Source organism: Arvicola amphibius, chromosome 11 (genome assembly GCF_903992535.2).
Source record: "Arvicola amphibius chromosome 11, mArvAmp1.2, whole genome shotgun sequence".
In the NCBI taxonomy this organism is placed as follows: Eukaryota; Metazoa; Chordata; class Mammalia; order Rodentia; family Cricetidae; genus Arvicola; species Arvicola amphibius.
The window spans coordinates 108,611,250-108,743,221 of record NC_052057.2 but is presented as its reverse complement, the minus strand read 5'-3'; the positions used below and the strand labels follow the sequence as shown (position 1 = coordinate 108,743,221).

Here is a 131,972-nt window from a genome sequence, read left to right as displayed (position 1 = left end):
TGGCGTGTGTATACAGTACGTTTTCTTTAAAGATAAAAGGATACTATTTTAAATCTCCTAGGGGATAGAACAATCTAGTAAAAATCAGTATTTGGTTAGGCTAGGGGAGAGACAGTAACGTCCCCACCCGTTTCCCTAACAATGAAGCTATTGGAACACACACGGAAGGCAGGGACTGTGTGTTTTTCACCCAAAGAGCGTGTGCTCTAAAACCACGAGAAGATGATGTGCATTGTCGCTGCATAGTTAGGATCCCCAAGTGCATTCTTAGAGCCAGGACAGTAGTGGAGTTTTTTTTTTTTTCTAAAGCCTGTGGTTTTCCAAGTTATAAAATAATGCATACTTACTATAGAAAACTTGAAAATTGCAGAACTGTGTGAAAAAGAATAAAAAAGAAAGATTGTTGATATTATAACCTGGAAGTAACCATCTTTACCAACTCATGCATGTATGCCTACAGACGTATATTATATACTTTTGACATAATTGGGATGATATTGTAAAATGTTTTGTAACTTTTTCTTTCAGAATTGCCAGGTTTTCCTATGGCATTAATTTTTTTTTACAAAAAACAGTGTTAGTGGCTATATAATATTCCATTTAATGGATGCAGCTCCGTTTATTTAACCATTCCTGTATTGTTGACTAGGTTTTTTTTAATTTTTATTGTTATAATATTGTACATAAAACTTTGCCAGTATCATTGATTATTTACTTAGGAAATGTTCCCATGAAGGACCTACTTTTTAGAATGTGAATTGTCCTTGTGTGCTCTCAGTCTAGAAAAGGGACATTCTACTTCCAAACTGCAGAGGTGGCAGTGCTAAATTCTCCCCAAATTAGCTTTTTACACAAGAAACACAGTGGTTACTCTAGCTGAGAATGACTTCTTAACAAGATGTTTCCCAATAACCAATATGCCCTAATGTAACTAGCAATTTCACTTTCATTTTTTTGAGGAAATGGTGATCCCATTTTTGGCAGCCATGGCTGTCATGTAGCATTGAAGAAAACAAAAAGAAATCAAACGTCAGAAGTGAGTCCAGCATTGCTGTACCAAATAGCCTGGGTGGGGTATGTTAGCAACTGGCTGCTGTGTGGTCTCCACAATCGCCCAGTAGATGCTTGTGTGCAGAGATGCCTGGTACATTGTCCGGGTGACTAGTGGTTCTACTGGTGCACTACAAGGAGCAAAAGGAAGAAATACAGCCCTGAAGCAGGTGTGGAAAGGTCAGGAGGATGTTTGAGAGAAAGAAGTCCTGGAGAGAGTGGCATTCTAGGGAGGAGGAAAGTGGAGGGTGGACTTCGTCTGCACAGAGGGAAGGCACATAAAGTGCACCTGTTTTGTTTTGTTTTTTTAAGTAGGTGGAGAGCCAGTTAGCGGAAAAAGGATTTGTTCAGTGTTCACACAATGTGCAGACAATTTATACTGGAAATGAGTGAAGTGAATTTGGAGTTTTATTGATGGGGCGATAAGGGCCATTTGAATTGAAAAGCATACTAATTGGACCTTAATAAATCATTCTCAATCAGTGTTTGGCAATGTGTGGTTCTCATCAGTGCTATTTCTATTGTTCGAGAAGCTTCTGGTTTGTGTGGGATGTCTTCCCTCTCTGACCTTTAACTCAACAGTGTGAGGTGAAGCAATCACTGTCCCTCCAGCCAAGAGACTTGTTCCTGTCCCATGAGGTTCATGAAGGACTTGTTACCTCAGCAGCATGACTGCTAGAGCAGGGTGTTTCCATTGTGGAAAACTTAAAACATTTTTTTATTCAATGAAAGGTATGATAAAGACAAAAATAGGTATGAAGAAAAGTATTTTTTTTCTAAATTCTTTCTTCTTTCTGTCCCATACAAGATGGCTTTTGACATGAGACAGAAACTCTGAATTCTTCTTTTAACAACATGTTTGGGTGTAGAGAAGGACAGAGCCATTGTCCAACCCCAAACTGGCTCTATAATGTTTTAATGCATTGTATCCGTTACCCGACCTCATAAATCATATTCCTTTTTCTCGATAATCCTTAGTGGATAGTTATTTTTCCATCTGTCAGCATCCAAACATCCAGGGTCTGCTCTGCTTGCTAGAGACAAGCAAGCGCTCTCATCTAAGAGAAGCTTCCTGACTCAGCTTTAGCTGTAAAACCTTGCAGCTCTTTTAAGAGGTCCTGCCAAGAAACACTTAAACGGTGTTGATGAAAAGCTGTCCTTGTGCCTTCTTTCCCTGTTCATCAGCTCCAATAATTTCCTCAATCATTTCAATTTTTATTTTACTATTGTCTTTTGTAAAGTTTGAATCTCCTGGCCTGTATATATTTCTAGTGATTTCATTGAGGCACCTAGCCTCTGGTTCTCATTCTGCACATGTGATCCCAAGGTCTGAAGTTTCTCTTTTAAAGATAACACCACATCCTTGGACATTACCTTGATAGTGTGCAGATTGCCATCCTAGAGAGATACTCTATCTGCTAACTTATCATAAATTTTTAACAAATTTTGATTGCCAAATTCAACACTATAAATTCTTCCAAATAATTTCTCAGTACCCTTGGATATGGATTCAATTTTGTCTGTCAAGTTAATGTTATCCTTTTTAATAGTATTAATTTTTCAGCTAACTTTTGATTTTCGATGGTATTAATCCAATGGTATTAATCCTATCAACTAGCTGTTCATTATTAGTCTGTAAATACTGTATCATTCCTAAAAGTGCCACATTCTTTCTTAATGATAGAATATGAAGTAAAAAACTGAGTCACAATATCCAATAAATTGAAGTATCACCATAACCATATAAGCCTCGCAGAATACAATCCATAGTATTAACAGAAAAGTTACTAAAAGTTTCAATATTAATGCAGTCTGCCATATTGATCTATCAATTACCTGTTATGAGATCCGGTAAGTTGTTTTAGGTGTAATAATCTTTATTGTCCAGCAGCTGCATGGTTGCAGAGTCGCCACTAGCAGCAATGCAACCGGTGGCTACAGGAATGGTCCTGAGTCGCTTTAGTTTCCCGCCTTGGTACAGGTTAAATACTGAGATTTATGCTTTGCTTGACAAATTAAAAACAACTAAATCAATTCCATACACGAGCAAGAAACACAGAACTGACAGGCAGAGAGCACAAACCTGAAGCTGCATAAGTTGCCACGTGACAAGGAACCGCACCAGGGAATGCGGCAGTCAGTCGTGCGTGCACTTGGGAAATTTCCAAGTTGCCACATGCAGTAAGCGCTGCTGTGGCGAGGGTTCTATAAAAAAAACTGCTTATATAAAAGCAAGCCAAGCAGGCAGGGTTGGGAGACTTTCTGGATCGTGGATCAACTAGGCTGTTGGGCCGTCTGCCTAGTAGGTGTGGAGTCTGAATCCACATGGGTGCCAGATGAAGAAGAATGCTTAAAAGAAATCCTGAACTAGCTCAAAATTGAGACTATTAGATGGTTATTTATTTAGGGGTAGACTCACACAAATCAATATCCTCTGCTGGAATGGAGAACGGCAACCAAATTCTGCAGCCAGAAAAGAGGCCAGACACAAGCTTTACATCAGCATAAATAGTATAAGAGGCCACGCCCCAGTGGGTGGGTAACTTAAGGGCTACTGGCTGTAGGATTTCTTAGAGCACAATTCCTTTTTAGGCAGTACAATCTCCCGTTCTAAAGTCTCTTCCTCCTCTTCTATATCCCTTTTAGTACGTTTAACTTCCCCCTCCTCAAAGCTCTTAATAGACTTCACAGATTCTTCATCCTGAATCTCTTCAAAGAGATTTGAATTTGGTTTTTGCCAAATTCTCTAATTGTTCTTTTACATCATCACTGAGATGAGCGTCTTAGACTAAACACCATAGTGATAATGTTCTGTGGAAAATTCTTCTGGCCCTTGCTCTTTTAACACTTTTTGAAAGTCAGCTTTCTCCTGCTCCTAGTCAGGAGTATTAAGGCCCCTTGCTTGTAGAAACCAGGGACTAAACTCTAAAACTGTCTTAAAAACTCTTGTGCTGTCTCAGTTTTAATACCAGTGCCTTGCTTCTCTAAAAGAATGATCAATTGGCCCATCAATTGGCTCATCAATATTGGAACAGAATTACTAGCACCCACCCTTACTTCACCCTCACCATCAATATCTTACCTGCTGGCCAGCCTTCTGAGAGAGATCTCTCAGGGATCCCTACTTCCCAGTCTTGCTGTTGACCTCCAACTGTAATGCCTGTGCTACTGGATGGTTCACAAGTTGGGCAAAGAGCTGGAGATTGAAACACAAGAGACATTCGTGAAGAGAAAATGCTGAATGCCATTTATTCAAGCTTAGAAAAAACCTTATATACCTAACTGCTACACAATGGAAATCCCCCCAGGCAGGTAGAAAATTACCAGGCCCAAAACATAGTAAATAACAGCCCTATAGCTAACCACCAGCTAGGGCAGAGGGAGCACAGGAACAAACAGGATGTTTTTTTTTTCTGGAAAATGCAACAAGTGGTTTACCAGAAACTGCAAGCTATCCTCAATATGATCCCAGGGAAGTGGGGTAGACCTGTGGGCCCTACACTATCAGAATGGTTAAAATAAAAAAAATACTGAGGACAGTTTATATTGGAGAGAATGTGGAGTCAATGGAACACCCCGCTACTGCTAGTGGAAATGCAAATTTGTACAGCCACATTGTCAATCAGTATGGCGGTTTCTCAGAAAATTGGGAATCAATCTACCTCAAGACCCAGTGATACCACTCTTGCACATGTAGCCAAGGAAACTCATACCACAAGGACACTTGCTCAACAATGCTCATAGCAGTATTATTCATGATACCAAGGATCTGGAAATAACCTAGATGCCCCTCAACTGAAGAATGGATAAAGAAAATGTGGCACATTTGCACAGTGGAGTATTCCTCGGCTGTAAAAAAAAAAATGATATCATGAAATTTGCAGGCAAATGGATGGAACTAGAAAAAGTCATCCTGAGTGAGGTAACCCAGACTCAGAAAGACAAGCACAATGTGTACTCACGCATAAGTGGATATTAGATGTAAACCAGAGAAGCCAGGTAATAAGGCAGACCCAAAAAGGTCCAAAAGGGAACATGGATCACCCTGGGAAGGGGAAGTAGATGAGATCTCTTGAGTAAACCGGTAGTGAATGGGGGCAGTATAGGGGAGGGCATAAGGGAGATAAAAACACGAGGGAATGAGATGGTTGAGGAGGAGAGGGATGGAGTGGGGTAACAATGAAAGAGAGATCTTGATAGAGGGAGCCACTATGGGGTTCGGGAGAAACCTGGTGCTAGGGAAATTCCCCAGAATCCACAAGGATGACCCCAGTTAAGACTCCCAACAATAGTGGAGAGAGCGCCTGAACTGGCCTTCCACTGCAATTAGATTGGTGAAGACCCCAACTATCATTTATAGAGTCTTCATCCAGTAACTGATAGAAACAGATGCAGAGATCCACAACCAAGCACCAGGCTGAGCTCCAGGAATCCAATCAAAGAGAGGGACTAGGGAATATATGAGCAAGGGAGGTCAAGATCATGATGAAGAAATCTATTAAAACATCTTAAATGCCATGTTCTGTAGAACTCTAAAGTGTACCTGTCTATCTAAAATATGTCCTTTGACCTTGAAAACATACCTAACATGACTACAAGTTTACTTGTAATAGTTGACTAACTACCAATCTGCATTTCTTTATTTTCCTAAATAGTTTGTATAACTTTCAAGGACTACAAATTTACATTACATTGTTAAATGAGCTGCATAGGTACAATAACTTAAACAAGAGTAGAAATTTATATATAATATATTCTAACAAAAATAATCTTAAATTTATATCAATATAAGAAATACCCTAAATGAGAGTAGAAACATGCATATAGTATAACAAAAAATAACCTTAAATTTGTATCAATAAACAAAATCCCATAGCAATGTAAAATATTTAAGTCTAATAATTGCTTTTTGGGGGTTTAAAGTAGATTTAATAATCTACTTTTTTATCCTATCATTTCTGTTTCTTATCATTTCTATATCCCCCCATTTTTTCTTTTCAGAACAAGATCCCCGAATCTAATCTCTTTTGTTATGTTTTTCCCCTGACCATTCTCAATAACATCTGGTAACTAATGCCCCCTTAAATGATAACAAACATCGGTAACGCAACTTTTGGGAATGGGGTCTCATTCTCTAGACTACTGCTTGTTGTCTGTGGGCTCTGATCTTTAGGGGAATCTTGAGAGAATCAAGATAATTTTTAGGCCCTGGTTGGAGTAGTTTGTGAGGCTGGACCATTTCAGCCAGCAGCCTTGAAGCTGTTTTGGATGCAGAATTCTGAGGAGACTGTAACAGAGGCATTCTGAGATGCTGGATCACCAGGCTCATCCATTTTTATTGGTGTCCGTCTTCTTTTTCTGAAAATACATAAACTTTTAAAGGTAACATACATTACAAGTATTGAATATGTGGTGTGCACAAGTCAGTTAAAGGTAATTTTTGTTTTATATTTAAACAGGTAAAATATACATTATATGTTTTGTGGTTTTCTAAGTTTATTTCTTTATGTCTATAGTCAGGAGTTTCAGGGGTCTTCCCTGATCAAACCTGACCTATATCAATCTGAAACAGATACATAGCCTCTCATTTCCTATGGAAATAAAAGCATAACCTCTCTCCCTAATCAACAAGCCTTTTGACTCTCATTTTGAACTCAAATTATTTTTAAAATATATAGATTGGTTTAATATAACAGCTTTCATAATCCAGTGTCTCTTAGTAGCCAAAAAAATTTAAAAAACACAATAACATGCAAGATTCAGACTCTGTGAATTTTCCATCTTTACAATGATTTTTTAAAATATTACTTTGTTTCCTTATAAGAACTTTATTTATTATCTTAAACTATTTTTAATCTATAACTGTACATACCCTTTATCTTTTCTCTCTCAAGCCTATATATATATGTATATATATGTGTATATATATACATATATATATATATAAACACATTTAGAGTTTTGTTTTGTTGTTGTTATTTTCTCCATCTGGATCTGTCTTTATTCAGCATCTGTAACCTTTTCTGTCTGCATGAGCAAAACCCAAAGCCCGCTATGTAGTGTCCTGGGAGGGCTTGCATTGGTGGCTCAAGCCTGCAAGCAGTAACTGGGAGATGACATTCTGTGTTGCAGCTGGCATGAGAGACATGAGACTAGGAAGACATTTTTGTTTAGAATCTCTTTTTAAGCTTTCTCAGGTTCTTATATGGATGTAGTGTGCCACGTTGGAACACCATATGTAGGTGGAGCTTTCCTGTCCTGTAGCCACTCCCATTACCATTCAGAGATTTAATATTAATTATTAATGCTTGGCCAATAGCTCAGACTTATTACTAACTAGCTCTTACAACTTAAATTAACCAATTTCTATTGATCTACGTGCTGCTAAGTGACTCATGACTTTACCTATGCTCCAGCAAGTCTTGCTGCCTCTGCATCTCCTGGTGACTTCTCTGACACAACACTTCTTCTTCTTAGCATCTTCTCTGCCCCCCAAATTCTGTCTAGCTATTAGACAATCAGCTTTTTATTAATAATAAAAATACATATTTACAGCACACTGCAATTGTTCCATAGCAGTATTCACAGGTCTATTCTTATATAATTGGCTTACTTCCCAGGTGCCATTTATTGGCAAAAATAAATCAGTTAGTCTTTTCTGGTGTGCAGATGAAGTTATTTACTTGGGTAACAGATGAGAGTCCTTCTTTCTCAATGCTTATACTCATAATAGATTAACTCAGATCAAAATTGTTGCTTCACAAAATTGTATCATTCTAGGTGAGACAAGACCTTAAAACAGGTATTCCATTTAGGAAATAGTAACACAGAGCCAGCTAGCTTGTTCTTTTTACTAACAAAGTGCTCACTGGTGAGAAGCTAGAAAGTAGAAGATTTCCCCTTAAGATCTGGAAGAAGACAAAAATATTTCTTCTCATCATCACTTATCAACACGATCATGGAAGTCTTAGCTAATACAATATGAGAAGAAAAGGATATAAAGAACACAAAATTGAAATCAAAACTATACTTAACCTGTTTATGGCATGGTAACCCATATGGAAAATCTAAAGGAACTGATAAAGAAAATCCCTCCTGTAACTAGTTATTATGACTGTCATTATCTTGGTTCCTTTTCTATTGCAGTGATAAAAATATACAGAAAGAGAAAGGGTTTGTTTTAGTCAATACTCCTCAGTTATCTCCATGATAGTAAGCAAGTTAAGGTAGGAGGAACTTAAAAGAGCCAATCACATCCACAGTCGAGAGCAGGGAAAAGTGAGTGCATGTATGCCAATGCCCAACTCACTTTATCATGCTTACAGGGTCCAGGACCAAAGTTCAGGAATGGTGCCACCCATAAGGGATTGAGTCAACCCACATTAATTAACATTATTTGAAGATAATCCCTGCTGCCATGCCCACAGGCCAACCTGATATAGACAGTCCTTCAGTGACAAGATCGTCCCAGGTGACTCTTAACTTATATAATCAAGTTGATGATTAAGACTATTGCAAAAAGAAGTAAGAACAACAAAAATCTAAAATACTGATAACCCCAAACGCAGGTAAGGATGCGGAACAATGGAAACTCATTTACTGCTGGTAGAGACACACCATGGTGTAGTCATTTTGGAAGACAGCTTGGCAATCCCTTATAAAGTAAACATACACTAAATGTGATCCAGATGTCGTGACCTTTGGTATTTACCCGAATTATTTGAAATGTTACTTCCACATAAAGGCTTGCCCATGAATCCTTCTAGACATTTTATTTATAGCTGCCCCAAATTGGAAGTAGCTAACATGATCTTCAGCAGGTGAATGTATGAATAAATCATGGCAGAGCTTGACCTGGGAATGCTGTTTAGAAGACGTGAGCAACCAATCCACGAAGACACGTTGAGAAACATCAACAACATGTTCCTAAGTGAGAGACTAGACTGAAAAGACTGCATACTGCAGCCGTGAGACATTCTGGAAATACAAAACTGTGGAGGCAGTAAAATGATCAGTTCTCGCCAAGGCTTAGAGAGGAGGGAAGGGTGCCTTGACAGAATAGGGACATTAGCGAGGAGCCTGCAGAGACGATCCGCTTTCAGTATGTCTCATCTACACTGACTCAAGGACGCTATTCTGTACGATGGAGTGAACATACTGGATGCGCTTCTCTACACCCATAGCAAATGTAACTCCCAGAAGTGAGCTGGAAGGATGCGCCAACGCTGTCTGGCTGATTCTAATAAGTGCCGGATGTCAACGGTGTGGGAGCTCATGCGTGTGGGGAGGTTCTGAGGGCATCTGAGAACGTTGCACTCTTCCTCACTTTTGTTGCGAAATCTAAAACTGCCACTCAACAAAGGGTGAATCACGCATGCGTCGTCTTCCCTGATGCTGCTTAACTTGCATATGGCCCTTTATTCTGCCGTCGGTAGGTCCTTCGTCTGTGATGCTCTCAGTGTTAACTCCCCACGTCTCCTGAGCACTGATGGTTCATGTTTTGTCATCTCCGCTGTCTAACTTCTTCTCTGAGCCCCTGTCTCTGTCATCAGGCTATGGACATCACCACAGCTTCCTAGTGGGTCTAGTCCGGTGATTCCTCATCGGCCTTTCATTTATCTTTTTTTTTTCTTGCAGTGCTTCTGGAAAGAGTCTCTGCTGAGCTCTTCTCGATTTTTATTCATTATACAATATAGCTCTCAGTAGTAGGATAAAGTAGAAAAAACCCTACCATGTGCTTTGAGAAATCTCTCTTGGGGGCTGGAGAGATGGCCAAGAAGTCAAGAGAACTTGTCACTCTGCAGCGGACCCAGATTCAGTTCCCAGTTCCCAGTACCACAGCCATCATTAACTCCAGCTCCAGGAGATCCACCATCCTCTTCTGGTCTCTGTGGGCACTGCACAAACATGGCGTGCACACCTGCATGCAAGGAAAACACTCATAACAATAAAAATAAAAATAATAAAAAATAATTTTTAAAATTTCAAAAATAAATTTATCAGTGCCTCAAAGAGTGGCGCCTCCCCCACGATAATTCAGTTAAGAACATCTGTGTGTTTCTATTCATCACAGCTGAGTACCTTTCTGTTTACATGGTCATTAGATCATATCTGTCTTTACTCTTACTCCAGAAATAAATGTCCATCTTTCTTTCTAAACATCTTTTCAATTTTTGTAGCAGCCAGCGGAGAATTTCTTAAGCACCTGGAACGTAAGAGTTCCAAGATGTGTCTTCCATAGCCCTGTGAAGAAGATGCGGAAGAGAGTTTACTTTCTTTCCCAATTACGTTCCAGGTGCTTAAAAAAATTCTCCGCTGGCTGCTTATGTGAGGCGTTCCTCCAAGAATAAATTTGTGTGGTGAACAGGCTCTCCTGAGAAAGTAACTGTAAATTTTGTAGCTGACGACTATTTGGAAAAGATGTAAGTGAACTTGGGGGCGACGGAAAGCTGGTGGGATGTCAGGTGTCAGATTTAAAAGCCTATACTTACAGCCCGGCTAAGATTATATGCATGGAGCATGAAACGCATTGGGATAATTGTCAGGAACTGCATTAAGGCGAGCCCTGTAATTTACGCTAGAGAAATGTCTCTTTATCCTGCGGAACAAGCTGCCGAAGGGCTGCAAGACTGGGAAGGAAGTGATGAGCTAGGCAGTGTCAAAGATGGCCGACCGCCACCGTGTAAGTGGGGGTATGAACAGGCAAGGGAGAGCAACAGAATGCCACCCATATGTCTGAGGGGAGAAACGAAGTAGCTTAGATGGTGGTGCGGAAGGGGTGGATGAAAAGGTGTGATCATGTTTTAGATACAACAAGAGGTAAAACCACCAATGTCAAGAAGGGTGGTGGCTGGGCTGTGGGTGACACAGGAAAAGGAGATGGTAAGGAAGATGGTTTTTCTTTGAATTTAACCACTTGTGCGAATAGTGGGGTCATTTACTATGATGGGAATGACGGCCGGGAGAAGGAGAATTAGATTCTTCCAGGATGGGGCCCATGTTGGCTGTCCAAGGTAGAGTGGTTAGCACTGAAACCATAGTTACACAAAAAACAAAAGCAGATTCATCAGGGTATGTTTATGTATTTCCCCACTTGTAACAATAATAATAAAAGAAAAAGAAGCTATCCATTTGAGATCAGGGGTGACATGGGAAGGGATGGAGGGAATAACATGGGAGGAACTGGAGGGAGGAAAGAAAGAGCGGGAAGAAATTTTAATTAAAATGTATGAAAATTTTAAAGGAAAAACATGAGTGGAATGTATTCTTATTATATTTTAGCTGGTTATTACTATTAGAACACTAATTTCTGTATGTTTGTTTATAATTAGAAACTGTTCTATACACTCTATGAAAAAAGAAAGAAAGAAAGAAAGGAAAGAAAGAAAGAAAGAAAGAAAGAAAGAAAGAAAGAAAGAAAGAAAGGAAGGAAGAAAGGAAGGAAGAAAGGAAGGAAGAAAGAAAGAAAAGATAGAGTGAGCTGGAGAACTGGCTCAGTGGTTAAGAGCACATACAAAACCAGAGTTCAGTTCTCAGCGCCCACATTGGGCAGTTCACAACCACTGAAACTTCAGGGAATCCAACATCACCTTTTGGCCTCATCTGGCATTGCACTTCTGTGCACCCTTCCCACATCTTTGTAAAAATAAAAATCTTTTAAAAATAAAAATAAACAGACTGGGTAATTTGCCATCTTAGAACATTCATTAGATTTTTGGGGGGCGGGGTTTGCAGTTGTTGAAGTACAGTCTTACCTTGGCAAAGTTAAAAGAAAGATTAGTTGAAAGGAAATTTAAAGTTCTATAAAATTAATTAGACTATTAAGAAATTAGGTTTGGGAATCAACAGGCATTGGGCTAAGAAGTAGGAATTACAGGAATTCTCCTCTAGCAAAAACAATCTGGGTTCAGCTGAGATGACTGAATTCTCATAATTTTTGGTCAAGATTTATATTTCATTAAGATATGTCTTAGATCACATTGCAGTGCCTGGACTCCAGGCGATCAGAGCACAACATGCATAGGAGGCTGTATCCAAAAGAAATGGTAATTATGTAAATAATAATTAGGGGATAATTTAAAACAACAACAACAAAAAAAACCACTGGTCAGTAATAACATCAAAGTTCTGCTATTCAGGATTTTCACAGGGAGAATCACAAGATCAACAAAAGACAGCAATTCCTCTTCTGTCCATGTTTCCCATTCTTTGGTTTCTTTATCCACACAGAAGCATGTGGGCAAAGTAAGTGAACAGATATTAGCTTTGGGGGAATAATGGTCACTCTGGAGTCCAACACAAGCTCGCTGCATTAATTTAGAGCCCTGGGTTGGAGCGGAAATGCCATGGTAGTGCTCAATACTCTAACCTGTAAAAGTTTTCAGATCACCTGTGTGAAGCCAGAAGAGAGCTTCAGGTCCCCTGGAGCTGCCCCTTGTGGCTGCTGGGAGAGGACTTTGGTCCTCTGGAAGGGTAGTCTGTGCTCTTAAGCACCGAGCCAGCTTTCCAGGCTCATCAGATTCTCATATTGTCTTAATAGCTTCCCTCAGGTGAGATTCAGGAAGCAAACCGCCAGTTCAGTACATGTGTTCAATTCGCCCTGCTTTCTGCTGTCCTTCAGGATTGCCAGTTCTGCAAAAGCCTGTTCTCTTCGTCTGTACTAATTAGGAAGCAATTCTTTGATTTTTTTCTTTTTGCCAAATTGGAATATATTTCTCACTTTTAATTCTAATTTCTTTTGCTTATTGACAACACTGATGATGGTTTTTCATAAACTGCTTTTCCTTTACATAGCCTTTGTCTATTTTTATAAGTTGGTTATGTTATTTTTAAAAAATTTAAAGCAATTTACTTATCAACTTCTTAATTCTTTCTTAGATACTGGGAATGACTGAATACATCTTTATTCAACCAAAGTTTTTGCTTATTTGTTTGACTTCACATTTCTTTAAACATCAGCATTCCTAAGACTCCTGCTCACCCTTCAGCTCATTTTTAAGGTCATGTTCCATGGAGAATGTATCCTACAAACAGTAGAATTTTTTTTGTTTTCTTTTACTCTTCATTTCACAAGGCTTTGTATAGTAGGGTTATTTAATTGACTCTATTTATCCTTATCATGCATGTGTGCCTCCCTTTCTCTGTTCTAATTTGCCATCCTGAAATTATTTGTTCAATTACTTTGAAGTTTTGTGCATTTAAAAGATGGCTTTCAGAAACATGTTAATGTCTGTCAGTGCAAATCCATGTGTTTCCCTTTCTCAGATTCAGTAATTTGCTACACATTCACCAATTTACTTCCTTCCCACCCCTTTCTCCAGCATTCTTCATTCATTAAAATAATTTGCCTATTTACCCCCTAATCCTTATTTTCCACAGTTTAATTTTGCTTTGAAGGGTTTTTGCTACTTTCTGCCAGTGAGTCCTAAGATAACTTCCCTGCTGGTCAGTGACGTGGGCATGGTTTGTGTTTGTTTTTTAGAAATCTCAGATTTCGGGGCTGGAGAGATGGCTCAGAGGTTAAGAGCACTGACTGCTCTTCCAGAGGTCCTGAGTTCAATTCCCAGCAACCACATGGTGGCTCACAACCATCTATAATGAGATCTGGTGCCCTCTTCTGTCATGCAAGCATACATGGAAGGAGTGTTGTATACATAATAAATAAATAAATCTTTTAAAAAAAAGAAAAGAAAAGAAATCTCAGATTTCATCTTCTCTTTCCTTTGCATCTTTAGTAATTTTATTATTATTATTATTATTATTATTATTATTATCATTATTTGGCTCTCCTAAATGACTCCACCACTAATCCAAGGAAATAGACTCGTGACAGTTTGGGTGTGTGACATGTGTTTCATCTTTCTTCTGTAATTTTGAACATAATATTTTTTTTAAGAAATGTTAAGATACGGCTCGGTCACCTCCAACCTACATGTTACAGGCTGACAAAGAGTGGCAATCTGGACCATTAGCGTATCTCAGCTTTGTTCTGGAATTCAGAAGTCAAGACTGTGCATCATGTCCATCTGTGTAGTTACACGGCTGGGTAGAGCTAGCATCCTCCCAGAGTTGAGTGCAAAATTCTGTATTGTCGTTAGACTGAGCCTGTTGATTGTGTCTTAAAATCCCTGCTGTCCTTTTGCCTTTCCTGTCATTGACTAAAAAAAGGCAGAGTGAGGTCTCCCGTTTTGACATTGCGTTGTTTTCTTGGGGGAGCGTCTGGATTTTTGTGTATATATTCTATTTCATTAGCAATAATCATGTTTAAAATATTCTTTCTAGTTAGTTCAATTTGATGTCACTCTCTTTTTTGTAATTCTTTGAGATTTTACGCAATGTATTTTAATCTTATTCTCCTCTAGCCTCCAACTCCTCCCAGATCTATTATTCCCTTCCCTACCAGACCAAATTTATGTCCTTGTGTTTTGTTTGTTTAAACCCACCAAGTCCAGTTTATATTGTTCATATAGTCTTAGGTGTATGGTCATCTACTAGAGCATGGCCAAACACCTACTAGGTCCACACTTTTTAAAGAAAATGGAATCTTCCTCTCATAACATCTATTAATTGCTTAAAACTCTTCAGCTAGGAGTGGGATTTCATGCCTACCTCCCCATTTCTGGATGAGATTTTTGTCTGGAGCACGAACAGTCAAGGAGCAGAGAATACGTGGCTATCTGTGGTAGTTTGAATTAGAAGGACCCCCCAATAGGCTTGTGTGTTTGGATGTGTGGTCCCCAGCTAGTGGAATTGTTGGGGAGAATTAGGAGGTGTGGCCTTATTGGAAAAGGTGTGACCTTGTTGAAGAAGGTGTGTCACTGAGGGTGAGCTTTGAGGTTCCAAAGCCCATCAAAGGCCCAATCTCACTCTCTTTCTACGTGCAACTTGCAGAACAATGACCGCTCTCAACCACGGCTCCAGCACCATGCCTGCCTGCCTGCCTCCCACCTCCCTGCCCTCTGAGACTGCAAGCAAGCCCGCAGTTAAATGCTGTGTTTTAAAAGTTGCCTTGGTCATGGTGTCTCGTTTAGGGTTTCTGTTGCTGTGAAAAGGCACCATGAGCACAGCAACTCCTGTAAGAAAAACATTTAATTGGGGTAGCTCGCTTATAGGCTTAGCCATTCAGTCCATTATCAACATGGCGGGGAGCATGGCGACATGCAGGCAGACATGGTGCCGGTCTCTCTAAACGTGGCGGACAAGGAGGGCTGACTGAGAAGCCAAGGACAATGGCACTGGGTTTTGATCCTACTGCATGTACTGGCTTTGTGGGAACCTAGTTTGTTTGGATGCTCACCTTCCTAGACCTGGATGGACGGGGGAGGACCTTGGACTTACCCACAGGGCAGGGAACCCTGACTGCTCTTTGGTCTGTAGAGGGAGGGGGAGGGGATTGGGGAAGGGTTAGGGAAATGGGAGGAGGGGAGGAGGTGGAAATTTTTAATAAAAAAAAATGAAAACACTGGACCTGATTGGAGCTTCTGAAGAGATACGTGATAAGACTTTCCTTTGACTATGGAATCACAGATAAAAAGCAGATAAAAAATGTTTGTGCTTCAGAAGCCGGCAAGACGCTAGGAGGCTTCTCCAAGGTTGCCACGTGCTAGCTAAGGTTCAGACTGTTTATTGCCCAAGGGAGGCTTCTGCCGGCCTTGGTGGTCACCTGCCCTGATAGTGGCAGAACCTGGGGTGGGGCTGTGGGTGAGGTATAGAGGCTCATTTCTGGTTAAGGTTGAGGGGAAGAGGGACATCTAGTGGTAGTTTGCAATCAGGAGGACTCATAGGAACACCACCCCAGTGCTCCAGATCTGAGACCCCCTGAAGTGACAGCCTGTTAAATATTAAGTTGTTTCCCAGGAATTTGGCCATCCCCCAGCCTCAAGTTAGGAAGAAGGAGCCCACTTTGAAGTTACCTGGTGGCAGAGTTACAAAGGCGGTGACAAATAGCCCATACAGAAACAGCAGGAAATGGGACTGTAAATGAGTTTCTGGGCTCCCTACTTATCTAAGTGTGTGTGTGTGTGTGTGTGTGTGTGTGTGTGTGTGTGTTTGTATGTGTGTGCACGCACGCGCGCACGTGCACGCATGTGCATGCACGTGTGTGCATGTATGTGTATTGTTGTAGGGTGGAGTTTAATTTTGACTAGAGAAGAAGAAAAACTTAACAAAAAAGCCTTATTAACCTATATAAATCATTGAACATTTCACCTTTCCTGAGAGATTTTTTTTTTTCCTAATTTGCTTTGGAAGAATGGGAGACAGAGATAGATACATATGAAGTCAATCTCCACGGTAACTCAGGAGGAAGACAAGGATTTAAACCAGGCACTATTTGCCACTGTTGTTGCTAGGGACCAGTATTTGGTTTCAGCTCCCACATGGCGGCTTGTGTCTCTGTAACATCAGCTCCAGGGGACCTGGTGGTCTTGTGTGGGCCCTTGTACTTACACTGTGCATCTATACTCATGAAGACATACACATGCACACAGGTGAAAAGGTAAGAATAAAAAAGATTTAAGATAGGTGCATTTGCTCATGAAATATTTCAAGTTCTTCAGCAAAAGATTGTATATGATATATAGTCTTTTGTTTCATTGAGGAAATAGGTTGGAAACACATTTCTGGCATACAACTTCGGGAAACAGCATTTTTTTAAAAATGGATCTGCATCAGAAAGACAGCAGTCTCCACGGAGTTTAGAGATCTGGACCCAGAGAAGGAGAGTTTCATTCATCTCCACCTTAGTTCAGAGAGGACTCTTCTGCCTGGAAGGGGTAGTTACTCCTCCCTGGAATTGTCCTGTAAGGGTTTTGTTTGTTTGGTTAGTTTTTCTCCACCTTTTTGTTTGGGTTCAATGTTCTTTGAGAATTTATGTAAGGATATTGCCTTGTACAAGACAGTTACTATTTTCATAGTAAAGTTGTAATTTTATATAAAATATGTTTAAAAAATAGAAAATTAATTGGTTATTCAATACCAAGTGCTCAGTCCTGAAATTATATAATACAAGCAATACTAAGTGTATACAACAGGCTATAGTTATTTGTTTATGAGCAATTACAATTAAAGAAAAAAGAGGCCATGCATTTGAGATAGAGTTAGGTGCATATGGAAAGGATTGGAAAAAGAAATGAGAAAGGGGGGGACGATGGAATCATATTTTTTTAACTTTCCTTTTATTTATTCTTTGTCTTTCACATCATGCATCTCCATCCCGTTCACTTCCGGTCCCTTCATATTTGACCTCTGCCCCTGTAACCTCCCCCACCAAAATAAAATAAAATTTAAGAGAGGAAAATAAAAAAGGAAAAGTCTCGTCATGGAAGCTGTAGCGTGACACAGTGAGCCACGTAGCAAACGCTCTTATCCATACATCTTCCCTTGCAAGTGTTCATTGCAAAGAGTCGTTGGTCTGGTTCGAGCCTCTGGTTTCTGCTACACTGTCGATGCTGGGCCCTCACTCAACTCCTCTTGGTTATCCTGATGTTGCCCCGTGTTGTGGAGATCCTGCAGCTTTGGCTCTGTGGGATCAGTTTCTTCATGTGCTCTCCAGCAGATCACAGGTGAGATGTTGGATCCTCTGTTCTGAGTGCTTCAGCCCGTGAGAGGCAGAATCAGATCTCTCTAGTGTTATAGCCAGTGAAAGGTGGGGCCAGCTCGGCACAACTTTGGTGGTATAAGGAGCCTCTGCCATCAACACAGACCATGGCTGCATCAGGGTCATGAACCTAGACGTGGGCCCCAGCAGCAGCCTAGACCTAGACATCATCATGGCCCCAGGTGGCATGCGAGCCACCCACCTCAGCCTGCTCCTCACCTCTCTCACCTCTTCAGATCTGCTTCTGTCCATACAAAATGAACCATTCCCCCCCCCCTCTCTCTCCCACAACACATCTTACGTTTGTTCACCATAATAGGGCCCATGTTTTCTCCTCAAATCCTGGGGTGGTCCCCCATGTGAATCTCTTGGCCGCACTTAGTCTGCCATGGCACTGGGCAGGATAGAAAAGTAGAACAATTTTTAAAAGATCAATTTAACTTCCATAACAGTCTCTTTGGACAAGTATGTTATATGAATACATGATAATAATGTATACATACTTTTCCTTCGGAGTTTTCCTAGAATATAACAGGATAAGCATGTCCTCCAGAGAGCTTTATGATGACCAAAGTCGTCTCTCTTTGTGTCTCCGCAATATCGCAAGGTTGCCACTTGCCTGTAAAATACCAAGGAATTAAATACAAAATTCCTTCATCACAATGTGAAAAGCTTTATGACAGAGGTTGTCCAAATCTTACCAGTATGCCTGGCCCTTAGCACGCTCAAGGTTGGATGACTCTAAGCGACTACAGCAAACCTTTTCATGAGTGTGGGAAGTGGCTACCCAGATTGCCTTTCTCCGGACTCCCACAAGCTCCTCCGCGGCTCTTTCCTCTGGGTTTGGCAGAGAGTGTGGAATGTGAGCGCGTCTTTTGACTTTGGCATCGTCCCAAGACCATGCCTCTCAGATATCCTCTCTTACTGACAAAGGCCTGACCTACATTCCCTTGTATAAGACAGAAGTTTCTGGAAAACCGAACCTTTGACAGACACATTCTCAGATCTTTGCTTATGGCAAGAGGCATTTTGAACAAAAGCAATGAGAAGTTAATGGACTTTTACTTGCAAAGCATTTCAAGGTCTTCCTGATCCAAAAGCGCTGATCTCCGTGACAGACAAAGGTTAAAGTTGCTTAGACAACCAGATGTTTGTCCGCACGATTCTCCTATCTATAAATAAAAGATGTGTAGATCTCAAAAACATATTGTTTGGGTTAGAGAACTTACTCCTTAAAGAAAAGGGCTGAAGGTTCCATTTATCTGAGGTAAATGTTATAAGTCAGACAGAATGATTCTCTGTCTCTCTGTCTCTTTCTCTCTCTGTGTGTGTCTGTCTCTTTATCTTTGTCTCTATCTCTGTACCTCTGTCTCTGTCCTTCTCTGTCTCTCTCTGTGTGTCTGTGTCTGGTTCTTTGTCTCTGTGTGTGTGTGTGTGTGTGTGTGTATGCATGTGTGTGGTGTATACACAACTGTGTGCCTATTGACCAGAGGACAACACTGGGTGCCCCGCCTTGAAACAGAGTCTCTCATTGAACTTGAATATTGCCTGGAAGGAAGGCCTTCAGCTCCTGGGTCCCTCTTGTTCCCAGCAGCCACAGCACTGTGTTTACAGGTGGGTGCTGAGGATGGGAACTCAGCTGTTAACACCTGTGCTGCTAGTGCTCTCTTCCTGGAGCCCCATCTCTAGCCTCAGATCTTCCCTTCAAAGGGCAGTCTTCGCATGCAGAATTCAGTTCACAGCTGGAAGTAGAGATAGGCTAGATAGGAATGGCCGAAGATCAAGGGGCTGGCATTGCTTCCTTAATTTTCTTGGAGAGCAGCGGAAAGGAAGAAGGCAGGAGCATTGTGGGAGAAGGAGTGATAGGCCACACCTGAGAGACAGCTGCCTTGGTTAGCTCTGTGTCAGCTGGACACATGCTAAAGTCAGCTGAGAGAAGGGAGCCTCAACCGAGAAAATGCCTCCATAAGACCAGGCAGTAGGCAAGCAAGCCTATAGGGCATTTTCTTAGATAGTGATCAGTGGAGAGGGGGTCATCATAGTGGGCAGGGATATACCTGAGCTGGTGGTCCTGGGTTCTATAAGGAAGCAGACTGAGCAGGCTGTGAGGAGCAAGTCAGTAAGCAGTACCTCTCCATGGCCTCTGCATCAGGATTCCACTGGGTTTGAGTTCTTGCTTTCACTTCCCTCCGTGGACTGTGATTCAGAATCGGAAGTGAAATAAACTCTTTCCTCCCTAAGTTGCTCTAGGTTATGGTGTTTCATCACAGCAATAGTAACCCCAAGAGACCAGCTAAGCTACTGCTACAATAAGCTGAATAGCCACCTATCTCAATTTCATATACTAAGTGAGCCTTCACACGGGAAGGTCTACTGATTGAAGCTAGACTCAGTTAGGTCAACTCATTGGAGAAGCTCTGGTCCAGGTACATCTCCTTTTCTTGGGATAAAACTCAGAATCATTCATTTCATAGCAGTGTTAGCAGACTCCTTCAAGGGGCTAGGAAGTAGTGTATCATCTCTGCTTCTGAGGTTTTATGAAGCAAGACACTAGCCAAGTGCAAAGTGAAGGTCTTGGGAAGTATGTTTTGATTATGGTGAGGCCACTGCAAAAATATAAATGCAAGGACTGAAAATGTGGCTCCTTAGTTACGAGCCAATGCTGCTCATGCAGAAGGTCTGAATTTGGTCCCCGATATCTATGTTGGTCATCTCACAACCACCTGTAACTCTAGCTCCAGGTGATCTGATAACCTCTCCTGGCCTCTGCTGAAGAGCAAGGGCTTCCGTCATTCACACTCACCTGCACAGACAGCCCCATCCCCACACAAATATACACAATTAAAAATAAATATTAAAACTATGAATACAGAAAGCTGTAAATAGCTGTAAATTGTTGTGGTCACTAATGCACATTGGGGATAAGGGATAAACTGCAAGGAGGTTCAGTGACCTTGATCCTAGGAGAATGAGAAACCAACAAAATTCCACATTGGGGTTTAGAATGGCATTCCATCAGAAGGAGCATATACCAGGGAGAAAAGGATACATGGTCAACATATTGTGTCTGGAGAAAATAAAAGATATAATTGGAGAGCAAGAGATGTGGGAAGACGCCTGGAAGATGGGAGTGGAGAGAAAGTGTGAGGCCAGATCATAAAGGGTCTAGAGTACAAACAGAAGAGCTTAAATCTCCTTACAGACACAGGGAGCCCGGCGAGAGTCCCACACTCTTTGACAAAAGGCCTCTGTGGGAGGCGTACTTAAGAGAAGTTGGTGGGGTCAAGCAAGGTATAAAGGGATCAGTTCAGAGAGTAGGGGGCGAGAGAAGAAGGGTTTGGCCATCTTGAATTAGGGAAATGGAGGCAAGGATGACAAAGAACAAGGGAATTAGACAAGGTAGAATCCACATGACCTGATCTAGTTGTTGAAGTTTGGAGAAAAATCCTTGCATCTCAAAATTACTACTTAAATCATCAATCACACACTAGTAACATCAGCTTCACCCAAGAAATTAGTATGATGGCCTGATCTAGGGAGTGTGAGGAGACATGATAGTCACTGGGCCTGGGGCCTGGTGAGGTTACATTTTTGGGCTTTTGATGGATGGAAATATGAAGTCTATAGTCTGAGTCTCAGGATGAATGTTGGAACTTTAGTGTGTCACCTTGGGTGAGGCTATGCAGGGAAAGCGATTTTAAATCTAAATAACTGAGCTCTTGATGTAGATATTAAATGGTATAGGTGGACAAGTGAGTATGGTAAAGGATCAGATGACATGAGAAATATAAATCCACGAAGGAGTTCAGCAGGGGGATGCAAGGGGGAAAGGAAAAGGTGCTAGGTTGTATATGATCAGAATACATTATATAGATGTGTGAAGCTGGCATAATAAGCTGCTGACAGGTGGTAGGAAAACCCAAAGGCACATCATGAAGGGTAAGGAGGGAGAGCATAGTGATCCGTCAAATAAGGCTGTAATAGCAAAGGCCACTGGACCTGATAATCAGCGGGTGATTAGGAACATTGATGAGGGTGAGTGTAGAGCGTTAGTGGGGTAAGTGGCCCAGCCGAGATCACACACTGATATCTATAGCACAATTACTAAAAGCTCAAGAGACTGGTATTGGAGTTCAACCTAAAGGTCAGAAAAGCAAAACAGTCAACCACTGGCTCTTACTTCCACCTCACTCCACAATGGTGATCCTGCTTCTAGGAATCTCAGAATGAGACTGTGTCTGAGAGCTGTCTCCTTCCGTTTTATATTCCTCTCTAGGGCTGTAATTAAAGGCGTGCACCACTACTGCCCATTTTCTATGGCAAACTAGTGTGGATACTGGGATTAAAGGTGTGTGTCACCACTGCCTAGTCTGTAAGGCTGGCCAGTGGGGTTGTTTTACTCTCAGGCTAGCTTTATTTATTAAAATACAAATGAAATATCACTACAGATATCTATGTGGGTAATTTGAGGCTGAGACCAATGTTTCTGACTCTCGGTCCATTTTTAGGTGGAACACCTGAGAAGCTTGTTTCGCTCTAAAGACCAATCAAAATGCTGACATCTGATCCACAAAGCCTCAGTGTGAGAGAGGCTATGATCCATCAAACGGTCAGTAAGTATGTATGTTAGGTCCAAGTTCTTGGGATGGAGATAACGTTTAGCTGAACAGAGGTATTTGAGCTCCCGGCAGAGCAAAGCTTAAGACTGAACAGGTTCCTAGTGACTCGAGTGTTCTCTAAGACGTTCTAGGACAGGGATCTTCTGTGCTCTGTCGTTTCCTCAAAGCCACAGACTTCAAAGCTCTCTGGGGTCTTTTCTGCTGACTCCTCAAAACAGGAAGTTTCAACTAGCAGGTCAAGGAAGAGAGCAATACGTAAAATTGGCTTAGTTTTGCAAGTGTTCTTCTGCAGAAGTCTTCCCCTTTTCCGCATTCGTGATAAATCCTCTAAGTAAAAACGTCAAATCACCATAACTTGAGGATCTATGAAAACCATCTCCCCTTTCTTCCAGAGAAAATACTGGCATATTGACGCACAAAAATAATTTCTCCATCCTGCATTGTGGTTTCAAGTATTTTTCCAGGCATAGTAAGCAAGAGAAAAGAATGTAAAGAATGCTAACTGGTATTCATTCTTGGGAGATGAAATAGGACCTTACTGATTCCAAGTTTATGGGGACCATTCAGCCTGAAAGATAGATTTGAGCTCTAACCCCGACCTCCTGCCTCCACATTACCATTTCTGCCCCCACACATATTTATCTTTTTGTATTTAAATTTTTTTGTTTTTAAATTTTTTATTTTTATTTTACGTGTTTGACTGTCTTGCCTGTGTGTGTGTCTGTACATCTTGTACCTGCAGTACATTTGGGGGCCAGAAAAGGACATTGGATTCCTCGGAAATGGAGGTGCACAATCGTTCCATGTGAGTGCTGAAATTTGAACACAGGACCACTGGAAGAGCAGCCAAAGCTGTTATCTGCTAAGCAATCTCTCCAGCCCCATCTTCTTGCCTTTTTTTAAAGTTTCATTTCTTTGATTATTGACCTTCTGAACTCTCAAAAATGATTAATAGCTCACTTATCTGTTGAAACAATTGACTATATAGAAATAACTCTTTTGAATTTTCATTTTAATAGCAACCACACTTTTACTAACAACACATTGATCAAAACTCAAACATGATAACAAGGACAGATTTGTATCATTCTTAACTATTTTTATCTGTCGTCCTGTGTTATGATGAAGTATTATGGCTACTACAAGTGGATCTTTTTATTCTGATTTACTAAGAGGATTTTTTCCAGTCAATTTTTCCTCTTAGAAATAGATACTGAGCACTATCTAATGCCTCTGGAAATATGATTTTAAAATTTGTAATTATTGGCCAGATGGTGGTGACACATGCTTTTAATCCCAGCACTCAAGAGGCAGAGACAGGCAGATCTCTATGAGTTCGAAGCCAGCCTGGTCTACAGAGTGAATTCCAGGACAAAATCCAAAAGCTACAGAGAAATTCTGTCTTGAAAAACCAAAAAAATATAATTATTTATAGAATAAATTAATGTGGACTATTCTTTTACACTGTGTGAATATACATTGGTGTGATTGGTTTAATAAAGAAGCTGACTAGCTAATAGCTGGACAGGATAAAGTTAGATAGGAAAACAAAGCTAAGGACAATGGGAAAAAGAAGGGCGAAGTCAGAGGAGTTGCTATTGAAACACAGATGGGGAAGAGAAGGTAACTCCATGTGGCAGAAAGTAGATTAATATAAATGGGTTTGAAGGCAGAGACTGCTTGTTCATTTCCCTGCTGTCCAGACCTGAATAATAACACAGAAACTATATTAATTACAGCACTGTTTGGCCAATAGCTTAGGCATATTTCTAGCTAACTCTTACATCTTTAAATTAACCCATTTCTATTAACTTGTGTATCACCATGAGGCTGTGGTCTACTAGTAAGGTTCTGACTGGCATCTGGCATCTTTCTCCTTCAGCACCTACATGGCATCTCTCTGACTCTGCCTACTTTCTCTCTGTTCAGATTTCACACCTGGCTTTACTCTATCTACTAACCCATTGGCCAAAACAGCTTCTTTAATAACCAATAGTAATAAAACATAGTCATAGCATACAGAGGGGAAGCCCACCTCATGGGTTAATTTAAATTATGAGATTCAGCTGGGAAGAAGCTTGAGCTATTATTGGCTGAGCATTTATAACTCATATCATCCCCATGTTGGTTATTTGGGAACTGGCAGGAAGAAAAGAAAAGTCCACCTATAATAAAAAAAAAAAAACATTACTAGTTTTTCTTTTCAAATTGCAGCATCGTTACATCCCTGAGATAACTCCTAGGTTTTGTGGGTTTTCATTTCTGTAATCTAACATAGGGTGATGTGTCAGAGCAGTCCAGAGAATGCATCCTGGCAGAAGGCTGGCTATTTGTGCCCAACTTCTAGTTCACTGCTTTCTGGCTGCTTAACCATGGGCAGGTTTCTCATCCTCTCTATACCTCATCTGTATAGAGGGATATTATCTCCTGCAATAAAAGGCTACTGCAGCAGGACAGAGCACACAAAGGAAACGCTCGTAGGCTGCCTAGGGTGTAAGGAGGCAGAGATGGCTGAGGGGATGGGTTTCTTTATTGGGACTCCTAATGTTCCAGTCTGTGAAAATATACTAAGGGCCATTCAGTTGTCTGATTCAAATAAATGATGGAATTGTATGTTACCACCAATGGTATCTTGGCAAATATGAGTTTCCATAACAGCATTTATTATAACATACTAGTTTCAATAATGGTATTTCATACTGTGACAAATTCCTTAAGGGTTGCCTTGTTCAGGTCATATTTACTAGCAGTGTGATGTCAGGCAAGTTACTTACCTGTTGATGAATGTGTCTTTATACATACACATATATGTATATGTATTATAATTCTTTATTGCTTCTTTGGGGGTTTCACATCATGCATCCCAATCCCATTCACCTCCCAATCTCTCCAAACCTTCCCCTCCCCCCTGTAGCATAACCCCCCAAAGAATCTCCAAATCAATTAAAAACAAAACAAAAGAGCCACCTTCACCCTCTGTCTTTCCCATTTCTTTGCTCATCTTTGTGGCATTGGTGCTTCAGTGTGTCATTATACCCTTTTGTCCAATCAGCTCCACCCACACAATGTACATTGCAGTGAGTCATCGGTCTGGTTTAAAGCCTCTAGCACACCTTTATCACTGGGCCAGACCCTCCACTGAAACTCCTCTTAGACACCCTGCTGTGCCCCCACTCATGGAGATCTTGTGGTTATTTTTCCACAGGACCAGTCCCTTCGCACACTCCAGCAGGTCAGAGATGGGATAGATGTTAGGGTGGGCCAATGCAAGGCCCAAGATATGGGGATGGGTGGTAGTTGAGCTGATTGGTCCAGGCCACTAGTTGCTCCGCTCTAGCAAGAGGCAGAGTCAACTCCTCCAGGCCCATGCCATCAGAGCCACCTCTTACATGCCCATGGTTAGGGGTGGGGCCATCTCTCCCAAGTACAGGGGGCCAGCTCTCCCTCTGGGGGTCGGGGTCAGTTCTCCTGCTGTGGTGTCTAGTGGAAGACATAGCAACAGAAACCATGGACATCAATCAAGACCTTGGCTGTTGTTGGGCCATGGACCCAGACATGGCCCTTGGCAGCAGCCTGGGCCCAGATGATGCCATGGCCCTATGTGGTAGCTCATGCCACCCTCTTCAGCAAGGTTCTGATGATGGCACAGCTTCCAGGCACCAATATGGCTAAAGGTTATGGCCTAGACCCCAGGCATCTATGTGACCTTTGGTGTCACCATGGGCCATGGACATCAACATAGACCCTGGTTGTGGAAGGACCATAGACCCAGGCATGTTCCTCATCAGCAGCCCAATGTCACCATGGGCACAGGTGGAAATGCATGACACCCAGATTATTATGGCCTTTGAGGTAATGTGGCCCTTGGGCATCAACATGGTCTAGACCCTTGACATCAGCATGTCCTTGATGGCAACAGGAGCCACAGACACCAACAAAGACCCTGGCTGCTCTAGGGCCATGAATCCAGACATGGCCCTCACCAGTGGATGTAGCCTGAATGACACCATCGCCAGGGTATGGGTTGACGTCCATGGCATCTGTCACCATCAGGGATCATGTGGGTGCCCAGGATCTGGTCCCCTATCTGGGGCAGTGTTGGGGCCGGAGGGCCACCCTACAGCAGGGGTGATGCTGACCTGAGGGCCCTGGCTGCTTCTGAGGGCCATGTTTGGCTCTCTCTTTCCATCATGTTGGTTCTAAAATCAAACTCAGGTTATCAGGCTTGGAGAGAGGTATCTTTATCAGCTGAGCCATCTCGCTGCCTCCCATTAATTAGGGTCTTCATGCGTGAATAGTTGAAGGGTTATTTTTCCTTTTTTCTAATGGTCCTTTCTCTCTCTCTCTCTCTCTCTCTCTCTCTCTCTCTCTCTCTCTCTCTCTCTTTGTCTCTCTCTCTCTCTCTCTCTCTCTCTCTCTCTCTCTCTCTCTCTCTCTCTCTCTCATCTCTCTCTCTCTGTCCCGGACTGGAAAGTTAGAGCCTGCAGTATCAACATATATGTATAATAAGTACATAATTATCATATGTGTTTATTTTGGGGGTGATTTGGGTTTTGTTGACTGAGTATATTTTGTGGGACTTAGCTTGGCAAGGCAGACACAGAAAGTGAAAAATGCCCATCCACTGAGGTAGAAATCAGCAAGGGCATTGAGCTCTTAGGCAGCAAGCATAGGCGCAGTACACCAATTCGGCATCAAGTCTGCTTGCCTAGACCTGCCCCATGGCTTTGAGTGCCACACCTAGTGATACCATTGGAGTCCTCCCTAGCCCTGACACCACTGGAGTCCTCCCTAGCCCTGCTCCCACGCCTTCTTAATGGTTCTGCAAGCCACTTAGCTCCAGGCAATAAGTTCCTTTCTGCTTAAACTTGCTAATGAAGACAATGAACTTTTGTAACTGAATGTGACAGATTCACAATGGTTCTAACTTTAATTTTCCAAAATACAATTTACTAGCTGATCATATTGTCTAACTGCTGATTTCAAATGTGGCTGTTATCATCTGTCAAATATTTATATATTTGAAATTATTAAACTGATTTCTTCTTATTTGTCCCATTTCCAATAGGACAATGTCGTTTACTTTTGAGATTGTTTTTTATTCATTCTTTGTCAAATCCGCCCATGTGCACACTGTATTTTGATCATATTTCCCTCCTGTTCTCTCCTCTTACAATCCCGTTGCAATGCGGAACTCTCCTAACACCATCCCCTTCTATTCCCATGTAATACCGCACCATTTTAAACTACTGTAGATTTATGGTCATTTTAATACATGTTCAGGTGAATACCCTTTCCCCAGTTCATTCATCCAACATTTTTCTAGAGCCAGTGGGCTTTTATGTAAGATGAACACTAGTGCTATAACATTCTAAGCCTGCCTTGGTGCATTTAAACTGAATTCAGGATATGATTTGAGTATTAGCTGACTCATCTCCAAACAGACCTCTTCATTTAAGCCGTTGTTCTGTAATTATGATTTATGGTTTTGTTCTTGTTGCATTTTATGCATACTTTACACATGATTTCATGTTCTTTCTGAGATTCATACTTTTCAAGCGGTGGAGGACTTACCATGTTTATCTGTAAAACACCCGATGCATTCCTGAGCTTCACAACTTCTAGTTTCTCCCGGGTCATCAGAGGGGTGAGCGTTCTCTAGAAACTGATCACTCCTGGGGTTCAGTGGCTAAGAGCATTGACTGCTTTTCCATAGGGTTTGTATATGATTCTCTGCACTCACATGGTGGCTCACAACCACCTGTAGATCTAGTTTCAGGGGATCCGATGCCCTGTCCTGGTCTCCTAGGGTACCAGGTACTCATGTGGGACCAAGATGTGCCTGTAGGGAAAAGCACCTCTACACATAAAATAAAAATTAATAATTACACATTTTAAATGAGCATTTCCTCCATTGTAGTTACGCCCACCTTGTTGAGGGAAGCTGTAATTACTGGAGTACAGTTGACCAGGCATCCTTTCTATACACCAGCAGTGTTCATCAGTGGGAACTTGAGAAGAGCAAATCCTTATGCGCCCAGCAGTCTCAAAGGGACCCGGATGTGTTCACCATCTTCCGTTCCTCTTTGATGGTGGCATAGCTCACACCCACCCGCCCTCTGTTCATTCCTTCAAAGCTTCAATAGCTTGCTGCGGTTTTTTATTCCATATTGAGCCACAGATGATCTCATCATTGTTCCAATGGAGGTAAACAAAATTTATCAATCGAGCCTCTGTTCTCTGTGTTTTCATCTCTTCCTGGGTTATTCCTTCTGTTGTTTGTTTGGTGTGTGTGTGTGTGTTAATCCATGGTATATAAAACTTAATTTCACTACCAGTCATTGGAATATATCGAAGAATTCGTAATGATTCAAAGGAATTGACATATCTAGAGTTGATACTCTGAGTAGAGAAAAGAGTCTCCTCTTTTTGGCTAAATGAAGGTATGCTCTTCCTGGAAAACAAATTGGCAATCTGCTTCAGAATCTTTATAATATGCATATGTATGATATGCTAATACACAGTCAGAGGCACGAGTGTAAGGAAGTAACTTGAATTAACATAAAGAAAACTGGTTGAGATTTTTGCTGTGATGTTAAGGGAGATACTGAGGCAGCCTAAGGGCAGAGTATCTGCCGGGCCTTAAAAGGTGTCAGAACAGTTTAAGAGAGGTGCAAAGAGCCCACTTCTTGAGCTCTTGTCTCCTTCCGTGTTCTCTGTTGTCATGGAGCTCGGTTCTTTACAATAGAATGATATGTGCCTGCCAGTATTAAGCATTTGTTCTTCCCTGAGTTCCTCGTGGACCCTGCTGTGTGGGCACTTTTGATGCCTGCTTGCTGTTCGGTATCCTTGAGTTTTTGCTTTGGCATGTTCTCAGTTTTTGCCCAACATTTATATTCTGTCTCTCTGTCTGTCTGTCTGTCTGTCTCCCCCTCTTATCTTTCTTCTTCCAGGCATCTGAACTTATTTTGTGCTTTGTTTCTTCTTTGCAAATGGGCCGCATTTGACATTTTTGTCATCAAATAAGGTGTCTGAAATTGCATCGATAAGAAGGTAAATGGCCTTTCAAAGTTTCCTTTTTATTATGAATCAATTCTCAGCTTAATTTATGGGCTCCCTCTGAATTAGGACAGGTGTTACAATTGAAAGTGCAAACTGGTTTCTGGTGTGGAGTCTGCTTGGAGGAGGGGGAGGGCTTGTTTGCTAAGATTTGGGGGTGTCGTCCTCAGTCAGGACAGTGAAGACTCAGTCTAGCCAGCACTCACACTTAAGCTCCCGTGGCTCCCAACTGCAATGATTCAGCTTGGGGTTTATAAAGCAGTGAGTCAACTTGAACTATGGGATGGAGTATAGTACTTACATTTAATAAGCTTACTCATCCTGTCTATGCCCACCTCCCACCCTGTCTATGGATACCCACTACACAGCTCTATTGTTCGCTCTCTGTCCTTATTACGCGGCCATAAGTTAGCTCTAACAGTAAGAGGTCACGTTTAGTCTTCAGTGCCTATTTTGGTTTTAATGGGCAGTAGCACCAGCATGTTTGCTTTTCTGGTTTTAGGAATGTATTCTTGATTTCTTTGAAACACAGAAAGGCTGTTTTGTGGTCCCTTGTGGTGTTTTAATGGTTAGGGGAGATTTGAGGGAAGACATATAAAATGCTATGGCAGCTGTGCTGGAGCAGAGTGGAGATACAAGGTGAATGTTTCCTGAAAGATCTTCCGGCCTTACTCAGAAAATGCCCTTTCCTATGCTCCATTCCCATTTAAAGGTAATACAGGGATGGCCACCCACTTCTCTGCATGCTGGAAGTCGCCAGAAGTAGCAGTCTGACATCATTCAGAAAATGTCTCCAGGCTTAGGAGATGGCTTAGTCAGCTTAGTGGTGGCCTTACAAATGTAAAGATAGGGGTTCGATACTCAGAACCTATGTTTAACAAGCTGGGTGTGCTTGCACATGTTTTAATCCTAGTCTTGGCAAGTGAAGACAGGGGGATCCCTGAAGCTTACCAGCCAACCAGCGTAGGGCCAGAGAGTTCAGGCCAGTGTGAGAATTCAAGAAGAAAAGATGGGCCGTGGCTGAGGAACAAGACCCGAGTCTGTGGTGTCTGGCCTCCACCTGCAAACTTATTCATATGTACTACACACACACACACACACACACACACACACAGAGAGAGAGAGAGAGAGAGAGAGAGAGAGAGAGAGAGAGAGAGAGAGAGAGAGAGAGAGAGAGATTCTCACTCATTTTGAAGTTTTCCGGAGACTGTTAATAGTTAATAGAGCCTTTTCACTTACACAGCCTTTAGAGGAACAAACCTCCGAGTTCTGACTTGTAGTCTATCCCCAAGTGAGGGAGGTTTTTGCAGCATTGGTAACTTTGGAGAGAGAACTTGCCGATTATGGCTAATAGACACTTGTATGGAAGATTAATTGCTTCATTCTGTCAAGGGGCATTCTTCCCCATACGCCTGAAAATGTCCAGTTTTGTTTTGTTGTGGGCCACTACTCAACTCGCAAGCTGCTGATCCTCTCACATGCTTTTCAGCTGCTGGTCTCCAGCCAAGCATTGAATCATCCAACTAAGTGCTGCTGCCAGAGCCTTTTCAGTGTGATCCCCCCCTCTACACACACACCCCACACACACCTCCCCATTTCTGGAGACTTCTGTTCCTCCTGAATATCCCTGCCTGGGAAAGATTATCTTGGCAAAGAAGGGGAGACATTGGGAAATCAGAGAAGCAGCTTCTGGTTGCCAGGCAAGTGGTGCCTAGCTGGCTTCAGAGAAATATGGGTGGGAGCAGGGGGAGCTTGGAGAGCCTCTGTCTTTGAGCCATAGAAGTGATCTCACTTCTTCCCTTGGATGACTTCAGCCCCATAAGGCAAAGAATGATGTCTGAGAGCCGATCAATCCTCTTCTAACAGAGCCTCGAGAATGCACCGAGATCCAAAAATAGCAATGCATGGCACTGGGAACATTAGCGGGTGGTATAGAGCAGACCTCCTTTCTTTAACATGTATTTACATGTGTGTGTGTGTGTGTGTGTGTGTGTGTGTGTGTGTATACGTGTACCATGGCACACATGGAGAGGTAAAATGAAAAACTTCAGGAGCTGTTTATTCCAGGAATCAAACTCAGGTCACCAGGCTTGGTGTCAAGCACTTTTACTTCTGAGCCATCTTGCCAGTCCAGACAGAAGAATTCTATGCAACTTGGATGTGTTGGTATATAAAATAGGTATATACATCAAACATTTCCTGATACATTTACTTTAAAGCAATTCTTTGGTATACATCTGATTTTACCATTTATTCAAGATGAAAGGAATTTTCATACTAATGAGTTTAATAGGCTAGTTTATTTTTTTAATAAGTGGGTTAAATGAGGCCCAAACATCTGCTACTGCAAGATGTGGAACATCTAAACATTTTTCAGAGTTTATTAATATTTCATAATTGTTAACGATTTAGCGCATATTTTGATCATCAATCCTACTACCAAGCTTGTTTACAATTTTTCCCCAAACCAAAGCATCCACTCTTTTTAAATTTATTTATTCAGCAAATACTAATCAGCTGCCTAATGAAAGGCCTTGTTGCAGATGCCAGAAGCACACTTGATAAGACAGTCAAGGACCATTTCCTTCTAATAGAGAGAACTAACAGTGTTCATGGACTAATGAAAACAAGATGACTTCTTGTTATGGTTTGCTATGAGCTAGGCATGATGGAACATACCTGTAATACTAGTGCTCAGGAAAATGAGGCAGGTGGATCACCAGTTTAAGGTGGACATATAGCAAGATTCTGCCAATATACAAGGTTATTAGATAGATAGATAGATAGATAGATAGATAGATAGATAGATAGATAGACAGACAGACAGATAGATGATAGATAAAAGAGAGGGGGTGCTATGGAGAGAGAGAAGAGATGCTGTGGGGGTAGTATAAAGGTAATAAGGCCATTGTAAAAGGACGTGTCCCAAAGAAAGAATGTTTCTTAGAGACTTGAATGGTAATCCTGTGTTCGTTAGGTCTGATAATGTATCCACAAGTCGTTAGGCTGCCCTGGCTCTCTACATCCCACCGCTGTCTAGAAGCCTCAATCAGGAGCTCTCTATGGTGACTGCCAAAGGAAAGAAGAAGGAGCACACCTTCCCAGGTCCTGCTGTGATGTCGCTAGCATCATTGACCGAGGCAAATCACGCAGACAGGACCTGCGGCAGAGAAAAGAGGTGCCATGAAGTGAGATGGCAAGGACCTGAAGGAAGTGAGGGATGGAGGAATAATACCATCTGTGCAGTCAGCCAACATATACTTCAACTGACTTATTTTTTTGCTTTTTACTAAAATAATAAAAGTGTTTTAAGGCTCATTTTTCCTACCTTTTCCACAGTAGGCTGTTCTTGGTTTCTGGACGCAATATCTTAGTGTCTTCTCAAGCTTCTCTAGAATAAGGATTAGAGCCTTGGAGACCTCACACCTGCAGAAAGCGCTTTTTTTCCTCGTGTGCATTCTTATTGCTGCTGCTACTGTCTGTTCATCTGGGGGCCCTCTTGGTTCTGTGGCTCATTTCAGGCACCTTCTGTGTTGAGGTCTCTTCCATTTGTGAAGGTCTAGGCTGGCCAATATCAAATGCAGCTGTGAGCTTTGGCCTCCAATGGACCTCACTTGAACAGGCAACACTAATGACCACAGCCTTGCCCTGCTCGGCAGGGGTTAGGTCAGAAAGTAAAAGCAATAACCACATAGATGATTACCCAAACAAGGATGGTTTCACCTGTAGGTACCAGTACGCACTAGCACAATCCTGATGGTCCAGATAAATCATGTGATATTTCAGACAACAGACACTATATTTGCTTTGAGGTTAAGTGGGAGCCCGTCATCAGGCCAGGCCCGGGGCATGGCTAGAAGAAACCAGCTGTGCAGGAGATCCCCGGTTCACCTTTGTCTTCTGCTCTTTATCTGCTTCTGTCTGGGCGGATCCCTAGCCAGGTTCAGCCAGGAAAGACAGCTCCCACTTTTATTACCTCCCTTCCTTATTTGACGGTCATCATTTATCTACCAGCAGGACCCCTCCCACTTGCCGTCTTCTGAACTGATGGCCAATTGGAGCTTCCATGAGGAGACAAAGGCGCACATTTCTTCCTCTTCTGTCTTAAACTGGAAGTGATTTAAAGCTTGAGACTGGAAACCCCACAGTTACTGCCTCCCCGCCCCCACCAGCGAAGAAGACTACCAAACATGAAATCCTCAGGTTTAGGAATAGAAACAACTTCACTGATATCTAAGACTGTCAATCCCACGGCTCTTGTGGCCTCTTATTCATTTTTTTTTTCATTTGTAGCAAAACGACAACAGAGAGAGTGTCCATTTAAAGCATCTCCCTTCAAAAGGTGCACACCCATCACATCCGTTAGGGGTCAGCCGCTGGTTGCTGTTACCAAGTCTAGAAGCAAATTGCTCATAGCATCGACAGACGTACCATTTAAATGAATCCTCTTGTCCTTCAGCCTGCTCTAGTCCTCTAAGCATTTCCACAATCACTTTGGGAAAGATGTATTTAGATAATGGTCTCAATTGAAAGTTCTCAATTTAAATCATCTCCAGACAGTAGCCTGTCCTCATGCTAAGCCTCCCCACCCTCTCTTCCCAGAGAAGAAATGTCCTGGAGATAAACTCCCAAATGGATGATCCAACCTTAAAAAATCTCACAACTGTTTCAGGCAAATACCCACCCTGCACGACAGATCCACAGCCACTGATTAACCACAGCCTAAAGCCCAAAGCTCTTCTTTAGCTGTTTCCATCTCTGAGCTTAAGATTTAGGGTAGGTAAATGACTGCATTATCCCTGTCTTCAAGGTTTGGTGGGAGGTTCATCCCTCTGTCCCAGCTTGGAGCTTTGAAAAGCAATTCTAGACCCTGCCACCATGTCATCATTGGCTCTCGGCATATTCAGGGTAATGGAAAACTTATCACTGGATGGAATTTCATTTGATCATTGAATTATGAAGAGCATATAATTTCTAGACCTTAAAAATGGCATTATTTTGGAATATATCAACTTCAATTAACCAGTACCTTAGAAAAGTAAAGAGCATGTGTTGAATCTATTAGGTGTTTTCACTCATGTTTTGAGAGAAATCCTGCACTGGCTGCTCTAGTATCCTATGCATTTCTCAACACTTGGATTATTTCCAGCATAGCTCCTTCATTTTGATTGAACTATCTCATTATCTGACTATAAAATATGTAGAAACTTTGTGGTCTAAAGCTGAATAACCTATGATAAGAGCAGTTCTACCTCAGTGGTCACAAATCTAGGACGGACACAGATAATCTTCGAGATCCAGTGGCATTGCCTACCATTGTTAATGCCCAGATGCCATTTCCCTGCTGTCGCAAGGTCACACGATCCCTTTGCCACTTGTTTAGAGGATGGGTTCCTTGATCCACATGGAAAAATCTAGAAAACCAATTGCAGAGATTGTATTGGCCACTCACAGCCGAGGGGAGAGCAAGATGTGTGTACCTCCTGTGGAGTTGTGTTTTGATAAAGCATGGAATTTGGAGAAAATTCTTCTGGGTGACAAGAGAACAGATGTCTTTGGGGTCGAGTGGTAAGAGGCATTTCCTCTCTACATACTCTATTAATGTGGAGAGACTCCTGGAGACACTGGGTACTCAAAGCACTTAAAGCGACAGGATCTTAGCTATCCGACTAGATTTCCAGACTAGGCTTATAATAATTTAAAAGCTCATGTGTGTCATGAAAAAGTGGCTGAGCTCTCAGATTTAAGTGATTCCATGAAATAGAGTAATGGGTATGTCAGCGGTGAACAGGGTAAGTTAAATCCTAGGCCGTTCTTCCCAAACACTGTGTCCTGAATAAGCTCTTGGGGTTTTTCCCTAAAGGCCTCCCCCCAAAATGACCAAGAACAGAAATGCATTTCTGCTTTGATTCAAGAGATCATGATTTTGTCACTTTTACAGTTGGTTTGCTTGCTCATAAAGTAAAGCTATGCATTCCTACAAGCCTGTCTTTGAATATTTGAAAATACCTAATCCTGCAGAGGACTGGTATAGCTCCCCTTTGCATTTGAACACATTTTTAGGGGAGTTTTTTTTAAGAATAAACTCCACACTCTTAGAGACATGATAGGCCCTCCAACACTGAGTGTTCCCTGTGTGTATGGAGAGATGAACACAGGTGAGGGCCCTGCCTTGATCTGGTTTTATTTATTCCTCTGTGGGGAGATGGGATAGATGTTCTTCTCCTCTCAGTGGTCTAGCAAGGGTCTATCCCGCAATACTTAATTGAAGCCTTGTCCGCCTCAGGAAGAATCCCCAACTCCTTAGAGTTGAATTCCCTTTACTAACATGCTCTTGCCGCAAGCGAACTGTTCACTTGTACCTCGTCCATTCTCTTGCTATAATTAAGCAAGCTTATTGTTATTTTTCTCTAGTCAAATATTGATTTTTAAAATACTGGTTCCACAGAAGATTCAGGTGCATTTCAGATTTCTCCAAGGATGTAAAATCATATTTGGGTGGTAAAATGGTGCGGGCTTTAAAACCTTATTGCATGGGAACATTATGGACCCAATACTTACTGTATGGCCTGATGTGGGCTACCTAACTCCCTAGAAGTATATATCCTAGAAGGTTGTGGTAAAACTGAATATATATATATATATATATATATATATACACACACACATATACACACACATACATATATGTGTGTACATATGTATGTATACGCACATATATACGCACACACACATATATAAACATATATAAATATATGTGTGTGTGTGTGTGAGTAAGAGAGCACACACGTGTGTATTTGAAAGAACCTGATATACAATGCTCCCCACAGGCTCATATGTCTAAATGCTTGGTCTCCAGCTAGTGGTACTGTTTGGAAGACTGTAAAAAGTTGAAGAGGTGACACACAGCTGGAAAAAGTGGGTTCCTAGAAACAGGTCTCAAGGTTGGATCTGCTTGCTGCCCCCTTTGCTTCCTGATCTATAGAACTGTAACAAACTATACAGCCAGCTCACGCTACCATGGGTGAAGCCTCATCCACCAGTCCCCACCCTTTCTATGCCCCCCACCCCTGTGAAATTCTTGCTTAAGATAAATTTTTCTTCGTTTAAGTTGCGTCTTGTCTGCTCGTTGGTCTTAGTGAGGAGAGTGACAGACACGGACTTTTCAGGATCTGCAGTCTTTAGTGTGCTTTGCTGGAATACGATGTGGAAGAGCTGAGCTGTGGACTCCGGCCTTCTCATTCCTTTTTCCATCCTTAGGTCTGCCCAACACATGAAAGACACAGATTTTTATCTTCTTTTCATTGCAGTTGTCTTTTAGCCAAGTCCTGGTCTGTGCAAGCACATCAGGGGGTAGTCTACTCCAGGTTACCCAGAGCTGCAAAAAAGGCATTTGCTGGAGCAGAGGTTCTGGGATTCCTGATAATTGTGCTGTGGTTCATAAGGAAGGAGACAGTCTCCAGGTATGCATGCCTTCTTTTTTTCTTGGGCCTCTGATGTAGGTGTGTCTTCTATCTATCTGATGATTTCATTGGTTAATTAATAAAGAAACTGCTTGGCCTAATAGGTTAGAACATAGGTGGGTGGAGTAGACAGAACAGGATGCTGGGAGTGAGGCAGATGCCTTGTGCAATTGCCATGCCTCTCCTCTCTGAGACAGATGCAATGAAGCTCCGACCCAAGATGGACAGAGGCTAGAATCTTCCCGGTAAGCCTCCCCTCGTGGTGCTACACACATTACTACATATGAGTTAATCAAAATGTGAGAGTTAGCCAGTAAGAGGCTGAAGCTAATGGGCCAAGCAGTGTTTAAAAGAATACCATTTGTGTGTTGTTATATCGGGGCATAAGCTAGCCAGGCGGCCGGGAGCCTGGAGGAATGAAAAGCAGGCCTGCCCGCAGCTCACCACTACTGACCTCTCACTTACTGAGGACAATCCAGGCTCAAGAAGAACCTGGTAAAGTTTGCTTTATCTCAGGGCCCGTGTTAGGACCTCCCTTGCTCAGGCTCTGAACTCAGATCTGGTCTCTGCTGTGGATTCTTTATACCAGCTGAGACTCACTGGCAGCAGTTGCTAGATTGCACTGTTAGTGCCAAGTCTGGCATTTTCTTTGCTGAACAATTCCTTTTGTGGTCTTTGTGAAGTATTGTCAGATTTGCTTGGAGAACTTTCTCAAGTGTGAGTGAACATGCCCTGTGCTTGACAGCAGAAAGAATTATGGTTCACCAAGCTAGAGCTGGGATACACCCCACTGTCATTTCCAGTACTCAGAGACATAACCCTCCAGGAATGTTCTTCATCCAAGTTGGTGAAAAACATCAGTTTCTTCTTCAATTCTGAGAACCCAGACTGCGCAATCAAGAGAACTTAGGGCTGGCCTAAATTATGTAAATATGGAAGGGGATGGATTGTCGGATACATCACACCCCGCTCATCCTCATCCCCCCTCTTCCACTGACTTTCTTTGTCTGCTCTGAGCATTTGTAACATTTTCAGAGCTCCAAAGAGACTTGCGCACATCCCACCACTAGTGACCAGCAGTAGCTTTCTCATTGTAAGGACGTATGGGGCTCACTGTGTAGCATTACTATTGTGGAGAAAGAAAGGTCAAATGGGGAGATTGCTTTCACATTCATTTTGTAGCCAAAACTTACAAGCTATGCTTTTTTCTGATTAGTGACTATGAACAATTATCTGACGAGAAGCAACTTAAGGGGACAGGAGCTTGTCTTGGTGTACAGTTGAAATAGATAAAATCCATCCTGGTGGGAAAGACATGGTGGCCAGAGTCTGAGGTGCCTAATTACATTGTGTCAATAGTCAGAAAGCAGAGACAGGTGGCAAACAGGGCCAGGTCATAAAATCCCAAACCTTTCCTAGGGACTTCCTAGAGAGCCAGTGGGCTTCACTTCTAAGTAGTGCCACCAGCCAGGGACCAAGTGTTCAAACACAAGAGCCCGTAGGGAGACATTACCCATTCAAATCGCATTTCTGTTGAAGTTCAGTTGCTTCTTTAGTAAGAAAGGATGGTGGGGTCCTGAAGCACCCCAAAAGACTCAACTTTATTATTCTTGCAAATGTGTTATGCTAAGAGAGGTCTTCAGTGTGCAATCCCCACCCCCTCATTCTCCAGGCTGGTCTGAAACTCTTATTACTCTTCCCTCAGCCACTCAAATGTCAGGATGATAGGCAATGTCACCACATCTGGCCACTGTGTCACTATCCTTTAATAAGATAACTTAGTCTATCAAGATAAGACAGACAAGGAAATCTTGATGAATCAAAAGTTTGGAAGTCCAGAAGCTCAAGAGTTTGAATCCAAGATGGTGATTTCAGTCTGCTTACCCCTGCTCCAAATTCCGAGGGCGTGCGTCAAGACACCTAAGAGAGAGCATAGCTCAGTAATGGAGTCATGGAGAGAAGGGAGTCATGAAGATATCAGAAGATTTGAGGATCCTTCAACAGGATAATAGGTGAACCTGGGTTTGCACACTGAAGAGAGAGCTGTCTAGAGAGCAGATGAAAAATAATGCCCCAGCAGAATTCTACAGAATCCTTTAACTCAGAATGTCAGGGCTGAAGAGGGGAGTGCAGCTCCAGCCTTGTCAGGCCTAGAAGCCCATCTTCAGCTACTTCGGGATTTAGCACTAACTAACACTTTACAGCAACACCCCTTGCCAGCAAATTGCTCTGGAGTGGTAGGAGCAGCCTTATGAAGAGATGCCTGGGGCATGACCTTCCCTAACAGCCAGCCTCTTCCAAAGCATCTGGGGTGGCTCCCCCTAAATTCTGAACAAAGCTGGAATATAATCGTTCAGTCTCCATTGCCTGGGGAAGGTTGTTCTCCATCTCTGAGGATGTTTTATCCAAGGACGCAAGTCACACTTCAGAGCTCCTGGAGGGGACAGCTGACAGCCTATACTGCCTAGCTCCTTCTCCCTTCAACCCTTTCACTCTCTCATGGATATCCCCAGAGCACTGCCTCAATTACTTTCACAGGACGTGTGAATCAACTTAGCTTTAATTTCTACGCTGCTCTGGGAGTGGTCCTGGAAAGCATCCTCTAAGCATGGGAGTCTGATGGCAGATCATCTATTGGGATAGGTGGAATATTGACAACACATGGTATGTTGTAGTAGTGTGATTAATAAATTTGTGTGGGTGGGCAGATGGAAATATGCACTAACTTGTGTGATGACTCTGCCTCTAAAGTATTGTTTGTAATGGTCCTTGATGTTTCTGGATATATATTTATCTTCATTTAGAATTGAAATACTACCAACTTGTATATCTATCTTTGCACTAACGTGGTGCGGGAGAAATTGTCTGTATTCTGTCAGTCAAGTTTTAAATAAATGCTGATTGGCCAGGCAGGAAGTATAGGCGGGGCGATGAGAACAGAAGAATTCTAGGAAGGAGGAAGCCCATTCCTCCTGAGTCCTGCCCAGATCACTGAAGAAGCAGGATATGACCTGCCCCGCAGAAAAAGGTACTAAACCATGTGACTAACATAGATAAGAATAATGGGATAATATAAGTGATAAGAGCTAATAAGAAGCCTGAACTAATGGGCCAATCAGTTTATCATTAATATAGACCTCACTATGTGATTTCTTTGGGGCTTACGGGCTGTGGGAACTGGGCAGGACAGAAATCCAAACAAGCCGACTCTCAAGTTACACCAATGCTTCCGTGGGATTCATGACAGTGTCTAGCATTTAGTAACTCGTCAGTGCTACTGGCCAAAAGTATGAGCCAAAGTTAATGGATGGGGGCTAGAAGTGATGGCTTGGGTGGTAAGGTGCTTATTCCATAAGTAGAAGGACCGGAATTTGGATCCATAGAACCCAGGTAAAAATGGTAGCCATTGAAATGTATGCCTACGGGGTGTGAAGGCAGGAGGATCCCCAAAGGTGGCTGGCCAACCAGACTACCTTAGCCAGTGAGTACCAGGCTCAGAGAGAGATGCTATCTCAAAAATAAGAAAGAGAGTGATTGAGAGAGATATCCTATGCCAACCTCTGGCTTCCACTTCCACACACATGAACATGTACTCTCACAAACATGTGATAGAGAACGAGAGAAGAGAGAGGAGGGAGGAGGGAAAAGAGGAAGCTAATGGCTGGCCAAGCCTGTTGGCACATACCTGTAACCCCAGCACTTTGAGTGGAGACAGGAGAGGCATAGCAAGTTCCAGGACAGTCTGGTCTCTACACAGGTCCTAGGCTGTCTAGGTCACAAAGTGACATCCTACCTCAAAATATAAAGCAAGGAAAGTTTCTGTGGTTTCAAGGAAAGAAGAAATGAAGCAAAGATTCATTCTAATAAACAACAGTTAAGACACATACTTCTGTGTCCCCAAACCAGCAACAGGAAACCCATCTTCTTATTGCTGATGACAGCACACTGGTTAGTAGACATGGGAAGCCGTCTCTGGCCTCTTAGGGGTATGGCCCGGCAGACTGCTATCCGAGTCTTTGTTTTGGTTTTCTGTGCTCTGCTCCTTGTTAGTGGAGTCCATCTGTTTCCTATCTTACAGAAATGCCTTCAGATGATCAGTCAACGGAGGCCCCAGCTGGAGAGCAAGTGCAGCCTTCTCTCTCGCTCATGAATCCAAGGCGTGTGGAATTCTGAACTAACTACATTTAATGTAAGTATTGCTGGGACAGTACTCAAAACCTGGCCCTGTATTTGTTGCCTGCTGTTTATCCTCTCTGTTTCCCCCCTTTTCTGACTCTCTGTGGGTTACCTGAACATCATCTAGAATTCTGTTTTGATTTATAGGTAGTGCATATAGATCGGTCTCTGTGTATCGCTTTGTTAATGGTGGTGGTAGTGTCTGTGTGTGTAGAAATGATGTTTTGTTGTCCTTTTTGCCTTCCCTGATTATAATACAGTTGCCTAAATTATTTCTTCTCCACACATTTAGAGCCTGGGCATGAGGGAAACCTGAGCTTCTGAAGATTTCTGATGCCCCGCCCTGTGGAGAGTCTGAGTCCCCCATTACAGCCTGATGAGGGGGGTGTGTGGGGTTTCCAGATGGGCTTCTGGATATGGGTGGAGGTAAAACTTTTTTCCTGTGGTGTGTTTGCTTAAGAAGAGCGATTTTTGTCTGAAAGTTTTCTATCTTGCTAGCTTGCCCTTTCTACAGTTCTGTGAAAAAAAAAAAAAAAAAACAGGATTTCTTTGGTCTTTTTTGGTACTTGCCCCTTGGCCTTTCAGTATATCTGATCTCTCTTAAGTTCAAGTCTGTGTTACTTATGGCACAAAGGAAACCTAGAGAGTTCTCCAGCATGGCATGCCTTGGGCCAGAAACCTAGAGAGCTCGCTGGCATGCCGTCCATGGGTCCATCTCTCCCACTCCCTTGGTGAATGTCTCATTCTTGGCTCCCTCCGACACTTTTTGTGGATTCTTGTATGTAACATCCAGGGATTTTATTGTCTTTGTGGGAGGAAGGGGAAACATGCCTACTTCATCTTCCTGGGAGAAGTCTGATGAGAGGATTTGTGTAATACTTGATTGTTGATCCAGTGAATGCATGACCTGCTAAAATAAATAAAAATCAGGATATGGCGGCAAAAACTACAAAAAGAAGTTTTAATGTTTTAGACAAGATGTGAAAGAGATGAACTATTAGATCAGGAAATTTGCCTTATCTCAGAAAAATAACACAAAATTAAAGCACTGAGAAGAAAAATAATGACCAATGGCTAACAAAGAACAGAGCTAGAATATACGCTGTTCTGGATTTTTAAAAAAATGAGTCTAGTAATGATTGACAGTCAGTAAAAGAAAAAGGCAAATTAATGCTTCATGCAAAGTCAAACCCCTAAAATGATTTTGAAAATTTTTTTAAAAGAAAACATTATTTTAAATCCCTTAAATAATGCCAAAGAGACATGATTTCCCCAGTATCAAACCAACTGGAAATTAAATTTGATGATATTCTAGGTTAGCCAGACTATAAAAAATGGCCACTTGTATAGGTCAATGGTGGTTGTACAAACTGTTGTAAGATTTTCTAGAGGGTAATTCTACAGTGTGTGAGAGGATTCCTACTAATGGGTGTTGAGTCTGACTAGCTGTTCCCCTCACTTTAACGTATTCCAGGAGATAAGAAGAGGGCAGGATAATAATGGAACTATAATACACTTTATTGAAGCTTGCTTTGCAATAGAAAAAAAGTAGACAAATTCATATTAACAAAAAATGCTGTAGTTCTGACTATGTTTCAGCTACGTTCCTAGGCACTTTTAACTTAAAAAAAAATATTAACCTCAGAATACCCTGTGAATTTTTATCAATAAGGAAAATTAAAGCAGAGAGGAATTACATCAATTGGGATTGGAATTAGCTCCTGAGTCCTAATATTTATCTCATCACTATCTATTGCCAGTTTTGATCAAGCATGCTATGTTAATAGAGGGATTAATTACAAAGTAACTAGAATTATGTTTTTTTTTTTTTTTTTTTTTTTTTTTTTTTTTTTTTTTTTTTTTTTTTTTTTTGGTTTTTCGAGACAGGGTTTCTCTGTAGCTTTGGAGCCTGTCCTGGAACTAGCTCTTGTAGACCAGGCTGGTCTCGAACTCACAGAGATCCGCCTGCCTCTGCCTCCCGAGTGCTGGGATTAAAGGCGTGCGCCACCTTCGCCCGGCTAGAATTATGTTGTAAATGTTTGCAAGCTTTCATATTCTAAGTTTATGTTTCATAGAAAACTCAGGTTAGTATATAATACAAGACAATCTTGGGGGGAAAAGATCCAAGCACAGATTTCAAAACTACAGATTCGCATCATATGAGTGGTGCTCCCTTTTAGAACTGTGTTGTTCTAGATTGTTCTAGAACAGTAGTTCTCAACCTTCCTAATGCTGCAACCCTTTAATACAGTTGTTGTGGTGACCCCTCAACCATAAGTTTATTTGGTTGCTACTTTATAGCTGAAAGATTGATACTGTTATGAATCATAACACAAATATCTGATATGAAGGCTCTCTGATATGAAACCCCTATAAAAGGGCCCTTCAACCCCCCCCCCAAAGGGTAGTGACTCAGAGGTTGAGAAACACTATTCTAGAGTCAACTTTTCAGTTATGTTCAAATATTAGTTTTTTTCAAGTGACAGATAAATTTATATTTGTTGTGATAAGACAAGAGGTTTTTTTTTTTAATAAGAAGTGCCGACTTCCCCCAAATTTCTCCAAAATTGTATAAATAAATAAATGCTCCCTTCTTTCAAAATTATATAAAGCATATAAAATTTAAATATTTTCATGTTGCTCCACAAAGCTGCCCTGTGGTTGTTTATTGTGTCTATCAACTCTAGAAACTGAGAGGAAGCTGTTTTCTCCTGACTATTAGAGGCTTATTATTTACAAATGTCTTTTATTCATTTCCTGGTGCTAGCCTTTCTGTTGAAAATAGGATTTGTTGGTTTTCCTCTCTCTGGGCCTCATTGTCCAGCAAGTCTCTCTTATCTCTCGTTCCTTCATTCCTTACTGACTGTCACTTCTGAGGATAGCTGGAGGGGGAGGGATGGACCACAGTCACGGTGGTTCCTCTTTAAGTTAAGCAATTTAGCAGAGCAATTGGAGACAGACTTGATTCAGAGTCCTCTGAGAAGGGTGTCTCTGAGGCAGGTGAGTAGAGTCAATGAAGACAAAACAAATACAAGGCACTGAATCTATTTTCCTAACGTTCTCAATGCAATTCAACCCAATAATTAAAACAAACAAACAAACAACAAAACGATAGGAAAGGTAGTGTTAACTTTAGCATACTTTGGTCCACACTTTGGAGACAAGGAAGAGCTTTGTGGTAACTGCCAAATTGCCAACATTGCATAACACATGCAGCACCATGACAACCCTTCTCATCCTATTCACTGCTCGAAAGAATAAAGAGAACACCCAGAAAGTGACGGTGTATACTGAAGCGTGGTGTTTACTGTGGGTGACATCTATCTGACTTAACTTTAGATAATAAAGATGGTCCCTCTTCTAGGGAGCAAAATTCTAGTTGTAGTGTGTACTTCCCAGAAGGCTGTGCTCTGAAGAAGGGTAACAATGAGCAATTGCTAATTACAGATGTGGTGATGCCATTGATAGAAAAACTACCTTTGTTGAATAGACAATTTTTAATAAGAGGGACCCAATAAGAAAGGCGTTCAAAAGTTTAGAAGTGATTAAATGATTCTCTTTATTATGCAACATATTCAGACGGCATGATCTTTTATATAATATGCCTTGCTTTAGAAGACCAGGAGAACATTTGGACACACATGCATCTTTTTATTTTGACAATGGTATAATAGATACTAGTCTTCTCATAAAGTTTGATCATATTGATCTCAATATATCTTTTCTTGTCCCTTCACATTTCCCATGACCCCCTTCATCTTCCTAGTCCCCATTCTGCTTTGATGTGTCATGGTGTGTGTGTGTGTGTGTGTGTGTGTGTACACCAATGAATTTCGTCAGAGTTCCTTGAAGAATTCTGGTTACAAGAGTATGGACATCTCACCAGTGGCCATAGCATCAAAGAATATGTCCTTTCACCAGCTACTGTCATCTGCTTGTAGGTTCCCAGAGATGCGTAGAGACTTATGGGCTCCACAGCAATCCCCGATGAACTGTAGATTGGTCCAAACTCTAGGCAGGTGTTACACAAGGAATCACAGCTGTAGGGTAAAAGGGTCAGCCAAAGAAGCTGACCAGAAACCAGAAAAAAAGAAAAAAAAAAAAAGAAACCAGAGCCAAAGGATTAAAAAAGAGCCAGTAAAAGAAAGCACACTTTGGTTCTATAACCAGAGCTAAAGCAACATACTCTGCCCCTGATCAACTCAGCACAAAGCCAACCAATTCCTGATCAGGAAAACCAGCCAATTCCTGAGTAGGAAATCAAGCCAATCTCTGAGCTTGTCCAAAATCAGGGATTGAAATCCAACCAATTCCCACCCTGAAAATCATCTTCATTCTGGAAAACCTCCTCCTCTAAGAAGCCTTGTGCCTGTTCACCTGGGAGCTGTTTCTTTTTTTTTTTTCTCTTCTTTTTTTCTACCCTGGTAGAGGCAGTTACTCTCCTGGATTCTCCCCTCCCTTGTCCTTTTCACCTTCCTATGTAGATCCACGTATGCCTTTCTTAGGGTCCTCTTTGTTGTCTAGTTTCTATGGGGTTGTGGCCTGTAGGCTAGTTTTTTTTTCTTTTCTAAAAACCACTTATGAGTGAATACATATTATATTTGTCTTTCTTCATCTGGCTTACCTCACTCAATATGTTTATTTCTAGATCCATCCATTTGCCTGCAAATTTTAAGAAGTCATTCATTTTTACCACTGTGTAAATGTACCACAATTTTTTTTATCCATTCTTTTGTTGAGGGGCATCCAGGGTATTTCCAGGCTCTGTTCTGGCTATTACAAATAGTGCTGCTATGAACAGAACTGAGCACATGTCCTTACATGAAACATGTAGTATGGTTGAGTGTCTTTTGGGTACAATCCCAAAAGCAGTATTGCTGGGTCTTGAGGTAGGTTGTGTCCTAATTTTCTGAGAAATCACCATACTGATTTCCAAGGCAATTGTATAAGTTTACACTCCCATCAGCAACGGAGGAATGTTCCCCTTACCCTACATCCTATTCAGCATAAACTGTCTTCAGTGTTTTTGATTTTGACCATTCTGACAGGTATAAGATGGAATCTCAGAGTTGTTTTGATTTGCATTTCTGTGATGGCTAAGGATGTCGAGCATTTCCTTAAGTGTCTTTCAGCCATTTGAAATTTGTCTGTTGAGAGTTATCTGTTTGTGTCTGTAACCCATTTTTAATTGGATTATTTGTTTTATTGATGTCAAGTTTCTTTAATTCTTTGTATATTATGGAGATCAGTCCTCTGTTTGATGTGGGGTTGGTGAAGATCTCTTTTCATTCTGTAGGCTGTTGTTTTGTCTTTTGACCATGTCCTTTGCTTTACAGAAGCTTCACAGTTTCAACAGATCCCATTTATTAATTGTTTCTCTCAGTGTCTGTGCTGCTGGGGTTATATTTAGGAAGTGGTCTCCTGTGCCAATGCATTCAAGTGTACTTCCCACTTTCTCTTCTATGAGGTTCAGTGTGTTTGGTTTTGTGTTGAAGTCTTTGATCCATTTGGACTTGAGTTACTTGAAATGATAAAATATCATTATTTATTTGCCAATGCATAAATATTTACATGATCATGTAATAATGGTTAGCTAGTTTTTGGTTTTACCACATTTAGGACCAATCTATAGTCAAAGTACCCACATCTAAATGAGCTAAATAACAAAAACGCAAATGATCCAGATCCTGACAGCATACAAATACAAAACCTAATGTTGCAAGCAGAGAGGGAAGTGATGGCAAAAAAAAAAAAAAAATGTGAAACTCGAATTTTATTGTATTTAATTGGGAAACAGTGGGTAACCTTTTTATATTTGGAAAAGTTAGAATAAACCTGACTAAGAAGCTAGCTATCATGTCTCAGGATGAAGAGAGATTTGAGCGAAAGTTCTCTAAACTGCCTGTCTTTAATGAGGGCTGTCTCCGTCAGGGTTCTCTAGAGTGGAATGAGGTAGAACTAATCCAATAGCAGCTGCTTATAAATGGAAGGTCCAAGAATCCAGTAGTTATTCAGTCCACAAGCCTGGATGTCTCAGCTGGTCTGCAGTGTGTAACCAAACCCTGAAGAAGTAGGCTGTAATGCTATCAAAGGCATGGACTTGCAAGCGAGGTGAGAGAAAACAGGTAAAGAGCACAAAAACTTTCTTCTTCTGTGTCCTCATATAGCCTTCCAGCAGAAGGTGTGGCCCAGTTTAGAGCTTGTCTTTCCACCTCAAAAGGTATGGATTAAAGATGTATCTTCACACCTCAAAGATCCAGATTAGAAGTAGATCTTCCTTATTCAAATTAGCAAGCATCCCTCACAGGTGTGCCTCATTTTGGAGTTTTAGTTAGTTCCATGTGTAGTCAAGTTTACAACCAAAAATAGCCATCCCAAGAGGAGATGCTATATACCTTCTTAAACCGATTAATTTAGAAGAGAGAAATGAACATGTTTGTTGGAACTGCAGTGCCCAGCACTACAAAAGCTAAGACTAACAATGGTAAGGTTTTGAGTACAAAAGCTGGGGCTGGAGGTAAAAAGCAAGAAGGGACTTGGGTTTTCTTCACTGTCCCTGTGGAAAAGAATTTTTTACCTTAGATTTGTTACCTCTGTAAGCAAATAGTTTAAAATATGCTTGTTGTTGTAAGGTACCCACAAGAGAAAACTACTTAGGTATGGGTTAAAAGCAATGGAAAGTTTTTAAAGCCAACCAGAAAGTACACTGGGTTTTCAGGATCCTAGTGTAACCCTAAACCTTCCTTAGGGTGAGCTTTTAACCATGAAAAAGATATTCTGGGTTGACATACTTTAGTTACCACCAACAAAAAGCCAGAAACAGAACTACAAAAGCTAAAAAGCAAATTAGTACATTTAGAGACTTTCCTAGAACTATAAATTTTGATGGATTATGTAGTAGGAGACTGCTCATTTTTCCCCAGTCTCCCAGACCCATATACTCACACAGAAACTATATTAATTACAAAACTGCTTGGCCTATTAGCTCAGGCTTCTTATTAATTAACTCTTACATCTTAAGTTAACCCATTTCTATTAATCTGTGTATTGCCACAAGGCTGTAGCTTACTGGGTAAGGTTCTTTTTTGGCGGCTTTTTCCTTTGGCAGCTACATGGTGTCTCTTGTACTCCTTCTACTCTCTCTCTATATCTCTGTTCATATTTCCCACCTGGCTTTACTCTGATAAGCCATTGGATAAAACAGTTTTATTCATTAGACAATAAAAGCAACACTTATGCAGAAAGACCTCCCACATCACTTCCCCTTTTCTATCTAATTATAAAGAAAGGTTTTAACTTTAAAATAGTAAAATTACATATAACAAAACAGGTATTAAACAAGAATTACAGCTATCTCTTTATAAGTCTAAAGTTTTATATCTAATTTGTCTTTTATCATAATCAAGGAAAACTATGACACTTTGTCTTCAACTCTTCAAGGACCCCAGAAAGATATATTATTCCCTGAAAAAACAGGAAGAGCATTGTAAGCAACTTCCAAAGTTCTAGACTTGAAGGAGACATTTTGTTCCATGTCCAGTTCTTACAGAATACCATCAAGCAGTCCAGGAAAGATCAGTTTCCTTCCCAAATGGGTAGCCTTGTCCCAGAGAAGGCAGATTCCATAACAAGATTCTTCAATGCCCATCAACCTCTCTGAAGTAATTGTTGCTGCCAGAAGCAGACATGTATCACTGTCAAGGAAAGTTCTTAAAGCATTTTAAATGCCATATTCTGTAGTCTTTGAAGTGTTGAGGATTATCTATCTAACTGAAATATATCTCTGTATATCTAGAACACTTAATTAACATGATTACTAGTTTGACTGTTATAAATGATTATCTATTAATCTGCAATTTAAAATTATATATTAAATTTTTAAATGAGCTATATAAATATAATACCTTAAACAAGAGCAGAAATACATATAGACAGTATAACAAAACTCAACCTTAAATTTGTATCAATAGAGCAAGATCCATACCAATGCAAAGTATTGATCATTATATCATATCTCCTCCCCCCCTTTTTTTTAGAAAGAGATTGACTGTGACAGTTTAACCATTTACAACCAACCCTTTTAAAATGAAAATAAGCATTTATAAACAATCACTTTGGGAATTTGAGTGTAGTCTTCTCCAAACTGCTTCTGGCTGTTAGTTGGGCAAAGTATTTTTAGGGGTTCATGGAGACCTTTCAGAGGGTCTTGTTCCATCAAACTACATTAGCCTGGAAGGAATCCACAGATTCTCATCCTCTGTGGAAACAAAAGCAGAACCTCTTTTCCAAGAAACATATCCTTAGACCCAAATTTTGAAGTCAAGATACCTTTACGTTGGTTTAACTTAGTAGCCCCTAGAATCAAATATCTTTTTGTGGTCCAAAAATTCAAAGAAAACACAATAATATATATAATCCAGACTCTCTGTGTATATTCCACATTTGTGTGACTTTTTTATTACTCCTTTAATCTATGACTGTACTCTTTCATATTGCTTTTACTGTCTCTTTAAAGACTTTACTTCTTTTTATAATGGTCTATACTCTTTTTCCTCTCTCTCCCAAGCCTATGTACATTTTTAAACACTGACCATTCAGAGGTCTTTTTCATCTGAATCTGTCTTTATTGCGTATCTGTAATCATTTTCTGATCAGGAATTCTTTAAGTGCTAAGTGGGCATGGCTAGGGCCAACTCTAGGGCCCTGCTTGTTTGCTCTGCCCAGTCCAACATGGCAGAGGTATGTTCACTACCTCTATAAGCCATGTACACCACCCAAGTTCCAGGGACACAGCTGGTCTACGTTGCCATTAAGCAATTTGCAACACGGTGCTCACAGACCCCATTTAAGTGCAAGACTTCCTGAAAGAGTCAAAGTTCATTCTGCCAGCATGAATCAGGAAGCCATCTCTTAAAGAAGCCACACAATTTTTGCTGCTTATGCTGAGTCAGGAAGCCTTCTCTTAAAGTAGCCTAGTCTCTGCTCATTGTCAGCAAACAGAGCCTATTTGAAAAAATGCAGCTACCAAGAAGCTGTGCTTAACTTTGCTCTTTTGTATCTAGAATTCCTTCCCAAGCTCTCTCTGTTTTTATGTGGATGCAGTTGTCCCACATTGGACACCATTTTGTAGTAAGACTGCTTGTTCATTTCCCAGCCTCCCAGACCCAAATAATTACACATAAACTATATTAATTACAACACTGTTTGACCTATTAGCTCAGGATTCTTATTGACTAACTCTTACCCATTTCTACTAATCTGTGTATCACCACGAGGCTGTGGCTTACTGGGTAAGTTTCTGTTTTGGTGGCTTTCTCCTTTGGCAGCTACATGGCATCTCTTTGACTCTGCCTACTCTCTCTATATCTCTGTTCATATTTCCCACCTGGCTTTGCTATGCTAATCCATTGACCAAAACAGTTTTATTCATCAGCTAATAAATGCAACACATATACAGAAGGACATCCCACATCAGGATTAGGTCTTTGTTTTAGTTTTGGCAGGTGGTGCTTTCTGTGTGCTGAGTTATACAGCCTGATGGTTGTATAACTCATGGCATTGATTGTGCTAAAGTCTGGGGGTATACTAAGTTCTGAGAGCTTTTACACTTATATATTACTCTAGTTCCTTTTGCTATGACCAAGTGCCTGAAACTGAATCCCTTATGTGGCTTATGATTCTGGTGGATGGAGGGTCCAAACAGTAAGGTACTAGGTTGCTGACTATGACAACATGTCCAGGAAATACAGAGGAAGCTGGGACACACATGAACTGACCTCACTTCATGACAACCCACCATTATGAAGACTTCTTTACTCTAAGATACCAGAACTAATCTCTTCTGAGGGTGATGCCTACAATGCCTTTGATGCATACAGTCAAACCCCTGGTTTTATAACAGTTTCAGTGCTCCTCAGTCATGTCACCTGGGGACCAAGCATCCATAAAATGACCCTTTGGGACACAGCCAAACCATAGCATTAGCCAATATCATACAGAAAAAAATCGTTTAAATTTATGAAACCATCACTTTGCAAATAAAACTGTATCAGAGAAGGAAATGTCAAATTTTCAACGTGGAAATGTTGGTGCAAAATCTTAACAGATCAGAAGGTAAATATAAACTTGAAGTCCAAAAAAAATTTATTCTCAGAATACAAGGTGGTTTCAATATTGAGTCAATTTACATTATTAACATATCAACTAGGGAAAAATATAGTCATTTGAATATGTTGAAATTCAGCATCATTTTTCAATGAATAAAAACTTATAACAAAGACACAGGAAAATCTATATTCCAACACAATAGCAGTGGTTCAAATGTGTATGACAAAATTTAATGCTTTAATATATAAAGTGCCTTTATAAAGCAATGAGAAAGAGGTACACTCAACAGAAAAATATTAGTATCACACAAATCCTAAGTCAACTGTGCTCAAAACATTGAAAAATATTTAAAATAATCAATATTTAAATAACTGTAAGTGCAAGCTGCAAAATGAAAAAATTCTGAGTTACTATATTGGCAATGATCACAATGCTAATGTACTTAGAGTTGGTGAGACTAGGAGAAATGCAGAAATGTGTTCTGTCATTTGTCTGGAAGATATATGTATTGACAAATTAATCAAGAAATGGAATTGTCAGTATATTCAAAATCATTAAAAGTACAAGTGCCCTTTAATCTATAAATTCCACTTCTGGGAGTGATACCTAAAGAAATTACTTAAGAAAAATGTTCACATTGTCCATCAACAAAGATTCTGAAAGATTATATTTTATTATGAAAAATAGATATAAGCATAATTCCAACAATGAACTATTACATTATAAAAACTATAATAAATTCATATATCCAATCATTACAAGTGATGCTGTACATAAATTTTTGATACAGAATATATTAGCATACATTAGATTATAAGAACACAGATCAAATCTGTATAACAGTATCATTCTGTCTGTTTTACTTTAAATTATCTCTTATCTATCTATCATCTATCAATCATCTGTTGATCTGTTTATATAACTATCATCTCTCTATCATTTATTTACCTAACTATATATGATCTATCTATCTATCTATCTATCTATCTATCTATCTATCTATCTATCTATCTGTCTGTCTACATTTACTTCCCTATCTACTTATTGATAAATGATGGTAGAATATTTTTGTGATATTAAAATTAATAAGCAACAACTTGTGTTTCTTCATTCATACAATGGCTTATTATTATTGTGAAGTATATGTTATTAATGTATGTTGATTGTTATTTTTTCCTTTTCATAAGAAATGAACTCTTTTACAAGGGAGAAAGCAATATTTATTTTAAGGTAAAATATACATTTATTTTCTCTTCATATGAAGTATAGCAAAAGCATAATTTGCTTTTTAAAAATAAACCTTACATTTCAATTTTAAAATGAACAAAGTAAAACATTAGACTACTGGCAATTACTAAAAAAAAACTATAAATGAATGGCGTAGGAAAAGAAAATTTCAATTCTTACTTTTACTTTTTGAGATTGAATTTTGTTATTGTGTAGTCAAAGCTGGGCTGGAAGTTTCAACCTTTATGGCTCAGACTCCCAAGTGCTGGATTGAAGGCTTGTGCTGCTGTGCCCAGTTCAATTTCACCAGAGTTTGAAATGAAAATGGCATTCTCTTCTTTACTTAAAAAAGAGAGTATTGTGTGGGTAAACTCCTTGCCTCACAGGGATGGACCTGAGTTCAGGTCTCTAGAACCCACATCAACCCATATGCAGCAAGCCCTGCTGTAACTTCTATACTTCTACAGCAAGATGGAGGTATAGACAGGAGAAGCCCAAGGAGCTATCAGGTCAGTACCAAACAAAAAGACATCTTGTCTCAAACAAGGAGAAGATAAGAACCAACACTAGAGGTTGTCTTCTGTCTTCTCCATGTGCACTATGACACTGGGCAACACCCCACACAATGAGCATATGCTTGTGTACCCAAATATAAAAATGGTCATAAAAGGCTATTAATTTTTTTATCATAACAAATACTTAGTGTTATGGGTTATCTTGTACAATGCAGGTATGATAACATTTCTAAGAGACTGTGACGATACACAATGAAAGTTTCATTTTTATTATTATTTTAATTATGTATCTTGTGGGTATGTGCCCAGGAGTGCAGATGCCCTCAGAGGCCAGAGACATAGAAATGCCTGGGACCTGGAAGTACAGGTGGTTGCAAAGTGGGTACTGGAGAAATGAACTCCAGTTCTTGCAAGAGCAGTGTGTGCTCTCTGCTGAGCCATTTCTCCAGGCTCCATAGCAAAAGTTGTAATACTGTGCATGCCATATGATCCATACATTTCTTTCCTTAGACTGCCCGTAAAGAGGTATTTAGGGCTGTGTACAAATGCAGGAGATCATAATACTGTTTATGATGATGAAACTAGGAGAACCCTCCATGTTCAGAAATCTACGGTTGATTACATTATGGGATAACCATAGATAGTATCAGAATTACATTGATTTTTAGAACAATAATGACATGTAACAAATTCATAATAAACTGTGAAGTGATGGGAAGTTTTCCTTTTCTACTCTATCCTAATTCCAGAGGACGTATATTGACGTCATGTGCAAAATAACCTGGTGCTTGGCTGTGTTGGGTATCTGGACACTTTCACAGACTTGCTGGTGACTTATTGATATCATCCTGCACTTACTAACATATCCCTCCCTTTTCAAATTGCTGTACTGGACCCATGTTCCTACACTGTGCCACACTATAGCCGGCTACCAAGGAAATAACTTAGTGGTTTTATTCCAAAAGTGCAATTAAAACTCATGCTGAGACAAACATGCCAGCCACTGGATGGTTAGATCGGTTATAACTGATAATACTAAATAGGCTTTCTTCCTAGTCATTGAAAACCCTTAGAAAAACAGTAACAAGGCATATGGTGTAGGTTTTGAAATCACACACGGATGACAAGTCACATCCACATGTCCTTATGTATGTGTGTAGGTTTCCACTGAAAAACTTAGGCATTGGGGGACCTGAGTCCAGGAAGTTAAAAAAAAAGTCATATTAAGTAACAAGATGGTTTGATCCACTGTGCAGAATCTGCACAGTGCTCTGGTAATCACAGGACCCATCAACCAAAATGCCTTTTAAAAGGACAACCAGTCTGAATGCACAAAAACATTCCTTGTGAAATAACTTGGAACCACAAAGCATCTTGCAATAACTGATATTATAGCTCATGTTTTACAATATTAAGTGGCCTGTGGCAACATAATTACTGTATGGTAAACTCAAGAGCACATAGAAAAGAAAAATACCATACTTGACAGAGATAAAAATAAAATGTATCTGCCACTTATGATACTTTAAGGAAAAAATGTGTCAATATAGTTTTCATAAAGCAAGGTAGATTGGTAAGTTATGAAATTTTTTTGCAGAAAAACAGGAGGAGTGAGGTGAACGAATCACCTCGAAGCTGAGGGCACACAGGAACGGCTTCTGGTGGAGAGTAGGCAGAGAAAAGTAGCCAGGATGTGCAGTCAGCACAGAGCTTGCAGGTTTTCCACTTCTTATCCCTTAAGACCCCATCAGTAAAATAGACGCACAGCTCAAGAATGAGAATATGTGGTTGCACATTCAATGCAAGAAAGAAGAAAAGCAGCACAAAGGACCGGTTGTGTTTCTTGAGTGATGTAAGAATGGCTTCCTGTCTTTAGGTTCCTGTCCTCATCAAAATACACAGAGACACACTGTTTTTACAATGGACAGGGTGTCTTCTTTCAAAAATGAAACTGAAAAATAAAAAAAAATGAAGCTGCACATACGGCTTTGGGTTCAACTGAGCACGGCAGTCTCGGTCTGAGGGATGATGCAAGAACGGAACCCAGGCTATTCTCATTATACAATATGTATTCGGAGCTGTCCCTTTGAGGGTGAAGCGCCACCTAAGGTCCTCTTAATTTTCCTAGCTTGGTTCTCCAACCTCCTATTTCAATGGGACCCTCCTAACCTGCGGGGTTTTCACGATCTGTTTCTTGCGGGAAGCAAGCTACTGGCTTGTGATATCTACGTTAAACCCTTTCCTCTCTGGTCCTATCCAGCCTCTGCTGTAGGATTCCTCCAGCCCACCGTCTGAAAAGAGCCTGTCGGGGTTGTTTGAGCACAGTCAACCCTAGACACCCACCGTTCCCTCCACTCTCTCGCACATGCGCTGCAGGATCCGGTGGATACTGCAGAAGCTGGGTCTGTCTGCGGGCAGCTTACTCCAACACAGGCGCATGAGGTTGTACAGTTCCAAGGGGCAGTTCTCGGGGCAGGAGAGGATGTTGCCATCTCTCACATAGTAAATGACCTCCTCATGGGCCATCCCATAGTATGGCTGCAGGCCATAGGAGAAGATCTCCCAGAGGACCACACCATAAGCCCACACATCCGACTCTGTGGTGTACCGGTTGTAGAAGATGGACTCAGGTGGCATCCAACGGATAGGGATGGCGTCGTTTTCATTAGCTTTGTAGTAGTCTGCAGAGTAGATGTTCCTGGACAGGCCAAAGTCTGCAATTTTCACTACCATGTTCTCCCCCACCAGGCAGTTCCTGGTGGCTAAGTCCCGGTGGACAAACTTGCGCTCCGACAGGTAGGCCATGCCGGCTGCCACTTGCCTGGCAATACAGAGCTGTTCTGCACAGGACAAGGGTGGAGGGCCAGGGCTGGACATCCGAGCCTTTGTGGACAGGTCACTGTGACTGAGGCTGCACACGGTGTGAGGGGCCATGCTTCGGAGGAACTCGTTGAGGTCACCATAGGCCATATATTCAAAGAGCAGACACATAGGCTTTCCTACTGCACACACGCCTGCAATTAAAATATCTTGGTTAGGCTGAGTCTTTACACAGTAAAAAAGCATTCCAAAATTAAAGGATCGAGCCAGAAAGATGCTTTTCCCTCTGTTATCTTTCCACATAGTACCTACCACCTTACTTCTTACACATCCATTGTATTAGAGATGTTTCTCAGACATTTTAGCTCTTGGAATGGAGAGATTATTCCCTGTTTCTTTAAATCCCTCCAACTAACCAGGTATCTGGAGAGCAAGTGCAAAGTAACATATGGTAAGTGGATTCAGGAGCAGGGGTTTGCTGGGAATGTGTGATGTAACCATTCTGTTTAGTTCTCTGAAGAATAAGAACAAGAAATATGCTGTGGGATAATCCTTTTGTACACTGTAAAGATGTGTCACTTGTATTGGTTTAATAAAATGCTGATTGGTTAGTAGCCTAGCAGGAAGTATAGATGGGGTGACCAGACTAAGAGAATTCTGGGAAGAGGAAAGGAAGGGATATAGTCACTAGCCAGATGCAGAGGAAGCAAGATGAGAATGCCTTTCTGATAAATGATACCAAGTCATGTGGCTAAACATAGACAAAAATTATGGGTTAATTAAACTTCTAAGAGATTGTTAATAATAAGCCTGAGCCAATAGGCCAAACATTAATTATAATTAACATAAGCCTTTGTGTGTTTCTTTGGAACTGAATGGCTGTGGAACCAGGCAGGACAGAAACTTCCATTTATAGAAATATCTACCACATTTAAGAAGAACAATACAAAGAACCCAAGATTCTTAGAGGAACTTCTTGAAATTTAGAGTTTTATCTTTGATGTCCATTTTATAAAGAAAGTAATGTTCATATACATAGAGTTTTACACAGTGTGAGGAAGACATTTGAAAAATCTTAGCATCTTACTATATGTGAGAAATAAATGATTAGCTTGTACCACTATGTCTGATGGGCATTCTCATCTTGCTTAGAAAAAATAAAGTGGACATATGATATACATACTTCTAAGCTTTACTAAATTCTGTGATGGTGAATTAGTGTCAATGGAATTTTCTTCGTGTGGAGATGCTTGAAGCAGTTTCTAGTCAGAACAGAGGCAGTAGTGACTGAGACAGTTGGAAGGGATGGAATTAAAGGGATGTCTGTGAGGCACCGAGTGTCCTGAAAGCTGGGGTGGACTGTATGTCAGAAAGTAGGTGAAGAGGCTAAACTAGGAAAGGAGGAAAGAGCCATCCCGCTGATGATTGAGAAAGATGAAGGAAGCAGAGGTTAGAGGAGGTCTTCACGGAGGAACCCTTTTCCTTCGGTGACATTCTCATACCTAAGAGCTTCACGATGTTGGGGTTGTCAAATTCTGCCATGAGGGCCGCCTCCCTCTGAAAGTCCGCTTGCATGTCTGCAGAGGCCTCCTCCTTCAGCATCTTCACGGCCACCATAGTAAAAGGTTCATAAGGAAGTAGGCCTGGAGCCCTAAGAGATAAACCATAGATGGGGATGTTTATACCCCAGGATTATATTTATTCACATTTATAGAGCCATCCCTGATGCTTATGCAGCCTTTCCTGAGCCACAAACCAAAGGAAGACGACAGTAGTCATGCTTCAACTTCTGTTTTTTTAATTTGGCTTTTTTTATTTTTTTTGTTGAATATTTTTTATTAAAAATTTCTGCCTCCTCCCCGCCTCCCATTTACCTCCTCCTCCCCCTTCCACTCTCCCTCCCTCTCCTGTCCGAAGAGCAGTAAGGGTTCCCTGCCCTGTGGGAAATCCAAGGTTCTCCCCCCCTCCATCCAGGTCTAGGAAGGTGAGCATCCAAACAGGCTAGGCCCCCCCAAACCAGTATGTGTAGTAGGATCTCTCTCTCTCTCTCTTTCTCTCTCTCTCTCTCTCTCACACACACACACACACACACACAGAGAGAGAGAGAAAGAGAGAGAGAGAGAGAGAGCTAACATGTCCATTCTAATCCCCTATTGATTAGTCTGAATACAAATTCCTTAAGGGTGAAGGCTACGGCTGACAGCTTTTATGTTCCCCATACAGCCTAAAGTTGCATCTTGTCAGTCTCATAGTGGTTAGACTTTTCATTTTAAATGCAACCTCAAAATCAAGGCTGTTTTAAGTGGAAATAGGGCCATGCTGCTTAAGGACAAGACTGAAAACTGGTGATTAAATCCAATTCCATATCCTGGATGCCCAGGTAGGCATCTTTGGAGCGGCATCCACACAGAGTAGGTATTTATTCCATTTTACATAAAGCCAAGAAATGAGCTATGAGTGACTGTAAGATACCCCTTTCCTGAACTCACTGATTTTTGAATATGTACATTTTCCTTGTCTGTTTTGATATTCCATGAATGTCTATTTAATGTCTACAGAAGTCAAATTCTGAGTTCTTAAACACGAATTCAAAGGAAACTTGAAATGAAGCAGAGAATGACAACAGAAAGAAGAAAAGGAAGTAAACAGAGATTGTTACCAAAGCAATGTAAGAAATTATGGCTAAAATGTATAGAAAATTATTTCCTAGAAGGGAAATATGGTTGAATTACTAGTAACTTCTTGTAAACTGCTTATTGGATTTCCTATAAATTACAAATTTAATGCAGCACACTACATTCTTTCTAGGTATACTATTTTCTAGTAAAAAGGGGGTATTGAGATTTACAATAGAACATGTTGGGTCGAGAGATGGCTCGGAGCACTGACTGCTTTGAGGATCCACACAGAGGCTCACTCCCATCTGTAACCCCAGTTCCAGGGGATCCAATGCCCTCCTCTGGCCTCTGCTGGCACTGCGCCCACCTGGTGCACATGCATATATGCAGGCAAAACACCAACCCATGCAAAATAAAAAAATAAATAAATCTTCAAAAATAGCATTCAATTCAAACAAATGATGTAAAGGATTAGGAAACTTGATAACAACTTTGTATACAGTAGGTCAGTCTAAAGATCCAGTGATTTTTTTTTTTCAAGTATAGTGAATTCCAACAGAGATTCCTTCCCGCAACTCCCCCCCCCCACCCCAGGCCTGCATCATGATTAATTTTACCTTGCTTGAAAGACCCTTCCAAACGCTCCCTCTCCAATGTCTCTGACGTACTCAATGTTATTCCTGGGATACTCCAGGCTGAGCAACTTGGGATTGAGGAGGAGTGGCATCCTCTGGTACATGGGGTTGGGATGGAGTCTGTCCAGCAGGAGCTCGGAAGGCAGTGTGGTGAGGGTCACGGCCGCTGACTCCCTGCAGGCAAGACCAACAATGGCCTTTGATCTTGAGCCTTAAGGATGTGTAGAAATGCCTAGAGTACATAGTACTAAGTTTGCTGAGGGCTCTGGGGCTTGAGAACAATGAAGTGTGTCACTTGGTCTCTAGTCGAGAGGCACCTTTAATCACTGTCTGTATCAGCGGCAGTGGTGGGAGAAGACAGGATGCAGGAGTAGCCATTTTTCGACAAATGATTAAGTTCTCTCGGTTGTAAAAACTGACTTTGGTACTTGTGACATTTTTAAAGTCCAAGCTAGGTATCTAGGGCATGGACGTTAGTAAGGTGACGGTGGTGTGGCAGACACTCCCCTTCTAATCCCCAGGTCCAGAACCGAGAATGTGGGCTGTAAGGCATGGCTGTGTGTGGGGCCTCACCTTTTCTTGTTTTTCCACTCCCTCCTTCTTCGGCAGCAGTAAAGGATGGCAATGGTAAGGAGGGCAAACAGGGCGAAGCTGGACATGATGGAGATGATGACCGTCATGGAGTGCGCAGGAGAGACAGCGAAGGAAGAGGTGGAGGAAGGCAGATTTGGAATGTCCACACTCGGCTTGGAGGACGTTATCGGCGGGAATGCTGCAGGGAAACAACATTGCTTCCTGCTTATCTTGGAAACTTCCAGAATCAGTGTTTGAACTGAAACACTCACTGCAGCAGCCTGAAAGATATGCTAGGGTATCAGGACCTCCTTGGTGAACTGTCTGTAAAGTCCGGGATTAAGAATTCAATAAGGTTCATTTGCAAAGAAGAGGAGACTCGGAGGAGAAATATGATTTTCTGAAAGAAATATAAATCCCAGGCCTAGGCTCCTTATGCCTGACTCAAAATATGCACTAAAAATATTTTCACATAAAGAGACTGAAGGTGAGAACATCTGTGTGTGTGTGTGTGTGTGTGTGTGTGAGTGTATGTGTGAATGTGTGTGCAGTGGATTTACAAATAATAAAAATAATGGAAGAATATGGACAATGAAATCCTTGGGATAAAAAGGAGCAGAAGTCAATTCATCTAAAACTTGAACTCGAGTCAAACTCCCATGTGAAAGGACCAATAAGATTAAGAAAACAAGTAAAGTCTGCACTTGTGCTAGAATAGACACATGCTACCCTTATGTTGCCCTGCTTGCAAGGTCATGGTGGATGTAGTTAAAAAGCCTTATGAATACCTTGAAATCTTCTTTGCAGAGTGAGTGAAGACAAAAACCATGGAAACAGAATATTGTATGCATAACCAAAACCAGTCCTGACAGCTAAGAATCAGCTTTGTAGCCTAAAGAGAAGATCTTTTCTTCAAACATCTGGGGAAGACCGACAGATGTGGCTGCCATTAGGTCACAAAGATAAACCTCAATAAATATCAAAAGCATAAATGCACAGCTCTGTTCTCTCGCCCAAAATGCATATAGTGAGAGATTAAATAGAATCCAACAGGACGATGAAGAAAAAGAGAGATCTATGGCTTTTCTGGTTAAAAAGTTAGAGGTAGCCATAGCTAGAAAACAAAAGTCTTAATGGCATGTATGAAATTAGCCTAAAATTGCAGTCACTGATGAACTCATGGTTTTCTCGGCTTCTGTTACACGTGAGGAAGAGAATGAATGGAATGTGAGACCTTAGACAAGCAACAGTAACTCTTGAGAACAAAAGGAAAACAGGGACACAACAATACCCATGTGCAAGCAGAAGTTACTAAGTGAGACTACACACACTCCAAATGACAGAGATGAGTCAAGTTCAAGTCTTTTAAATATTTACAACATAGTTGGATGAGTGGAATTTTAATTGGAAAAAGACAAGAAAGCCACAAAGGTAGCAATTAAGAAGGGTTGTCTCGACAGACTCAAAGATCAATAAAAACAAAATAGTATGTAATTATGTAGTCACATTTCAAAATCTTAGAGAAAATGATAGGAATACAGTAGTTACCAAATATGAATAAAAATATGCCTGAGGAGTAGAACCATAAGCAAGAAATTACTTTTAAATACCATTGTGTAATGACAAACACGCTTGGGAGACGAGAGAGTTAAAATTCCAGTTATCGCAATATGTCCCATCTAGAGAACACACGTTTAATCCATTACGGAAGTTCCAGTGCTAGTATATAACCCAGAAACATTAGTTTGAAAGCAAAGGGCACACGCCAACTATGACAGAGCTTCAGAAGTGCCATGCCAGAGTGAGCAGTTGCTGACTGATCCCAGTACAGTAAGAGAATACAGGTTTCACAAGCAGGAAGATAGTAATATAAAAAACCAAAAACACCAAAGAAAACTGTATTTCAACAGGAACCAAAGACATTTAGAAAGGGGCATTCTTAAAGCGGTGGCTGTAAGAAGTGCCTCCATCCGCCTACTTAGATTGGAGTGGGGGCAGCTCACCACTGCTGGCTGAACAAAAGAAAACCTTTAGTACAAGAGGTGCCCAGGGCCATTCGAAACACAGCATTCATGAAAGTGTAGGTTGTAAGGGGTGTTTATGTATGACTTCTTTTGGAGGAGGGGACATAGTGAAAACCGCTGCCCACTGATGGCTAAGCAAGTGGCTTTGAACTGTAGAGGTCAAGCTTGGTCACTGCTGTGACTTTAGGAAGGCACATGGTACAGGAAAACACTCAGTACAGCAATAGACATCTGTACGGGACTGGTGACAGCTTGGCTTATCAAGACACAGCCGTGGTGGGCTTAGGGTCTAACACCGGTCCACAGTCACCACCAGTTTTTCTCAATCCAAAGGAAACCTTACAGAAGTCAGCAAACGCCTCATTCTAAATCCAGTAAGGAATCATTACTAAAAGATACAGATTAATGTTATTTTTATATGTGGATTTTATAGAGCTACTCATATTGCATATAACACACGAGATAATGTGATATAACTTCTAAAGTTGATATGATATAATCAGGAAGTATATGGGTAATTTTTTCCTCTCAAAAAATATCAGAAAATTGGTTCGGTAGATAAAACCTTTGCTACACAAGAATGAGGATGAGTCTTTGAATCTCCAGAAACCAGTGAAAAGCTGAGTGTGGTGACATGAACTTGTAACCCCAGGACTGCGGAGGGGAGCACCGACAGCGGGGTCCCAGAGTTGATGGCTGGCCCATCTAACCATTAAGTGAGCACCTGGTTCAGTAAAAGTTCCTGTCTCAAAAAACGATATGGATAGTGGTGAACACATCAATGTCTAATCTCCACATATGTCCACATGGGTGCATCTACCCACACACACATGTGAACATAGACACACACAAACCATCCACTCACCCACCCAACCCACACACATGCAAACACACACTAAAGTATTAGAAAGTAAATTTTAATGACGTGTGTTTTAAAACTCCATGATCACTCTGAAAGATTTATTTTTAAAACACAAGAATTGGCATAGCTTCACCAGTTGTTCTGTATGGTTGCAAACATCCCTTCCTTTCTGGATAGTTCTATTATGATTCTTTGATTGCTGCTCAGCAGAACAAGTTGTTCAGGTATTCTCCAGAGCTCTGTCAGCTACCTCTTTGGACCAAATGACCAAGTCAGATTTCCATTATATTTCCGCTTTATCCTTAATTTTTGGCTAACAAACTTTGCATATTTATCTTTCCCCTGTGGGAAGACAGTGACATCTGAAGCTATGTATAAGGCAGTAATAAGTATTGTCACCTGACACCAAAATGTCCATGCCTTAATCCTGGATAGCCAACTTCCAGAACTTCGAGAAACAGATTCCTGTGGCTTACAAGCTTCTCCTTCTACTGTGCTTTGTTACTGTATGCTAATAGGCCAAAGTCAGCATGGCTACTGTAGGTGGCTGCATAGGGGGCATCATGACAGTTGAGTGGAATGAGGGTGGGAAGATAATGTTTTCCAAGGAAGAAATACATCTACTGGGTCAGAACCAAGCTGTTGGACTTCTCCCGAAGTGAGCCTGACAGTCACATTGCTGCAGATGGGAATTTTTATAGTTAATGCTGGGTGGGTTTGAGTTGGGAGAGGGAATGTCTGCAGAGACAATGCAGAGGATGTTCTCCCCCGGGAGAGGAATCACTTGAGAGAACCCCTAACATCACTTCCAACTCTGATTCTGTGAATTTCTAGCTTTCTCATCCCCACAAGATGGGCCCAACAAACATTTCAAATGATTGATTAAAATATTAGTTCATTACATAACTCTCTCTCTCCTTCCCTCGCTCTCTGACTTCATCTGTGGCCAAAGTAGCACCTGACCATGATGGAAACTGAATTTTAGAAGCAAAGCATGCATTTATTGAAATGCTGCTAAGAGGATTGTCAAGTTGTCTGGATGGTTTAGTGGTTTAGGATCAGAAATGTTTTGGCTGATGGGAGGAGCTTCCCCAGAATAGCATCTCCTGTAGAGCAAAGATATCAGAACAGCCAGGCAAACTTTTTTTTTTTTTTTTTTTTTTTTTTTTTGGTTTTTCGAGACAGGGTTTCTCTGAAGCTTTAGAGCCTGTCCTGGAACTAGCTCTTATAGACCAGGCTGGCCTCGAACTCACAGAGATCCGCCTGCCTCTGCCTCCGGCATGCTGGGATTAAAGGCGTGTGCCACCACCACCCGGCCCAGGGAAATTTTTCATGTCAGGTCTTGGAAATAAAAAAACAAAACAAAACAAAAAAACAAAAACGGCGGGGGGAGTAATAGAAAACCATCAGTTGTAACAATTGAAAAATTAGACTCTGATAATGGAGCCAGAATCAGGCAGATTAGGGCTTGAATACTGGTTTAACCCCTACTCTATGTAGGTCATGGAAGGGGAGGAGTCTGATGGTAGAACCAGCATCAGACAGAGTGGGCCTGAATACTGACTTAACCCCAATGCTACATTGGACCAGGGGAGGGTGGAGGGTGAGGGGAGTCAGCTGATCTATTCCTCACATTGACTAGTATGTAGAACGGAATGTGTTCACAGTACCTACTTCCATAGGGTTGTTGGGGGACTCACGAGAGACTGTGTACGACCACACTAAATCAGTTTGCCAGAATTGGGCTACGCAGATTCTCTAGGTGCAGAAATGGTGAGAATAGAGTTGGAAGGGACAGGGGATGAGAGAGATGTAGCTCTCTGTTACCGGAGTAAGCCAGATTGCATTTCGTTTCTACAGAGGCTTTGAAATAGAAGGCAGGCGCACTGCCGAGCGTGCCTGGAAGGCATGTGGAATCCCACAGAAGAGACAAACAGTCTGTTTAGTGCAGAGTAATGTAAATATGGCAAAGTCATGGCATATTCAGGGAGATATTTCACTTCAGCAAAAGATGATGTTAACGTAAAACAACCCCAGAGACTGCTGAAACTCTGCTCCCATGTTGAGCAAGAAAAAAAACTAAAGCAAAGAGAAAGAAGAACTTTAAAAGTTTTTAAATTGTGCCTCAAAGTGAGCTAGTAATGATATTTGGGATTTACTGAGAAGCCATAAAGCAGGGCCTGCAGGATGGCTCAGTGTGTACAGGCATTTACCACCGAGCCAGATGAGCTGAGCTTGATCCTCAGGACCCATATGGTGGAACTGACTCTCACACGCTGTCCTCTGGCCTGTGCGTATACGCACACGCATGCACACACAGGCTAAGTAAATACATGTAATAAGATCTTTTTTAAAAAAATAAATCATGAAAAGAGGAATATTTGAAGGTTTAAAACATTCCCATCGAACACAAGTTGGTGTGTGTAATCAGGACACTTTCCTTGCTAGAATTAAGTTAGCAGAGAAGACTACTTGCTTTTAACTCAGAGAGCACAGACATTCCCCACCTATGTCCAGAGAAAATTATCTTTTTACAAGAGCTGGAGCTGATTTTCTCAAATGTATATAAAAAATAACTCATACAATTGTTTTCTAAAGTCAAGAAATTAACATCTGTAGCTAGTTTGTGCTGCTGAGTATCTTAACTTGTAGCAGTTCTTTCTTTCCTGCATTTGGGTCCTGGGGACTGATCCATCAGGGTTGGCAGCAAGTGCCTTTACCCTTTGAGCTGTCTTGCTGGCCCTCCTGATGACCCTTTCAAAATTATTTTGCTTAGCTTTGTGAACACTATACTAAAAGGTGGCTATCCTAAAGCAATGCAACCATAAAAACCAAACGATCAAACAAAAGCTAATTCTTGTCCTATTCCACAGTCAGAAGATAGCATTCTATATTACAGGGAAATTAAGAAAGGGTTTTGAGGTGTTTTACCTCAAAAAAAATGATAAATAGGTAGATGAGGAGACAGGATTATCTGGATTTGAATGCTAGTACAGGAAATCAAACCATCACAAAATACTCCTCAAATATGTCCAGTTTTATGTATCAATTTAAAAAATGTAAGAGGAAGCTCAAATCCTAGATTGCACTCCACACCAAATGCTCCAGAATGTGTATGTGGGGAACCCGGGCAGCTACACTTTTTAAAGTTTTCCCACTGAAGCCAGTGTGTAGGGCAGATGAGGAGTCACCCTGAGCCAGTGCCTGGTGCCAACATTTGCAGCTGGGGAAGAATCAAAGCCAGAAAGCCGGAGGCCAGCGTGAGCTACAGAAAGAGATCACATCTAAGACAATCCAGGATGCATCTCAGATGTAGAAAGCTTGTCTGACATCGAGTTGGTCATGGGTTTGTTCCCCATCACCACCAAAAACCACACTATATTTGAGCCCCTTCTAAGAAGGATCGAATTTTTCTGAGTCTTCAGATAGAAACAATGGCCCACATTGGTCTTGAAGGTTTGATTTTTGGGAGGGCAGGGAAGAGTTGAGTAGAGGAGTGGGTTAAATGAATGAACACGATCAAAATGTGTCACACGAAAGTCCCAAAGAACTACTAATAAATAAACACAGCAAGAAAAGGGAGATTCCAGTGACATCCTAAGAGCTTCCTCTTTGTTACTAGTAGAGTGGTTAATTTTAGAATTAAAACGAAATATTATGAAAAGTAGGATTATGGAAGATTTATTGCCTTTTCATTTCCCCCCTTGGCTCAAATGACAAAATGTTCTGTAATTAATATAGAATTTGTGTATAAAAATTCAAGGACTAAAAGAAGACTAAGAAAAAATTTTTAAAATGTTCACCTAGTCCCCCCAAAAGAAAGACTTGTTACAAATGAAGATCACAAAACAACTCAATAGAGAAAAATAGTATTTGTTTCTATCCAAAAATAATTACATAGCATGAAATTGTTGCTGCAGAATCCAAAATCTTCGGTTAAACTTGACTGATTTTTCAGACATCTGAGGTATAAAAAAGGCCAACCATCTTGAGGAAGGAGATAGTATTTGCTCCCTTCGCTAAGAATCACGTTCTAGCTGAGGCAAGGGATGAGCCCGCCACTGTGTGTGAGGGTGGGGTAGGGAGGGGAGCTGATGACGCTCAGTACATTCTGTTCTGGAGATCGGGGAGTGTAATGTAAATAATACATGCACGAATCCACTTACAGACACAGAAGATTTCAGAGGCACAAACGGAATTACTTACTTGTTATGTTTTCTTTTTTATAATCTGAGGGGGAAAGGATAAAAATTGGTTTTAAGTAAGCATTTGAGGTATCTCCTAGATCCTTGAGCTACCGCTAAGAAATGCGACTTTCCCTGCCAGCGTTTAAATGAGTGACAGAAAAGCATTCAAACGTGAAGAGCGCATCTTTGAAACGAAACCAGCCATTAGGGTAGCATCGTCCTTACAAACGAAACTCATAAAGCACCATGCAGTCGCTCGGTGTGGTTTTGTGAGGTCAGTGTTTCCAAACATGTGGCTTGTTTTCTGCATGCTTAAAAAAATCTGCATCGTTGGCTAAGAAAGAGGATTATTTGTTCCTTTACGCCATTCCTCTGACAAACTATGAGATGTTTCTTAGCCGTTTTCCCATACATCCCTGAAAATGTTACACTCCGCACCCCTGTGAAATAAAGCAAGATCCAAGCAGCAGTTAAAAGTGCCCTTCGGTTTATTTGAAAACAAATGAAATTAATCTTTATGCTAACCTATGTGATTAGGATAGTATTAGGATTCTGCTGTTAACACGTGTGGAGATGGCAAAGCGAAAAACATTAGAACAGCCTAGAAAGCCTGAAAATATTAGGAGCTTTGAGGACACACCTTACTTGACTCTAAACAGTAAATTTGCCTTAACTTCCAAAGTCTGGAGGGAATTCCATGTTACCTAAATAGGGCAGTCTTGTGCAGGCCATGGGATCCCGGTGCATGCTGGGAAGCCTGCTGCAGTCTGGCACCGGGAGGAGATGCATCCCTGAGCGGTAGAGTCCTCTGTGGGTCGTTCCTTCCATCGCCAGCCATTCCTTTGCACAGAACAGCTCCTTCACAGCCAAGCAGTACTCTCTGAAATGTAGAAGGGCAAGCAAGACCTGATGAACCACGGCGAGTTAAAGGAAAATTTGCAGTGAGGCTTAAATTTTGTATTTTTGAAACAGCGTCCCATCGTGGTGTCTGCTTACAAAAGCATTTTTAAATGACTCTTTGTGACTTAACTAATGCAAAGCATTATAAAATATAGGCATTAAAAATGTAGTATACTGTGCTATGAGACAAAATACTATCTTGTTTAGGTTTTTTTCCCCTTAAATTTAGAATGAATTTGATAAGAGTCCCTGATATATTGTCACTTGAAGTTCATATTAACAATAAGGTACAGGGGCTGGAGAGATAGTTCAGAGTTCTAGAGCACTTGTTGCCATTGCAGAAGACCCAGGTTCAATTCCCAGCAGTCATATGTTGGCTCACAGTCATCTGTAACTGTAGTTCCGGGGGATCCAATATCACTTACATGTGCACATACATGCATGCAGAACAAAACATTCATACACATAAAATTAAATCAGTAACCTTTAAAAAAAAACAAAGATACAGAAGCAAGGTTGATAGTTTAAAGAGTATGTGAACTACGGGACATGGCATCACCTCAGGCCTGATGGGCCTGAACCTGCTTGCTCTGCTCCCCGGAAGAGAACAACAGCACCAGCAATGGTTTTCAGGAGCACCCTGGGTTCCTCGGCCACCCCTTCCCTGGAGAGCAGAGTTCTGCCCTGATGGTCTAAAGGCTTCCACCTGAGATGCCCAATTAGAGACAGTGTGAGGCTGGTAAGCCCGGGCAGGCTGTGGAAAGTGTAGAAGAGCTGAAGAAAAGCTAGTTGAACTAACTGGGATTTGGAAGATAACATTTCTTTTTGGACTTCCTAGGACAAATTGCATCAAGAAAACCCTGGCTAATTCCAAATTAAGGTTGTTAGGGCTGGTAATAAGAGGAGAAAATAATTTAAGAGGGAAAATAATGAAAATCCGTAAGGGCTTGGGTGCAGGCCAAGTTTGTGTAGCATGCGCGCGCACACACACACACACACACACACACACACACACACTACAACACATGTCCTACATCCCTATCAAGGAAAAAATTTGTGTGTGTGCCTATGCACACGTACATCACAGGGCTCTTTTTGTGGTGTACAAGCCACTTTTTGATTGAGACTAATATTTTCTGCAAATGCAGAGTATCTGTATCATAGATTGCCATCAATGCTTTACATGAGAGAAATTTTGCCTTTTTAATTACTTTCTTCGCATGAGTGGGAAATTTTGCCACTTGTTAATTTTCTGTCTGTGAATGTTTTTCCCGCATACACGTATGTGTACCATGAAGGTGCCTACTGTTCATGACAATGTCTTCTTTTGCAATGTCTTCTTTTGCAAATGGTTGGCATACAAAGGATGAAATTTTTTTACGCATTTTCAAAGTTTTACCTGCAAATGGGCATGGGAGTAGGTACCATGCCAGGGTTGCACTCTTGGAAGAGATGGTTACACAACAGAGCCTCGGCAGCCGGCCGGCAGAGTGGGCTCACAGTCTTCAGCTCATTCCACGCAGTGTGGATCAGCAGCTCTTGGGTCTCCTCAGGGTCCGAGTAGGAGGTGTTGAAAAAGACCAGGGCATCTTTGGCCAGGACTGCATCACACACCTCCCCTCTGTACTGGGCACAGTAGCCTTTGCTGTCTTTCTGTGATTTACTGAAAGAAGTGACGAGCAGCGTAACCCGTCAGATGCAATTTCTTGGCATCCATTCTGCCTCCGCCACCCCTCACATCTGCATCACAGAAATAGGGAGAGACTGTCCTGGCAAATGTGTTGAAATGTTTCATCTGAATATTCTCCCCATTCCTAGGAGCAATAGTCTCACTTCTAGATACCACAAGCTGTGGAAAGCTTTGGTAACGGTCGAGAACTGCATGAATTCGGGCAGTTTTGTTATTTATATTATACACAGAATGATTGTTCTTGCTCCAATCAGCTCACATACTGATTTGCACACAAATTGATAAAATACAAGAAAAAAATCCTTTGTGGTAGATAACAGATGAGAAAACATATTAATTGTTCCCGTGGAAAAAGTATCAGCAGTTTTAAGAACAATCTATGTTACCGTACCTAAGTACCCAAAATGTTTAGTACATTCCCATTTTGGCTATGCCACTTCTTTACTGGGACAATAATAACCCATAGACTCACTGACAATTATTGAATATTTATCATGTGTAGGCACCATCATGGGCTTCTGTATTCTTATGGTTTCCATGAGATCTCAATCACTGACAGGATGGAAAACTTCAATAATATTTCTCATTAAATGCATGCTATTAATTGTAGATATTTACTATTAAGACTTAACTTTTATTACCAGTCTATAAAAGATTTAGAGTAAACAAATTCAGCAGACTGAAGTTTGTGAACTTCTAAATGCTTAGGGAACACTATTTGAACTTAAAAAGTCCATACTGTATAAATTAACACTGTCAGGTCTTTGAAACAAACTCATTAGAACAAGACACAATGCATCCAAATAAAACCATGTTTCATAAGATAGTTTTAGTTTGGATTGGTCACTGAATAATTGGCCAGCAAAACCATTATTATGCCAATTAGTTCATAGGGGATATTTAAAATAAAAAGCCTTGAATCAGAAAATAACCCACTTAGGAAAGCCAATTTGTGGTGGCATTTAAAAAAAAAAGTCGTGGTTACTGTAGCTCAGCAAAACAGACTAACAACCAATAACCAGAAGGAGCCGCATCCTGGTTTGCCAACAGTCTCACATATTGCTAACTACTGAATGGAGCTAACTTATGTTTTTCCATGAACATCAAAATATAATACACATTGGTGATTTCCCTTTAATTGCACAAACAAAACATGTCTTTTTGGAAAAAGAAAAGACCCTGCAGAAAACTAATAAAAATGGTCTCAGAAATAAGGAATTAGTAATCAAAGAATAGAAGAGCAGAAGAAGAGAGTTGAACAGGTTTTGAAAACTTTTGCTAGCGTACATATGCTTGATCACCTTCACAACCCAAGCATACAAATATTCACTCTGTATATATACATATTAATGCATAGAAAGATATATATCTAGAGATCACCTCCTAAAAACCAGTGAACTGTCTAGTCACAGTTTTGGTATTTTAACCCCCCCCCCCCTTTTTAAAGATGTTTATAAAACTCAAATTTTACATAGCTATCTAATTTTAGATATCAGAAATTGATGCAAATTGAATTATTTAGTCCAAGGACTTTCTAAATCTATGATTAAGTAATACTAATAAAAACCCTGAATGGTGCTCCCAGCAAGAACTGGGAGTTGAGGTGAATAGAAACCCTCTACCCCGTGTTTTCTGTTGGCTTTCACACTGGGTGTCTCTAACATAGTTCCTGACACATAGTTCCTGTCTTGCGGGCATCTGGTTCTGTAACTCCTTTGAACAGTGGGACAGAGGTCACAGAGCTCCCTTTACAGAAGGCCGACTATTTTGGACTGTTCCGGTAAACCAGCTCTTCAATCCAGGAGTTAGTCTTGCACATGATACCCATTCCTGTATTACCTCCTTACTGCAGACCTGGCTGCACACCTTCTGCAGGGGCAAGAACAGGTATTTGGTCCTAGATTCCTCCCTCGCTATCTCTTATAAAGGACCGTCCTGAAGTCAAACGGAACATTCATGCGATTCTTCTCCCCTTTCCTCTCTTCCAAAACAAGTCTGAATCACATTCCGAAGGACTACCTTCCTGTTTCTGTGAAGGAGGGAGCATCTCTTTCCTTTGAACTTTGTCCAAGGGCATATGCAGAGGGCCAGCTATGTCCTGTTTGGTTTATGACACACGCTCCTGTAGTGGAGGTAAACTCGATAGCCATCCCTCTCCTCGGATCTCCCCTTACATAGCAACTGCCGCATTTCCCCGACAAAGGTGATGCGGAAGGAGGTTCCCAGCCATTCTCTGTCTTCAAAGCGCTGCCTTTTGTCTGTCAGTGATTCATTCCTTTGCTAAGGCTGAGGCCAGCACGTATAACTCAAGACCTGTCAGACTCCACTCTTAAAGAAATACCAAGATTCAACAAAAGGCCTAATGATTTTTGATAATATTTTAAAACCTGGGAATGAGGTCAGTTATGACTACTTATGAGTACATGTTCTTAAAACCAATTTAAATGTTCACATATATGCACCATGAGGGGCACTCTTTTTTCAAAGTAGCATAAAAATGGCATTTTTTTCCATCTTTTGTTTAAGAAAAATTTTCTTTTTAACTAATACAATTGACAGAAGTTTTGTATGATACTTAAAAATTTACATATATCATAGAATGGCTAAGTCGGATTTGTTAACACATATATTATCTCAGATGCATATTACCATTTGTGGTGAGAAAAATTCAAGTCTGTTTAGAGATCTTTTAAAAAGAATTCTCTACATTGTTATTAACTCTGGTCACCATATCCTATGAAAGGTCTCTTCAACTTGTTCCTCTATGTGACTGAGGTCATAGCCTTCTTATTTTAAAGTTTATGCTTTTGCTTTAGAGACTTTTTATTTTCTCTGGAGAGTTATGAATAACACCTATATTTAAGTGGTTGTGAAAACTAAAAAGAATATTTGATGCCACGTGAAAACTACATGCGCATCAAATGTATGTCCACAAATGAAGTTTTATTTATTTCTTTTTTTAAAAAAAAGACAATTGTACCTGCTTACCCACTTTCCACGGGTGCTTTGGGCTAAACCACCAGGCCAAGCAGTTTTAACAATGTCTTTATGGCTCACTGAGTGAATATATTAATATCTGACCCTTTATAGAGAATGTTAGCCAACCTCCGCTGTAGCGTAGCGATCAGATGTCACTTTGCTGAACTGCCAAGCGCAATGTCCTCAGTGAGGAGGACATGACCTCTCGTGCTTCCTGTGAGCAAAAGCTGAGAACTGTTTTCTACACAAAATGTACTAGAGCATAAAGAAGAATCTCTTTTTATTAAAAAACCATAAAAATGGGGAAAACTGATTTTGTCTTTTCCAGAAGTTAAAAGAGAAAAAGAACATGAGGTTGGGTGGGTAAGAGGGGGCGATTTAACAGGGATTGGGAAACAGAGATAGAATATGATTAAAAAATATAAATCATATGAAATTCTCAAAGATCAAATAAAATAAATATATTTATAAACTAAAAATGATTTATAATAGTACCATAGACAGATATCTCATATATTACATATTTGTGTATAAGAGGTTATATATTTTTTATACACAGAAATATCAGAAATGAACTGTAAATACATTTTTGCATCTTACATTTTTGCCTCATAACATGCTATAAACCTTGCCTGTGCCTTAAAAAAAACAGAGCTTCTAATCAATTTCCTTTATCAGTAGATACATATAATGTTTATATGTTATATTCATGAGTGCAAACAGTATGCCTAGTGTTCATAAGTCTTATTATTTCCTTAGAATAGATTTCTAAAAGTGGATTTTGTATCTATAGATACAACCAATTTAAGACTAACAAAAATTTCTAAGTTAGAATTCATAAAACCAGCAATAAATATCTTACTATCAGCAGAGTCTGAGAATATTTACATTATCACAAGAGAAAAGTGGATGGAGAAGTTTCTTTTGCTTTTGAAACGTGGTCTCACTTTGCCTAAGCTGGCCTCAAAACTTTACCCTCTTCTGTCCCAGTCTTCTGAGGCTTGGGATGACCTGTATCATTACCACATCCAGCTGGAAATTATTCTTTCTCTAGCATCTATTTATCTACTAACATGCTTGAACTTCTTTATTTGAATTCACTTCTATGGAGATGACCTATGTCTACTCTTTAAGCCCTTGGAATCTATGATTCCACTATTACGTTATCATACAATTAATCTCTATATGCAGGAAAATACAAACCTCCAGGGACATGAGAGAGTAAAGTTGGTTTTGTGTGTCCATTTCCAATGTATTTCCAACAATAGAGTACTTGGTTTTAAAAAGGCATGAAGGGCAGTTATGTTAACAGGCATGGGAACAAAAGGGGTCACGTGTGTCTTCATTGCTAAATGGCTTGTATTTCAACTCCTATCGTGCTTACTTCATATGTCCCTTCCTGCAGTAGATAGGTAGATATCCTAGGCTTCACTGTCAAGCTCTTAGGAAGCAGTATACCACCTCTATGAACTGGGAGAACCACTTAATAGCTAACAATTCACCTCACAGCAGAATGTTGAGGCTGTATAAGCAGAGATGAAATTTAGGAGGAACCACATTTTATTGTGTGTTGAGTTATTATACTCCCTGGAATTCAAGCTAGTGTCTAGAGTATTACATTCTTCTCACTTTCTAGTCTCCTTGCCAAGACACTGCTGTGCAGTGGTTTTGAGCCTGAGTTCTGGATTCTGTCTGTCCAAATGTTGACGGAGGCCTAGCATTTTGTGACCCCTGTAGTCTAGCATCTGGGTCCCTGTATGGAAAAGTATGAATAAAAACACCTCTCCCTAAAGTCCCTGCAATGTTAAAATGAGAACGGGTCCCATAACACTAACTACAATGGTCGTTGTTGTTATTATAAATTAGTCATTTGTACTTATTTCACACTGTGGCATTTTGAAAGCTTTTTTGGTTTGTTTATTCGCCTGTTTGGTTTTTGGTTTTCCAAAACAGGGTTTCATTAAGCCAAGGCTGGTTTTGAACTCCGATACTTCTGCTTTAGCCTTCAGTGTCTGACAAGTAGACACCACCACACCTGGTAACTTGCTTAATTGGTTTTTTTTCTTTCATTTGCTTGTTGAGACAAAGTATCATGTAGTACAGATTGACCTCAAATTCACTATGTAGCCTGGCCAGCTTCAAACACACTATGCAGTCCAGCCTGGTCTTAAACATCTGATCCTCCTGACTCAGCCTTTGGAGGGTTGGAATTAGACGCATGAACTTTTATGCTTGGTTGCCATATAGAGTTTAAATGAAAATCAATTTAATATAAAACACTATAGATTAAACTTCTAAAGTTGATATTTATTATCTCTTGGAAAAATACAAGAAGACGACTTTTGGAGTCAGTCTTGAGCTGCATTTCAAACTGCCTCATCTCTACCTGAGTGAGCTTTCAGAGCAAAGAGTTAATTGGTTTCTTTTCTGAAAACGGAGACAATCATGGTCCCTATGTGATGGGGATATCTTGAGTATACAATAACTTACATAGAGCATCTGACACACAGTAAATACTCAGTTGACATTGTATTTTTTTATCATTTTATAGAAATATGAAACAGCTTTAGACATGAGAAATGTTCAAAAATTTATAGTGCTCAGTAGACAAATCATTGTTATGTTAAATCAAAACCACAAGTGACATGAAACATTGGAATAATAATGAGTTCTTACCTCCACTCTGGTAACAGGAGAGGAAGTGTCCATAGGAAACCACAGACAAAGAGAAAGAACAGAGCAAGTCAGTACACGCTCAACTTACAGTTTAACCACTAAAACCAAAGGTTCTGGGAAGTTCTCTGCTTCTATTGGGAAGCTAGAGGCTACAGTAACAGGTGGAATTGGGGGAGATTAAGGCAGTACTGTCCCCAGGAGCTGGAATCATTTCAGATGGTAGCTGCCATGGGCACCACCAGTCACACATGAAAGAAAATACCCATTTCATGAAATTCTGCGATTAAGTTAATAGATAAGGTAGACAGGCAGATAGAAAAATAGAAGAGATAGATAGATGATAGATAGATAGATAGATAGATAGATAGATAGATAGATAGATAGATAGATAGATAGATAGATAGATGGATGGATGATAGTGTAGATGATAGATAGATAGATAGATAGATAGATAGATAGATAGATAGATAGATGATAGATAGGTAGATGGATGGATGGATGGATGGATGGATAGATAGATAGATAGATGGATAGATGGATGGATGGATGATAGGTAGATGGTAGATATGAATAGATAGATGGTAGATATTAAGAGGCATTACTGGCATTGGGACGTGGTTTCTATTCGCTAGTTGTATCATTACTAGTTGGTGAAACTGGAGGAAGCAGCGTGGAGAGGACTGAATGTCTATTCAGAAAAGCCATTTACTCTTTCCCTAGAAGTCCTCTTCTTTGATATAAAGGACTTAAAACAGAGGAGGAAGGGGAGCTAGGTGCACAACAGCAGCAGGCCATATTTCTCCTGTTCCCCAAGTTCCTGAAAAAAAAAATGGTTGCTTATCAGTGGATGGAATGAAGCAGAAGACTGTCAAAGTGGACAATAAGACTGGATGTTTAAACTAGAGTAGACTGCTGTATTTAACTCTTACACATCACCTAAGAGTTATAGAATCGCTTAAAAGTTTGGAATGAATTTGCTTCCTCAAGGGAAAAGATTTTAGAAAGTATCATTTCTTGGTCCCCGGTGACTGGAGAAAAGAGTTTCCTCTGTGTGCACGTCAAGTCTAGATTTCAATACACTGGCTGCACATTTCAGCACGCCGACTGCACATTGTCATCTTGGGATTTTGTCACCTAACTGTGTCCTCTTGAATTTATGAGCCATTCAAGCTTGCTGGGTTATAGAGGAAGCCCTTCCAGATGCTTTGTGCTCCACCTCGATGGTCCTTTTCCAGTTCCCATGGACCACGCTTTCCAGGATAGTTTCAAGTCTTACTCGTAGAGACCAAGTTCTTCCCAACCCTAAAGTGACTTCCACAACCTACTGTCAGACCCATTGACTAGTTAAGTCAACCCTGGTATCACCAGTCTTGATGGCTATTGACCCTACGGAGGTGACTGACGATTCGCTGCATTCAGCTCTGCTGCGACAGCAGTTCGAAAACCCTTCTTTCTCTGCTGCTGCCTGCCTAGCTAGGCATCCTTCCCGTATTCCGTTCCCTGTCCCACTGTGTTTTCCTCTGGTCTTTCATTGCTGCTCATCCTTATCCTTTACCCCCGGACACTGCATCCTACGTTGGCTCTCTCGTAACTTATGGAGTGCTGTGACACAAGATGAGTCCACTGGGAGGGCTAGGTGGTTCAGTGGGTAGAAGCGCATCCTGCACTGGCGACCTGAGTTCAAGCTCCAGAATGCACATGAAGGCAGAAATATAGAACCGAGTTCACAGAGTTGTCTTATGACCTCTTCACATGCCAGGGCATGAGCACCCACACCCCCATACACACCACACCCCCCACACAAATAATCATAATTGTTTAATTTTTAAAAGAAGATATCATTACTTGTTAGGACTATTCATCTCTCCATTGGTATATTTCATTGTTAGTAGAATTGGATCTGGTGCTTGCTGGTTAGGACAGGGATGGAGAGATGCTGCTACTCTGTAATACATGAGCCAGTTGTGCTCAGGGGCCTTGGTTGTTTCTGCAAGATCAGGCCGTGGAATGAATGTACTTTTTTTGTGGGGTAGGAACAACTGTTTTCCTAGCTTTTTTTCTTATTGCTCACAGTGCCGTCTCTGCAACCATCTTGGTATCTGTATGAACAAACTCTAAAGATTAAAGATTACCATGCTAGGGGTACGGGTCCTCCCAGCTGGTCTGTGGTGGACAAGAAGAAGGTAAAGAGGTGCAGAATTTGAATACGCAGTTTTGTAGATTGTGGAGCCTAATTTCTGTATACCAAATAGCTAGTCAGATAAACGCCAAACAAAGAGCTTTGCTTGCAACTTCTCATTTGGAATTCTAAAAACAAAGCACAGCAGAAGGGTCTCCTGCCCTGACGTGGGAAGATGGCACCAGTGTCAACAGAACAGCATGACGTGAGCACACGGACAACAGACCGAGTGAGGAAGTTTAAATCGCGCTTTGATTGTGCACACCTTACAAAGATGCAGAGGTGGTTTCGGGCCCACGGAGGACACGGGCAGCTGAGGAGTCAGCAGGCTTGCCTTCAGGTCTCAGAGGAGGTAGACAGGGTGACCTCACAGTTAAGGCTACAGAGCAGACTCTGTGTAGGGATTTGATGATGGATTTGCCTGAGCTGCCAAGAGCTATAACTCTCTAAAAAGTTCCCACAGGCAGTAAGTCATCCAGGGAAGCCTTTTGGGTTCTAACCCAGCTAAGAGATGAAATCACAACTTTTCCAGCTTCAGATCTCTAGATTCAAAGGATTAGAGAGCACCATTGAAGTGCAAACCCCTTTCTTCTTTGCCATATAAGGGGAGATGGAAGAAGGGGGAACTCTAACAAGGAATTATCACTAAAGCAGCAAGAATTTGCATAATTGGGACTCTCTGTAGACTGGCAACAATAATATTTATCTTCTGTCAAGTGGAGGAAAAAGCTATGCTAAATCACATCAGTTTATGTGCCTGAACTATCGCTATGTAAATGTGCTCATCCTTTCAACAGAATATATTGAAATCTCAAGCGTATATTAACTAATTCTCCGACTTTAGTGCCACGTTTGAGCACTTGAAAGCCTCAATTTTATTCTGGTATCCCCTCCTCTTTTCTCAGTACCTGCCATTGCCACTGTATTCTAGATAGCATGTCTTTTCTAGGCTCATTGAGGAGTCTCCAGCGGGGCATGCCGGCCAACCTCCCATCACTTCCTACATGTTGATTTGCTGAAGGGTGTATCTGGCCATAGCACCTGCTTCTTCCTCTATAATGAAGAAATGACCTCTCATTTATGGAGGGATGGACTGACCCAATCCAGGCTCTTCAGAAGCTGGCTACACTTCACATTTCAAATTTGTCTTGTTACTTGCTATCTCCTTCTGTTCTCCAGCACAGAGGTTAACTGGCTTTTGGACACACTTCAACCTATCCATCTCATAGCCATGTCCACCCAAATGACCTCTCTCCCTTCAACCTCTCTTGCTCTCCTGTTGTGCAGTCAGTGTTTGTGGGACAGAACAGGCTCTGTGCCAGCATGCCCATAGCTGGAAAACTTCCTTTCACCATGGCCATCCTTGGAAAGCAAGATCCGTTGTTAATCAGTTTTTGTTTTTTTTCTGCCCCACAGAATGGGCCACACTCATCATATTTAATAAATGCATATAAAGCCCGTTATAAACAGCAAAGTGCAGTATAAGTGGTGATCATTTTATTGTTCTCTTTAGCATATTGAATTGAATTTGCGTCTTGTCATTGCCGAGATGAAATGATACCATTTAACTGATGCAGTGACCTAAGGCCCTATAGACAGACAAATCCTCTGAGAAGATGGTAGGGGGAGCCTATTTCTTGCCTTTGTGGGCATGTCCCCAAGGTCCAGCCTTGTCTACTGCTACTTATACTCTTTGGCCTTTATTTATTTCAGATTGAAAATCATAGGCATTGTTGGAAAGTTCTCCATCAGGGAAGATCAAAGGAATAGGCTGTAATAAGAAACAGCAGGCCCCAGGAGCTGGCCCTGAGTCCCCCAGTGCTGGCCTTACATGTCAGGCCAAGTACCTTTCGACTAGTCCTTGAACAGTAGGCCTGTTATGAGTCTGACATGCCTGGCATTTCCTGATACAAGGATTATTTCCACCTCTAGGAATTCCACAAATGTGCCTAGAAGTCTTTTGGATATTTAACTTTTAAAAATAACCCTTCATAATACAATGTAGCTAACCTAGAAACCGATGTGTCAGCTGTTTCTCATGAAAATACCTGCAAGTCTTGCTGTCACTTAGATAACACAGGAAAGCGAACACACACACACACACACACACACACACAGAGAGAGAGAGAGAGAGAGAGAGAGAGAGAGAGAGAGAGAGAGAGAGAAAAAACCGCCTTCAAGAAACAGCCATATAGAAATTGACTCAGCCATGTTAAATATCTCCCCCATGTTTCTGAGAGCCTTGGGAAGTTTGCTTAATCCAGATGGGGAGGAGGTGTTAAAAGGCAGAAGGGAGGAAAGGAAGGAAGGATGGAAGGAAGGAACTCAGAAAGGGAGATGGGGACAAGGAAGGGAGGGGAAGGAGAGGAAAGGAGGGAGACAGAAGCAGAGGGAGGGAGGGACAACTTGTGGATAGGGACTGGGAGGAGACAAGGAGATGGAAGGAAAAAAGGGCGTAAAAGGAAAGGAAAGAAAGAGAGAAATAAGGTCCTACAAACTGGTATCTGCCATCTGAGCAAGAATGTTGAGATTTAATTTTTAATACAGCCAAGTCAATGTCTATGCCTCCATCACTCAAGAGTGTCAAAACGAACAAAGAATTAGCCTTGAGGAGACTGGGGAGGTAAAAGAGGCTGTCATACGCTAAGAATCGTGTTTCTTTCTAAGCTCCTCTTCCAGCAATCCCAATCCTACCCTGAGTAAGCCCGTCTTACTCATCAATTGGTTGGGTCTGCGAACATTTCTGTGTGTGGATATTAAGCGAGTATTTACTGGAGATAGGAAGGTGACTCCGGGAGTAAAAGTGGTTGCTATGCCAACCTGAGGACCTGAGTTTGGATCCCCAGCATCCACCCGGATTTTGTGGCATGCCTTCTGTGCCTTCTCTGGAGCAGTGCAAGCACATAGCACCTACCTACTATACTGACTGTGGCCGCAGCCTTTGCCGTACTGAACTTCTCTCCGTGCTTGTTGGTAGCTATACATGTGTAGAGTCCTGGCTTGGTGATAAAGAGCTGGAGTCTTGAGTCAATCACCCGGTCTTTCACACTCTCTTGAATGGACCCTGAGGAAACCTGATGGGTATGGGAACAATAAAAGATAGAACGAGATTACCCTTTCCTAATACACCACATTGGCAGTCTGGAAGGACAAAGCATTTTAGTTATAATCAACAGGCATTAGAAAGATCTGCAAACACAGACACAGGTTGCCTATCCCTGGGCCTTTTGAGGTTTCAGATGCTCAAGCCAGACCCAGTGTCTCTTCCTCTTCCTGCTGTCTACCAATCCAGACGTAGAACTCTTAGCTCCTCCTCAAGCACCATGTCTACCTGCACTCCGCCATGCTTCCCACCATGATGATAATGGACTAAACCTCTGAACCAGTAAGCAAGCCCCAATTAATTAATCATTTTCCTTTATAAGAATCATTGTAGTCATGGTGTCTCTTCACAGCAATAGAAACCTTAGGACACTGGAGAATGAAATAAACGTGGCCCATCTATCCCCCAGTAGATGCTCCAAATCACCAACACATGAGGAAAGCTATTCTAGACTAACCAGCACCCACCCCAGCTGCCAGTCATAAGTGTTGTACTAGCCTAGTGTTTGGCAATCCTGGCTCAAACCAGAAAAACCACCCAGTTGACCCACAGACTTGTGACCACTAACAGGTATTGTTTTAATCTACTCAGCCTTGAGCTGGTTTATGAGACAGCAACAGATAACTAATATACGCTCCAATGATACTCTTTGTAGGTACTCTAAGATGTATCCCATTTCACAGATAGGGGCAGACAAGACAAAGAGGTTTTAGACTTCATAACATCTGGTCACTTCTCTATAAATGGACATCAGATTGATAGATGTGTAGTAAGAAAAGTTGTTTGTGGGGCCAAGACACACTCATACAAACTATTCTGGACCCTTAAACCAGAAGTCAAATATGTCCTTGAAGAACCAGAACATTAATCAACATATTAACATGTAATTGCCAAGATTAATTACACAAGTGCTTATTCACTCACTAGTCATCATTTCAACTATATAGTTAAGACTGCCCACATTTTCTTTTTTAATCTTAAGTTATATTTCATTTATTTATGTTGCATAAGTGTATGGGCACACTCGTGCCGTGGCGTGGGTGAGAGGGCAAGTTGGCGCTCTCTTTCCATGTTAGCTCTCAAGGATTGAACTCAGGTCATTGAACTCAAGGACTGAACTGGCGGGCACCTTTACTTACTGAACCATCATCCCACTGGCCCAAGACTGTCCTCACTTTCCATTCAGCTGGGAGTTAGAACTGTATCTCTGCTGGTCTGACATGGTTTTTACCCATGATGGTCCTTAGTCCTTGAAGAGAAGGCAATTAAGTTGTCATCAAGCAAGCACAGTAGCTCAGCTATTGAATGTTTTCCAAGCCCTATGTATGAAAGGGCTGGGTGGCAGTCTCTATAAGGTTGGGGAGCTACAGAAGCATTAGGAGGTAGAACCTAGAAGAGGCTGTGTCATCAAGGATGTGACCTTGAAGGAGACCTTAACCCCTGCCCCCCTTTTTCCTATCTGCTTCCCAGCTAAGGATGGTCAGCCCCATCCACACACTCGTACAGCCAGATACACATATTATCCTGAATCACGTCCAGGAGAGGAGGCCAAAGGACTGCAGACTCAGACCTTTGAAAACATGAGCCCAAATGAGTCTGTCTTGCTTGTTATATTGTTTTTCTAGGGTATTTTGTTACAGCAACAGAAAAAGGACACTACAACCTTAACAAACCAATCAGCAAAGGACATTATAAAGACTGTGACTTATCTTGAAATGGCAATTTTTCTTCTGTTTCCTTAAGCACTTTGACACATTTTCAGTAGTTATTCAGTAATCACCGCTATTTCGGTGAGGGGGAAATGATAACAGTTTGTAGAAAATTCAATCCACTGAGGAAAATTAAAGAATCAGCCAATGTCGTTTTAGAGGACTGGATGTTGGGATCATGGTGATGTGGGCTTGGCTTCCCTGGAATAAATTTCTTGGTGAGAATGTGGCTAAGAATGGGAAATTTGAAGAGAGTTACTATTTCCCTTGCAGATTTTTCTCAGACAAGCGAGAAGGAAGGAAACTCTGTGATGTGACCAGATCTCTAACCTCTCTCTCTCTCTCTCTCTCTCTCTCTCTCTCTCTCTCTCTCTCTCTCTCTCTCTCTCTCTCTCTCTCTCTCTCTCTCTCGCTCATGTGTGTGTGTGTGATGCATCTGTGTGCATGGGCAAGGGTGGGGTTCCACAATGCATGTGTGGAAGTCAGAGGACAACTTTGGTTGTCTAGCCTTGCTTTCCTCACGCCTACGGAACACACCAGTTTCTGTAGACTGTCTGCCTCCCACTTCCGTGTAGTGGCTCTGAGATTACAGATATGGAAGCTTTCGCTCCAGCTTTTATGCGGGTCTGGGGATCCAAACTTATGTGCTCATGCTTGTGTACATCACGTCCCCAGTCTATGACGGGCACTCTTTCTAACTGCCTGCTGGCTAGTTATCTCCAGCCCTGGATGCGTCCTGTAATAATTAGGTAATGAAATTTTGTCCAATTATCTTCTACGTCCTGTCACTCTCTAGTTGCATTAGTAGTCTCAATCCCCGAGAAACATCCCCAGGTCAGATCAAGCATTGCGGCATTCCCCTCACATAAGTAGCATGGTCTCTATGGGAAGCCCATGAAGCAGAAATATTTTTAAGAGGTATGCATCTATACTAGCAGGAGAACTCAACCAGCAAAGAGCTTGTCTTATTGTCTTACCAGCATAAGTGTTATGATCACCTGGGTATCCTGTCCCTTTAGGAGACAAGCCCCGCCCACTCCCAGCCCCCCCCCCCCCCTCCACTGAGGTAACCAGACCTCCTGCCTCCTCCAGCCTGCCCTCTCTCTCTTTTCTGTACCTCTTCTGAAGAGGTAACTGCTGCCTCTCTCTTCCCCTACCTTCTCCCCCCCCTCTCTCTCTTCTTCCCCCTTCTCCCCTTTCTCTTCCCTTTCCCCTCCATAACCCACTAAATAAACTCTATACCCAAACTCTCTGTCTGCATGGCTTATCTGTCTCTGTCTCCCACCCACCAAGGTGAACCTGCCATTACCCTGCCGAGGCCTTGGGTGACCAGCAGTGGCCCCCTCATGGAACCAGCTTCCCTTTGTGGGACCACTGCCCCTCGTGGGACCAGTCCAGAATAACAATAAGAACCTGACTTTGCTATCTCTGCCTGCCTGTATGTCTTTCTGTCTCTCTCTGTCTCTCTCTCTCTCTCTCTCTCTCTCTCTCTCTCTCTCGCAAACACACACACACACACACACACACACACACACACACACCAAACAAACAAACAAACAAAAAACCTGATGTGTGATTGTAATTCCAGAGCTGGAATCACCTAGACAATTGACACTTTGAGGCTCACTTGCCTGCCCCTGCCCCTGCCCCACAATGAGTATGCAGTCAGGAATTTCTGCTGAATTCTTTATTACCATATTTCTCAAAAGTCCAATATCTTATAGATATAAGTTTCTGTTGGGCATCTTTAAATAGAAACTCTGCAAGATTTTAATCCAGAACAGCAATGAGAAACAGACTGAGGTCTGAGCTTTCATGGTCCGTCAGCAAGCTTGGTGTGTTTTGATTTCATATTTTATTGATAAGGATCACCTCCTTTCAGTTTATAGAAGTGAAGCAATGGAGCTGTTGCTTTCCTCCTCTGACAAGAGTGCTCCCTCCTTTGAGAAGAAACTGATCATTGCTGTGCAGCCACTTAGAAATGGGTGACCCCCAGGGCTGCCGAGACTGCCCACCATTCCTGTTCACACCTAAGCACACCATTCCTCAGCACCACTAGAAGTCACAAGGTCACTAAAACATATCTCACAGAAAGGAGAAGAGCTCTTCAAGCTGCCTGACCTCTCCAGGAGGCTCCATCCAAGTGCTGAAATTTCAGGCAGAGAGACAGCTCCTTCCTCAAGGCTGGTGTGGCTTCTCAGCGCTTTTCTTCCTGCGTCCAGGGGCCTCACTTCGCTCCCTCAGTGACTCATGCACAGCAGGCCTTGTTAGTCATAGTTTGAATTTGTTTTTCTTTCTTCACAGTTCACCCCGACTAACACTTTAGTATTTTTGATGATCTAAAAATAAAAGCAACCCTCTGCCCTCTATTGGGATCATTTTGGCCCTTCGCTGGGTTTTTAAAAGATCAAAGGGATGAATTCAAATTATTGTTGTGACCTTTTACGAAGGTATGCCTAAAGACTACCGGTACAGTGGCCCTGCAAGCTTATCTGTGGCCTGTATGGAGCTGACTAACTTTGTACTGAAAATATTTTTTAAGTATGTTCACATTGAACATATATGAGTTTTTTAACTTGTCGTTATTCCCTAAATAAATTAGTCTAACAGTTATTTACATAGCATTTGTACCAAGAGATTATTTAAAGAACAAAGGAGAGTATGTGTACATACTGTACCATTGGACATAAGAGACTGAGCATCCAAAGTTTTGGTTGTCCATGGAGGGTTCTAGCACCAATATCCCATGTTAAGCAAGAGCCACCTGGACTTAACTCAAGTGCATATATCTGGCATTTGCAGTGAGGATGTTTTTTTTGCCAAGTCTCTCAGATTCACTAAACTAAAGAAGCCAGAATAAATTCTCTTCTCTGGCTAGAACATTCTGTCTTTCTGATAGTGATGACTTCTGTAGGGAGGTAGATGAATCTGTTAACTTGCTTGGCTGCAGGGATTATTTCACCGAGTACATTACAAATAAAACATAGTCTCTGTCTTAAACATATTGTAGGAAAAATATAATAAAGAAAACTTGAGGATGACAGAGATGGCTTGGCGGCTAAGAGCATGTACTGCTCTTGCAGAGGACCCAAGTTCGGATTCCTGCACCCACATCCCAATGGGCAGAATACAGCTGCCTGTAACTCCAGCTCCAGGGAGTCTGACGCCCTTTGCTCCACAGGCACATGCACTCACCCACACACAATCTCACAAGCATACACACACATGCACACATAATTAAAACTACAGTAAAGCTTTTGAAAAATAAATACTTTTAAAAGAGGCAGTAAAATAGAAAGTTCCGTCAGACATAATGATATCTGAGCTAATGCATATCTGTACAACATTTGTGTGCATCGTGAATCCACTAATGGGGCCATCTTGGGATAATCTAGCAACAGCCATAGATAGTCTGGTATATCATAACTTCATCCGAACACAGAAATGCCTAGAAAGGTATTCTGGCTCCAATGGCACTACATTATCAATAATTTCAGCTAGCTGGGAAAACATCACAAAACAGTTGGTGTATGTCCCAGTAAGGTCCATGCTCCTGGCATTGTTATAATAAATATTGTTTGTCTCTGCATCATAGAAAAACAGGTGCTGAGCTGAGAGGCATTTCTGTGTTGTTTTTTATTTATTACCTTAGCCATAAATATTGTTCTCTTTCAAGCTGGCTACTGATAATTCATAACCACACACAGGTCTTACAATATGTAATTAGTTTGTTTTACCCGTTAATAATATAAAATGACTCCAAAGTTCACATGTATGAAGCCAAAATCATGTCTTGTACCAGATTTTTTTTTCTTTTGGGCCACCAACCAGCTCCCAAATCATGATACAGAGACTTAGTAGTTTTGAATGCTCGGCACATTTCTGGCTAGCTATATTAACTTAACCTGTTTCTCTCTATCTATCTTTTGCCTCTGGGCTAATTGCCTCTCTAACTTCTGTTTTATCTTACTTTCTCTGCTGCTCTACATCTGACTGACTGGCGTCTGCCTGCTTTTTTGCTCCCGGCTTGTCCCTTATTCTCTCCTCCTTTTCCCCTTCTTTCCTCCTTTTCCTGAGCCTAGATTTTTTTCCTCCAATTTATCCTCTCTGTCCACCAGCCCCACCTATCCTTTTTCTGCCTAGCTATTGGCCATTCCACTGTTTATTAGATCAAACAGGTGCCTTAGACAGACAAAGGGAAACAAATACAACACTTCTTTCCATAATTGAACAAATGCAGTATGAACAAATGTGACACATCTTTCCCTAGTTAAAATAATATTCTACAACAATGACCTTGTAAAAATCTGGGTGAAATATGGATATTTATAAGAATATTAAACAACACTATCTTCAAAATATATGTACTGCCTGTTTCTTTTATAAAATTATTTTAACAAAACTATCTCAACTTTTATAATTTTTTAGGAATACTGTGCATTGTGTTTAGACAGTTTTCTAAACTTTAGCTAAATGTCTATATAACAGTTATTGTTAGAATAGCTTTCAATAAATATGGTTCTAGAACATGGAAGGACTTTCTTCTTAAAAATAGTAAGCTCCCAGGCACAGCAGCCCATGCCTTTAACCTTAGCACTTGGGCAGCAGAGGCAGGCAGATCTCTTTGAGTTCCAGAAAAAGCCTGGTCTACTTAATGAGTTCCAGGACAGCCGTAGCTACATAGAGAAATGCTGTCTTAAAAGATATACTCTTCTCTATATCCAATATTGTGTTAAGAAATAAATAAACGATACCTGTCGTTCCCAAGTTTATCTGACTAAAAATTTCCATTGGGGGGGAATAACATTTCAATGGGAAGAAAGGAGATATGTCTTCACTAAGTGAGGGAGCATTGCTTGACTTTCTTCTACTCTTCATCTCTGGCTATCCAGTGTTTTAGTTGGTGTGGGAGACAGGGGACAGTCTCATCTTTTGTGGTATTATAGGCTTATTACCATGTTGGAAAGTTAAAATGACTAGCCATTGTGCATCATTTGAACATGTTTTTGTGTAGCATCTTTAATCAATATTCTGATGCTTCCTTACTCCCCTGGGTGATTCTATATCTAGTCAAGTTGACTTCAGGGAGGCATCTGTTGACTGGGAGTCTGACTAGAGAGGATGTAGAGGAAAGAAAAGCTATCCTCAAAGGTGTAGCAGCGGAAAGTGCCTCAGAGTTTTAGAGATTTGCCTTGTACTCTCTTCACTTCAGGCTCTGCACCAAAGAAAAAAATGCAAGCTTGTCAGGCAATTCCATAAAGCTGGCCTAACATCGACCTTGGGACATGATCTTGATAGCTTGCTGGAAGAACAGGCTGCTCCCAGTTTAGAAAACAGATACAATAATCCAGAACAGAAAACAAAGCAAGATGAAAATGTGGGGCTACATGGGGTGAAGGGACGGAGCAACACAGGGGAAACTGCCACTCATGAGAATGCCGTGCTCTCCAATAATTGATACAATTGAAGAAGGGGAAGTATATTGATTTAAATTGCATCTGTATGAAAGTAACGAAAATATGTTTCTTCACCTCATAAACACAACCTTAAAACTGTACTAGTTAGAGGTTTGTCTTTTGTTTTGCCAAATGGACACAAGTTAAAATCATCTGGGAAGAGCAAACTTCAATTGAAGAACTGCCTCTATCTTATTGGTCTATAGGCAAGTCTGTGGGGTATTTTGTTGATTAATGGTTAATTTGGGAGGGTCTAGACTACTGTGGGTGTTACCATCCCTAGACAGGTGGTCCAGGGATGTATAAGAAAGAAGACTGAGCAAGCCGTGGAGAGTAAGCAGCTTTCCTGCAGGGTCTCCGCTTCAGTTTCTGCCTTGACTTTCATGATAAACTGTAAACTGTCGGCTTAAATAAAACCTCAAGTTTCTTTTTGGGCACAGGTTTTTTTTTTTTAATCACAGCAACAGAAAGTAAACTAAGATGAAATAAAAAGATTATTCACATCAAGCACAAATACATAACAGGCAATGTTTAAAAAATGTGGCAATGATAGTTGTGATTAATTTCCCTTTCTAGATACCAACAAACTAGCTGTTATAGATAAAACTTCATTAGAAACACACTTGCAATTAAGTTCCTTGCCGGACAAGGCAAAGTGGAAGTTGCTTCAGGGACCCCTATAGGCCTTTCTGACTCACAGTGGCCACTTCACCCCTTATCCTATACATTCTTTCATCAATAACCACACTGACCTCTCTGATTCTCCTCCAATTGACATGTCTACACACTCATTTCAGAGACCCTGTCTAGTAATCTCCCAGCAGCGCAGCTACCCACATAGCCCCCCCTGTCATTATATCTAAACCTCTTCCCAGCTGTCTCTGTCTCAGTTAGGCTCAACCACTCTACTGAAACTGGGATCTTTCTCCTAAGGCCCAACTTTCTGTCTCATCTCCAGCTTCATGCTTATTATTTTTTTGTCCTAATTGACATAATCCACACAAAATGTACACACTCTCTCTCTAATTTTATTCTCTGTTCTTTTCCACCAGAATGGCAGCCGTTTGGCACCAGCAAAGGTTTTCCATTCAGCTTGCCCTCGTTTCCCCAGGGCCTAGAATAGTACTTGATACTCAGATGCTCAACATGTGCTTGAGAAAAGAATGAGTGGATGTTTGTATGTAAAGTGCTTAGAAGAGGGCCTGGCTCAAGGTAATCATGTGATCACTCATGATTATGATAATCATGATTATTACTATCACTATTAAGATGCAGAAAGGCATATTGAATGGATTAAAATTCTGGATTATTTTCCATTAAAGTAATCTCCCCCAGTGAACTGGTATATCTTAGGAAAATTATTGCAGTTGTGGGAAGGACTTGCAAACATTTCTCTTTTACACAGAAACATCAAAGGAAGTATTCTACTTTTTCCAGGATGCAGGGAAAGATACAAACTCCCAGGGTTCAATGTCATTGATTTCTAAGACCAAAGATGGCTTCAAATCCTGGTACATGCAGTACCAGTGATATAGATAGAAATGGTAACTTTATGTTGTAGTTACTTTTCTATTGTTGTGGTAAAAAATACCATGACAAAGGCAATTTACAAAAGATAACATTTAACTTGGGGCTTATAATTTCAGAGGGATAGAGTCCAGGATGGTGGAGCAAAGGTATGTTGGCTGGAATAGCTGAGAACTTATATCTTGAACAACAAGACAGAGACAAAGAGAGTGGCAGAGAGAACAACCCTTTGAAACCTCAAAGTCCACCCGCAGCGACACACTTCCTCAAAAAGCCATACCTCCTAATGCTTCTCAAACACTTCCACCAAGTAGGAATCCTATACTCAAACATATGTGGCTATGGGAGCTGTTCTTATTTAATCACACCACACTACAGGTCCATCAACAGCAGTGGGTCTTACCCCAAATAATCCCAAACATGAGGCACTCACAGCATTTCCGTTTTCAATCCAGCTGATGGTGGGGACGGGGATACCTATTGCTGTGCAGCGTAGGGTTACAGAGGAACCAAAGGTGACATTGTGGGACTCAGGAGCGCGCAGGATTCTTGCAAAAACTGTTAGGAAGACAAAGGACACAAGCGATGGCTCTTTATAAAATGGCTAAGCAAGATAAGGCTTTAAAAGCTGCAGTCACACGATGTGCCCTTGAGCACGATCAACCCTTCAGTGTTGCTATGTTTGGCCTCCATGCTCTTTAGTCTCTGATTTTGCATTTCTCACCACCCAAGGCCACACTGAGCTTAGTTCCAACATATAAGTCTGTCTTTGTTGTTTCTCAATCTAGAACGTTCATGCTCATGTCTTTGTGTGATGGGTTCCTTATGTATAGAACTCAGGTCTCATTTTTAAAGTACATTTTCTTAGACCATGATCATCCAACACGTGGTATAACTACCACTCAGCTTTCTCATTCTGTTTTATGATCTTTACACACTTGCTGCTCTATTCGCTTAATCAGTTCCTATCTATCTATCTTCAGCTCCCCCATTAGATTGTCTTAGCCTATTTTGTACACCGCTGGATGAAGTGCCCAGAAGCATTCGTGATCAGAATGAACACAGGACACCATTTTAGTGAATTAAAAAAATGATTAATGTTTTATACCCTCAAATCTATCATAGTAGAGAGAACAAATTCAAATATATCGTGCATTTCAGAGAATGAGATGATTTCCTGGGGGAAAGGAAAGGGATATTTTAGATTAATATGAGGAGGAGAATGAGACATTTACATTCCTTACGGTTACAAGTCTTCACTAATTAAAAAAAAAAAAACAGTTCTTCAGACTATCCAGTTTTACCTTGAACTAAAGATAGAGGTAGAAACTCAGACTGAGCAGGAGAGCACCATTTACGATATCAACTAGAGTCCTGCTCTTCTGTTTAAACCAAATCCCCATTAGTTTTGTTTACTTCTCAGAGTATCATAGTGATGGTAATAAGCTTGGTCTTGGGTCTTCTGATGTCAAATCTGATGTTCTTTTAAACTATTATGAAATCTTTTTGTTTTCCTATTATATTGTCAACATATTTTATGTTCTCTTCTGCTGTTTCCCAGGGCATAAGCCCAGAGCAATGACAGGAATTCTAAACCCCAATTTGAAACTTGGTTCTTTTAGTTCACCAATATCCACAGAGTTTGTGTGTGCAAGGCAAGAAATATACAGAGCAATCACAGCACATCTAGAACTTGTCAGGATCATTTATGACTTTTGATAAACTCTTTATGAGGTTACATAATTCAAGGGTATAAAAATGTAATCTTTCTTGACAACTGGGTCTTTGATGCAAATTTTTATTAACTTGACTTCCTATATTTTGCTATTGTGGACTCTAAGACATGCATTGTTCATAACCTTGTTTGGGGTAATTGCAAAATCTGCAATGATCCATTTTAAATATATAAATGTTGTACCTCAAAGCCAGAACAGAAAAGTAGTAAAAGTGTCACCTTCAAAGATGACAGTAGCTAAAATATAAAAATGTTTAAAAATGTTTTGAATGTTTAACATGGAGTTGAACCTGCCTCTTAAAACCAAAATTGAGTGCTAAAGGTGAAGTTCAGTTGGTATAGTGATTGCCTAGGCTATACAAAGCCATGGATTCAATCCCCACCACCATAGAAACCAGATGCTGTAGGAGCCCATGCCTGTAATCCCAGCATTGGGGAGGTAGAGGAGGCAGGAGGATTTAGTCATCCTCGGTTACATGGGAGTTCAAGGCCATCCTGGACCACATGAGAAGATGTTTTTAAAAACACAGTGGAGTACTACACAGCAGAGAAAAATAATGGCATCTTGAAATTTACAGGCAAATGGGTGGAGCTAGAAAACATAATATTGAGTGAGGTAAGCCAGTCCCAGAGAGACAATTATTACATGTACTCACTCATAAGTGGTTTTTAAACATAAAGCAAAGAAAACCAGCCTACAAATCACAATCCCAGAAAACCTAGACAACAATGAGGACCCTAAGAGAGACATACATGGATCTAACCTACATGGGAAGCAGAAAAAGACAAGATCTCCTGAGTAAATTGGGAGCTTGGGGACCATGGGAGAGGGTTGAAAGGGAGGGAAGAAACAGGAAGGGGAGCAGAGAAAAATGCATAACTCATCAAAATCAATAAAAAAGAGTGTAAATAAAATAAAATAAAATTTTAAAAAAGCAAATAATGATAACAATAATATCCTGGCTTTAGAAAGTCCTGGGATATAATTAAGCATGTATCAAAAATCAGTTCAGGAACACAGTAAACAACACCCTGTAGACCATGTCTGTAAAACCCAGAATACGGGAAACTTAAAAATGGCAAATCATTTAATTGCCTCAACCAATAAATAACAGGAGAGAAGCAATCTGTTACAGGCTAAAGGAGGTTTAAGGACCATATCATCCAAGTGCTCTTTTCGAGTTCTTGTTTTCCCAACTTAATCTGAGTTCACAGGCTGTGTGCTTTTGACAACCAAACCCAGGCTGAGAGGCATCCCAGCAGGGTCCTTCCACGCACTCTTATTGTTTTCTGGTGATGATGATGAGACCTGGGCCATGCCACACATCTCATCCCATGTGTGACACGTGGCTGAGACAGTGCACACAGGGACTGACACTACAATCTTTGAGTTGAGTCTTTGTAATCAGTACCACATGGGGCCCCGCCTCTGAGCCTTGGAAATAGTAACAAGCTCGAGAGCCTTGGTGCTGGGTCCATGATATCATTCATATTAGAAAAGCATCCTAATGATTGACTGTGCCCTTGGATTTGGACTGAGGACCTTTTGGACGGAGAGTAGAACAATAAAACAAAACGGAGAAATAGGAAATCTAGATCCTTTCTCCTGCTTTGATTTATAGAAGCAAATGTTTTAATTTGGGAACTTTGAATTCTTCTTAGAAATTTACTAGCCAGGGTGGGTTTATTGTGTTCTGATTCACAGCTTTTCTTTTTCCTTTAGCTGCTATTGCATTCCGTGGCTTGTCATTTAGGCTCATTGCAAAACCCTTGATGATCTATATTGCACAACACAGCTAGGCATAAAGTGAGAAAGTGAATGAATGAATCAGTCAGCTATTCTTGCACAGTTCATCGTGATGTTGCACTTAATTGATTCCCTTCTATTACCTCATGACGAACCTTCTAGGAGCTTTGTCTGGGCACACATGGTGGGTACTATTGGCCACACAGGTATCTCCATGAATATAAAACTGCTAATAAATAGTTGTTCTTTCCAAGTGGGCTTCATCATTAAGTGCAGTGTGCTCAGAGAAGATGACCGGAGATTACAGTGAAGCTGGCCCATCCCACACTCTTGGGTTCTCTCCAAGAAGTCAGACTCAGCCCTCCCTTTGCAATATTGAGAGACATATTCAACCCTTCCTTTGACTTTTCCTCTACTCCCAAAGGATGTTCTAAACACCATTCATGTCTTTTGGTTTGAATTGATATGTCTTGTCCCTCACTCTGTTTCTGTTTCATCATAATACTTAGCACCCCTTGACACCTGTGGGTCCCTCTACTTATCTGTATTTTGATGGTCCCTCATCCTGAGATGGAAAAATAGCAAGGTCTGACTTTGCTTTGTTCATTACTGCAGGCTGAGTTACGTATATATCTATCTCCAGATGTGCCCTGGAACAGGGTAAAAAAAAATCAATATTTATGAAATGATCCAATGAGTGAGCGAGTAAATGAAGGAGTGAGCAAATGAGAAAGGGAGTGAAGGAGTGAGCAAGTGAGTGACTTTTCTGGTGACATCAGGCAAATGAAGTTATCTATGGTATGTGTGTCTCAACCCTGCTGGACCACCATTGTCTTGGCTGTCCTACCTAAAGGAAGGGGAAGAGCTTGCGATGTGGTTGAAAGTTCAACAGGTCAGGACTTCTCTACCCAAACCTTAAGATGTGAGATGTCAAAGGCTGGGAAGGTGAGCATGAGACATAGAAGTTATGTTAGTCTCCTTGTTGGAGACTAACCCAGCTCTATCAGCAATGGCGCTCATGCGTTTCCACCCATCTGTATTTGTTTCCTGTTCGAAATGTAGAAGGTGAAGGTGGACTGAGAGAAATTCCAGCCATTTAACGACCATTGACAACAATCCTAGCAGCTGCAATCAACAATAAATGTCAGACGAGCTTCAGCCTCTGCAGTAATGAACTTGAATCTAGTCCGATAGCAAATCCCATTGCATTAGTGAGTAGCCACAAACTGAAATGCAATCTAGGCCATCATTCCAAAGCACAATGAGATCTGTTTCTTAGCCAATGAAATGCACATCAGATGTCTTTATTTTGTAATTTATTTTCATGTAAGAAAATATGCTTTGTTATATAAGCAAGTAAACTGATGAATAGAAGTTCGAAATTATTTAATAATTTGGGGAAACTTTATAACTATTCTGATATGATACCACTTCTCTTGTTATCGATAATTTTAATTATCACTGTCTGACTCACTATTGCTTCTTTTACACTCATGCTCCCATGGACAAGGATGGTATTATTCACCAGGCATGAAAAACAGACAGAGGCAGCGTTTAACCCCAGGGTTTTCTCTTATGAAATCTCTTCACACATTTTGGCCTTTATATTTCTTTGGCAGATTGCAGACCTCTCTGAAGGCTGGAAATCTGACCTCAAAATTGTGCTTAAGGTGGCAGCAATGTTAAACTGTTTATGGCGAGCACAGCTATACTCCTCTGTCCCCACCCAGAGCACCTGCCACCACCATTTTTCAAATTCCTTCCAGATTCATAATCAGCCCTGTGGTTGTCATTTTAAAGGGTGGTATGTCATCAAGAGGTCAGGCCATCATACAGTCTGAAATTATTCTTGTAATGCCATGGAAAATTCAGGGAGCAGGAGACCAAGTCGAGAAATGACAGCTGCTCTTGTGGTTAGAGTGTTGCCCCTCCTTGGTTAGAGGGCCAAGAGCTTCTCCCAAGTTTGGGCCATTTCTGAGTGTTATTTCAAAGTATACAATGAGAGCTTGCAGACTTTATTTTCCCCTCCTCTTTCCCTTCTGTATTATTTCCTACCCTTCCTTGAAGAATGATTTGTTTGTTTGTTTGTTTGCTTGCTTGCTTGTTTTGTCTTAAGGTTTCAAACAACCTATGGCTGGCGGGAGTGAAGGGAACAGAGAGACTGAAAACTGGCCCATTGCACCATTTTGGAACACTTTTACTTGATTTGTGTTGCAAGCAACCTAGTATCTAGAAAGAGGAAAACATTCCAAATATGGATTGGGCATCTCTTACAGTTTCAATCTAAAAAACATCTACATGTTCACCTGATTGAACACTTTGTCTGCGGTTGCTAATGCTGCTTTGGGAGGTTTGGGATTCTTCTTTTTTGAAGATGTATCTTTTTATTTTAATTATGCATACACACGTAGGCATGTGTATAGTATGTGCACCTATGAGTGCAGGTGACTGAGGAGTCCAGAAAAGGATATCGGGACCCTGGAGCTGGAGCTAGAAGCAGCTGTGAGCCTCTCAATAGGAATGAAACTTGGGTCCTCTGTAAACGCAGTACACACTCTTAACCACTGAGCCATCTCTCTGTCCCAGAGTCTGGATTCTTTAGAACATGTAGCACAACTGGGTCACTGGGGGGCAGACCTTGAAGACTGTATGCATTTTGTGGTACTGGTCCAAGCTCTCTGCTTCCTGATCCACTGTGATGCCAGGGGCTGTCATCTCTCACACTCTCGCAGCTACAGATGGAGTGCAGCAGCCATGCCTTCCACGCCAAGATGGTTTGCATCCCCTGGATCTCGAGGCAAACGAAACCTGTCCTTCTGAAGGCTGCTTCTGTCAGTTATCTTGTCCCGGCAATGAGACCAGTAACTAATACAGTGTCCCTAATCTGAAATTCTAAAATCCAAAACTTTTGGAGGGCCAACGGGTCTCTCAACAAGTTTCCGTTTTCAAAGCATGCTAGTTCACCTTCAGATCTTCATATCAGGATGCCTAGCTGCCCTAGTCTGAGCAAACATTCCAGAATCTGAAAAACTCTGAAACCTGAAACAATTTGACCCTGAGCATCTGGGGCAAAGGGTACCTAATCTGTTATATTTGTGTCTATAAAATGAGGGTACATCATTTCAAATAATAGCAGCTTAAGATAGAGTCCTAGAACCAAGCTGTGTGACCTGGGACTTGTGGTTTTTATCCCCAGATTTCCAAGTTTGGGTGAGGAGAGCATGAGCCATCACCTTTCTGGGAGACAAGATATTTTTCATGATGGGAGACTTGCTGTAGTTGAGGGTTTTCCAAGACAAATTTCATTTCCAGCTGCTTTTTCTCCCTGAATATATTTCATAGAATATCCATTTCTACATCAATTAAAATGAAACTATTTTTATTTACTTAAGGAAAATGCATTGAAGTCCTCATCAAATTGAAATGTTGATAACCAAACACTTATGTTACCACCTTGATGTTTTAACAGTACTCCAAAATTTTAGCACATGCTCCCCCCCCCCCGAAGAAATTTCTGTTCTGACCTGTGTGGGTTAATTCTCTTCTTGTCTGTTATTTTCATTTGATTTCACGTTGTGATTTTAGAATGTGGAATTCACGATTCCAACACATCTCTGAATTCAATGCTCTCCTAAGAAATGCGATTGGTCAACAACCCAAGTCTGGAGGGAAGAAGCCCTGCAGGTGCCCTCTTTAAGGCTATGCTTTATTCCCACAGGTCAGCTGCCATTTCTCGACAGAATAATAGCATTTAAGGTCAGGCAAACAAGCAACGGAATATATTGCTCATGTAAAAGAAGCAGCAAGGCAGAAGGAAGGGAGGAAATACCTTTAGCGTCCTGCTCAGGCTCACTGTCTTCTGTTAATAGGAAGAGGACAAAACGGACGGACACACACAACAAACACAAACAGAACAATGCGTCATGAGAAGGGAGATCGTAGATGGCAGTGCATCAGCTGTGCACGGTTCATTAGAGATTAGAGTCTACTTGTTTCTTATGTCAATAAGAAGCAAATGCCATGAAGGGAAAGTAGGGAAAGTGCTGACCTTTTTTTTTTTTTTTTTTCTTGCAAGCAAGCTATCCCATGGCATAAGATTCCAAATTACTACTGGTAGTCAGGCAGTATTATACAGAAACTAAACTACAGCATACCCAAAGACGAAGCTCACTCATGCATTTTTGTTTGAATGTAGACCAGGACAATCCCCCCTTTCTTTCAAGGCAACAGAGTCCCTTCTATTCTAGTGAATTCTGCTCCTCTGTTGGTTTGGCGTCTCGTCTTACCAGGCCCTGCTGTGAAATCAGTGGTGTGGACTGTGGGATCTCAGCTATCATTTCTATGGCAATAGACTCGTGTTGTGGTAAACAGGGGATTAGGGGGTTTCTGCAGAACCAAAGCCTACCACCAGCAAAGATCTGCAGCTCATTTAACCCCCAGAGGCAGCTCAGGGAGTAGGGCAGAACAAAGCATTCTGGGAACAGAACAGCCAAAGGTTGCTCTGGGAGAAAATGCAAAAAACAAAATCAAAATAAAACAAAAACAACCGAAAATCCCCTCTAAATTGGATAGAAATTGATATTTTTGTATACTTTTAGAAACTGTAGCCAAGGGAAAATACAAAAACAAATTAGTTGTTCTAAACTGTTTACTATGACCATATCACAGGCAAACATCCACACAGAACCGTAATTTCCTTTCCCAAAGACTTACTTGTTTAAATCTATTTAGACCTTTTTGGAATTAACTAAAGATAAACCAGTTGCAGTATGCGTGTATACGGACAAGCAGTGATATTGTTGGTAAGCACTGCTTCTGATGAGAATAGCCCTGTATAGTCCTTTATAGGTGGTAGATATTCCCACACACGTCAGACACACTCACTGAGCTCCTGCCCGCATGTCTGTGATTGAGCATTACTGATGTGACTGGGGATATTTTACATATAAAAAAAAAACCCTAAGACTCAGAGATCTACTGGCACGGCGGTACCAGAAATTTAACATCCGTATGCAGGTTCGGACATGGAGCCAGTCCTCTCTAGCCTAGGCATCTCCATTTCACACTTCACACCCAGTTCCCTTAAGGGGAAATGAGTGTAAGACCTATTAGATTTGACTCTGAACCCCCTGCCCTCACCAAGGAAGTCAGTGGAATTTCGCTTTATTTTCTGACTTTAGGAGACCAGGCTAGAGGCCACTGACAATTTATAAGTGGAGGCCACTGACATTATAGAACTTTTAGAAGTGAAATGAACCTTGAATCTGGATGAAGAGATCAGATTTTTAGGGCATTCAGAAGCGTACCAGGTAGAGCACAAAATAAGTATTCATTTCTTTTGTACTGAACACTTGGAGACTAGAGTCTCTGTTTTGCTTCTGTTGCAATTTTATTGTTTGGTTTTGGGACTAGGTCTCACTATGTGTCTTAGCCTGTGTTTGAAGTCCCTGTCTCCCCTTCCTGAGGGCTGGGACCTTAGCTGTGTTCCACCATGACTAGGAAGGGTCCCTGCTTATATCACAGACATTACCAGAAGAGCTAAACAGAGGTCCGTCTTTGGGTCACTTTAAGTCCGACAAACTGGGAAAGGATGTCCCCCCACAAGATATGCACACCGCAGCTAAAAAGAACCAGACGAAGAGATGCAGCAGTTTCTGAGACTTGCTGTCTTCCCAAGAGCAATCCTAAAGGTTGGCCTGGGAGTTTCACTGTCATACTTAGTCTATGAAAACTCCTTTCTATGCATAGATGCAAATGTCCACAAACGTCCTATGTGCTTTCTATGCATAGATGCAAATGTCCACAAACGTCCTATGTACTTTGACATTAACTCACACACACATAAATACATGCATGCACAAATGAGGTTATCTTAGAGAAAAGTATGAAGGGCTAATCTATGAGAACCTTTTGAAATTTGTACATATTTGGTGGGTCAGCTTACTGGCCATTGCAAGGTCAAATGGAAGTCCTTAATTCTCCACCTGACCCAAATGTCTATAATGACTCCTTGTGACTTCTGAACTTGTTTACTGCCAATTTTGAAGATCCCCTGTCATGGTCTTCATTCCAATGTAATTGTTAAATGTTCATCTAATTGCTTTACATGTTATGCTCCATCTTGTCTTCCAAATAGATTTTTAGTCTGGGGAAGGCATAATGTTAGAACGAGGGTCAGCAACAAACTTCTGTTGCTATTTTTGATTCTTTGAAGTACAGAACTGTTTAAATTAAATAAAAATTTTAAAAAGTTCTTCGTCATTTCTGTAAGGGATGAACTGCCTTCTGCTTTAGGAGCGCAGTTAGGATGGACAAGCAGACCCTGTCTTGACTGAATGCCCTACTCGTTTTGCTCCAACAACCAAGTTCACTATCAGTCAACTGCTTTCCTCAATATGTTCATTTTTAGGGAACTCAGGATCATTTTAGCAACCTATTTTGACCAACTCTTTAAAAAGAAAAGAGGAAAGAAATAGACTCTAAACCAGTCTCTTTATATTTCCTACCCATAAGACCTGTTTCCCATGTCCACTCACTGGATGAGAATTGAAAAAGATTCTAACGAATGTTTCCATGTTTCCAAATGGAACAAAGTTCCTCAATCTGACTGCTAATTTTTGTTAACTTCCTTAGTTCTTATTATCTTTAGCTCCTCAGAATTCATTAACATCTATGATGAGTCTAATAACTCTGAAGAAAAGAAACATTCTGCATGCTTTATTTCCATGCATATAAATCTGCACGTGCTCATTTGTAGCTGTATTATATAGTTAGCCAACTGATTCCACTGAAAAAAAATCAAATATCTACCACTTAATTTTATTCTTTTTCTCATTAAAGTCTCTCTCCCCAATTTCATCTATGTATGACCACTTGTGAGATTATTCATCTCATCATCGGATTAGGAGAAAATTGAGATGACTATCCAAAGTTATGCAGGAAGAAGGAAAGTGAAGATCCTCTGAGAAAAGACAAAAGGGGTGAGTTTAGTAAAAATCACACAAGGTCGTGTAGCCCCTGTAGGGTGAATGAAGAAGCAGAAGAAAGCAGACAGAAATATGTGGACGGCCTGAAGTCTTCCGGCCCTAAGAGGCAGAAGAGCCAAGAAAATAAAAAGAATTCAGCCAATGAAGTTGGGGTCTCAGAGAGTTGAAGACATACATTCTCTCTTCCTGATTGGATGGCACTGAGACCTTCTGTTTCTGTAAAGGCATTATCATGAGAAAAGGTAGGGAAAGAAGGCAGAGAGAGCTTGGAGGAGAAGCCAGTGTAACCTGGCCAGCTCCCTTGGAGTGTTAGGTAATTTAGAGAAGTTTGAACGACAGTAAAATACTGAAATCACAAAGGGAACGAATCTGACATATGTGTGAGATGGCTACTTTGAACATGAACATTTTGTAATTTCCAGGTCTCCTAGTCCTTTTCTTAGCTCAATGACTAGGACGCAGTCTGTGCAAGTGACGTAGGACACGTAGCAACAGCACAGAAGCTAAAGCAGGCTCTCAGTCTAGACTGCCTGGTTACAGCCCATGCTGCACAATGAACCCATATTGGGTGTTTCTACAACAAAAGATGCTATGGTGTGTGTGCCTGTACTTGCATTACCTGTCCACACGCCAGCTAAAGTATACCCCTGTTTTCTAGACGGATAAAAAGCACACCTTTAACTAGCTCTTCCTTTTGCTCTTTTCAAACTATAATACACACTCTCACTTCTTACTCAGTCCATAAGATAGAATTTTCATGAAGATTTAATTGCATCTCAGCCCTTTGGCTGGGGTCAAATGTGTTTAACAATATGTAAACATAGCATGGAGATTATATTTGAGATAGTGCTGAGTTCACAATTCAAAATCATCTTATTAGAACAAATACATAGCAGTAGTAGAACGGATCAACACAAAACTACATCTCAGTCAATAAGAAGATAGATAAAACTCATCGATAGACAGTAACTGTTGAATTCTCTCAATAGCAATTGAGGTCTGATGGGGGGGGGGGATTGAGTAGCTCATTGCTTGAAAACAATAGCAAGGATAAAGTACCCTTGAGGAAGGGGCAACATTCACAGTATTGCAGAATTGGGGTACCTGTGGGACTTTCTGGTTGGACTCCAGAACATTACAGATTGGAGTCCTAAATTCTGCTCATGACATCTTTATTAGGAAGAAAAAAACTTGGAGACTTTCTGGGGGAAACCTTCAAAATTACTGAAAAGGGGAAATTTTTGTAAAGAAAGAATCATTAGGAGTGACAATCCTTAATTTCATAGGGCATTGGGAATAAAAAGGTTGAGAAATCCAATGCAAAAAGGAACTAAGCGATGAATCACTCTGGAAGAAAATACAGCATTATAAAAAAGTTAGTATAAATCTCAACAAATAAGCCATAGCATTGAAAAGATTGGGCCGTGGTGAAATAAAAGGTCAAGTTCAAACACAAATTAATGATACTGAAGAAAGCAATACAAATGCTAGAAATTAAAACAGAATCGAAAGTCTTTCAAAGAAAAATAGAATAGCTAAAATTCATGTGCATAGGACACATATAATGAATTTGGACGTTGACAAGGCCAGTTGAAGGATCAGTAAAAAGGAAGTTGATTCTTTAGAAATCATGAAGCTCTCAGTGCATACTGATAAGGAGAGGAAACCATGAGGACCAGGGGAGTTGGTAGAAGAGATTTGAGGCTCCTGACATCACAAGAGCATGAAAGACTGAAAAGAGAAAGGGGGCAGAGAGCTTCCGCGACAGATAAGTAGTTAGCATTTCAACTGTAAATCTAATCAGAGTGCCCAGGCAAAACCACTGGACACCTCCTGACAGATGGCGATGGTGTTGTCCGTAGTCTTTAGCCATCAAGTTTGTCTGTGAATTATTACACGCTAACAGATAACAAGCCCTCCTACAAGCTAGGATAGAAGCACTGATCGCCAAGAGAAAAATGCCGAAGCTACCACAAACAGAGGTGGCTCACCAACAGAAGAACAAAAAGGACCGAGAACATCCCGTCATTTATTATGAGAAGTCATGAGATAAGACTCAAGGAAAATGTCTGCCAACTGATATTTCACAGCTAATGTAGAGTCTGAGGGTAAAACAAGAATAATTCCATGTAAAAGAAGAGTACATAAAGGGGTTGGAGAGACAGCTCAGTGATTCAGAGCACTAGCGGCTCCTGCAGAGGACCAGGGTTCAATTCCCAGCACCCACATGAGAGCTCACAGCAGTAACTCCATTTCCAGGGGATCTGATGCCCTCTCTGGCCTCTTCAGATACCAGGAAAGCATGTGGTACACAGACAGACATGCAGGTAAAACACCTAGATACGTAAAATGCGTTTTTAAAATTCTTTTTTAAAAACAAGGCAAAGAGATTACCACAGAAGGAACTAATGAAGAATATGTTTAAGAGATGAGAAATTGAACATATAAAGAAGAAAGAACCACGAAGAAGAAATAGTGTGGGTCTAGGATCCGGTGTCTCTTCTTAGCAGGAATATTAACTATGGCCTGTAAAGCTACTTACTTTTGAGATTACACAATATTAGATAAAGGGTAGGATGTCTGCCCTGCGTGCGAAGACTGGAGATGCTAGGCTGTGCTTTTGAATCTGCTAAGCACCCTCTCTGTGTTAAAAATGTCCGAGTCATCACCAAAGTAGAGCATGATAACTCTGTTGTCAGCATCAGCAAGCTGCGTGGAGTCGGGGAGAAAGAGGGGGAAATAAGTTCAGCAGAAGGAAAGGTTGGGATAAAAAGGAGGCAGACAAAAGAAATGGAAAAATTAATATAACACACGGAAAAGATAAATAGAATCCTGAGGGTGAGGCAAAAGGATTGCAAGTTCAATGTCAAGCTGAGCTATCTAAAAAGGCCTCATAAATTAATTAATTGGTTAATTAACTAGATCTAACAAATATTAGAAATAAGTTTTTTCAAATAAAGTATAAGTGACTAAACTTCTCTACTGGAAACAACCAATTCTCTTGGACTGGATTACTTTCACAAATCAAGCTATCTTCTGCTTACTTCATAACAGAAAGATTAGAAATGAAGCAATCAAAGACTACAAAGCAATGGGAAAACCTCAAATCAAAATGTGTCAACCAAATTAATATCAGATATGAATATAACAATTTACGGTAACAAATAATCATAGGGAGAAAGAGCAACATTGCCCAAAGGTTGAAAACACAGCTTATAAAGGGGATTTAGAACAATAATGTACATCCATTCAATAAAATAATAATTTCAAAACATGTAAAGCTCAAACTGGTGGAATTAGGAGAGATCACTATCAAATGATGCTAACCGAAGCCTGTTAAGAGTTGGCCCACCAAGGGCTAAAGGACCTATCTTAGATGGCAAGGTCAACCTTTAAAAAGGAAAGTCACATTTTTTTAAAAAAAAATCTAAATGAAGGAGAAAAGAAACCTGTCTCTTCTACTCTTGTCCAAGTGCAATTTACTTTTACTTTTCTGCCACAGTATAAATTTATGGACCATAAAACTAAAATAGAAAGATTATAAATGCTACAAAGCAGCTTCTCAAAATAGCAGGTTGCAAAGTCAAGTTCCCCTGGTCTCTATGCACCTTCCAAACAGAGCTCCGAGCCATTCTGTTACATGGTGAGGCTTCACATGGTCATTGTATTGAAGATGAAGATCAAAGAAAACTTCTAAAGTACTTATCCAGAAGAAATAAAAATTATCCCACTCATGTAAAACACTGGGATTTTATTTGCCTTTTAAAAATATCCTCTCCTTTGAAGACTGTCTTTTCGGTGCTGCTTCGTACATGTTTGTAGTTTCCTCTTCAGTTAGTGCCTTAGGGAATCCTGACTCTGGTACCACAGCTCCACCCAACTCCGGAGACTTTGCTAAGGACAGACTCAGAAACCGGGAAACCACACTCCTCACTAAAATAGTCTTCTTGCATTTATATATGATACCCTGGGAACCACCCCAGTGGTGGATCTGAATTTTAATCTTAATTTTACCGCTCGCTGGTTTCTTTGATCTGGTTCTTGCTAGACTTTACAAATTTCAGGTTTTTTTCCATCCAGAATAAGAAAATGGAGTGACTGACTCTCAACTCAGAATTGTGAAAATTAAGAGTCATGAAAAGATGGGAGATATTTGTGGGCTAATGAGGAAGTTTGAGGGAGGGAGTGGGGATATATATGACCAAGAAACATTGAACACATGTACAAATTTTCCAAAAGTATTTTTAAAGATATAAAATAGAGATCGGAACTTAATGGAGGGAAGGGGGAGTGTGTGGAGGTCGGAGGGGCATGAGAGGGAGTGCTGGAATGAGTGAGGTGACCATAATAGAGTATAAACATGACAAATTTGTAAAAGAATAAATGAATAAAATATTGAATTTTAAAGGTTAAAATTTTAGTCAGGCAGTGGTGGTGGCACACGCCTTTAATCCCAGCACTCAGGAGGCAGAGGCAGGCAGATCTCTGTGAGTTCAAGGCCAGCCTGGTCTACAAGAGCTAGTTCCAGGAAAGGCTCCAAAGCTACAAGAAACCCTGTCTTTAAAAAAAACAAAACCAATAAAGAAAGATAAAAATTTCACAGAAATTTTAATAATAATAATTCAATAAGAATAATAAATAATAATAAAGCACTGTTGGAAGATACAGCTACAAAGTATGGGAGGCAAAGTTTGAAGCAAAATTTATATTATCTATCATCTATCTACCATCTATTTCTATCTATCATCTATCTGTCTTTCTATCTTCTATTAGCTTATTTATCTATTATCTATTTATATCTATCATCAATCATCTATCTATCTATCTATCTACCTACCTATTTATCTACCTACCTACCTATCTATCTATCCATCCATCCATCCATCCATCCATCCATCCATCCATCCATCCATCTATCTATCTATCTATCTATCTATCTATCTATCTATCTATCTATCTATCTATCTACCTGTCTGTCCGTCCATCCATCTATCTATCTATCTATCTATCTATCTATCTATCTATCTATCTATCTATCTATCTACCTATCTATCTCTCATACTCTTCTGACACATGAAGGCTGTTCTGTCCCAACTTCATTTCTAAACTAAGCTATCTAGGAGAGGAACTACTTTGTGGAAAGACAAATTCATTCTATAAACATTGATGCTGAACCAGGAATGTTAATCTCTGTAGGGTGTTTGAATCTCTTCTAGAACTGTGCTTTCTAAGAATCATTGAAATGGAGATGTCTCTTGGTAAACAAATGCTATCAACAGCCCAAGGGATCGTCTTACTAGCTTTTATGTATTTATTTTTCATTAATTGAACAAAAGGGGGTTGAACTCTGTTTCTCAATAGATTCTGCTTTTGTTTTCCAATTATTAAAAGAAAATCTGGAAAGAATAGCAGACTTTCAAAAAACAACAACTGTGTTCTCTTTTTGACTCTTGGGAGTAAAGAAAAGACAGAGGAACCTGGTATTACTTTCTGTCTCTTTTGAAGCAGGGCAGGAGCATGCATGAGGCCATCCCCACTGTGACTCAATCCCTGGAGGAAGTGGAACCAAAGCACCGTCCTCACCGTGACTCTCTACACCATGTCCCCAGAGGAAGAGCTATCCACCTCATGAGAACAACTCTGTTGTAGCTGGCATCGAGGATATTTCTGTGGCCCTTATGATAACATTTTCCTAGCTCATAAGTAAGGATTGGTGACGAAGGATGAGAAAGAGATATTTACCGAGTTGAGTCAAGCAGAGCCTAATGAACTTCACTTGGTTTTTGTTCAGGTTTATCTGTAGATAGTACAGTGATGAAAAAGAATTTTCCTTTCATCAAGTTGGTCGTGAAAATATCTCACTTTAACCACTGACTAATAAAGACTTGGATTTCAGCTGCAATGTACTTTTTAAAAGAAATATCACCTTCAGCTTTGGTGAGAAGAGATGCTAAACTGGCTAATTACAGGAAATCCTTCACAGGCTGCCATTCTAAAACTTCTGCAACTGAAATAATTTTCAATTTACTAAAGCTTTGCATACATAGACAATTCCATGTGTCATTCACCCAACTTTTCCTAATCTTGTACAGCCGTGGCGGGCATAAAAAAAAGTTTAGGTCATCTATCAAGTTTGCTTGTTGATTGAAGTTCAGAAAATCAATTATTTTCTTTAATTTTTCAACCAGAACTTTTAGATGGAAAAAGAAATAGGAGCCTGGCAGCCTTAACCTCCTTGGTCTAAAATACCACCATAGTGCTCTGGCTTACTAAATGGCTTGGACTGGTAATATCTGTGACTTTTTAGGTGGGATTCCTAGGGTCCAGTAGGGCCACCTGCCTCCAAACTGTAAATTACCACACTCACATCATCATTTAAAAAAAATATGTTTGATGTGGAATGGAATCAAAAAGAATCTCAGGGAGAGCCCGATTCGAGTTACAGGGTACAGTGTCTCCTGCAGCACCACTAATAGATGCTTCACAATCTCTCCTTTCTTACTACCCTCTGAGTATGGTTCAGAGTCAGGCTCTCCGTGTGCATGACAGATATACATTCCCCACCCCGTCCATCTTATATTCCTCTCTCCTTGAGGTGTGAGCCACACAACAAATGGCCCTTCATCAGTCAAAGATCCACCGAATCCCACCTTTCTGAATCTCTTAAGTTCCCATGACTATCACTCCCTTTGGAAGGATTGCAGACAGGAAGCCACGAGGTGCAGGTTAGAGCTTGCATATGACCTCTGTGCTAGGAAGTCCACCAGTCTGTGATGCCGTTAAGAAGCAGTGAAACTTTCAGGAGGTGGAAGTTGACAGAAAGAATTGGTCACTTGGACACACCCTTGGCACCCAGTCTTGGCTTTCAGGCCCCTATTGCACACTCCCTACATGATGTATTGTGCTGCCCTAGACTCAAGACACAAGGCTAAGAGACCATTGACAAAAATCCTTTGAAACTCCTAGTCAAAACAAGCAACTCCTTTTAAGCTGTCACGTTGAGCATTTTGTCACAACAACAAAAAGCTGACTGATACACATTTTTAAAAATATCTTTCTAAGCTATCTCATTACATCAAACATAGTAAGCACTAAACAAATATAATGATTTAAAATTGACATTCATGTATTACTACTTGTGGGTAAGCTATTGATACAAGTAAGTGATTAAAAACAATCAATATTCCCACCAAGACTTTGGGGCAAATATCTGTTTTTATAGGGAACGAAAAATGATACAAGTTTGGGAAACACAAATTGTTTTTGTATTGGTGTGTTATATATATTTCTTTTTCCATAAAGGTTGTCCCCACACAGCTCCTTTCCGGTGTGCTACTAAGGACCCGTTCCTATTTCAGACACCTCCTTCAATGAGCTTTCCAACACCACTCATCAGAGTGGGGCCAAGGCAAGGGTATAATCTCTAACAAGCAGCAGGCATGCAGGTGCAAGGCAACGCTGATTGAGGATGGATTTATGTTCTTTGGAGCCCAGATGAGCAGTTGGGAATGTTGACATTCTGTTTATGAAACATGAGAAACGTAGCCAGAAGCTTTCTCTGGATCGAAGTCATCCAGCTTCATAACAATGCTCACAGCAGACAAGAATTCTGAGCACCACTAGAATTTATGAAGAAGCTGCCGCGCTCTGTGCTCTGTTCCTCTGAAGAACTCTGCTCTCAGGATCTCCCTCCCTTTTCTACACACGAAGAAATAGACTTTCAAAGGCCAGATAAGTTATTCAAACTTTTGTAACTAATAAGTAGAATCAGAATTAACACCCAGGTCCAACCAATTAGTATGCAATCCCACCAGAGGACTAATCTACGCTACTTCTGTACGCAAGAAGAAGGAGTCACAAATGGGTAGTGGAAGATGTACTAGAAAAACAGGACCTCATTCTATTGTGAACCTTGGTGTCAAGTTTCTCTCTCTACAAATTAACTTATTTATTTGAGCTTATTTCGTAAGGCCGCCATTCCGGTTGTAAAGATTACAATTTTAATAGACTCAAACTTAATAAAGATGGTCTCCATTTTAGATAAAAATCTCTGTTTTGCCATTGATGGATTATATTGTTTCTGCCTCAAAGGTAAATAAATAAATAAAATAAAGGGTTATCATTTTAATACACAGAAATACATATACACAGCCTAGGAATTTTCACTTTCTGTGTATCAAAATGATGGGTCTCATTAAAACTTCCTCCAAGTAGAGACCATTAATTTCTGTTTAAAATTAATTATTTTCATTGTAAATAATTAATAAATAAAAAGCATTGCACAAACCATTTGCTTGCTTTCAAGCCTATTTTCTTCAGATTAGATTCAAAGGGTCTAACCATCCTTCTGACTTACATGGTTATTGTTCAGCACCGTAATTATTAATGTGCTTTCTATTCTTTGGAGTCTTTAGTAACATGTCTACAGGACAATTATAGCATTTTTCACCTAAAGTCTTACAGAACTCTAAGATGCTACACATATGTCCAGATCAGAAGGTCAGACTCTTCTTGAAGCATGCACCTATCAAATCATGCAGATTTAGTTTGGCCAAAGATACCCCTAGAGAGAGCAGAGGCTGATAGCTTTTTCTTTTGTTTGATTTTAAAATGCAGGATATACTCGTGAAAGCAAAAGCAAGCCTGTTAGTGGCATCAAGCAAGAAGAGCTGATGTCGGGAACAGGACCACTGCACATCTATTAAAACTGCAACCACTGAGACACAGCACACATGGGGTTAAATACCTCTCTCTGTGGCATTTGTCATATTAAGAGCTGTAGCATAAACAAAGGAAAAAGCAAGTCAAAATGTGGTATAAACATTACACAATTGCTTCCACTCTTGTAGATGCAACAGTATAATCTGATCTCCAACAGAGGAGGCGGGTTGAAGTCTAAGGCTGTGAAAACAGTGCTATTATATTTATTAAAATAAACTTCAGAAACATGATAGGTGATCAAGTGATTGGAGTGTTGGTAGATAAGTAGATTGATGACATAGATAGATGATGGATGGATGGTAGATGGGTGGGTGCGTGGGTGAATGATAGATAGATAGATAGATAGATGACTGATAGATGATAGATAGATAGATAGATAGATAGATAGATAGATAGATAGATAAATAGATGATAGATAGATAGATGACTGATAGATGATAGATAGATAAATAGATGATAGATAGATAGATGATAGATAGATAGATAGATGATAGATAGATAGATGATAGTTAGATAGATAGATGATAGATAGATAGATAGATAGATAGATAGATAGATAGATAGATAGATAGATAGATAGATAGGTGGGTGGATAGATGGATAGAAGGTAGACAGACAAGCAGACATCTTTTTTTATTTAGTTTAGGAGGATCTACTTAATTGCTTGCAAGAACTCTCATGAAGGCAGGTTTCTAAATAGACTCAGCCAGCTGCAAGCAAAGCCTTTCAGACTGCAGGAGAACTGTTGATGGCCCTTGGGTGTCTAGACTAGCAACAGACACTCATGTCCTGGAGCCACTTAAAATTTCCACACTGCTCACTTTCCCTCCCTGCTGCCAACATTCCTATTCATGTTGAGATAAGATGCTGCTTTTCAAAGCCTCATGGAAACAGGAGATGCTAAACATTAGAAAAGCATACAGCAGCCCTCTACACAAAAGGATTCAGTGCGCATTCTTGCCCATTTCCAACCCCCTTCTGGCTTTCATTTGCCTCTTTTGTATAACTATCCAGTCACTTCACACCATGAGATCTCCAGGAGTTCTCAGGCAGCTCCAGCTTCCTTTCAGTCCAAACTTTATTTCTCCATGGCTTAAAATGCCAGAAGCAAGCCAAGTCGTAACTGATAAGGCAGTCACCAGGGATCTTGGCACATTACGGCATCCGTCTATTTTAATTTGGGTCTTGAGATCTCTCCACTCATTTCGTATTTCATCAAACAGGACTCATACGGATGTGATATCTACATGAATGCAATAAGATCTATATTCAGTGCCAGATAAGTAAATCCTGCAATTCATGATTAGGTCAAGAGCACAAGGAAAGGAAAGGAAAACAAAAACAAAAATTTAAAAAAAACTTGCATTGTAGCAGGGTTGTTCCCAATGATGAGAAGGCTTATAGCAAAGACCTATATGAACATAAAAACAAGACAAAAAATCCATCATCATACTAAAAATGGCTCAGTTATGTAGGATTAATCACTAGTGATTAAATTTATTTTTAGAGAGCTTTGTGCCACTGGTTAAGAACAGGGGCAAAGGGGCAGAAGAGATGGCTCGGGGGTGAAGAGCACTTGCTACTCTTGCAGAGGACCAGGATTCAGTTCCTAGCACCTAGGACAAGTAGCTCTCAATTGATTGTAATTCTAGCTGTAGGGGATCTGACACTCTTTTCTCAACTCTATTGTTACCTGCAAGCCTGGGATGTATACACATATACATATGCACATGCGCGCGCGCGCGCGCACACACACACACACACACACACACACACACACACACACACGCACACACACAATCTTTTTAAAAGAAGAATAGAAGAAATTCAGTCTTGCAGTGTGAGTTTTCCCCAGTGACCGTATGACTTTGAAAGCCAGCCCTGCCATTCACATCAGTACTTTCCACTGTCATCTTTCTGGGTCAGCAAGTATCTGCCCCCTGCCCCTGGCTTTAGAGGTGCTCAGGAGGAAGCTTTCATGTATACAAGGAAACACTTTGTCTCACTCTTGGGGTGTGAATCGTATCTAAGTAAATGAAGAGCCTATTAGATAGGCAAGACTTGCCCTTGAGAAAAATGTTCCTACTCTACAGCACTGGAAAGTTGTCTCTGATTTCAAACTAAGAAAAATAACATATGGGTAACAATTTTTTGAGGAGTAGAACTTTATATATGGCATCATTCTATTGGGGGAAGCGGGATTCTTGCTTCTACCGGAAGCACCCGTATTTATTGGTTAAAATAAGCAATGACGAGGAGAAGGATAATTCTAGTCTGAAAGAAGACAGCTTTATAAGCTAGCATGTTTAGCTTATCTCTGTCTGATAGCTGCATATTAGTTCACATATTTGGAGATAGTTAAGTGATGTAGGAGGGTCATCTGTCTATGTGTTACTTGTGTTTATTGGTTAATAAAGAAACTGCCTTGGCCCTTTGATAGGACAGAAAATTAGGTAGGCAGAGAAAACAGAACAGAATGCTGGGAAGAAGGCAGTGAGGCAGCTGCCTCAGGCAGATGCCATAGCTCTCCTCTCCAAGATGGATGCAGATTAAGATCTTTCCGGGTAAGTCACCCACCACTTCGTGGTGCTACACAGATTACTAAATATGGGTTAAAGCAAGATGTGAGAAGTTAGCCAATAAGAAGAGGCTAAAACTAATGGGCCAGGCAGTGTTTAAATGAATACAGTTTCTGTGTAATTATTCTGGGGCTAAGCATAGAGCTATTTGAATTGTATAATCCAAGTAGCTTCTCACATAGTTCTATACAGGGACACGCAGGCTGTTAGCTCTAATACACTTTTACTCCAGCATGTATCTTATAACATGAGATGGATGATATTTGGCTTATATATGTAATTAATTGATATTTTCAAGAATATGTCAATTCCAGGGCAAGTACTTATTAAAGAATAAAAATAATATAGCTTGCAAATAATTGTGTATTGTTTACTATGTATTAACCTGTATCAACCAATGCTCATGGCAATTTAAGATGTCGGTGATAGTTTTATCTTTATTTTAGAGATGGGGAAAATGAAACTCAGAATATATATGACAGATATTCTTAGACATAAAAACCTATTTCACACTGGTTGGTGGTGCTGCACACCTTTAATCCCAGCATCATCTGGAGGCAGAGACAGGCAGATCTCCCTGAGTTCAAGGCCAGCCTGGACTATAGAGCAAGTTTCAGGGCAGGCTCCAAAGGTACACAGAGAAACTCTGTCTCAAACAACAACAACAACAAAAATTTATTCAGTCTTTGTAAATGGCTGGATAGAATTTTATTATAGCGTCCTTTTTATTGATATGCATTGTAATTATTTTTAATTTTTGCTCTTATATGCAACTTTGTAGCATCTCAAACATACTTTTATAAACTTTTATTTAGACAAGTTGTCCAAATTTAAATTAGGAAGACAAATCTGTATACATCTTAACAGTTGATTTTTTTTTCCCACCACACAGCTATCCCAAATTATCAGCTAAATTGAAAGTGATTGCTCAGTGTGTTATTCTTTACACACAAACTGTCTTTTCTTCACCATGTGGGCAACAACTAGCTTTTGCTGTTTTATTATTGTATGTCTAGATAAAGCTGGCCCGGCTGACAGATGATGACTTGATGCTCACGGCCTACTTCAGGGTTTAAGGCTTCTGTTACTTCTGATACATCCCAATCATGTTCTTGAAGAGTGCTTTTTAAACGTTTTTCTGTTATCATAGTTTTCAGTATCTCTAAACCCATTTCATCTTTTCCATCTTTTTCAGTCTAGTTGCACTGGCATCTGAATTCAAAGTGGTCTCTTAAGTGAGTAAACGATCTCTTTGTGTCTACTGTCATCCCTCTCCTATCAGATTTCAATCTCATCCATTATAGTTTCTCATTTATTAAAGTCATTTTCTCAAAATTGCCTTCTTTCTTTCTTTCTTTCTTCCTTCCTTCCTTCCTTCCTTCCTTCCTTCCTTCCTTCCTTTCTTTCTTTCTTCTTTTCCCCCCCTCTTTTTGGTTTTTCAAGACAGGGTTTGGCTGTGTAGCTCAGGCTCTCCTGGAACTCACCCCGTAGACCAGGCTGGCCTCAAACTCAAAGAACCACCTGCCTCTGTCTCCCCGAGTGCTAGGATTAAAGGCGTGCGCCACCCCTGCCCTACTCAAAATTGCCTTTCATCTTCCTCAAGCACTGTTTAATTCACCCTTTGAAAGTTTCAGACACGCATAGAACACAACCTGCTCATATCCATCGTCACTCCTAACTCCACATCCTCTTCTTACTAACTTATGTTCTTATTTCGCAAGGGGTCCAGTCAGTGATACCCTTATTTGGATGGGTGTGAGGTCACCCACCGAGGCATGACCACTCTCCAAAAGAAAGGAGTCTCCCTGTCTCCAACAGCCATGGACTGTGACTGCCCACAGCTTCTCTGCGGGGATGAGGCGTCAGAAGTCTCCTCCGGGTTGGAATTTTAAACTGGAAACATGCATTTCTTTTTCTATTCCTCCTTTTGTGTCTTTGACTGCTTTGAGCATATTTATTTATGTCCCCTACTGTTGTTCTGCTGACTGATTCCCTTTTTATTGTGCCCACTCAGGTGAGTCCCTTCCCACACAGCTGCAACTCATGCTGAGAATGCGCCATTACTGTGTTTTCAAAATATTGGGTCCCTGGTGTAAGGCACTTCCATTTTCAATATTTCCATTTTCAATAATTCTATTTTCAATATTTCCATTTTCAATATTTCCATTTTCAATATTTCCATTTTCAATATTTCTATTTTCAATATTTCCATTTTCAGTATTTTTTTCTTGTTAAACTTTTCACACTTACTCTTTATGTTAATTTCTCCCTCCAGGAATCCCCAGACTGAATTGCTATAACAATTTAATATCATACCTCTGTATTGTGAGTGTTTAATATTTGTTTCTAAGAAGACTTTTTTTTACTCCCTTATAGTTATAATTCAGGTAAAGACATACAAATTTGAATTTTCCTGGCCCCTCTTAGCATCGCTATGCTTCTCAGTCTTAAGCAAGGGTCTCAGTGTTTGCTTCTAATTTCCATGGTCTCCTCATCTCTGTGGAGGGAGGGAGATGGAGACAGGTACCTCACCCATTACTTCAGAACAATGGGGAAGCTGCTCTGGAGCTTACAAACCAAGTTTCTCGATTTCTAATAATTTATTGTGTCTGAATATTTACATTTCATCCCCACGAGTCGTGTAGCAAATCCTAAATGTCTAACTTTTGTAGTAGGAAGACTTTCATGTTATCTTATCTGTCCTATTGCTAGAGCTGTAAGATTTAAGCCAGGGTTTCAACCCTCATCAATTTGGTGTTTGGATATTAAGCTACATGAATTTCATGCATAAAGATTCTGGGACTCAGGGCTTCACTCTCTCAGGGAATATTTTATTTTTCCCTATTCTCCTTTCCGCCAAGATTCCAATACTCATGCCTTGTCTTCAAACATAATGTAAACATACTTTTCCTGAATGTATATCTGTAGAGTAGATCAAACTTCACGTCGTTGTGGTGAGGCTTGATTTGGCCATGCACAAGACGCCCCTCCTTCCATGTTCATGATCCTGTCCTCGGCTAAAACCTTAAAGTCGCTCCACAACCCCCTGTTTCCTTCTGAGTCATCGTTCCCATCCCGCAGCTATTTTAAAAATCTTTCCACTCTCCTTGTCCCTGCCTCCACCCCATGCCCGCCTTACAGAGGGTAACCTACAACCTACTCCCTAAAGGAAACAGAGACCAGGAGAACAGCCTTCTTAAATACAATATGCCTGGCTTATTAACAGATTCGTGTGGGAAAATGACCCCATTTCCCTTCTTCCTCCAAGGAAGAAAATGTTCTTCCCTAAGAAGAGCAGCTGTATAATGTATCATGGAAGCCTAGACACTGCAGAAAGGAAAAGCGGGATTCTATTAATAATTATTCCAGGACAACAGGTGTGACCCAGAGCTGTCCCGGGAGGAACAGAACATGTGGTCATATAAAGTTTGTAGTTCCACCTGCACCCTGGATGCAGTCCCTGTGTGTGCCACAGTACCATGTTCCTTTGACAGTGTCCCCTCCTCTGGGTGGTCAAATTTCCCTTCTTACGCTATTTTAACACGGTCACTCTTTCTAGCCGCTCCCTGCTGTGACTCCTCACATCTTTATTCCAGGATCATTGAAAAGCTTGTGCCCCACCTTCTCCATTTTTTTCTCTTTCTGCATTTACAGGATTCTGGATTCTTCTTTCACTTCCATCCTGATGCTGCTCTAGACAATATCATAGAGAACCGTCTTATCTCTTAAGAGAGGAGACAGCATTCAGTGTGCCTCAGTTTCTTAGATACTGCCAACTGCTGTAAACAAGCCACCCTCACTGTTCCTTGATATCCTAGAACAACACAGTATAGGACCATCCTGTTTTGACAAGTGCTCTGAGTGGCAGGCACACAAGGACCCCTACGAGAAACATTGAGAGCAATAGTACATTTTAACATTCTAGCCATCCTAGCCCTTGAAAGACATATACCCTGGACCAGCTTGAGTTTCATCAGGAATTCTGCATGTCACATATGGTATCTTTTGACAGAACGTCAATATGGTGGCTTCAGTGAGACTGTCCCCATAGGCTCATACATTTGGATATGTGGTCCCCAGTCAATAGAACTGTTTGGGAAGAATCCAGAGGTATGGCCTTGTTGGAGGAGACGTGTCACTGAGGGTTAGGTTTTGAGATTTCATTCCCAGTGTGCCTCCTCTGCCTTCTGCTTGTGAATCCGCATGGGAACTCTCTGCTCTTCCTGCTGTCCTGCCTCTGCTTCACCATCGTGGACTCGAAGCTGCTCAAACTGTAGCCAAATTAAATGCTTTCTTTTATGAACTGCTTTGGTCAAGGTGTTTCGTCCTAGCAACGGTAAGATAACTAATTGAAGTAGACTCTCTTTGCTCTGTTGCTTTAGACCTGGAAGCCTGACGATGGTAATTTAGAAAGAGAGTTTTACATCCCACTTGACAGGGTATTTCTTTTCATATTTTTGATGGCAGCTTTCCTTGCAAGAGGCTACTAGTGGTATGTCCATCCGTAGTTAGCATAAAACAACCTCAAATGGCAGTATGGCGTTCTGCTTCAAAAGAGCAATCCCATAACTAATATGAAGTTATTAAGTGGTGGATACATACATTTTTTAGCTCCAACGGAACATGGCCCAGCCTTGCCTTCAGCCCTCACCTCTTCAGGACCAGCAGGCATTTGCAGGTATTTTGAGGCGTCTCCCAATCATTTTCCTATCACATGAGTTGCAGGTTGAACTGACTCTTCCTTGAGCAGGTTCTGTCTGAACTGTAACTTGTGCGTATGCCCAGCTCTTTGTGCGAAAGGAAATCAACTTCAACTTTTAGGATCTTCCTAAGCCAAAACATATTTTCTGTGCTTCTTATGTCTTAATGGCAATAAAAATATGAGAGATATCTTTTATGCTGGGCTTATTATGTGCTAGTAAAAGTATGCCACATTTTGGGGGTATCTTGGTCAGAAGGTCAGGAAGCAGAATAGACATAGGAGCTGAAATGATTTTTCTTACCAACTGTTAGAGAAGCTTCAAGTGTTAGCATGAGCTCTCAGCCATGACGAATCTTTATGAAACCTCAAGCATATGTTAAGATTCAAGACAAACAAGCATGATCTTCCCAGCACTAGGAAGGTGGAAGTGGCTTCCCATCCCACTGACTCACAACTAAGAGCCAGGAAAGAGTGGACTGTGTAACGCAGCTCCAGTGAATCAGTATTGATGATAACTTCCTCTGAGCCAATTTGAAGTAATTGTTTCCGCAGCTGGGAAGACGGGAAGCTCGAGTTTGATAGGTGGACAAGGGAATATTGCTGTGGATAGCGTTCATGCTACACCATTCTACAGAGTGTTCAGAGCAACCCTCGGTCTAGGCAGGAATTCAGGGTGTCTGAGTAGGCTTCTGAACACAGTTGTATTAATTTAGGTTTCACTGGGAAAATATCAATTGTCCTCTAATCTTTAAATAGAATTGATGATTTAGAAGGAATTAATTTATGCTAACTATATTGAAAACTATGCTAAGATATCCTCCTGAGAGATACATTATATATATGTGTATATATTATATCTATATTTTATATATATACATATATTATATATATAAGTTGCCATTTCCTAATGGAAATTTTATTAGCAGTTGGTGTAATGACACCATAAAAATGCTGCCTCGGCTGGAGACAGATATGGACAAAAAGGTCATTAAAGCTGTGTGAGAGAGGACATGGGGCAACTCAGGAAATAAAAATAACTTCAATAAAAACCGGAGTCAGAAAGGAAATTGCGGGAAAGGATAGATTTTGACCAAAGCAGAATGAGGTGGCTCAAAAATCTGGAATCCATAAAAGTCTTTGTTGATTTAATCACTGTTTCTGCTTGTGTGTCTAGTTCAACATTTCATCAGTCAGAGAAGGAAAATAAAAGCAGAGAAATCTATAGCCATCGTCTGTGAAGCGCATTCAAGGCCAGACTGCTGGATATAATCAGTTGCTTATTAGTTCCTTAAACCTGATTTTACAGAGGAAAGAAGTCAGAGCTCTTGACTCCATGGCTCAGAACAGAAAGCCTTAGGAAGGACTCCACCCCTGAGGTGCTCACATAGTCCAGACCTGCTGACGGTCCCCTCCCCGCCCCATTTGTTGAGATGGGTTTTTTTTTTTTCCTCACATAATACTTCTTGATTACAGTTTCTCCCCACCTCCCGTCCCATCTGGATCCTAGTTCCTATTTTTAAACCAAATGTGATAAAATTTTAGTTAAAGAGACAGATGAATAGAGCACTAAAATTTGTTTGGATTCTGATTTCTCAGTAAAGATTTTTTTCCTACCAATTTGTTGAATTAACTAGTGAAATTAACTAGTGAAAAGAAACACACTCACAAACAATTACTATGTTCAAAGCATTAATCGCTACATGATTCGCAGAATTAGGATCATATTTTATGTGTTTGATCCATTATCTTATTTTCCTTATGTTTTTGGTAAAGCAATTATTTGAAAAAATACTTTTTCCATCATCCTATTCTCTAGAAATCAAGTGCATTAAAACATAAAATTACTGTCTCAAAATTTATAAATAAGAGGTTTGCCCAAGCCAAAAAGACACATTAAGATGGTGCCATATTGTTTTATCATTATCATGAATTCTGTGTGCCGCAATGGTCAGACTTATCAGCAGTGGTGGCAATGGATAGAATCTGATCTTTTATGCAGGGATTTATCTTCTGACATCTCTGTTTTCATAGCCTTGCCCTCCGAGTTAGGAACCACAGCTTCCTACATCCCAGCTTTCTCAGTCTAAAGCACAGCCTCCCCAGCCGCCCGTGATGGAGGAATGCTGCCTCTTACCCTCAACTTCTAGCTTCACCAGCTTGGAGTAAGCTGTGCCCAGGCTGTTTTTTGCCACACATCGGTACTGTCCTGCGTCTTCCTTTTGCACGTTATGGATCCTTAAACTCCCCGATTCAAGAACTGCAATGCGGGAATTTTCCTGCCAAAGACAGGGACAAGAGTTTGAAAACAGCCTTAGTCAAAGACATGTTTGCCTTATTTCATAGATTTATCACTGCCCTTAACACCCAAAATATCAGCCTCTACCCTACCTACACATATTAATTCACTACTAAGACCATGAGAGATAATCTAAACTAACCACTTCAGGGATCTCATGAGATTGCATCCATTCCTTTCTTACCCTTCATCTCATTAAAACACAACACTGATCATGACTTACAAAAGTCATGCTGTGTGTGTTTGATTGAAAGCATTGTTCTTGGGGCTGGAGGTGTAGATTAGTGGTAGAAAATGTGCTTAGTATACACACAGTCCTGAAATCACCCCCAGAGTAAAACACAAAGCAAGGCAAGAATTTAATATATTGTTTTCAGTACTTCACCATACACCCTTAGGGTGGCCTTAGGAGAACGCATAGCCTTTGAGAACTTTAGAATTACTCTTTGGAGTTTGGATGTGACATTTATCTTCTCTTTTTGAATTCACTGTAACTTGAATAAGGCTCACAGAGTAGGTCATCTTTGCTTTTTCTTGTGAAAATGCATTGAGACTTAAAACAACAGGAAAACCAGGCATATAAATATTGCCGTTAAAGTTGGCAAAGCTCATCAGATTTACAGTTTGTTTCAGTTATTTGACATATTCTGACAGCTATGCATTATTTCCCATAGAGCATACAGGGCTTGGTAAGAAGGGAACAGAGTCTGTAACCTCATTTTCAGGTGAGACAAAGCCATGAAGGTGATCATGATGCAGGATAACAATTTATTAGTAAGAATGGGGACAATATACAGAAGCATTACAAGCTAAGCCAATAAATAGTAGATCTTTTATAAGTATGTGTGTGTGCATGTGCGCACGTGTGCACATGTGTGTGTATGTGAATGTGCATGAATATGATATATCTACACGCCTGAACAAATGTGTGTGTCCATGTGCATGTATGTGACAGGAAGTGGACTTTGGATGTCCTGATCTATTGCTCTCTACTTTGCTCCTTTGAGCCAAGATCTTCACTGAGCTTGGAGTTAGACCGGTGGCCCGCAAGCCCCACAACCTTCCTGTCTCCTCCTCCCAAAGTGCTGGGCTTACAGGCACACCTTTACGTGGCTGCACATGAGCTCAGGTTCTCATGCATATGAGGTCAGGTTCTGACCCATGATACCATCTCTCCAGCACAGATGATGTAGCTTTAATCTAACCCCTCTTTGTTACTGAGACGGGTTTGCTTCTGTTTATCATTCTGAGTCTGCTTGCTCAATTTCTCACCCTTGTTTTCTCATTTTCTTCTTTCCAGTCCTCATCTCTCTCATCCCAGAAACTGTCAGTTCTAAAACTTGGGTGTTAGTTCAGCTTTGTTATCCCTGAAGTCTCAAACATTCAATGTTAAACAACAACAACAACAACAACAACAACAACAACAATAATAATAATCAGTTAAGCAAGAAAAACAAGCCTTTGTTTGCTTGGCCCTGCCTCCCTTTCATCTCCAATGTTGCTGATTTCTATCTCTCTGTCTCCAAGACAGTCCCTGCTGGAATGTCCTGAAGTGAGCGTGCGCAATTAGCAAGACAAGAATGAAAGTTTGGGTGATGCAGATGGAGAAAAATATATACTAGAAGCTTGTTAACATGTGAGTAGATGCTCTGAGATAATTATGCTTAAAACATGACTTCCACTGGCTAGAAAGAGAGCTCAGTCATGAAGAGTGCATGCTGCTCTTGCAGAGGACTGCAGCCACCATATTGGGTGGCTTATGCCATCTGCAATTACAGTTCCAAAGGATCTGATACTTTCTTCTGGCCTCCATGGATGCCCATATCCAGGTACACACACACACACACACACACACGAAAGAATAAAAGTTAAATATAAATCTTTTCAAAGGGAGCCTTCATATAATAATCACTTACCCTGAGAGTGCTGTCCCCCTTGATCCAGGAGACAGACGGCTTGGGGTTGCCCATTGTCGTACATGGTAGAACTGCTTTCAACCCCTCGATTATTTTGACGTTAATGGGAGGGCGAGTTATTTTAGGTTCTGTGGGGAAATGAAAGTCAAACATAAAAAGACAATGTATCTGTATTGAACTGGGGTTTTAGCTTCCTAGTTCATTATCGGCATTCTCTTAGGGAACTTAAATTACAAAGTTTGACAAAGGCTAAGACGGCTCATTAGTAGACATCAAATGGAAATCCATCTTAAAGAATGGTTAGATCTGCTTTGTTAAAACCTCTATTCCCTTTTTTTCAAAACTCATTTTTTATGAAGCATACTAGAGATCTGAAATTTCTTAGTACTCTTTATTTTAAATGACACTTAATAAAATGTCTATTAGCATAAACTGTCCCCATAATAATTCAACATTAAGCAATTTATGCTATTAGATGTCAAACACTTGAAAACTGTCATAATTAATCATATCATTTTGAATTATGATCTCCTTTCTGTTTAGTTTCCATCTTTTTATTACTATTCTTTTCTGAGTTAAGGTCTCATTACATAGCTCTGGATGACCTAGAACTCACTATATCAAAGAGGCTGGCCTCAAATTTGATACTTCTACCTCCAGAGTTCTGAGTCTACATTGGCTTCTAGGTCTAGTTCCCACCTTTGACTCTGACAGTTTGGAGAATCAAAATTCTACAAAGAGAAGTTGTCTCTTCAGCCAGCACTCGGGGCAACTGTTCTGAAGAAACGGGTGATATTGGTTCATCTTAGTCTCTTCTGTGAAGCTTTGAAAAGTCATTAACTCTAACGTGTAGCACGGAGCCGTTCAAATGCCTCAAAGCACTCATAAAGCAATTACTCTACCTCGTGTCCCTATTGATCTGATACTGTAGATACAGAGCAGAGAGATGCCTTTGTGGGACAGATTTCTGAGATGCGTGTGTGTGTGTGTGTGTGTGTGTGTGTGTGTGTGAGTGAGAGAGAGAGAGGTTTTTTTTAAAAAATGCATAATGATTTCAGAAGGAAGTTCCCAAATATAATCAAGAGCAGTGTGAAGGCCAAACCAAGGCGGGAGAGGAGAGCGAACTAAAGGATTGCTTGAAGGTAGTGAGTGGTTGTGGCAGGAATAAGGGTTGGCCCCGGAACCTATATTCGGTACTTGAGCTTGTGCCGTGGCTGAACTTCAGGCATGCAGAGGGCTCTGTTTGATGACTGCTACGAACTGTGCGGAGACAACTTCCGGGTCCTAGACGACGCCCTTCCGTCCTTGCGTACTCACTCATCTTCACTTGCAGGGCGCCACAACTCTCCACGGCTCCTCCCACTCCGTTGTTGGCGCTGCAGCAATAGATGCCATCATCACTGTCTTCCACACTCAGGATGGTGAGGAGCTGACCGTTCTCCCGGATGCTGTAGCGGGTATCAAAGAGTCTGCCGGTCATGGAGCAGAGAGGAGGATCAGTGAACCACGTGTGATTTTACACACACACACATGCACTCACACGCACACGTGTACACACACGTGCGCGCTCGTGCACACACACTTATCTTTGATTAATGGGTCAAATGGATGGCCAGTCAGTGAGGAAGCAGAAAAGGGGTTAGAGGAAATGATTATTTTGTAGAACTGAGTGGCCTTGTTTATGACCGTAAAATAAAGCTATTTTACATTCTGGCCTCTCTGGGCTCCATAATCGAAGCACCACTGGGTTGTACAAAACAGCTCTGTGAGGTGAGGGCTGCTGTTAAGAGCATGTGTAACATCTGCACAGGAAAGTGTGTACTTGTGTGCACTTGCGTGCCATTCTGAACTTATAAAGCATGCAAGGCTGTTTAACCAGCAAGTCCCAGGGATCTGCCAGTCTCGCCCCACCTCCCACAGGTGGGATTACAAGCACCAGCTACCACATTCAACTTTCCTTTTGAGTGTGTATATTCTGGGGGTTAAATTCAGGTTCCCCCACAAGCCAGGAAGGTATACCAAACTAAGATGTATGAGTCTTTTCTCACAAGGAAAAAAAAAACTGGAAAAGGAGCATGCTTGTAATTGTAATAAAACCGAAAGAACTAAATATTTGTAGATGTCAATAGCATTTAATTGAATAACCATTTATTCATGAAATAAGTACTTTTCATTCTTTTTCTAATTTTTACTCCTATTGTATTTTGTGTTTCATGTGTATGGGTGTTTTGCCTGCATCATTTCTGTGCACTACATGCATGATTGGTGCCTGTGGAGCCCGGAAGAGGGTGTCAGATCCTCCTGGAGCTAGATCACATACAGGTGTGAGGAGCATATGGGTGCTGGGAATCAAACCTGGTTCTTCTGGAAGAGCAGCCAGTGCTCTTAACTGCTGAGCCAACTCTCTACCCCTTTTATTCTAATGTGATATAATAATCATGACTAATGTTGCATGTTTTAATACATGTGGATATGAGCAATGGGTTGGTAATTAACTAAATAAAATTTAACAGAATCTTACTTTTATTTTGTTGAACCCATTAATGACTGAATAAATACTTTAAATAGAATCGCACCAATTACCTTTGCCTTTGTAAGTTGTACTCATTCCTTATGTTTTACAGATATATGTTAATTATACAGAATAAAAGGTTTCATTATGATATCTCCACACATGCATATAGTAAACTTTGATTACCTTTATTAATTTTTCTCCTCCTCCCCTTCCTCTCCAAAACCCTAGTGCTTCCTTGTTTTATAAACAACTAACTTGTTGATGTCTGTCAAGTGACAGGTACTCCTCTGCCTCTGGCTTGAGATGCAAAAGGAAATAAAAGAACTTCGAACTATAAAAACATATTGTGTGTGATTGTGGGAATGCACATATGTAGTCTATTTAATTACACACAATTGTCCGCTGAGAAAGGACTTGGGGCAACAGAAAGAAACTGGAGGGAAATCATCAACCTAAAACCAAGTGGCTTCTGTTGGTGGGTTTTTTTCTACTGTTTTAGTAGGGACTCTCAGTATCAAATGTATACAGCACTCTGAATGAGTGCCTCCAAAGACCCATGTCTTAACCTTCAGAGCCTGTGATACATTACAGGAGGGATTTGAACATATTAAGAATCTTAAAATGGAACATTCTAGGTTATCCACATAGGCCAAAGTATAGTAACAAAGAAGCTCCTGTTAAGATGGAAGAGTGAGGAAGGAGAGTAAGGGGTAGACATCGGACATGCAGCCATCAGTGTCAGGTAACTGCCAGCTCTAGGAACAGAGGAAGTGACCAGAAGGTGGAGGTGGCCTGTGGACTCTCAAAAGTGTCTCCGATTGTGTCCCGAAGCATCGGGGAAGAGTTGGGACTGCCGGTGCTTTGACTTTAGCCCAGGGGAGAGTGCCTCACACTCTGGAGCTGTACATTAATACAGGTGTGTCGTTTGAAGTCACTACACTTGTGACCACTTGTGAAAGTCAGTAGAAAACAAATATAAGCATGGTGCAGCTGGGACAAACACCTGACAATGGAGGCGTGGCTTGGCATTGAGGTGGTTAGGGCTGAACTAGCAGAGTCCGGAGCAGCGCAGTAAGAAACAAAACAAAGCACTTAGGTTTCAGGAAGAGAGTGTCAGCTGAACCGTGCATGAAGTCTTAGAGTTCAGAGACACAGTAGGGAAATGCCGAATCATCTTAGAGAATAATGCCTAAGTAATCACTAACTGACAGATGACTTGAAGGTACTGTTGATTAAAAAAAAAGTGAAAGTTAAGAGATCAATTTGTGTAGGCTAAGATAGCGCAAGGGACATTACCTGGGGGGAAAAAGGGAAAAAAAAAAGATGAAGGAAAAGCGATCCCTGCCAATGCAACAGAGAGTTTTGCCAAATGATGCCTCACGCTTATCTCAAATTCAGATCTTATGAATAACGGACTCACATTTAGCCAGTGAAATTTCCAGACACAGCGTTGAAGCTACAACCTGGTGGTCTTTGGCAGTTTGTAGTAAGAGTCAAGAGGAGAAAGGTAACTTGAACTACTGCTGGGTCTGGAGAGATGGCACGGTGGTTAAGAACACTGGCTCTAGCAGAGGACCTTGGTTTGAGTTTGGTTTCCAGGACCCACAACCATCTGTGACTCCAAATCTAGGGAACTCAGGATGCACTTCTGGGCCCCAGGCATGCACAAACTATACAGGCATACATGCAGACAAAATACTCATACACAAAAAATAAAACAAAAATTAATCTTACAAAGGTTGTCCGTAAACAGAAGAAAAAAAAATACTGCTAAGTAAAAGTAGAAATTGAGGCTTCATGAGTTGGAAAATCTCAATCTATCTAAACTGCAAATGATGTCAAGGATGTTTTTCTGGGTTTGAACTGTGTGTAAGCTGTCCTGTCCTGGCGCTTCTGAGAGAGCTTGCCTGACGGAGGTCATGAGGGTTGTAGTACAGAGATGCCCCCAGAACTTCAGAGTAGATGTCATAGCAGGAAGCGTAATATTTTAGTCAGAGGCAGTGAACATACGCATGTTCTTTCTCCCCTTTGAGGTCATGCATGGATCCTCATCTCCGGACACTGTTTAAGGACTCACTGAGGATGAAATGTGAACATTTCCCCCAGAATTCATGTGTTGAAGCCTACTGTCAGACGTGATGATACTTGCGATGTGGCCTATAGAAGGTGATTATGTTTTCTGTGACTGGATCTCTTTGAGTGGGACTAGTGTCCCTGTAGAAAAGAATCAAGAGAGTCCCTTCACGCCCTTCCCTCCTATGTAGAGAGAGTGTTAAAAATGGCCATCTGTGAATAAAAAAAGTAAAGCCCCTCATTCCCTGACCATATGCTAAATCTTGAACTTGGAACTCCTCAGTCCCCAAGGCTGTGAGAAATGATTTTCTGTTGATTATAAGCCACAAGTCTTAACAATTCTATCACAGTAGTTCATATGGACTAAGAACATTCAGCTTCAATGCTGCCTGTTAGAGAACCCTCCAGCACACTTTGTTCTGGATTATTCTAGAGTACTTTTGGCCAGATAGCCAATGTGATGGGGGCAAAAGCAGACCCTTTATCTGCGAAATGGAACTGATAACTGTTTGAGATCTGTCTCATTTTGAAAGAAAAAGATGATAGTAACACAGAAGTCAGACTCTTAGAAAACAGACATCATAGTTTGGGGACACAGAGGGGCTGACAGGCTAGCTCCTCTGTGTGTCCTGGGACACATGCCCGCAGACTTAGAATACCGCGGTGCTGCCTAGCTCCCGCTAAGCTTCAGGATTCTCATCTGGCATTCCCCATGTGAGATTAATCAGTGCTCTGCCATGAACCTAAGATCTTCCAATTACAAAACGAGTATATTTTCACTTTGTGTATTCTAGAAGGTGACCTTTAGTGTCACCAACAATATGGGTGTATTTTCATGGGTGAGAAACTCTAAGGTAGAGCCGGCATCTTTAGCAGGATGGCGCAGAGTACTTACTTAATGAGGATTTTATTTCTGGTCCAAGAAATCTCGGGCTGAGGGTAGGATTCCACGGCACACATGAAAGTCGCTACTTCTTCAACTAAGGCATCTACGGTTTCAAGAGGCGTGGTGATGACAGGAGCTACACAGGGCAGAAACAAGGGAGAACTTTCTAGAATGTTACTCATGGCCTACAATTGGTACTATGCATGCCGATTCTTGACTGCCTCCAGGATTTGTTGGTTGTTTGAAACTGGATGTGGTTAGAATCTTTTCACTGCAGAAGCAGGACAAATCAGTGGAGTCATTTTTGTTTGGTTTGTTTTGTTCTCAGAAAACTGGATGCTAAATATGTTTCAGAATACTGATTAATAAACAGACAGGATGAGATTATCGTGAACTGGCGCTTTGAAAGGCAGCTCTAATAAAAGGTGCTCAGGGTTTCATGAGAGGTAAACAGGTCAGGCAGCTGAGCAACATGGAAGAATACACAGAAAACATGTCATGTCAACAGTCTTGGAAGCAGATGTAGCCTTTTCTGTCTTGTTTGTCCACTTTGTCTTTTCAAAGTAAATCTTAACGACCATGTGGGGTTTTTTTATTTTAAAAATAAACTTTATCCGTCAGTTTCTTTCACGCCACACTGACACAGAAATGCAGAGGTGACTGACAGTGTTGCACGCTCAGCTGAAGCCAGGTGAGATCAAAGAAGTGAGATCCCACCAGCAAAGTCTGGAAACTCTGAGACACAGATAAGTGCACAAAGTGTCACATAGAGCAGAATCGTGTTCGCATCTTCCCTTAGTGTTCAGTGATGGGACAGTCCTGGGTGACGGTCTGAGTCTGCTTTTAGTAATGTCAGTACCTAAGATTGTTCAAGAACCTTCTATGTGCTCCACCTCAGACGTCATCTCATTATTTTATCAAAAAAAAAAAAGAATTAAATGCAATTAAGTATTTGTGAACTAGACAAAGACTAAGGATAATTAAATCATTTTTGTAACCATTCCCCAAAATAGGAAATGATAGAGATGAGCTTCAGGGTTAAGGTTGGCTTAGAGGCCTCGTGTCTTGGCTTGGTGGGTAAAGTCCTTGGTGAGTGTGTGTGTGTGTGTGTGTGTGTGTGTGTGTGTGCATGTGTGTGTGTTTGTGTGTATGTGTGTGTTTGTGTGTGTGTGTAAGAAAGAAAGAGAGAGAGAGGGAGAGAGAGAGAGAGAGAGACTATCTCTGAACTCTAGGATGAACTGTGTCTTATATGCACAGAAAATGGGAACGTTACATCAGCATTAATTTCTATGAGCAGAACGTATTTTTTCAGATCTATTTTGCCCACCTTCCAAAGCTATCCAAATTCCCTTTGAAGTGTTCACTGACACCATCACATAGCTGTACCAAAGGGCATGGCTGACTCAGCAGGTCGCTTCCTGTTTGCTCTCCTCCTCACCCAGCTTTCATCCCAGCCGGAGCCTGTGTAAACGGAACCTCTGTCGTTTCTCACGATCCAAGAACCACACGAACAACAAACACACGAGGATGAACGCAGCGCTTTTCGGATCCACAGTAAACCTGACTTGAATGAACTCTAGCGTTGATGAGTGGGGCTTGATACTACCCTCCTCTGTCTTTTAGGGGCTTTAGAGGATGGCACTGACACACTAACCTCTGGCTGAACCGTTATTAATGAACATGCCCAAATGCAAAAGAAGTCAGGTGCATTTTTTTTAAAAAAGAAAATTGGCAACTGGGAGGTCAGGTCTTTAATCCCAGCACAAAAGGAAGGTAGAGGCAAGCAGATCTCTGAGTTCAAGGCCAGTATGGTCTATAAAGTGAGTTCTGGAAACAGCCAGGACTACACAGAGTCCTGTCTCAAAAAAACAAACAGAAGGAGGAGGAGGAGAGGAGAAAGAGGCAGAGGAAGAGGAGGAGGAGGGGGAGGAGGAGAAGGAGGAAGAGGAAGAGGAGGAGGAGGAGGAAGAAGAAGAGGAGGAGGAGGATGAAGAAGAGGAGGAGGAGGAGGAGGAAGAAGAAGAAGAGGAGGAGGAGGAAGAAGAGGAGGAGGAGGAAGAAGAGGAGGAGGAGGGGGAGGAGGAGAAGGAGGAAGAGGAAGAGGAGGAGGAGGAGGAAGGAGAGAGAGAGAGAGAAGATTGGTGATGAGACCTTTAAAAATTCATGTTTTTCTAATTATTATCAATACAGCATTGGTTCTTTTTTTCAGTCTAAGAAAACCCGTTGGTATTGGGAATTTTTCAGATTCTCCAAAGAGAATAACAGGTACTGATCATGATGTGACATATCCTAATCGCTGGCCCATTTAATTGCCGTGAAAAGAACATTTCTGTCATGAAGTTTTTGTAGCATGTAAGATTAGCCTAGAATGACACTCAGCCCTTTTGAAGGCCATGTCATTAATTCCTCGAAACAGAATGCATTCTCGACTCTTCCCATCTGGGATGGACTTTCACGGGAGTTCTGTGTAGACTTCCAGAATGTCTGAATTTGAATCCCTTGGAGGTGTTCCGTTGGGTTAAGCTGCCTCCTGTAAGGACCCAAGTACAGCATGCTGCATATTACCCTCACAGCCACCATGGGTAATCCTTAGTGTGACCCTGGACGACGGACTAGTCCAGAATGTCCACAAGGAAACCAAGCCAGAGACTACGGGCTTTCTTTAAAGATTTTCAGCAAGATGTTGGGGACAGGAAAGGGGAAACGAATTGTGACATCTGTTCAAGCCTTCAAGATCCTTGCTTCACATTCCTCATTTTCTGACCTCTAGTAGCTGTTATTTCTTACATAACCCCAGGTTCTGTGCCCGCAAGTTCTTCAGCTGCACGGCCCCTGAAAAGCGCTGATTCTAAGTTACTATGAACACCTGCCCTACTACTCCTATGTTCATACAGCATTTGCAGACACAGGGAGACAATTGTCCAGGTCAGAATCACTCTTAAACTGCTGTCTGCAGCCTTACCAGGCTGTCTGTTTGCTCTGCTGGGCCTGTGTTCTTCGGTCATCTTCCCGAATGGACCCGTCCAGGGATGTCCACTTCACCCCTCCTCCGTGGCCCCAAGTCCTACTTCACCCTTAGAGATATTATGAAATTTCCTCTCTTCCTTTCCCCCCATAAGAGCCATGATGTAAAGCAAGTGTTTTTCCCACACATAGAATTAGTAAGTGACAATGAGTGTCAGTGTGAAACACTCACCCGGGACTTGCTGTCCTGGAAGGAGTGCCCGACAGCTGCGTCGGCCCTGACTGACTCATAAGTGCGATCTGCAAACCCTGTTCCTGCAGACATGTGATGTAAAAGACAGGGCTTCTCTGCTTTACCTGAAGAAAAATTACTTAGACATTCAACCCTGTAGGTTTGGTTGTAAATGGATCGTTTTGAAGGTGGGGTTTTGTGAGGAAATGCTTGTGAATGTTAAATCATTCCAATTCTACCAACATGAATCTTGTGCTCTTATAGAATTTTCATAATGCCCCACCTTATGCTTAATACACCCTGATAAATCAGAGAGTGCTCTTAAAACCTATGGCTGAGCAAATGCAGCTAAACTTTGGCTGCTTTCACAGATGATGATTTCTAGAAGTTTCCTACTTGAGGTGAGGAAATGAAACTTATTTTTTTAGAAAAGTCACTAGTTGAAATGACCTAGAAAATAATGACTTCCTTTTGGCATTGGAATGTTAGGCATTTCAATTAATTTAAATCTAAAATAATAAACTATAAATCTACAAGGCCAAATAATCTTATGAAGAAAACAGGGTGCAGAGGGACTCACAATTCCTCTGAATATTCCTCTAAATATTCATGTCTTGAACAGCCCTGTTTTAAGTCCATTCACTCTAAACCTGTCCACTATACTGAACAGAACTGTTTCTTATATGATACATCACTGTGAAGGTCCCTGGATTTCAGTCTAGACAAGCAAACCTTCTAACAGACTGTTCTCTACTCTCTTCTGCCGGAAGTGCAGTAAGCAAGTTTAGCCAGGACAGCTTCATCATTTTTCACTGGTAAATAAGAGAACACTTCATTCAAATGACTCTTCTCTATTAAACTACGCCACATATTTTAACAATAAAATCCTAAAGCTTTCATGTCCTGTGATGTTTTTGGCTTTCAGAAGTCATCTGGTACATTGAACGGATGTCTAATCAGGTAGGGGTGGTGTGAACCACCCAATGTGAACCCAGTGCTAGTTTCTATTTTTCCTAATAAACAGAGTAGGCAAAGAAAATATTATTTAAACTTTAAAAATTTCAACAAATACACTGTTTTAAAAAAACAGATTAGATGGATGTTCTGACAGTTTTCTTTCAGGGCTGCAATATTTGGTATTGCTACTCTGTGCCATGATCCTGAAGTTTGCATAACAGAGATGATCATATGCATTTGAATGAAGGCTTAGGATGACTGGGGCCTAACAATAAAGGCATTTTTCTCCAGAATCTAAGTTCATATACAAATACAGAGGCGTTTGTGGGGTTTTGTTGTTATTGTTTTGGGCACCCAGGTTTGATTTAGAACTTCAAAGCAGCTGCCCTCTTTACAAGCTAGGGTTTAATTGCATCCTCCTTGCTTATGGGTAACTACTTTGTATAGATTAAAACGAGTAAGATCTATTAGGAGCCATAGGTCCGAACAGTCAGGTGCTGGTCTACCGGACATCCGCGATCTGACCAGGAAGTATTAGGATGACCCCAAAGCCAATGTTAAGTCCTTCTGGCTATTATTAGCTATTTTAAAAGATCTGGATTCTTTTTTATCTAAAAGTGCCATTATGATATAAGTGATTTTACAGTAGGAGATGTCAACCACTTCACCTGAGTAAAATGGAGAATGAGAAACAAGTAAATAAATGAGAAAATAAATCCATGTAATCAGATTGTTTGGAATGAATGCTGTCTGTTACTTATAAGGGATCCTTGATCTTTTGCCTCCCGATCTGTAGGTAAACTACAAAACCTGAAGATGTGTTTTCCATGTACATACAAACATCACCTTCACTAGTTATTCAAGATAAACCTTTTCAGTGTTTAGGCAACCCGGTCAAAATGGGAAATAATTCACCTGACGACAACCTGGCACTCTTCATAACTCTGCTGTGAGACTCTTAACTCAGCCCTATCTAAAGACATTTAGTCTGCTTCTTTGTGCCTCGCTTTGAAAAGATTTCAGCGCAGACCCGGCGGCTTTGCAAATCAGGTATTTTCCACTCTTCCTGACTCTAACTTTTATAACACTCTGGCCAGAAACCACAGTGCCGTGGACGGCCTTACTGCCACAACAGGTGTTTGTCACTTTCTTAAGTTGCTTTCCCCCTTAGGTGGTGTTATTTCCGGTGCATTCCAAAGCCCTGAAAAAAAAAAAACTAGTGCAATCTCTCATCAAGCCCAAATCACAACACCAGTAGCAAAAGCACGGAGAATCTGAGGCTTTTATTCCACAGGTACCTTCTGTGTGTCTTTCCCTGGGTATGATTTCTAGCTACTAAAATGCACATTAAGAGTTTGATAAAAAGCTAGAACCGAAAATAGAAATGGCTTTTGCTTAGGAGCAAAACATTCTGGCTATCTGGAAGTGGGGTGGATTATATTCTTGGCAAGCCCAGCAGGGAATGGTTTTCATCACCCGTGAAGACCACCCCACCATTTGACATACACAGACACAGAACAGACCGCCGTAATTCACAGTCTACCTGGCAACCTCTCCCTAGAAAGGAGGGCTCTGGACACATCAAGCTGTTTGTAATCGCAGAGCTTAGAAGACAGCCAGCATCGGAGAAGAACCAACCATGCTCTTCTCTTTCTCCACACATTCCAGCCCTCCATCACCCAAACGCACCACAGCGTGAATCAGCCACCACGAAGCTCACGCGCCCTTTAGGGCTAGCTTGTGCAGACCAACCTTTTGGAAGTTTCTCGGTCCCGCTGAAGGCGACCAGGGAGAGAATCTGTAACAGTGGAATGTTGACGAGCTCTCTCATGGTTAATCCAGGCTCAGAGCAAAGGTTGCTTGTGGACGACTGAGGCCAGTTCTCCGGGGTTTACATCTTAACGCGTGGTTTGTTACAATAGGGCTGTCCACTGACGACTGTTTGTGTCTGCAGTGCCACAGGCTCTAAGCATATCAGGAATCTTCAGACCTGACTGCGGTGATGGACGTGACCAGCTGGGGCGGATCCACTTAGGCCAGTAACGCAAGTGGAGGGCTGGAGGAACAAGGGAAAGAAAATCCCTGCAGAATCCCTTTTAAGACGGTGGCAGAAGGACAATACCAGATGCCGTTTGCAGCCACGACAGTTCTCCCTGAGCTACAGCGTTCCTAATGTGACTTGGGTTCACCACCTCTCCTGCACTCAAGCGAGGAATCCGGATCAAACTAATTTTGACTCCTTTCCATCTCTTGCCCGACTCCCCATCTCCCAGACAACCCAGCCCAGCTGCTCCTGATTTCACCCACTCCACACCCCTTGGATTCTTCCCCTGTGCCCCTTGTAGTAATGCGATGTGACCCTAACCTGTTTCTTACAGTCCTTAGATTCTTGTACCTTTTCCCTTGGGTATCTTATTATGAGCTATTCCCTCCTAAGCCAAAAGCCTGCAGAGACTTCTTGCATGCAAGCCTGCCTGCCGTGATGAAGGGGGACTTGCTGGTATCTGGTTGTCTCTCTAGACATCTGTTATGGTCCATACTAATTATTCTGTATCATATTTGAAGACCTGCTAACATTGCCCTGTTCCCAAGTAGCCCTAACTGACTAGAAGGCAGACCTTTTCTGAAAGCCATGGGAGAGTGCATGAAAACACATCTACCAAAAGTGTGAAAGCAGGATGCACCAGCTCCTTAGTGAGACCCAGTCTTAAGAAGGTACTGAAGTAACGTTCAGGAAAGTATGCTGCCTTCATGACTTTTCTCATTGCTATGACCAAATAAATAGCTGACGACAGCAACAACAAAAACCTAAGGGAGAAAAGGCTCCAGTTTCGAGTTTAAGGTGCAACCCATCATAGAGGGGAAGTCCCGCTTTTCTGCAAGGGGAAGAACTCTAATAGACCCCACCCAAG

The 131,972-nt window shown here is 41.0% G+C and overlaps 1 protein-coding gene across 7 annotated transcripts; it reads right to left on the bottom strand.

The window, feature by feature from the left end:
* Positions 1 to 55,144: 55,144 nt before the first annotated feature.
* Positions 55,145 to 130,891, bottom strand: Musk (muscle associated receptor tyrosine kinase). Of its 7 annotated transcripts, XM_038347842.1 has the most exons (17): positions 130,813 to 130,891; positions 124,917 to 125,043; positions 120,751 to 120,902; positions 119,434 to 119,561; positions 117,356 to 117,497; positions 96,063 to 96,092; positions 89,185 to 89,309; positions 79,875 to 80,030; positions 78,558 to 78,586; positions 78,190 to 78,204; positions 68,832 to 69,104; positions 67,237 to 67,412; positions 66,552 to 66,575; positions 59,460 to 59,658; positions 58,869 to 59,060; positions 57,136 to 57,284; positions 55,145 to 55,827 (listed from the first exon to the last, which is right to left on the bottom strand). In XM_038347842.1, the coding sequence occupies exons 1-17, from the start codon at positions 130,889 to 130,891 to the stop codon at positions 55,145 to 55,147; spliced, it is 2,679 nt and encodes an 892-aa protein (XP_038203770.1). The 7 variants fall into 7 exon arrangements, with proteins under 7 accessions (XP_038203770.1, XP_038203771.1, XP_038203772.1 ...); XM_038347843.1 differs by lacking the exons at positions 78,190 to 78,204; positions 78,558 to 78,586 and adding an exon at positions 74,778 to 74,784 and having other exon boundaries at positions 68,832 to 69,095; positions 79,871 to 80,030; XM_038347844.1 differs by lacking the exons at positions 66,552 to 66,575; positions 78,190 to 78,204; positions 78,558 to 78,586 and adding an exon at positions 74,778 to 74,784 and having other exon boundaries at positions 68,832 to 69,095; positions 79,871 to 80,030.
* Positions 130,892 to 131,972: the final 1,081 nt, after the last annotated feature.

Excerpts from the sequence above, each read along its gene's own strand:
- Musk (XM_038347842.1), bottom strand. The coding sequence starts at position 130,891 with ATGAGAGAGCTCGTCAACATTCCACTGTTACAGATTCTCTCCCTGGTC. Across the intron at positions 59,659-66,551 it reads TAAAAAAGAAAACATAACAA|CATTCCCGCCGATAACGTCC; the intron begins GTAAGTAATTCC and ends GTTTCCCTGCAG. Across the intron at positions 59,061-59,459 it reads GAGTGGAAAAACAAGAAAAG|GGAGTCAGCGGCCGTGACCC; the intron begins GTGAGGCCCCAC and ends TCTTGCCTGCAG.